This window comes from Elephas maximus, chromosome 1 (assembly GCF_024166365.1).
Source record: "Elephas maximus indicus isolate mEleMax1 chromosome 1, mEleMax1 primary haplotype, whole genome shotgun sequence".
NCBI lineage: Eukaryota > Metazoa > Chordata > Mammalia > Proboscidea > Elephantidae > Elephas > Elephas maximus.
The window spans coordinates 200673322-200817500 of NC_064819.1; the positions used below are offsets into that span (position 1 = coordinate 200673322).

At 38.3% G+C, this 144179-nt stretch overlaps 1 protein-coding gene across 1 annotated transcript; it reads left to right on the forward strand.

The window, feature by feature from the left end:
- Positions 1 to 18859: 18859 nt before the first annotated feature.
- Positions 18860 to 107122, forward strand: ENPP1 (ectonucleotide pyrophosphatase/phosphodiesterase 1). The gene is made up of 25 exons (XM_049900932.1): positions 18860 to 19265; positions 58331 to 58403; positions 61087 to 61203; positions 62192 to 62317; positions 63197 to 63257; positions 65788 to 65885; positions 67933 to 68012; positions 69125 to 69244; positions 70301 to 70410; positions 72079 to 72144; positions 72565 to 72637; positions 76241 to 76349; positions 77463 to 77594; positions 81315 to 81346; positions 82220 to 82347; positions 84202 to 84271; positions 85268 to 85355; positions 89472 to 89641; positions 90486 to 90537; positions 92006 to 92160; positions 95868 to 95997; positions 97079 to 97159; positions 98005 to 98137; positions 99994 to 100156; positions 104503 to 107122. Exons 1-25 carry the CDS (start codon positions 19020 to 19022, stop codon positions 104671 to 104673), a joined length of 2784 nt encoding a protein of 927 aa, XP_049756889.1. The 5' UTR covers positions 18860 to 19019; the 3' UTR covers positions 104674 to 107122.
- Positions 107123 to 144179: the final 37057 nt, after the last annotated feature.

Consider the following 144179-nt stretch of genomic DNA (forward strand, 5'->3'; position numbering starts at 1 on the left):
GGGTGGGGGTTTAAGGACCATGGTTTCAGGGGACATCTAAGTCAACTGTCATAATAAAATCTATTAAGAAAACATTCTGTAGCCCACTCTGGAGAGTGGCATCTGGGGTCTTAAACACTAGCAAGTGGCCATCTAAGATGCATCAATTGGTCTCAACCCACCTGGAGCAAGGAAGAATGAAGAACACCAAAGACATAAGGTAATTATGAGCCTGAGACAGAAAGGACCACATAAACCAGAGACTACATCAGCCTGAGACCAGAAGAGCTAGATGGTGCCCAGACACTACAGATGACTGCCCTGACAGGGAACTCGACAGAGAAGCCCTGAGGGAGAAGGAGAGCAGTGGGATGCAGACCCCAAATTCTCGCAAAAAGACCAGACTTAATGGTTATACTGGGACTTTAGGGACCCTGGAGGCCACGGTCCCCAGACCTTCTCTTAGCCCAAGACAGGAACCATTCCCAAAGCTAACTCTTCAGACAGGGATTGGACTGGAACATGGGATGGAAAATGATACTGGTGAGGAATGAGTTGCTCGGATCAAGTGGACACATGAGGCTATGTTGGCATCTCCTTTCTGGAGTGGGGATGAGAGGCTGGAGGGGGCCAGAAGCTACCCAAACGGACACAAGGAGAGAGAGTGGAGGGAAGAACTGTGCTGTCTCATTGGAGAGCAATTAGGAGTGTATGGCAAGGTGTATGTAAATTTTTGTATGAGAGACTGACCTGATTCGTAAACTTTCACTTAAAGCACAATAAAAATTAAAAAAAAAAAACAAAAACTACAATGAAATACTCCAACAAGGTAGAATTAATGCAGAAAACACAAAATAATAAATGCTGGAGAGGTTGTGGAGAGACTGGAACACTTATACACTGCTGGTGGGAATGTAAAATGGTACAACCACTTTGGAAATCGATTTGGCGCATCCTTAAAAAGCTGGAAATAGAACTACTATATGATCCAGCTATACCACTTCCTAAATATATCCTAGAGAAATAAAAGCCCTCACATGAATAGATATATGCACACCCATGTTCATTTCCGCACTGTTTACAATAGCAAGAAAAGGTTTAAACACAGAAGAAAACATTCTTAGATATTTATGAGGAAGGGGAGTGAGGGAGTGGGGTATTAACAAATTAGATAGTAGACAAGAATTATTTTAGGTGAAGGGACAGTCAACACACAATACAGGGGAAGTGAGCACAACTGGACCACACAGGTCTACGCAGGGGTGAAAGGCACTCAGTCTGTGGACCCCTTACGCCTGTGCCTAGACAAAGGAGGTGTTTCTGCTGAGTTCCCGGCTTAGGGGAGCTGGCAGATTATTTTTCCCCATTTGTTAATTTTTTCCTTCTCCAGGGCCAGGAGGAAGGCTCAGGGCATGTGACAGGTCTAATTCCAGCCCACAGAAACTGCTGACTCAGGACCCGGTGCAGAGCAGGGAGGAGTCAGGTTAAATGGGAGAGAGTTTTTACCCACGGGGTGTTTTTTGCTCCCTATGGTGGATTAGATGTATGTACTTGCCTTTTGCTGATTGCACGCTGCTTTTCTCCTGATTCTGGAGGCGTATGGACTCTGTGTCTCCAGATGTGGAAAATGCGTCCCAAATGCCACTGCTTGCCTCACTGTGCTAGCGCTAGCGTCAGTGGGTCTGGCCTGCAGGGTGCTGGTTCCTGCTGGGTTAGGTCTAGCAACTCCTCACTGCTTCTGAACCATCTCTCCTTCCCCCTACCTCTCAGTCACATTTCTCAGCTTTGCCTTTGATGTTTAGGGCTCCTAGATTGTCATATAATTGATTTACTTGTTTTTTGGGTGTTTGTTGTAAGAGGGACCACAGAAAGTACCTGACTACTTTGCCATCTTGGCCCCACCTCCCAGATTGTGTTCTTTAACATTTCCCATTAAACAGAACCTAAACACTTAGGAGAAATCATTGGTTCCATACCTGGAGCAAGAAATGTACAAGATGATCCTGACATTTTGTTATGCTGGAAATCAACAGAATATCAAAGACTACTGAAATCAAAGTCAGAAGTTCTCAGAAGCCAAGATGAAGGGTCTTCCACTGGTAAAAGTTGACATAAATTGGGCATCAATAATAACAACAACAACAATAATAATATCTTCAGTGGAATTGGAATCCATAATTTTTTTTTTAAGTTTCCTGAGTTTGTATTGTTACAAAAAAAAAAAAAGATCTTTGGACACTGTAGTGGGTTGAATGGTGGTCCCCTAAAAATGTATCTACCTCAAATTTGTGAATGTGAACTCATCTGAATAAAGGTCTTTGCAGATGTAATTAAGGGTTTGGAGATGAGATCATTTTGGATTGCTTGTCCCTCATACACCTCTACTCGAGAGGCTATACTGAGGCTTCAGGTCCATGGCTATCAACTTAGTATATGAGTTGTATAAGCAGTATATCAACTCAGTGAAGAGTTCAATATGCAAAAAGTATGTGAAATAATTTTCATGTATTTTCTCTAATCATGCATACCAAAATGTGTATTTGCCTTGAATGTACTTAATTTTATTAAAACAGTTAAATTTTTAGTGTAAGTCCTTATCAGAATTTCCCCAATCGTAAGGCATACAATCATGGCAAGAAGTGTATTACCAAGAGGAAACAAAGTTTACTTACTCACAAATTTCTAAATCTTCAGTTTTCTTCATTTTAATCTGAATACTTTAAGAAGATTTGCAATTTCAACCCTTTAATTTTTCTTTAGGAAAAGTATGATAATTTCAATTATATGGTAAATGTATAATCGATGCTTTACTATGATAACAAAGTTAATTTTAACTTTGACCCTCAATTTGTTGATGGAATTACTTGCATTTAGAGCCACATGAAAAGTTTGAGGCCTGTGAATAATTACCATTTCAAATTTTATGTTTACATTTAATTTCATAAAATGAATTTACTCAGTTCATGGACAATAAAAGTATTTCCAGAGGTTTTCTTCTCATTGAGATAATTATCTGAATAGAATATTTACACACTGCAACACTCCTGTAAATCTTTCCCTGGGAACCAGATCATTACAAAACATCTTGTTTTTCAGCTGGCTTGTTAATATATCTGTCTTCTCCACTGGACTAGAAGTGCAGGTGAGGATGGACCATTCTTAGTTTTCTCTTTTGTCCCCAGTGCTTCCGGTAGAGTCCTCGATGCACTGCAGGCAATCATGTGTGTATCAGTATTCACTATGAATACTTTCCACTGATCCTCCTGTATTTAATACGGTGATTTGCTTCTCAGTTCTCGTGGCCTGGACTGATATGGTTAGATTTAAATCTACCACCTTGCTATTTATTTTTATGTGTCTATCTAGTGCTGCCATAACAGAAATATCACAAGTGGATGGCTTTAACAAACAGGAATTTATTCTCTCACAGTTTAGGAGGCTAGAAGTCTGAATTCAGGGCACCAGCTCTAGGGGAAGGCTTTATTTCTCTACAGAAGCAGACTGTCACATCTTTCTTTGGGAGCTGCTGGTGGTTTCAAACCACCTATCTTTCACTTAGCGGTCAATTGCTTTAACCACTGTGCTATCAGGGCAAATTGATTATTAAAATAAACATATATAAAATACACAAGTAGAAACAACTAAGCAAGAGGAACCATGTAATTGAAGCTGTAATTTTATCTTCTTTTCTAAAAAAAAAAAACTTACTTTTTCTCACAAAAAAACTACTAGTTACAAACTTAATATGTATTACCTCCAACATAACTTTTCTCAATGTTGCTGACAAGTCCGTAGAAAATTTACATTAACTATTTCCTCTATCACATGGTTTTTGAACTACCTCCATCTTAACAATTTTTATTTCCAATTGATTTTTATTACTAGTCATTATTGACATTCCCTTCCCTTTTCCAGAAGTAAAAATTGAACACACCTCTTACCAAGAATATATATATATATAGGTTACTTATAGCACTGTAAATCCAGAGTGACAGAAATATTGGGGGAAAAAAAGAAAAAAACATTTTAACCTCTTCTTTTTTTTTTTAGTCTATCATTGTGACCAACACAATTATCTTGGGTTTAATGTAAAACCTAATTATAAAGTTATATGTTGTCACCATAGATTTATTTTCATAGAGGCATTAAAATATACACCCAAGGTTAAAGTGTGTCCTACTGTATGGGTGATATAGAGACTGTTGGCATAATAAACCCAGAAGTCAAGACATTTAACCTGTCCCTTAAAGGCTCAATCAGTCTTCTGAACAAAAGTCACTGTGGTCAGCAGAGTGAATGGGTTTTCTGAGTGTTACTTTGAATGGAATTTTAAATGATGCCAATATAGGCAGTGAACCTTGGCACAAAGCTGTAGAGGACATAGGAAAAGAAAATGCATGGGAGGGTAAAATGTCAACACATAACGAAAAAGTGGATTTTCACAAGGTTTTTTTTTTTTTTTTTCTCTTCTACACTAACTGTTAGTTAAGCTACTGGAAGGCAAGAATTATGTCTTATCATTTTATCACCCACAATATACACATTGAAATGCGTGAAGAGTAGATACTCAATTTTCTTACGAATGCCAGTCAGTAGTTATAAGTTTCAGTAATTGAAATAGTTCTTAAGATCAGCGTAAGCCTTGAAGGAAATGGGTTTGGGAAAAGCTGAATTTAGATATTTTTTGCTATTGTGTCTCAGATTGCTTTATTCGAAATGAGGCTTAAAAGACTGTATTCCCTTAATTAATTCACGTTATTCTCAAAGAAGGAAAATATGTTACCAGAAAAAATATTTTATATTTTATTTATTTTTTCCTGTTTAGCATCTAACTGCCCCTTGGCTATTAGAACTCTATGCTCCTTTGGGAAAAACTATACTCTGTGTAACCTTGGCAGAGAACATTCCAATTCCTGCCTCCCACTATGAATGGCCAGGGACCAGATTCTTTCTCTTCCTGCCTTTGGGTAGGCAGTGGATCAGCCAATCAGACACTGGCTTCCAGGAGTTTACCCAGGAGCAAGTGGGAACTTCCCTACAGCAGCAGCACATCAGCCCAGCCCCAGCCTTCCTTGGTGTGACCTTCTCTGTGGTTACTGCCCACTAGCCTCCAAGTTCACTTGTCTCCTGTCTGTTTTCCCAAACTGGTTCATCTCACAGCCTTTCATGATGCTTTGCACCTTCAACATAATGCCTAACTAATTCCTTTCTGTGGTTGTTGTTGGTGTTATTAGGCACTGTTGAGTCAGTTCTCACTCTTAGCGACCCTATGTAGAAGAGAAGGAAACACTGCCCAGTCCTGCGCCATCCTCACAATCGTTGTTATGCTTGAGTCCATTGTTGCAGCCACTGTATCAATCCACCTCATTGAGGGTCTTCCTCTTTTTCTCTTACCCTCTACTCTACCAAGCATGAGGTCCTTCTCCAGGGCCTGGTGCCTTCTGATAACATGTCCACAGTATGTGAGATGAAGTTCTGCTATTGGTAGCCAAAAATTCAGACTAATACAATGGTGAAGGCTGAAAAGGTTCATAATGAAATTGACAACTTACAGCCTCAAAATTATAAGCAACAGGATTCTTTCCTTGGTTGAGAAATTCTTTCTTAAATGTTCTAATCATATAAATAAGGCATTCTTTTTCAAAGCAAACAGAAAATCATATAAATAATATGAAAGATAAAAATTGGAAAGTAAGAATTGCCTAATTATAAAACACAGTTCCTGATGTTCTACATCCTAGCCTGGTGAGTAGTGTCTGGGGTCTTAAAAGCTCGCGAGTGGCAGTTTTGGTCTTTCCCCATCTGGAGCAAAGGACAATGAAGAAAACCGAAGACTCAGGGAAGTAATTAGTTCAAAGAACTAATGGCCCACATAAACTATAGCCTCCTCTGATGTGGGACCAGAAGCAGTAGGTGGTGCCTGACTACCACTACTGACCACTCTGACCGAGGCTACAACTTAAGGCCTCGGTTAGAATAAACAAAAAAATGTGGGACAAAATTCAAATAATAATAATGAAAAAAAGACCAGACTTACTTGTCTGAAAGAGACTAGAGGAACCCCTGAGACTATTGTCCCTAAGACAACCATCTAACTTGAAAATGAAGACACTCATGGAGGCCACCTCTCAGCCAAATAATAGAAGGGACTATGAAATAATAACACTCGTGAAGAATGTGCTCCTTTGAACAATCGACTGTGCAAGACCGAAAAAGTAACATCTGCCCAAAACCAGAGACAAGAAAGCAGTGAGGGACAGGGATGAAAACGGGAAACCCAGGGAGGAAATGGGGAGAGTGCTGACACACCACAGGGATTGCAAACAATGTCATGGAACAATTGTGCATAAATTATTGATTGGAACACTAATTTGCTATGTAAAGTTTCACCTCAAGCACAACAAAATGTTCAAAACAAAAAAGAATTGCTTAATTACTCCTCCCTCTCCCTGGTCCCTCTTCCCAAGATTCACTGCTGATAAAAACTTCATTTGTGTCTTTCTAGACATTTTTCATGCACATATAGCATATATGTTTCATTTTTGTTTTTAATTTCAATTGAGTTCTACTCTACATACAGTTTTATTTCTTGTGTTTTTAGTTAATAAATCCTGGATATTATTAATATCTACACATATAGATCTACCCCACCTTTTGGACAACTGTGTAGTATTCCACTCCATGAATGTAATATAATAAAAAAAAATGACTAATTCTCTATTGATGGGTATATAGGTTATCCCAAGATCTTTGCTCTTACAAACAATGTTATTGTGACCACATCATTTATATAGCTTTGCCACTTGTGCAAGTATAATTGTATAACTAATCTCTGTCAGTAGAATCGCTGTGTCAAAGGGTATACACATACTCGTTTTTCATATATATTGCCAATTTACCCTAGAAAAGATTGCACTGATTTATGCTTTCACCAAGTTGTTTTTTTTTTTTAATAGTTTTTTCTCCAGCCCTCAATAACACTGGATATAATCAAACTGTTCAAATTGTGTTAATCTCATAAACATTAGTGATTACATTTTCCTTTGGCAGTTTTTTAACATTAGCGAGGGCATTGTTGAAAGTTTTCTCTTGGTCATGTGCTTTCTATTTCTGCTAACTGGTTTCATATTTTTTTAAATAAAAGTTGTCATGCTTTCAAATAGATTATAAAATACTTTGTATATTAAAAAAGACAGTTCTTCATATCTCGTATTCATTCATTCTCCACAAATATTTGTTTTCATGGGCCAACTAATGATCCAGGAGCTACAAAGTAATTTCTGGTAATCACTCACTTTTTAAATACGCATTTATGGTTTCAATTTTTTGTGTTTAAATTTTTATCTTTTGGAAGTTTCTTTTGGATAAAATTTGAGAGGAATATCTCTTTTTGATGCTACTTTGCCAGTATTTTTGGTTTCAGGTGGCTGTAGGCATAGAGATGTAGTTTTTTGTTTTTTTTTTTCTGTTCTCCAGAATATGGGAAATAACAAATCTGTCCTATCCAAGACCAGGCCTCAGCATTTGATACGTCAGATGATGTCACCAGCACAGTGAGGGAAAAGCTGCTCTTATTCTCTGGGGTCCACAGCTGGAAAATTCCTGTCTCCCAAGGTTTCAGATTATACAGCAATTATGACATCTTTATAACAAATGTTCTCTCAAATGGGTGAGGAGGAACACCATGTACTCACATAAGGCTTGGCCCTGTGTTTCCCATGATGGCGTCCAACCAGCTTCCATGACTACCACAGAAAAAATGGGATGCCTCATTTTGGAGAATTAGAGAATGTCAAGCTCTTTCATATATACATATTATATGTGGTTAAATGCTTGCAAGCGGTGTAAGTAGGTAATAGTTTTTGAAAAAATAACTATGTGTTCCCTTTTTTTGTTTTTCTGTGTGAACGATCTGCTGCTCCCTATCAGCCTAATCTATCCACCTGCCTCAGAGCTTTGAGAGGGAGATAGGTAGAGAAGCTTGGCTTTATTATCCCAAATACTCAAAAATAATGTTTTTTTTTTAAATTAATTTTTTGAAAGCAATTTTAGTTATTTTGTTGTTGTTGAGAATATATACAGCAAAACATACTCCAATTCAACAGTTTCTTTATGTACCACTGAGTGACACATTACATTCTTCAAGTTGTGCAGCCATTCTCATCCTCCTTTCCTGAGCTTTCCTCCCTTATTAATCTAAACTCATTGCCCAGTCAGGTTTCTATTTAGTCTGAGTTGCTGTTGTCAGTTTGATCCCATGTAGATAGTTCTTAAAAGAATGTAATGATCAAGGCAGACTTTTTTTTACCGTTGTTGTTAGGTGCTCTCCAGTCAGTTCTGACTCATAGCAACCCCATGTATAACAGAACAAAATACTACCCAGTCCTGCACCATCCACACAATCGTTGTTATGCTTGAGTCCACTGTTGCACCCACTATGTCAATCCATCTTGTTGAGGGCCTTCCTCTTTTTCCCTGACCCTCTACTCTACCAAGCATGTTGTCCTTCTCCAGGGGGCTGGCTGCTCCTGATAACATGTCCACAGTCTGTGAGACAAAGTCCTGCCATTCTCACTTCCAAGGGGCACTCTGGCTGTATTTCTTCCAAGGCAGACTTGTTCATTCTTCTGGCAGTCCATTGTATATTCAATATTCTTGAACAACACCATAATTTAAAGACATCAATTCTTCTTCAGTCTTCCATATTCATTGTTCAGCTTTCACATGCGTATGAGGTGATTGAAAATATCATGGCTTGCATAAGGTGGACCCTAGTCCCCAGAATGACATCTTTGCTTTTTAACACTTTAAAGAGGTCTTTTGCAGCAGATTTGCCCAATGCAATATGTCACTGATTTCCTGACTGCTGCTTCCAGGGGTGTTGGTTATAGATCCAAGTAAAATGAAATCCTTGACAACCTCAATCTTTTCTCCGTTTATCATGATGTTGCTTATTGGTCTACTTGTGAGAATTTTTGTTTTCTTTATATTGAGGAGTAATTCATACTGAAAGCTATAGTCTTTGACCTTTGTTAGTAAGTGCTTCAAGTCCTCTTCATGTTCAGGAAGCAATGTTGTACCATCTGCATATTGCAGGTTATTAATGAGTCTTCCTCCAATTGTGATGCCCTGTTCTTCTTCATATAGTCCACCTTCTTGGATTATTTGCTCGTCATACAGATTGGATAGGAGTGGTGGAAGGATGCAACCCTGATGCACACCTTTCTCGATTTTAAACTATGCAGTATCCCCTTGCTCTGTTTGAACGACTGCCTCTTGGTCTATGTACAGGTTCCTCATGAGTACAATTAAGTGTTCTGTTATTCCCATTCTTCACAATGTAATCCATAATTTGTTACGATCCACACAAGTGTTGAATGCCTTTGGATAGTTAATAAAACACAGGTAAACATCTTTCTAGTATTCTCTGCTTTCAGCCAGGGTCTATCTGACATCAGCAGTATCCCTCATTCCATGTCCTCTCCTGAATGTGACTTGAATTTCTGGTAGCTTCCTGTCAATGTACCGCTGCAACCGCTTTTGAATGATCTTTAGCAAAAATTTTACTTGAATATTATATTAATGATATTGTTTGATAATTTCCACTTTCTGTCGGATCACCTTTCTTTGGAATGGGCGCGAATACGGGTCTCCTCCAGTTGGTTGGCCAGGTAGGTGCCGTCCAAATATCTTGGCATATTACTAGTTAAGTTAAACAACTGTTGGGGTTTTTTGTTTTGTTTTTTAATATTTGATTGTGTTTTAGGTGATAGTTTAATAAAGAAAATTAGTTTCCCATTCAACAAATTGTACACAAAGTATTCCATAACATTGGTTGCAGTTCCCACACTGTGTCAACATCCTCCCCATTTCTGTCCTGAGTTGCCCATTTCCTTTCATTTGGTTTTCTTTCCCCTTCCTGCCTTCTCACATCTTTACTTTTGGGCAAATGTTGCCCTTTTGGTCTAGTATAATTGCTTGTTCTATGGAGTATTTCCTTTTTGGGTGTTATTGTTTATCTTATAGGCCTGTCTATTGCTTGACTGGAAGGTGGTTTCTGAGAATGGCTGAAGTTTCAGGTCAGAGGGGTGTCTTAGGGCTATAGTCTTGGGGATTCCTCTAGTCTCTATCAGGCCTGTAAGTCTGGCCTTTTTTTATGAATTTGATTTTTTTCTACATTTTTCTCCCACTCTGTCTGGTACTCTCTATCGCGATTCCAGTCAGAGCGGTCAGTCTGGTCAGAGTGGTTGGTAGCGGTAGCTGGATCCCAACTAGTTCTTCTGGTCTCGGAATCATGTAGGCTGCAGTGCATGTGGTCTGTTAGCCCTCCAGACTAATTGTTCCCTTGGGCCTTTGTGTGTTTTTTCCCCTCTGCTTTACTCTAGATGGGAAGAGACTACTAGTTGTATCTTAGATGGCTGCTCACAAGCTTTTAAGACCCAAATGCTACTCACCAAAGTAGGATGTAGAACATTGTTTTCATGCACTATGTTATGCCAATTGATGTAGATGTTCCCAGGGTCTGTGGTCCTTAGCCTTCAAGCCTAGGATCTTCATCCTGGGAGGTATTTGGTTGTGCATGTTTCCATGACTATGCCCCTTGTGTGTTCTATTGTCTATATTGGTATACATGCAACATCTACAAATATGTATGTAGAGATATCCACAACCTAACCTGGATCTGTAGGTGGGTGTGCTCCCTTACACCTTCCCATGCCTCTTCAGCATACCAATCTACCTATGTCAAAAACCAAACCAAACTCATTGCCATGGAGTTGATTCCGACTCATGGTAACCCTATAGGATAGAGTAGAACTGCCTCACAGGGTTTCCAAGGAACAACTGGTAGATTCAAACTGCCAACCTTTTGGTTCGCAGCTGTAGTTCTTAACCAGTGCACCAGCAGGGCCCCACCTATGTATTCCTTCATAAATTATTGTTTGTTAATACTGTTGTTTCAGGATAGTAATTGCTGTAGTTGCCCTTTGTTCTTGTGTTCCTTTCAGTGTCTTCCTTCATCTTCATCATGTTGTGCTGACTTCTGCCATATAGTGTGTTGCCCTTCCCTTCACCAACATTACCACGTCTTCTATCTAGTAATTTACCCTCCTTCCCCCTTCTTTCTCTGGTAACCATCAAAGAATCTTTTTTTCTGTGTGTAATCCATTTCTTTCTTTCTTTCTTTTTTTTAAGTTATAATAATGGTCTCATACAATATTTGTCCTTTTGTGAATTGGCTTATTTCACTCAGTATAAAGTCCTCCAAATTCATCCATGCTGTGAGAGGTTTTGTGGATTCATCGTTATTCTTTATTATTGCACAGTATTCCATTGTGTGTATGTACCACTGTTTGTTTATCCATTCATCCATTGATGGGTACTTAGGTTGTTTCCATCATCCGCTACTGTGAATAATGCTGCAATGAACAAGGGTGTGCATATGTCTATTCATGTGATGGCTCTTATTTCTCTAGGGTATACATCTAGGAAAAGTAATTGTTATTGTTTACTTTCATTTACCAAAACAGGACTTTTATTCTCTAGAAAAGCAAAAGCCAGGTGTTAGGAGAGAAAACGATTTCAAAATTTCTTAAGTTCTCATAAACATACTAACAGCGAGGCTTGAAGGACTTGAATGCTAAGTTTACTGTAAACCGTGGGAATATAGAGCTCAGAAGATGATGTACAGGAAGTTGCTGCCACACTGGCATGAGGGAACACTTGACTCTTGACTCTGTGGAGTGTGGAAAGGAGAAGAGTGAGAAGAGTTGAGGTTGAGAGAGTTAAGGGAAGAATTCAGATAGCTTTATGATGGTTTTTACTTTTTGGAATCTGAAATCCTGGATTGGTTGAATAGAAATCCTGATGCAGAGATATTTTTACTCTGCTTACTGGGTTGGTCTCGCTGAGGAGACTGTCATTAATATGGAAGCACTACCTCCAAGTACAAAACAGCCACACCGAGTGGCTAGACAGAATCTGAGCCAGCACTTGACCTGTTGCTGTTGAGTTGATTCTGACTCATAGTGACCCTATAGGATAGAGCAAAACTGCCCCATAGAGTTTTCAAGACTGTAAATCTTTATGGAAGCAGACTGCCACGTTTTTCTCCCACAGAGAGGCTGGTTCCTTATTCATTGCCTAGCTTTCCTATGCATGCCAGGTGATTGAAAATACTATGGCTTGAGTCAGGCGCACCTTAGTCTTCAACGTGACATCTTTACTTTTTAACACTTTTGTGACTTCTTTACTTTTTAACACTTTAAAGAGATCTTTTGCAGCAGATTTGCCCAATGCAATGTGTCACTTGATTTCTTGACTGCTGCTTCCATGGGTGTTGATTGTGGATCCAAGTGAAATGAAATCCATGACAACTTCAGTCTTTTCTCCGTTTATCATGATGTTGCTTATTGGTCCAGTTGTGGGGATTTTTTTTTCCTTTATGTTGAGTTGTAATTCATACTGAATAGTCTTTCGTATTTATCAGTGTCTCAAGTCCTCTTCACTCTCAGCAAGCAAGGTTGTGTCATCTGCATAACGCTGGTTGCTAATGAGTCTTCCTCCAAACCTTAAGCCCCATTCTTCTTCAAATAGTTCAGCTTCTAGAATTATTTGCTCAGCATACAGATTGAATAAGTATGGTGAAAGGATATAACCCTTTCCTGACTTTAAACCACACAGTATCTCCTTGTTCTGTTCAAACTACTGCCTGTTGATCTATGTACAGGTTCCTCATGGGTACAATTAAGTGTTCTGGATTTCCCATTCTTTGCAATGTTATCTATAATTTGTTATGAGCCACACAGCTGAATGCCTTTGCATAGTCAATAAAACACAAGTAAACATCTTTCTGGTATTCTTTGCTCTCAGCCAGGATCCATCTGGCATCAGTAGTGATATGCCTCATTTCATGCCCTCTTCTGAATCCTACCTGCATTTCTGGCTGTTCCCTGTCAATATACTGCTGCAACTGCTTTTGAATGATCTTCAGCAAAATTTTACTTTGTTATATTAATGATATGTTCAATAATTTCCACATTCTGTTGGATCACCTTTCTTTGAAATAGGGATAGATAGGGGTCTCTTCCAGTCAGTTGGCCAAGTAGCTGTCTTCCAAATTTCTTGGCATAGACAAGTCAGTGCTTCCAGCGCTGCATTTGTTTGCTGAAACATCTCAGTTGGTATTCTGTCAATTCCTGGATCCTTCCTTGTTTTTTGCCAATGTCTTCAGTGCAGCTTGGACTTCTTCCTTCAGTACCATTGGTTCTTAATCATATGTTAGCTTCTGAAATGACTGAATGTCGAACAAATCTTTTTGGTACAGTGACTCTGTATATTCCTTCTATCTTTTTTCTTCTTATAATTTTTATTGTGCTTTAAGTGAAAGTTTACAAATCAAGTCAGTCTCTCACACAAAAACCCATATACACCTTGCTACACACTCCCAATTACTCTCCCCTTAATGAGACAGCCCGCTCTCTCCCTCCACTCTCTTTTCGCATCCATTTCACCAGCTTCTAACCCCCTCCACCCTCTCATCTCCCCTCCAGGCAGGAGATGCCAACATAGTCTCAAGTGTCCACCTGATCCAAGAAGCTCACTCCTCACCAGCATCCCTCTCCAACTCATTGTCCAGTCCAATCCACTTCTGAAGAGTTGGCTTTGGGAATGGTTCCTGTCTTGGGCCAACAGAAGGTCTGGAGGCCATGACCACTGGGGTCCTTTTAGTCTCAGTCAGACCATTAAGTCTGGTCTTTTTATGAGAATTTGGGGTCTGCATGCCACTGTTCTCCTGCTCCCTCAGGGGTTCTCTGTTGTGTTCCCTGTCAGGGCAGTCATTGGTTGTAGCCAGGCACCATCTAGTTCTTCTGGTCTCAGGATGATGTAATCTCTGGTTCATGGGGCCCTTTCTGTCTCTCGGGCTCATAATCACCTTGTGTCCTTGGTGTTCTTCATTCTCCTTTGATCCAGGTGGGTTGAGACCAATTGATGCATCTTAGATGGCTGCTTGCTAGCGTTTAAGACTCCAGACGCCACTCTTCAAAGTGGGATGCAGAATGTATTCTTAATAGATTTTATTATGCCAATTGACTTAGATGTCCCCTGAAACCATGGTTCCCAGACCCCTGCCCCTGCTACACGGGCCTTCAAAGCATTCAGTTTATTCAGGAAACTTCTTTGCTTTTGGTTTAGTCCAGCTGTGCTGACCTCCCCTGTATTGTGTCCTGTCTTTCCCTTCACCTAAAGTAGTTCCTTTCTACTATCTAATTAGTGACCTTCTATCTTCTTTTGATGCTTCATGCGTCATTCAGTATTTTGCCCATAGAATCCTTCACTATTTCAACTTGAGGCTTGAATTTTTTCTTCAGTTCTTTCAGCTTGAGAAATGCCGAGTGTGTTTGTTCCTTTTGGTTTTGTAACTCCAGGTCTTTGCACACGTCATTTTAATACTTTGTTTTCTCGAGCAGCCCTTTGAAATCTTCTGTTCAGCTCTTTTACTTCACCATTTCTTCTGTTTGCTTTAGCTACTTGACATTCAAGAGCAAGTTTCAGAGCCTCTTCTGACATCAGTTATGGTCTTTTCTTTTTTTCCTGTCTTTTTAATGACCTCTGGCTTTCTTCATGTATGATATCTTTGTCATTTCACAGCTCATCTGGTCTTTGGTCATTAGTGTTCAATGGGTCAAATCTATTTTTGATAAGGTCTCTAAATTCAGGTGGGGTATATCAAGCTTGTACTTTGACTCTCACAGGCTTGTTCTAATTTTTTATCAGCTTCAACTTCAACTTGCATATGAACAATTAATAGTCCGTTCTGAAGTGGGCCTCTGGCCTGTTCTGACTGATGATATTGAGCTTTATTTTTGTCCCTTTCCACAGATGTAGTTGATCTGATTCCTGTGTAGTCCATCTGGTGAGGTGCACATGTATTGTTGCCATTTATGTTGCTGAAAAAAGTATTTGTAATGAAGAAGTTGGTGGTCTTGCAAAATTCTATCATGCACTCTCTGGCATTGTTTCTATCACTCAAAAGAGCTGTTAAATTCAGATTATCCGGAAGCCCTTGGTTTTGTTTGAAATAGAGATGTAAGAATCAATAGTGAGTGGGAGAGATTGAACAACCAAAAAGTGGAGTACTGGATGGCTCTCCCACAGTTTCTACCACTCACAACTGCATTATGAACTTCTAGGTTCACTTGCTCATTTTTTTACCTGACTGATCTCTGTAGGTCCCGTCCTCTATCCCAAAGAGGCAAGTATGCCTTCCCAACCCCATGTGCTCTTACTTTGTAGATGAATTTCCAACAGCAGATTTCAAACTTTCCCAAAGTTTATTAGGTCATGCATCATTTATGTAAAAATTAAATCGTTTCCTTCTCTCTCAGGGGTAGTGTGATTGGGTGGTTTAAATATAGACTGGAATATTCTTATAAAGTTGGGGAAATATACTTTTTTTGGCCTTTAGAAATAGCAGTGTAATTTCATGATATTATTCGTTACATTTCATAGGTGAGAAAATTAAGATTCAGAGAGTTCTTGTAGTCTGTTCAAGGTCACACAATCATCCATAGTTTTTTTGCTTCAAAGGGCATGTTTTTGTGCTTACAGAAAAGAAAAATCAGGATGTCTTACAAAATCTTAAGATTAAATTAATGCCATGGAAATTTTTTTTTAGGTTTTATAAGATTAAAGAGCTTTGTTTTTTCTTCTTTTTGGACCTGGCTGGATGTCTTCAGTATTTTGCTGGGGGATTAGAAAGAGTTGGAGAAACTCCAGAGCAGCTGCTAAAATAATTAATCTGCAGCATATTTTGTTTTTTAAAAGCTGAGAAGAATTGTTTCTCAACTTTGGAAAAGTCATAGTTCAAACACAAATAAATTGGTCTTTTGTTTGGTGCTTTGGTCTTATCTACAACTAAAGTTTCAGATACCATGTGTCCAATTAATTATGTTAGTATAAATATTAAGGAATCTTATAAAATCTTAAACTTTCACCTTTACTGGTATGCTAGGCCAGAGCCCTCAGTCACTAAAACAAAGTGCTTTGGGATCAAGGATGAGACATTTATTGTTCACCTTGCACTAACCAGAGAAGTTGTGATGCAATTATGTCACATACCCATATTGTACTTTGGAATGTGAAGCTGTCCCTGAAACCATTTGAAATAAATGAGACTGAGACAAGACTTGATCAAAGGCACTGAGTTGTTAAACAACATAACATATTTTTATTCCTCTGATTTTAAGAGTTCCAATTGGGTTTTTATAGTACCAACTGGCACAGACAAGGAGGCACAAGCATAAGGCAGAGGCCACATCCTGGTGGCCTGTGTGTTGGGCCCACCCTGCAGATGTGTTGCATTTTGTTTGGCCTTTCAAGTGTTTAAATAAATTGCTTTTCTGAATTGTGTAGACAGCATTTTGCAATCTGGAGAATTCACATTATGCTCTAAATTTTCTGCTTCTCTTGAAGAATCTGACACTCTGGCTACAATGGCCCTCAGCCCTGCTGAGTAAAGGCTGCGCACTTTAACAGGGCACAAGGTTTGCCTTCTGTCACGTCTACAGGTGGCTGCCACTCTCATTTATGGTTCCTGCCGGTCCCTAGATGTTTGAGTTTGTGACCCCACAGGCTGAACTCGACTCTCCCGATGGGGCGGAGTCTTTAAAGTGGTTGGTTGTCTTCACATGTAGGCAATACACTTAATCCATTTGTTTTGTGAGGTTCAAACCCACATTGGAATGTCTCTGTTGAGCTGGTTTTAGAAGTTTTGACACTCATTTGACCGGTCTCAGTGGAGCAGATTTTTGTCCTTACGTTGCATTTGTGGAAGAAACACCAAAGCACGATTTGGAGCCAAATTTGGGGTAAAAAAAATATGTGTGACTATAAAAGAGTGAAAACCACTTCTCTTGGGTAGTTTGTAAGCTGAATCCAAGAGTTTTTTTTTTTTTTTAAAGGTTCCAAAATGCTTGAGAGATGGCCTTTGATTTTCCAGATGTCAGTCACTCCTTACACTCAGCTCTCAGAATATCCTAGGTGTGACTCTATTATGCATATTGACTTGGGTTTTATTTTTTTGTTTGTCCTACTCTTCCCCCTCTTCCACATGACTAAGAGACATCGAGGGAAGTATTCTTTTATTCCTCTTTGTAGTCCCAAGGCCTATGGTTTAGCATACTTGGAGGCCAAAATATTGAATTGAAGGATTCATTACTAAATGGATGAATGAATTAGTCAGTATAAATGGAGAGCATCCCAAGTTAACTACTTTAAAGTGGACAACATCCACTTTATATATGTGAAATATTCAGTCTCATTATTTACATTTGCATATATCCATGTGGTTTTTGTGGGTTATAGCCATGTAATCAAAATTGAGCTGAAAATTAATTGGTTTTGTATAAATTTTCTTGGTCACTAGAATTTTTTAGAATAAACCCCAGGTATTGCAAAGCCTCAGTTGAAAGCCAGTGCTTACCTCGTGACAGGCAAGTCTTACTTTACTATACACTGTGGTTTTCCCAAGTGATGAGCAAGGATATGTAAAAGTTGTAGAATCAAAGGTGCAAAACACAAACAAAAACCACCAAGAATTATAGCCTACTATTTTTTTTTATTTGTGCCCTAGTTCAAAAAATAAGGCTTATTGAACTATTTCAGACTGCAATAAAATATTTGATATTTGCTAACCTTGGTGGTGTAGTGGTTAAGAGCTACTGCTGCTAACCAAAAGGCTGGCAGTTTGAATCCACTCCTTGGAAACTCTACGGGGCAGTTCTACTCTATCCTATAGGGTCGCTATGAGTCAGAATCGACTGGAAGGCAATGGGTTTGTTTTTAATCAAGTATCAGGAGTCCGGTGGCACAAGTGGTCAGCTGTGGTGGATAATCAAAAGGTTGCTGGTTCTAACCCAGCCAGCCACTCTGCAGAACAAAAGTCCTGCCAATCTGCTTCCATTAAGGTAACCACCAAGAAAACCCTGTGGAGCTGTTCTACTCTGCAGCACATGGGATTGCCATATGTCAGGGGCCACTGGATCACAGGTAACAACTGAGTATAAGGGTCAACCTCAGGACAGAACAACACCCATACTTTGAAATTTTCAATATGGAAAGTCTGAAAGAATATGCAGACATATTAAAACAAACTAAACCAGTTGCGGTCAGGTAGATCCTGACTCATGGCGACCCCATGTGTGTCAGAGTATCACTGTGCCCCACAGAGTTCGAAGAGGCCGATTTTTCCAAAGTAGATCACCTGGTCTTTTTCTTAAGCACCTATGAGTGGACTCGAAATTCCAACCTTTTGTTTAGCAGTGACAAAAACCACACAAAACTGTGGAAAACTAAATATCCATTATACGTGCGCATGTGTGTAGGTGCTTGTAAAACCATGTATTTTAAGGTTGACTATTCCCCTTTCAGGGCAGGGTAGGTAATGGGTACCAGAGCTTTGAGGAACTCTTGTATGTACGTACCTAGGAGAAAAAGAAAATCGCCTCCTCCCCCACCCCCCACTTGACCTTACGGTTCATTTCCAATTCCATACAGACAACACCCAGGTCCGTCCCAGAACTCCACTCTCGACTGGTCTCCCGCCTTTTAGAAGCTGGAACAGCATCCCGCGGCTGCATCCTTCCCCTTCTCCTCCTCGCCACTTTATTTTGGGGCCACATGATCTCATGCCCTCTGCAGACCACACTCTGCAAGTCCAGTCCAGTCCAGTCCAGCCCGCGCTGCAAGGCCACGCGGGGCGATTCCTGCAATGTGCGCACGGCGGGAGGGGAAGGCTTTGGGTGAAGTAAAGACACGCCCACGTCAAGGACCAAAATAACCAACACGCAGAGTGCCCGAAATCAGACAGGAAGGCAAATAATCCGGGGCGTTGAGTTGCTCTCCCCTCACTTTTGCGCTGGGCGGCGGGAAAGGAGCCAAGGGTCTGGCCGGGAGGGGCTCGCGCGGCACGGTGGCGGGGCGGGGCGAGGCGGCGCGGAGCATATTAAAGGCGACTGCGGCGGCAAGGCCAGAGGGACACGATGCAGCGCGACGGCTGCGCAGGGGGCGGGAGCCACAGTGGCGGCGGCGAGGGCTGGTGCGGCCCGGGGGAGGACTCGGCGGGGAACCGCCGCGACGCGAGGCGCAGCAGCCCCGCCGAGACGGCCGGGGATCCGCCGGCGGCCGCGTCCTTGCTGGCCCCGATGGACCTGGGGGAGGAACCGCTGGAGAAGGCGGCGCGCGCCCGCACGGCGAAGGACCCCAACACGTACAAAGTGCTCTCGCTGGTAGGTCGGGCCGGCCCGGCGCCCGGGGAGGGCGGGAGGCGGCGGCCACCTCCTGCCGCGCTGAGCGCGGTCAGCACCTCGGGCCCGGAGAGAGGCAAGCTTTGCCACCTCTTGGCCCGCTCTCTCCCTCCGCTGCAGGCTCATCACCACTGTGCCTGCTTTCCCCCAGCGGAATAGTGTGTCACTCGTTCGCGTTACTCTTGTTTGTATGAAATCGGGCTGTTAAAAATTGCGATCTTTAGAAATACAACTTAAAAAAAAAAAAAACTACTCTTTTTTTGTCCAGAGCGTGGAGGGTTTTTAGAGGGAAAAATGACCAACCTGAAAGCAGTGTTTTAGCTTTTTTGGGTGGCTCTGGGTGTCGTGCTGATGACTTGACTTTTGTTGACTGATTACAGTTTTAAAAATTTAACAGCTCATTAAGTTTTGTTAGGTACATTAGAAGGCACTTTTTCGATTGGCTTAGTTTAGGAATTTCTTTGTAGCTGTCCAGAAATTCCATCAATACTCACATAATGTAAATGTGAAGAAGCGTTTATGATTCTTTGCCCACTCTTTCAACCGCAGGCTAGGGTTATTTATTGCTAACGAATCTACCTATTATTCCTCTGTTATGACGGTTGCAGGAACCACAGTCAACTTTGTGAAATATCGGCGATGTTTTTCATTCTAAATCTGTGGAGCAGAGTACTGGACCGAATCAGAAGACCTGGGTTCTTGATTTCATGGCCATTATTAATTTCATGGCTATAATTAATTGGCCTACATAACTCAGTTTCCTCAAACCTCGCTTTCTTCTGTGGTAAAATAGGGACAGCAGCAGCTCCATTACATATGACAAAGGGTTATTGTAAGCATCAAGTGGAACAATGCATGTGGGAAAGTCATTGAAAACTGCAGGGAGACGAAGTTATTTTGACTGTATTGAAGTCACAGATTTCTAAGTATATATATATAAAAAAAGTATAGCACACCCTAAAATATATTGTCAATTAAATATGAGTGAACAATACTGTGTAAAGAATATTTTTTTCTGTTTTTTTAGATTTCTCCTTTTGTAAGTATTTTCATTTTCCCTATATTTTGGAGGTGTTATAAGATCAATCAAGGATGGTTGTTGTTAGTTGCCATCAGGGCTTCAAACTGGGTCTTTTTGGCTCAAACCCCTGATGAGAATTTGCATTTTGAACAAGTTCCCAGGTGATGGTAATGCTGCTGATTAGGGACCAACTCTGAGAATCACTCAAAAAAAGCAAACTAAACTTCTTGCCATCGAGTTGATTCTGACTCATAGTGACCTTATAGGACAGAGTAGAACGGCCGTATAGGGTTTCCAAGGTGGTAAATCCTTATGAAAGCAGACTGCCACATCTTTCTCTGCAGAGTGGCTGGTGGGTTCGAACCCCCAACTTTTTGGTTCACAGCTGAGCGATAAAGCACTGTACCACCAAGTATTCTTACTAGTAGAGCAGTGGTTCTCAAAATTTTTTATACGTGAGAATCACCTGGGGATCTTGTTAAAATGTAAATTCTGATTCAGCACAGTAGTTAAGAGCTTAGCTGCTAACCAAAAGGTCAGGAGTTCAAATCCACTAGCTGTTCCTTGGAAACGCCATGGGGCAGTTCTACTCTGTCCTGTAGGGTCGCTATGAGTCCAAATCAGGTCTTTGGACCACAGGTTTTTGGTTTGGTTATATCTGGGTGGAAATGCAAATACTCAGCAGGGGTTTAAGTTGGCACGAACTAGTTAGAAGCCCCATTCCAAATAGCCTCTTTCCTTTCATACATGCTTTCGAATATCAGTGTTCTAGCCTTGTTGAATCACTTGTAGGGGAACAATCCCAACTCACTAGTATAAAATGCGCTTGACCAGCACAGGTCAAGCGGAGGACAAAGCAGCTGCTGTGAGCCCACCTGAAGCAAGAAGTGTCAAATGGAAGCCTGCATCTATGAGGAGTAATTTTACTAAAAAAAGAAAAAAAGGAACAGAGGAAGGGAGAAAAAAAGAAACTGAATCAGATCAAGTTTCTAGATCCACGACCAATTTACTGAAAATACAGAGGACAGAGGAACAGGTTAAATGACACTGTAAGGTTGAAACCAGCAAAATTCAGACTGTGGGAAATCATATATAACAACCAACCAAGTTTCAGCTAATAAATAGCAAGGAAAAAAATAGAGATGGAGGAAAACTCTAGCTTAATAGCCTTCAAAGACGTATCAACCAATAATATGTGTGAATCTTAATTGAATCTTGATTCAGATTCAATTAGAAATGTGAATACCAACATGGTGCAATAGGTTTTCTTTTATATGGCCTTTCTGATCCTGTGTTCGTAATTTCTGCAAAATGGTTGGTCAGCTGCAATCTTGCAAAGAAGTTATCAGTTTACTATCCACATAAGCAGTTAAAAGGGATTGGTCATTTTACTATCTGCATGAGAGACTTGCAAATCCAACCAGTGGAATTGGTCTGTTAGGGTCCACCAGTTTAGGAAAGCCATGCTCTGAAATTGACAAGGAGTTTCCCAATATAAATGGCCAGTCTCAGAGGGTTTTTTGAGGACCTCTTGCTCAACAAGAGCCTTAGCAAGCACACATCCTTTGGACCCAGAATCCCTGTGCTGAGAACTTCCTAAACCCAAATAAGACAGCCATAATAAGGGTCAAAGGCTGTGACACTGAGCTGATAACACTAAAGACCAAGAAAGATGGTGGCAAGCACAGCAGAGCAAGCAAGCACAACACTACTGCAAACACAGCAGTACTGTGTAGCAGAGAAATGGCAGCAACGGTACAGGTGGCAGTGGTACAAGCAGCAGGACCCATGAGACCAGCAGACTGTGGTGGTGAGTGAGTCAGCCCATAGAGCAGAGCTGGGTACCTCCAGCCAGGAGGTCACCAACAGAGCAGAGGCTTGGGCATACACTATACAGCTGTTGCTCATAAAAGTTTTGCCTGGAGAGCTGTTGTAATGCCATCCTCACCTTGGTTTTGGCCCAGGGTTGTCCCGAAGCCACTGGTTGACAGCTGGACTAGCAAGTACCGGGGGCCAGACCCATCCAAGGAAAGTCACAGAGAAAAACAGAGAGGATCCACAGCCATGCCACACTCACCCGACACAAACTGATGATGCACCTGCTGAGAGAGAGAGAGGCATCTGCTGACACTTGGTCCATGGCATGCCCACTCAGTGACACAAAAATGGACATGGGTAACTTGGGAAGGTTGAGCCGGTCCCGTTTTAGACATAAGTGGGTTCCTCTTCTATGATGCTAAGCGGGTACTTATAGGGGTGTTGGGGACTCATTCACCTCAAGTCTTTTCCTGTTGTTTATTGTTTGTTTTCTATAAGTAATCTGTTCTTGTTTACTGTTTACCTTCTATAAATAATAACAACAGCTTTCAGTTGCCAACACTGTGTGCTTGTGTGTGCAACCCAAACAGATAGGATAGTAGAGTCCTCATCCCAGCAGTCTTATTGCTGCTTGTCATTTTGAGGCAACAGCTTAACCAGCAATTGGATATTTGATGATATTAAGAAACTGGTCTTCAGCAACTAGAAAGGTTAGATAGGAAGCTTAGAGGGCAGTGGGTTTATGTTAATGTGGGGGGATCATTTCAGAAAAGGAGGGTGAGAATGACTGTACAACTTGAAAAACATAATCAACGTCAGTAAATTGTATATGTAGAAATTGTTGGATTGATGGATGTTCCGCTGTGTATATTTTCGACAACAAAATAAATTATCAAAAAAAAAAAGGTCTTAAAAATTTCAAATGTGATGATGATATTGCAGTTATGTTTACAAAAGAGTGCTTCTATAGAAACATAAGTGATGAAATTAAAAAAAAAAAAACAAACCTTATAAATAACCTGTAAATATGGTATATCTGTGAGCTGCTGGGATATAACACTAGGCTTCAGGGAACCTGGAAATCTGTTTATGAGCAATGAGTCATGAAGTCTAGGAGGGAACTAGAAAGAACTTCCTTCCACCTGTTACTGAGGGCCTAGCATGCCAGACACTGATTAATGGAATTCATGAACTATGACTCTTGAGAGTGACCCAAAGGTCAGTCTTCATAAAGGGATAGGTGGATAATGAATGACTAGGACTCCGAACTGGTTCGTTTCAGTTCATTCCAGTGTTTTACTAGTGGTTCTCAAAATTGGTCCCTAACCAGCAGTATTAGCATTGCCTGAGAAATAGTTAAAAACCCATTGCCTTTGAGTCAATTCTGACTCATAGCGACCCTATAGGACAGAGTAGAACTGCCCCATAGGGTTTTCCAGGGAGTGCCTGGTGGTTCGAACTGCTGACCTTTTGGTTAGCTGCCGTAGCACTTAACCACTATGCCACCAGGGTTTCCGAGAAATTGTTAGAAATGCAAATTCTCAGCAGGGGTTCTAAATCTAAGAGATGGTATTATCCCCTTGTGGCACAGTGGTTAAAATGATCTGCTGCTAACTGAAAGGTCAGCGGTTCAAACCCGTCAGCGGTTGAAACCCACCAGCGGTTCAAACCCGTCGGTGGCTCTATGGTAGTCTGCTTCCATAGGGATTTACAGCCTCAGAAACCCTGCGGGGTCACTATAAGCCAGAATTAACTCCACGGCAGTGGGTTAGTTAAAAGTAAGCCTAAGGTTCAGAGTGCCCCAAACCACGTAATGTTTGTATCTCAAGATATTTTTTGCATCATATATCACTTTATTGAGTCTAGAACACATAATATTGATGAGAACTTTTTTTTTTAGTTTTTGTCTGAGGTTTTCTTTTTTTTTTTCTTAATGGAAAATCTTAGCTTTTTCAACATGATCAGTTAAATTATTTAGTATCAGCACCTTCAAGTGTTTAGCACATTATGAGGTATTCAGTAATTATACATTGAATCTCTATGTCACTCCAATGTAAAATCATTTCAAAAGATGGCTAAGGTGTTGAGAAGTTTACCATTTGCTAAATTCAGTTTTCAAATCATTCCTATTCATTTACCTCAAGGTCCTCAATAAGTATCAGTAAAGGTGTGCTTTTGGAGTGGGCACTGCAGCCTTTGACTCCTGCAGTCAGCTGTTTGAACAGCATTCTTTTAGATTCTGATGATGTAAATCTGGGAATTCAACACAGAAGCGTCCTAGAACTGACTTCCACAAGTAGGACTATCTTAGTCACCTAGCGCTGCCGTAACAGAAATACCACAAGTGGATGGCTTTAACAATGAGAAATGTATTTTCTCACAGTTTAGTAGGTTACAAGTCCAAATTCAGAGCACCGGCTCCAGGGGAAGGCTTTCTCTCTCTGTTGGCTCTGGAGGAAGGTCCTTGTCCTCGGTTTTCCCCTGGTCGAGGGGCTTCTCAGGCACAGGGACCCTGGGTCTAAAGGACACACTCTGCTCCCTGAGCTGCATTCTTGGTAGTATGAGGTCCCCCAACTCTCTGCTGGCTTCCGTTTCCTTTTATCCCTTGAGAGATAAAAGGTGGTACAGGCCACACCCCAGGGAAACTCCCTTTACATTGGTTCAAGGAGGTGACCTGAGTAAGGGTGGTGTTACAATCCCACCCTAATCCTTTTACCATAAAATTAAAATCACAAAATGGAGGACAACCACACAATACTGGGAATCATGGCCTAACCAAGTTGATACATATTTTTTTGGGACACAATTCAATCCATGACAAGGACAATCGGGAATATTTTATAATTCCATTAGGTGGATTTTTTTGCTGTTGTAGCACATATTAGAAAGAATGCTTTAAGTCTTTTGATGGAATACTGTAGAACATTAATATTTAAGTAAACACCAAACTCATTTGCTATGTCAGTGAAACTGTTATTTAATGATTTAGTGACTGAACTGGGAGTGACCCTCTACCTCTTCCTTATTCTTCTTTTACCTGCTTCAGTACACTCCTTTCCCCAGACCTTTCCCAAATGATATGCTTCCTAAAGGAAGTGTCTCGAAAATGAACTTAACGATTGTCATCAAAGAGTCTGGAACATGTCTTCTTGAGAGAGGTGGCAATTATGCGATTTCTTTTTCAGGTTAAACAGCAGCTTTTCATAAAGCTGAAGTAGTGGATTGGACTAACTGCCTCCTGGGATTGGGATTAGGGCAGGTTTACCACTGAGGTGGTCCTCAGCCACACAGGTTTTTTTTTTTTTTTTTTTTGCCTCCAAATCTACAAGGGTAAGTCTAAGAATTGCCTTGCAGAAAGATAATAAATCACTGGAAACATGATAGCTACACTTTTTTTCTGAAATTTTCTGTTAAACCTAATTCATGTAGGCCTGTCAGAGTAGACGAAGATGAGAAGATCCTACCTTGCCCTTGCTTCTCTGCTGTATAGCGTTTAATCCTGGGGGAAGACTGGCAGGCTGTGTTTTAGAGGTTTTTGGTCCTGGGCTCTGGAAATGCTCATGCCTAGGAATAGCCAGAGTGTGGAAAACACCAAGGGGGTAAAATACAAAGATTGTTCTCTATATGCTTAAGTAGATATGTTCAATGCAGGATGCCTTTCCTTGGCTGCAAATGAGGTGTTGGAATAAAATGTAGACATATACTGTGGCTGGACTTGCCAATTTATTTGAAATGTCCTTGTTCCCTGGCTTAGTTTTAAAAAAGTGTGTAATTTTCAACCGTATTGCAATACAGCTCTTTAGTTGTTGTTATTAGTTGCCATAGAGTCGGTTCCAACTCATAGCCACCCAGTCCACAACAGAACAAAACACTGCCAGATTCTGTGCCATCCTCACAATTGTTGCTATGCTTGAGCCTATTGTTGCTATGCTTGAGCCCACTGTTGCTATGCTTGAGCCCATTGTTGCTATGCTTGAGCCCACTGTTGCAGCGACTGTGTCAGTTCATCTCGTTGAGGGTCTTCCTCTTTTTCACTGAGCCTCTACTTTACCAAGCATGATGTCCTTCTCCAGGGACTGATCCCTCCTGACAACATGTCCAAGGTATGTGGGACACAGTCTCGCCACGCTTGCTTCTAAGGAACATTCTGGTTTTACTTCTTCCAACACAGATTTGTTCATTCTTTTGGCAGTCCATGGTATATTCAGTATTATTTGCCAACACCACAATTCAAAGGCGTCAATTCTTCTGTCTTCCTTATTCATTGTCCAGCTTTCGCATGCATATGAGGTGATTGAAAACTCCATGGCTTGGGTCAGGTGCATCTTAGTTTTCAAGGTGACATCTTTGCTTTTCAACACTTTAAAAAGGTCCTTTGCAGCAGATTTGCCCAATTCAATGCGTTTTTTGATTTCTTGACTGCTGCTTCCATGGCTGTTGATTGTGGATGCAAGTAAAATGAAATCCTTGACAACCTCAATCTTTTCTCCATTTATCATGATGTTGCTTATTGGTCCAGTTGGGAGGATTTTCGTTTTCTTTATGTTGAGGTGTAATCCATACTGAAGGCTATGGTCTTTGATCTTCATCAGTAAGTGCTTCAAGTCCTCTTCACTTTCAGCAAGCAGTGTTGTGTCATCTGCATAACGCAGGTTGTTAATGAGTCTTCCTCCAATCCTGATGCCCCGTTCTTCTTCATATAGTCCAGCTTCTCAGATTATTTGCTCAGCCTTCAGATTGAATAGGTATGGTGAAAAGTTAGAACCCTGATGCAAACTTTTTCTGACTTTAAACCATGCGGTATACCCTTGTTCTATTTGAATGGCTGCCTCTTGATCCATGTACAGATTCTACATGAACACAATTAAGTGTTTTGGAATTCCCATTCTTTGCAATGTTATTCATAATTTGTTGTGATTACGTGGTTGAATGCCTTTGCATAGTCAGTAAAACACAGGTAAACATCCTTCTGGTATTCTCTGCTTTCAGTCAGGATCCAGCTGACATCAGCAATGATATCCCTGGTTTCATGTACTCTTCTAAATCCAGCTTGAATTTCTGGTGGTTCCCTGTTGATACACTGCTGTAGCCACTTTCGAATGATCTTCAGCAAAACATTGCTTGTATGGGATATTAATGATATTGTTCAATAATTTCCACATTTGGTTGGATCACCTTTCTTGGGAATAGGCATAAATATGGATCTCTTCCAGTCGGTTGGCCAGTTCCCTAGTTAGTGCTGCTAGAGAATTATTTTGTGTGTTTGTGAGCCTCTGCTGTACTTATGAATATGTATACCTACCTATGTATGTGTAAAAGGGTTTTGTGTGTGGGTACTTGTCATTGAAGACTACTATCAGCTTTTGATGAAAGATTTTTTTGAAAAAGGCAGAAGTTGGCCATGTTTATATGAAATTTGGGTGGCAACCCATTATCTTATTTCTAGAATATAGCATGGAAAATATTCCAGATAGCCCTTTGCCCTTAATCAGACTTGGGACTGACATTGCTGTTTGGTTTATAAAATTTAATATTTGTCCAGCCAGAGTTAAGTATTTTATTTCAAAATAGTTAAAGCATGCTAGAGGCCAGAGAAGTCTCCTGTTTTTCCCTTATGATGTTTGTCTCACATGTTCTAATAAAATGCATCAATGATTTCTAGGAACCCAAAGTACTGTTGTGGTCACTGCTGGACCTGCTGTAGTGCTGACACTCAGTGCCAGCTTTTGGTTGAATGAATGAATGAGCTGCATTTTTAGTTAGATTGAGTCACACTTTGACTTGGAAAAGGCAAGATGGGAAGATTGTATCCACAACCACAGACCCATATGGCCAGTTGAAGGTTAGGAATCCAAGTTGGATGCACTAATAGAGATGACACTTGAGTATAAATTCAGGCCTAAGATCAAAACTGTGATATCTGCTTATAGGGAGATGGAAGAGGTAATGAACTATTGCAGAAAGTTCCCAATTAGTGCCAGCATGCCTAAGAAGAGGCCAAACAGGGCCTCCGTCACAACCAGGATTCAGGATCAGGAATCCAGCCACTGAGTACACTTAGTGGATCAGAGTGTAGCCACTGGGTACAGTCAGGAATCTGGTCACTCAGGGACAAACAACCCAAGTGTGGCCATCCTGCAGGTACGAGTGAGAGTCTCCTTCACTTACTAAAGTCCTCTTCTATTTTACTGACTTCACTTTCACACTCCAAATACAGACGGTCCTTGTAACTCTCGTAGGGAACTGTTTTCTCCAGTACTGCGTTCTGTTACAGTAAAGCCTGTGAATGATGTAAGGCAGAAACCTGTCAGAGAAGGAAAACTCAAATATTTTCCTCTGATAGCGATAGAGAAGTGGTAAGACTGCACAACGTCAAAGGTGGAAAACTTGTGAGACTCGGAAAAATGAGTCCCACAGAGTTCCAGTTCTCACAGGTTTCACTGTATTTCTTTTATTCTGCCTCAGGTCATGTTCTGGTCTTTTCTCTAGTTCATCATTTATATCTCAGTTATTTCCACTCCAAGCAGTCCCTTTCTCACACAGTTACCCTTTTAAACCCTTTCTTTCTATTCTGCTTGTTCACTTCACTCTGGCCACTTAGTTTTGCCATCTCCTGCTGTCACTGCCCTGGTGGTGCAATGGGTAAGCACTTGGCTGCTGACTGAAAGAACAGCAGTTTGAATTCACCCAGCAGCTGTGTGGGAGAAAGATATGGCAATCTGCTTCTGTAAAGATTACAGCCTAGAAAACCCTATGGGGCAGTTCTACTCTGTCACATGGGGTTGCTATGAGCTGAAGTCAACTTGTCAGCACCTCACTGTATTCTAATCATGACTCAAGAGAATCTATAGCTGCATAAGAGACCTTATGCACTCCGTATAATAAAGAACCATTGACCTTCTTAGATTCTTTATGGAAATTTTTATCTAAAAGCTTCTCATCTTTCTCCATTTAACTCTTTTTTTCCCTCAGGCATCAATATTAAAGGTAGATGAAAATTGTTTTGTATTCAGTTTTGTTTTTGAGTTTGATGAATACCATTGTAAAATATTTCTGTGATAAAAAAAATAGCATATGTATTTCATCCATATTATGGACTTTATGGGAGCCCTGGTGGCACAGTAGTTAAGAGCTCAGCTATTAAAGAAAAGGTCAGCAGTTCGAATCTACCAGCTGCTCCTTGGAAACACTATTAGCAGTTCTGCACTGTCCTGTAGGGTCACTATGAGTCAGAATCAACTTGGTGGCAACTGGTTTGGTTTGGTTTGGTATGGTATGGGCTTTATAGATAAGCCAAAGAACTTAATCACGATTCATAATATTTTTTTGCTAAGGGGAGAGTCATTTCAAGTTCCAAACAACTTAGGAACAAATAAGGTTTTGGAATACAACTTGTAATTAAAGGTTTGACTTTGGTTAAAATTAACATGCCTCCATCAACTGTAAAATATTCCCCAAACATCAAAAACAAGACAAACAAGAAGTCTTAGTAAATCAGCTGAAGGTAGAACAGAGATTACTCTTCTGAACCTAAATCCTATGCGACAAGAACTGATACTCAGAACACTGACTCAACACGAAGATTCTTTGCATCAATTAAGATATAAGTACGTATTTACCAAGAAAGTGTAATAATACATTTAGGAGAGCTTTTTGAAAGAGTGACCAGAATGTTCAGTTAAATATTAACTAGATACTATATTCCCTGAGAATTTTAGTTATCTGAGGTTCAAGCAGAAGAATTAAAACAACATCTACTATGCTTTATTTTCTACTCCTTTGCTTTTTGGAAGAAGATTTGGTAGAAAAGAAGGTGGTAAAAGTTTACATGATTGTAAGCAGTCACACAGCACTTTGCAGTTTTATAAAGCATTTTCCCACATAGCTTACCTGATCTTCAAGAACTCTGAAATAGGAAAGCATGGTGACATTCAGTCTTACTTTATAGATAAGGAAACTGAGGCTCAGAGGGGTTCAATCAAGTTTCTCAAACATTAGCATGCATAAGAATCACCTGAGGACTTGTTAGAGCTATAGATTCCTGGGCTCCAATCCCAGAGAAAGGAGCCCTGGTGACTCAGTGGTTAAGACTCAGTTCCTAACCAAAAGGTCAGTGGTTTGAACCCACCAGCCATTCATGGGAGAAAATTGTGGCAGTTTGCTTCTGTAAAGATTACAGCCTTGGCCTTGGAAACTGTATGGGGCAGTTTTACCATGTCCTATAACCAAGAGGTCGGCAGTTTGAATCCGCCAGGTGCTCCTTGGAAACCCTATTGGGCAGTTCTACTCTGTCCTGTAGGGTCGCTATGAGTCAGAATCGACTCGAGGGCAGTTGGTTGGTATAGGGTTGCTATGAGTTGGAATTGACTCAACAACAATGGGTTTGTTTTTTAATCCCAGAGGTTATGATTTAGAAGATGTGGAATAGATCCAATAAATTTACATTTTTCACAAACATCTCAGGTCATTCGGAAGTAGGTAGTTCGTTTACCGCACTTTGAGAAGCAGTGGGTTAAATTTATAGATAAAAGTCACACCATTAGTAAGTAGGAAATGGTGCTAACTGAAATTTAGGATTTTTAACTACAGATTTTTATTCTGGACTAATGCCATCCCATCCATTTTCCTTCTCCATGATGACTAAATGTTACATTCTGATTCACCAAGCTTGGCATGCCATTGGGTTTCCATTTCTCCTTTGCCCACTCCAATATAAAAAATACATAATTTGAACCAAAAATATTTCTAGTGGAGTGACACCAGAGATCACATATATAAATCAGATATAATATGTGTCTTTTGGTAGTTCAATAATTTCCCTGGTGGAAGCCCAAAATAGTGTACTTTTTTTTTTCCTCTCAGTGTGAAGTCAGTATGTTGTAATTGTGAGCTTCTAAAAAAAAAAAAAAAATTTTTTTTTTTTTTAATGTAGGCAGCCATGGGAAAGTGGCTTTCTTCTTCTTAATTGAGGTTTTCTTCTTGCTGCATTTTTAAAAGTAATAGAATAGAGAAATAGGGAGTCATGATAGGAAGGTCATTTTGGAGGGAGTGAATTTTTTCAAGTATATCTCAAATTAATGAATCGATAATTTTCTCCCCGTGTTAGGATTTTACAGGTTGAACTGGCAAACATTCTGTCACAGGTGTGATTTAGGAGTCTTAAAGATCATTTTATTTTGGTTTTCAGGAGAGTATTCCTGAGAAAGTAGCTTATCCCCAAGACTGCTTCTTTTCCCTTGGAAAGCTTTTTGGCATTAAGAAGCATCTGGGGCCTTAATTCGCCACTTGGGGCCTTGTGGTCGCTTACAGAGGGAGAACTGAACAGAATCTCAAGTAGTTTTTTATGATGCTATTATGCAGCAAAATGAACACAACTATCATTATGAGATTTTTGTTCCCAATGCAGTCCCATATTGTTTCTGAGTATCTTTAAGTGATTTTGGATTTAAAAAAAAAAAAAATGTTCATAAGCAAAATACAACATGGGTAGAACAAAGCTTCAGCCAAACTCTTTTAAGATACCAGTTCTCAGAGTAAGGTCTGTGGATACCTGGGAGACCCTTAGGTTCCTTTCAGGGGGAATGTGGAGCCGAAACTATTTTAATAACAATACTGAGATCTTGGGTGGGTTCAAACCACTCACTTTCAAGCAGCCAAGTGCTGAACTATTTGTGCTGCCAGAGCTCCACGGGAGAAAGAGCTGGCGATCTGCTTCTGTAAAGATTATAGCCAAGAAAACCCTATGGGAAAGTTCTGTTTGTCTCATGGAGTCACTATAAGTCAAAACTGACTTGTCTGCATCCATCAATAACAACCCTAAGATACGTCGACATTACACTGATGATATAAAAACAATGGTGGCTAAAACTGTTGATGTCTTACCAGGAATCAAGGCAGTGGCATTAAACTCTGCAAGTCGCCATGCACTTAGAATTAAAAAAAGCTAGTTTCACTAAAAGAACATTCTTTTTTATTTTTTTAATTGACCTTTAGAGGAAGATTTACAGAACAAATTAATTTCTCATCAAACCGTTAGTACACACATTGTTGTATGACAATGGTTAAGAACCCCACGACATGTCAACACTCTCTCTTCTCAACCCTGGGTTCCCTATTACCAACTTTCCTGTTCCCTACTGCCTTCCAGTCCCTGCCCCAGGGCTGGCGTACCCTTTAGTCTTCTTTTGTTAAAAGAACATTCTCGGCAAAGCAGATATTATTAAACTCAACCCTGATTACTCATCTTTTAATATTCTGAGTGACAAAATTGGAAGTATACGAATATAGCATATCAGCCGCCTACTGAAGTACCATTTTCTTAAGAAAAAGCAGTTGTGTGAATGTTTGAATTATTAGCTGAAGTAGCTGGGTTTTTGTTTGTTTGCGCGGAACACTATTTTTATTTGAAAGAATGGCTGACAAACTGTGGTTAATCAGACTTACAGATTTGGCACATATTTTTTCAAAAATGAATGATGTCACCTTGTCACTTTAAGGAAAACAAATGAAGCTGTCTGTTGCTTATGATAAAATCTGAGCTTTCAAGAAAAAATTAGCTAGAAAACTTGTATGTGCCATTGTGAGCTTAACAGCTTCATAATCTTTAAAGATTTTTCCAGTGAAACAGGTGGAGATATTAATGTGATTTTTTGGTATTGTGAAATGACTTGTGTCAGCATTTGGAAGATAGGCATAACTCAGTGAACCAATATTTTCCAGATGACCAGTGATGTTGCAAAATTGTGCTTGGGTATAAGTTTCCATTCACAATGCAAGGAAGACTAATGGATTTTAATAAAAGAGTATAAAAAGTTCAATAATACAGTTTTAAATTTCATGTTGCAGTCTACCTTTAAGGAACTACCGCTTGTCAAATTTTGGTGTAGTCTTAAAGAAGAATGTCCACAATTACCTGAAATTGGAGTCTAAAGCAATTTTTAAGAGTATAAAAGGACCTTGAGACTACAATTGTGTCTTTATTTTTGTATGATATTTTATAGATTTTAAAATACTTCTACACCTACCACCTCTTTTGATCCAAATCACAGTTCTGCCATTATCCTCACATTAGCAATGAAAACATCATGGTTCAGAGAAATTTTGCAGAATTTCCAAGATCACTAAAACTAATAATTCTGTTAATCTCATCACTATAGTTTATCACAGCATAGCTTTGAAGTTAGATTTGCCTCAAGTCCTGGTACTGTTGCTTAGCTGTCTGAACATAGACAAATAACTTGTTTCTTGAGTATCAGCTTTTACAACTATAAAACAGATGACAAAGACCGTATTAGAGGCTTCTTGGGAGAATTAGTTTAGATATGTGTGTTGGTATTGGGTGCTGTCTAGTTGATTCCAACTCTTAACAACCCTATTTGACAGAGTAGAACTGCACCATAGACTTTTCTCTGTTGTAACCTTTACGGAAGCAGATCACGAAGTTTTTCGCTTGTGGGGCTGCTGAGTGGATTTGAACCACCAACCTTTCAGCTAGCAGCCGAGTATTTAATTGTGGTGCTCCTAGGGCTCCTTAGATAATATATATAAAAGCTTATCATGGTGTTATATAGTGTGTGCTGAATAAGTAGTCATTTTTCTTGTTATTTGTGGTAAACTTTAGTGTAACTGATTTTTTTTTTCTCCTACTCAGAAGATTATATCCCTGCTAATCACACTGTGGTTTGCAGACCAGAAGTACCACCATCATCCCATGGGAACTTGTAAGAAATACAGATTCTTGGGCCCCATCTCAGCCTACCAAACCAGAATCTGCATTCTCTCAAGATCTGCAAGGGATTTGTCTGCACGTTAAAGTCTGAGAAGCAGTATTGCTTAAGGCTATGAGGTGGTACAGAGTTCCAGTCAACCTTTTCTCTGCCATTGACTTCATATACGATATGATTAAAAAAAAAAAATTACTAAATGTTCCTCAGTAACCTCAACTGTAGTGGCTTTGGGCTGAAATAGTGGTACTGCTGCTTGTGTTTAGCCCTTTTCCTTCCTTAGACTCAGAAGTACATTAATAAAAGCCTTATTGCTCTTGTTAAGTATACAGAACATTACATATTTGTTACCTCCCTTCACCTGTACGGTTTCTGCCTTTCAGATGCTTATCTGTGCTCTCATTTTTTTTTTTCTTTCACTATAATTGCCTTTACCTTAGTCTGCCTCAGCTTGTCCTTTAATTGCTTTTTATTGCTCTCAGCTATGCCAGTCTTCTGTCTTTGCAGTAATCTGATACTGTTCAGGTACTATTTCTAATCCAGCTATTTATCAGTCAGACTGTCACTGCAGATTGTCTACATCACACATCAATAGAACTCATCAATTCAAAGTTTCCACTCCTGCACCTTCTCCACAATCAACAATATACTTGACACAAAACCAAAACAAAGGAGTCTTATTCCAGGGCCTTTTCAGGTGCTGTTGAATCAGGTTACATGTCCTTGGCACAGAGTTTATTCCATAATACTTCATCGTCCAAACACATTGGCTTCCTACAAACTGCCACCCAGCATCATGTAAGAATCTTCCAGAGACTAGCAAACAGGTGAGTGAAATATATTCAGGTGGGAAGAGTGTGGGTTAAGGAGCTGGAGGAATAGACTATGTTGATTTTATCTGTTCTTGGATTAACCAGGGAAAAAAGTACAGAACAACCTTACTTATACACTATTTATTTACCTTAATAAGCAACTAAAAGAAAGTAAGTGTGAAGAATGTTGACATATAAAGGAACATATATACATTTGTCATCTCTTAAAAACTTTCAAAGAAAAAGAAACATTGATCTTTCTGGAAGATTCAGGCAAAGGTCTTGAGAGACAGACAGTCAGGTGAAGAGTCCTCAAGTTGGAGCCACAGGAATTATTTGCCTTGTGACCTTTGAACAATCAGTTCCCTTCTCTGGCTTTCAGTTTCCTTTTCAGAGGATTGAATAAGGTGTGTGTAAAAAAAGCATGGTAGTGGTGTCTGACCTCCTCTACTTCACAAGGAGGAAGGAGAATCAAGATCAACAGTCAACGTTAATTCCTATGAGGCAGAGAGATCAGACATACCTACTCTGTCTCCAACCTTTCTACCAATTCTAATACCATCCATCCCTCCCATGGTACTCTGCTCCTCTGCTAGGTTTGATAATTCGTTACAGTGGCCACACTGAACTCACAGACAATACTCACGAGTATGGGGTTTATTTGGGAAATAACAGGTTACAATTTAGGATCACAAACAATTCAGGATACAGTTCTTCGATCAGGACAGCCTCTTCTCAGCCATGCTGACAGACAGGCCTCTCTTGGCCCCTCAGCCAGGCCTTTGCCCTGCTCAGACAAGTGTTATGTATCTCTTTAGCTCCACTGATAAGTGCCCAGAGATACCCCACTCTTCTAGTTAGCCTTGGCCCAAAGGCGCTCAGCTGTCACTCCATAGGTCTTTGAGCCTAGCTCTGCCAGGTGATTGGAAGCACCCTACTCCACCAGCAAGCCTCCTGCCCAAAGGTGCTCAGCTCTCTTGCTCCATGGGCTGGGAAGCATACCACGCCTTCTCCTGCTGGTCTTCTGTTTCTGCTGCCTCTGCTGCCACTGTTTGTCTGCCTATACTTCTTGCTGTCTCCAGAATTATAGTTCTCTCTGCCTGCTGGGTCTAGGAGGTCTCAGCACAGGGATCTCAGGTCCACTCCTAGCTCTTCTGTCTGGTGGTATGAGGTCCCCCCTTCCTGCCTTTGGAATGACTCATTTTAAGCCTAGCGCGGTGGCAAAACTGACCAATCCTCTTGATAGGTTCCATACGCTCACCTTCTTTGCATAGTCCCACCTCCACTAGGATGCTGTGCACCTTATTGGTATTATTACTAAGCCTTCTAATCCCCTTGGTGGATCACAAGCACCTTATTTGCATAGTCCACCCAATCTTTTCGTGGGAGTTAGCCAAGTTTTGGTGGGAGTTGGCTAAGACCATGGCTAGAAAGGCCATATAAAAATGATCTGTCATACCACAGTGTGCTTAAAATATTTGTTTAGATAGCTTACAATATTTTCTGCTTGTTTTAAAAATACTACACATTGCAGAAAATAAAACCAAAGAAGGGTGAAGAAGAAAATAAAATTTGTTTCTTATTATCTGCTATTGCTGTTCATTCTGTTGTACATAGGGTTGCTGTGAGTCAGAACTAACAACAAGAACATTTTTTTAAATTTCTTTCTAGGACTTTTCTGTGTGTGTATCACTTATTTTTTAACAAACATGGGATCATGCTGATATAGTGATACAGTGTTCTATATCTTTTTTGGAATCCCTGGGTAATGCAAATGCTTAACACTCTTGGCTGCTAACCAAAAGGTTGGAGGTTTGAATCCCTTGGAAGAAAGGCCTGGTCATCTACTTCCAAAAAATCAACCATCGAAAACCTTATGGAGCACAATCCTACTCTGACACACAAGGGGTTGCCATGATTCAGAATCGACTCAATGGGAATTGGTCTGCTATATCCTTTTATGATTTTACATTCCATTATAGGATTTTACCATTGCTAGACAGCTTTTCACTGTGCCTTTCATGAATAGAATTTTAAGATTTTTATTTTAGTACTCTTTTTACCCTTATTCCAAAGGGTAATCTTTGAAACCATCCCTACTGGTACCTTGTATGTATAATCAGCCCCCAGGAATTTTTTGATGTTTTTTAGGTCACATTTTCTGTTTTATTTGTCATTGCTCAGCTCCATCTCCATGTCTAAACCTTTTTATTATAGTTAGATTATTAGTTTTCCTAAAATAATGACATCACAGCATTGTGGTCCTGCTCCGAATTTTCCAGAAATGGCCATGACATAGGTGGGAAGATGTGTACTCCTAAGCCCAACCCCTTTTTTAGCCTGTTTTCTCATCACTTGATAATAGCAGACCTTATCATTTGAGGGCTTAACATCCATTCATAGACATCCTGAAGGCCAGTGACATGTATGTGTAGCCATCCATTGGTTAATATTTGTCAAGCACTTGAGTGGAGCCTTGCACATAGTAAGTGCTATATGTTTATTAAATACATGCCTTTATTGAGAGTTTACTATTTATCACACCCTGTGCTAAGCGCTTTGTCTCCTTTAACCCTTTCATGTCCTGTGGCATATATACACCAGTGTTACATTTTCTGCCATTGGCGGTTTATTGGCAGGCATTTGAGCCACTTCAGAACATTCTGATGTCATGGCAGATACTGGTTCAACTGACTAAAAAACAATGAAGTTGGTCTGCCCCACATTTGAGCATTGAGAGCCATTTGTATGAGGGGATGCTTCCCAGAGGAGTGACTGTGTGAAACTTTTGTGTCTTTTGGCTTCCGTACAGTAAGATAAGGCTCGCAAGTATGTTTGCTATTTCTTTTCTGTTACTAGGAAAGTATGGTTACTGGCATTCAGAAGTATTTAAGCAAATGAGTTATTTTTTGGGAAAAAACAGTGATTCACTTCCTGGACCATGGGACTGGTAGGTCCTGCATGTGTGGTGTGCTTCGTGGAACATGGTACCGATATGGCCCACTCTAAATCAAACTGATAACAATTATGTGCAGCAAGTGCAGTGTTTATTTAGTATTTTGTGTGTGTGTTTATGTATTTTTGGGAAATTGAGTAAGATATTTTATGGCTCAAGTGTAACCAGGAAGTGCGATGCACCATCAGACCGATATGTCCCCTGCGTGTGATGTGCTTTACGGAACATGGGACTGATATATCTTGCTGGCAGTTGGTACCTCATTAAAAAAAAAGGAAAAAACTACCAACAAATATTGATTCAGCATCCATTCCATTAGTGAAAAAACAGCATCACCAAAAAAAATTAATTACCCATGAAAGGGTTAATTGGCACAATTCTATGAGATAGAAAGGAACAAAGCTGTTGGCTGCTGAGTGAGCCTGGTCAGGCACCTACACCCCAGTGGGTCTCTGTGGTTCTGTATGGTGGGTGCAACAGCTTGTCTGCCAACTGGCAGTTCAGGTCCACCCAGAGGAGCCTCAGAAGAAAGACCTGGCAGTCTACATCTGAAATATCAGCCATTGAAAACCCTATGGAGCACAGTCCTACACATGGGGTTGCCATAGATCAGAATTGACTCAGCAGCAACTGGTTTGGCTTGTTTTTTTATATCCTTTATAACAAGGCAGTTCAGAGGGCTAACATAAGTTCCAGTCACCTTCTGTTCTTATGGTATCTTGCCAATTTAGAGAGTTAACAAAGGGGTTCAAGATGCGTATCCCACTCATACGTTCCATCTATGCTGAAATGTACCTTCCATTACAGTTAGCTCAGATGTGTACTGTTTCTCAGATACATTTTGCACAGGTTATTTCTGTTCTATATATTAGGGGTGATCTTTTCACTTCTCTTTATTTCACCCAACACCAGGCATCTCTGGGATATAACTCAATTCATCCTCCCACACAAAACATTCCTAAGCTGCCCCTTGGCCTGACCTGCCCTATCCCCGAACCACTGAGTTACCACTTTATCATACGGAGATTGTAAGAGTTAATGGTTAGAGGCCAGACTCTGAACCAGACTGCTGGGGTTTGAATCCAGTCTTTGTCACTAGCTGCTATGTGACTTTGGGCAAGTCACTAAACTTCTCTATGCCTTAGTTTCCTCAGTTGTAAATTGGGGATAATAATAGTAGCTAGCTCATAGGTTTGTTGTGAGGGTTAAATCAGCAAATACTTGTAAACTAATTAGAAGAGTGCCTGATAGGTAGTAGATACTAGCTTAGGGTTAATTATTATTTTTATGGTTAGCAATTTATTCAACAAATATTTAAAGAGTCCCTACTGTGAGCACAGAGCCATGGTGGCACAGTGGTTATGAGCTATGGCGAGCTGTGACTGACTGCTAACCAAAATATTGGCAGTTCAAATCCACCAGGAGCTCCTTGGAAACCCTATGGAGCATCTCTACTCTGTCCTGTAGGGTTGCTATGAGTCAAAGTTGACTTGACGGCCACGAGTTTGGTTTTTTTGACTGTGAGCACAGTCCTTCGCTAGAGCCTGAGGGCTAAATGATTGGGGGGTGAAGAGGGGCAAAGACTTACTTTCTCTTCTCATGGACCGTCTCCATGGGGACCAGATATTTATCAAAGAATCACACAAGGATATCTCAAGTTGCAGCTGTGAGCTGCACACAAGGCTGTGAGAGATTGCTGTCAAGTCGATTCTGACTCACAGTGACCCTATAGGACAGAGTAGAACTTCTCCATAGGGCTTCCAAGCCTGTAATCTTTACAGAACCAGACTGCCCTATCTTTCTCCCATGGAGCAGCTGGTGGGTTTGAACCAAAGACCTTTCCGTTAGCAGTGGAGCACTTAACTGCTGTGACAGAGTAATGAGGGGGTATTGACCTTGTCCTGGAGGTCTGAGAAAGCATCCCTGAGGAAGTGAGAGGGAAGCAGAAGAGAATTCTGAGGGGAGAAAGCAGCATGAGCAAAGACTGTGGGGGGTGGGAGGTAGCATGGTCAACCCCAGAACAGCCAGAAGGTGAGAAGGCCAGGGTGGCTGGAATGCAGAGAGCTGGGTGGTGTGTGATGCCTGCAGAGACTGGAAAGGCCCGTCAGAAACCGTGCCCAGGCAGGGGCTTGCAGACCAGTTTAGGGACTTTTGGTTTTAAGAGCAATTGGAAATCACAGAAGTCTTTTTCTTTTCTTTTTTTCGTGGTGCGATCTGATGTACATTTTGGAAAGCCCATTTTAGCTTTAATGGCAGGAACCAATTGAAGGGGCAGGATGGGTACAAAAAAAAAAAAAAAAAGGATGGGTGTACCTAGAAAAATCACACTGTCTTTTTTTCCTTTATTTAATAGACTTGATTTTTTAGAAGAGGTTTAGGTTTAAAGAGAAATCGTGTAGAAAATACAGAGTTCCCGTATGCCTCCTTAGCCCCTTGCACAGTTTCTCCTACCATTAATATCTTGCATTCTTGGGGTACATTTGTTTCAGTTGATGAGCCAATATTGGTACATTATTATAAACTAAAGTCCATAGTTTACATTAGGGTTCAGTCTTTGTGTTGTACAGTCCTGTGGACTAGGTTTTTTTTTTAACTTAACCATTTCATAGCTATTTTTTCTTTTGTACTAGCTTTTAAGTTCTTAGAACTGCTCTGTCCAATACAGTAGCCACTAGCCAGGCATGGCTATTTAAAATTAAAATTCATATTAATTAAAGTTAAATAAAATTATAGATTTAGTTCCTCAATCACACTAGCTGCATTTCCAGTTCTCAACAGCTGTATGTGGGTAGTTGCTACTGTACCAGACAGCACAGATATATAGAACATTTTTATCCTCTTAGAAACTTGCATTGGATAGCTTGTTAGATGCTATTAAGTCACTTCCTACTCACAGCGACTGCATATATAACAGAACGAAATGTTGCCCAGTCCTGCGCCATCCTCACAATTGTTGTTGCTATGTTTGAGCCCATTATTGCAGCCACTGTGTCCAGCCATCTCGTTGAGGGTCTTCCTTTTTTTCACTGACCTTCTACTTTACCCTGATAGCAAAGTGGTTAAGAGCTATGGTTGCTAACCAAAAGATTGGCGGTTTGAATCCCCTGAGTGCTCCTTGGAAACCCTGTGGGGCAGTTCTGCTTTGTCCTATGGGGTCTCTATGAGTCAGAATCGACTCAACAGCAACAGGTTTGTTTTTTTGTTTTTTTTTTGGTTTTCTTTACTTTACCTAGCGCGATTGGATAAGTAGGATGTCTTAAAGCCAGGTTATCATAGTATTTTCTGTTTTTATAGTTTTTTCTGGATCTGTTGATGAAAATGTACATAGCATTTGTTCAAGAAACCTTTGCTAAATGAACAAAAAGGGCTAAGTTGTGAATATTCTTATAAATATAATTTTAAGATTCCTTATCCAAATGAGTAAGTGTAATTACATCAACTTAAACCTAAACATATGTATTAAAAGGTGACATATTTCTAAGATTATGTTCCCTACCAAATTATAAACCCATGTATCCATTACCAGTTTTTTTGAATTCTGTCTTTAAGTTGCAACTATAATGGTGATTGAGTAACCACTGACAGGAAGTAAATGTTTGTATCTCCCTGTTATCCCATTTCTTGTCCTCAGGAAGAATTGCTAAAAATCCCCTGTAGACTTGTCTTTTGTTATCTGTTTCCACTGAATCCATTTTTCAAGAATAAATACAATGTGCTTTAATCACTATGTTCCAAAAATTATTTCAGAAAAAATGAAGTAGAAACAAATCCTACAAACATAACTGCACACAAGGTTCTTTCCACCTTTTGTTTTTCCTGTCTGACCTACTACCTGCCTAGGCAAGATACCTGCCTAGGCGAGAAATACCATGTCTTTTGGATAAGACCCATGGGGCTTTACCTTTTAGTCCATCTCTTTTGTCTTGTGCCTGAGGGTAGGAAGGGCTGTCCTGTGCAATAAATACAGTGCTTTTCCTTCCCTTTCTGTCATATGAGCTTAACTAATACACATGCACACACGTACACATGTATCTAAAATCACTGAATACTACTTTTGCAGGTAGAAAGTGGGCTTTTGATTAAATACTCTGGTTTTATAGTATCAAGAATAGTGGTGAACCTATAGGGAAAAAAAGAAAGATGAAGAAATAGGGCAAGAAGAATCTAAAAGCCTGAAGCTTGTAGTGCCAGAAAGTACTAAACCAAATCCAAACACTTTGCCATTGAGTCGATTCCAGCTCATAGCGACCCTATAGGACAGAGGGTTTGAACCACTGACCTTTCAGTTAGCAGCTGAGCACTTAACCACTGTGTTACCAGGGCTCCTTGCCAGAAAGTAAGGGAGTACAAAATACACACAGTTTTTTTCATTTTCTAACTTAGAAAGTGGACTTACATAAACCTTTGTTCCTAAACTCTGTTCTTTTACCAGAGGAAGAATAGTATGCACCATACCACTCCCATCTCCATGCCGTTGTCTTTATGAGCTATTTTGCAGTCATTTCCCTTCTTCCGTGTAGAAATGAAGAACCAGGCCATTACCTCTGAATGAGGCAGGCCAGTCTTGCATTTTAGGCAGTGCCAACTCTTAGATCCTTCTTTGACCATTTAAGGTGAAAATTATTTAGGAATAAAAACTGGGAAAAAGAGAAAGAAGAGCATTTTCACCCATTTGGTTCTGGAGGCCATTGCGGTTCGTACTATTAATATGATAAATTGATCTCTCTCCAGCATCTGTTCATCTGATTTACAAACTCAAAAGTCTCTTGTGGTTTTTGTTGGCCAGGAATTCGGGAAAGGCTTGGCTAGGCACATCTGGTTCAAGGTCTGTCATGCAGTTGCAGCCAGATGGTGGCTGGAGTTAGAACAGCAGGGGGATGGAGCAGGGGAATGAATGGTCTCCATTCATGGGATAGTTTGGGCTTCCTCATAGTGTGGTAACCTTAGAGCAAACTGCTTCCATTGGGCTGAAGGTTTTAAAAGCGATTATTACAGTGTTAGATCTACCTAATTTTAAAATAATTGCATTGTATTTTATATTGTTTGGATTTACCATACTGTGTTATATTTACTCAGTCACTTATTAACAGATATTTAGGTTATTTGCAAGTTTTTGCTATTAGAAACAGTGTTGCACTAAATAAATCTCTTTTGTGTGCATACCTTTGTGTATTTATGTCAACATTCTATCAGGTAAATAGTAGAGTTGGAACTGCAGGACAAGAGGATATGAGTATTTTAAATTTCCCTGGATTCATCTAAATGACCTTTTAGCAAGGTGTATCAACTTATATTTCCATGAAAACGGTATGAAATTGCCTGTTTTTCTTTACTCCTTTGTCAACACTTGAAATTATCAATCTTTTTAATGTTTATCAATTTATTGGCTAGAGAAAAAGGGACTCTTCTGATTTGCAATTGTTTGATTTTTAATGGAGGTGAATATCATATTTTTACTAGCTGTTTTTATTTCCTTAGCTGGTTTATTTTAATGTTTTAAAAATATGAGGTTTTTTTTGCTTGATTTTTATGCATGTATATCTGTTATAGAAATTAATCTTTTGTCATATGTTGAAAATGTTTCATCCCAGTTTAACTCTCCTTCATTCTCCTTCCTGATTTTACTTGTAATAGGTTTCCTTTTTTTTGACAGAAATTCCTAATTTTCATGGACTCAAATTTATCAACTTTTCCACTATAATTTCTAGATTTTGTGCTGTGTTTGTAAAGGTGTCCACCACCTCAAAATTATAAAAAATATTTGCCCATATTTCCTTCTGGTTATTTCATTTTATACCTTTAAATATCTATTCTGTCATTTTACATCATCATTAGGCAAGAGAGAGAAATATAGTTTACAGATCCTTTCTTCAAGGTCTCTTTTGTCAGTTGATTAATTTTTTTAAGAGGTTGATTTAAATCAAAAGTTTTTTTTCTGGAAGCCACAAAATAGTACATTATCGCTAAGGCTCATTGTACTATTTTGCTATATTAGCAGTCCTATTTTATGGAAGACAGAAGACAGGTAAATAAACCATCAGACCAAGAACAGAAGTGTGGAAATTTAAAAATTCTGCGATCACTCATGGGCACGATGAATTTGTGGGCATGAATCTAGTCTTTGGTAGCATAAGGCTGTTTATGACTAATTACGCTGCATTCCTTTTAAGAGCAATACTGCTTTATAGCTGAGGTGTTTTCTGTCACTCAGCTTGTTAATTGGGTGTTTTTCATCTCAAGTTTCAGTGAGGGTATACAGGTCATGAAGCAAAAGTTGTGATCAAAGTTGGGCTTTTACTGAAAACATTACTTTAAACTACTAGGTGGGTGTTTTGTTCTTTGACCTTTAACTTTAGAGAGAAGTAGTTTGTGGAAGCATTTGGTAAGATCAGGGAAAAGTGATTCACTCACTCAGGCAGAAGTTGTAAGTACCGAATATTCTTTCCTTTGAAAATGCTTGACATTTATTGATGTAAAAATAGGTAGACATGATCAGAAAGTGAGATGAAAATCCCTACCCTGGGTAAATCCATTCTCTGGAGGGTCCCCGGAGTGATTCTAAATATGAAGGATATGGAGCCAGGTGAGTTCCTAATACTCTTCCTGTTTAGCCTGGGGAAGTAAGGCTCTAGGGCTGGTATTTTAGGTACTTCTCACGGGAGGGCTAATAATTTATCCTAACAGCCTTTGTTGAACCAAGAATCTTTATATGTACTTATTTGGGTCATAGGACTTAAGAGAGGCGGGTGCAGGATATGTTGTTGGAAAGGAGCCAAGTGAAGTGAGGGTCGATTATCAGGGGGAAGTGGCTTCATAGATATTTTAGATTTGCTGGGGACCATAGCACATATCCAGTCTAGCCCTTCATTTTACCAGTGAAGGAACTATGTAGATAACGGGACTTTCTCAAGACCACAAAGCTCCAAATGTCACATACATCTTAATTTGGAGATAAAGGAATGAGAATTATTGGTCTCTTTGTAATTAGGCCCTCAATTTTGTCATACTTGTATTTTTAGTTGAAATGTCCATAATTTTAGTGATTTCTTCACAGTTTAATTGGTAGAGTACTAACACTGTGCTTTTTTTAAACTGGCTTTTTATTTTAGTATTTCACTTTAACCTTTTTCTTAGTCATCTAGTGCTGCTATAACAGAAGTACCACAAGTAGATAGCCTCAACAAAGAGAAGTGTATTCTCTCACAGTCTAGTAGGCTAGAAGTCCAAATTCAGGGTGTTAGCTTCAGGGGAAGGCTTTCTCTCTCAGCTCTGGAGGAAGGTCCTTGTCATCAATGTTCCCCTGGACTAGGAGCTTTTCCATGCAGTAATCCCAGGTCCAAAGGACATGCTCCGCTCCTGGTAATGCTTTCTTGGTCGTATGAGGTACCCCACTCTCTGCTTGTTTCCCTTTCCTTTTATCTCTCGTAAAATAAAAGGTAGTGCAGGCCACACCCAGGGAAACTCCTTTACATTGGATCAGAGATGTGACCTGAGCAAGGTTGTTACATCCCACCCTAATCTTCTTTAACCACAGGCAGGGATTATGATTTATAACATACAGGAAAATTATAAAATGGTGGATAACCACGCAGTACTGGGAATCATGGCCTAATGAAGTTGACATATTTTTGGGAGACACAATTCAATCCATGACAACCTTCCTTTCAAAAAGTTGTTTTGCAATTATTATTATCAACTCCCGTGGGTTACTAATGTGAACTTTCTTTGAATCTTTCCTTCAAATGCTTAGTTACCAGAAAAATTCATTGACAACCAGGAAAGCTATGAAATGGCTGTTTTCTTAAATATCAAAGGTGCCAGAAAACCTTTTTTTGGATAACAATCTGATAGTTTTATGTGCCCAAGGGCCTAGTTCAGTCAAGATGGTACTGTGGTTATTCAAAATATTTGTTTTGCTTTTTTTTTTCCCCCCATTATCAGCCACTCTTAACAGATTTTTATTAGGGTGGGGGGATTGTGTTCTCTCTTTCATGTACATAGTGTCATAACCGAATGTTGTAAATGATACAACTGCTATTGTCTTTCTTTCTCACTTAGGAAAAAGTTAAAAGCCCAGAGACCCTACGTGACACCTGGGGAACAGTTAAGAGAGCCAGTATTTAAATTAATAATTTAAGGACTTCTGTTTGTGTCTTACTTATACGACTTCCCTTCATTTCTCTTCTGTTCTTTTGAATTAAAGATAGGAGAGAAAGAAGAATGTAAATATCCCGAAGGAGACTATATGGCTTTTCAATGTGAATATAGTCCTCTTTATTCACAACTATTGTTCGCTTCAGTGAAGTCCATTAAACTCTGCCTGCTACTGGTTTTTCCCATTTACACTAGATTCATATTGTTGTTTCTGACACAAATTAGAAGCAAGGACTGTTTGAAATGGTGTATGCATCCGGCAATTCCATTAATCATTATTGTTAAAAATGTGTTGATGGTGGATTCTTGGAAAGTCAAACAAAGCAGCTGTGGTATATCTTTGAAGCTTGTTTTTGTGGACTTCTGTCTTAACATCTCTCATTTTAAAGCCAATACTTTTCTTTGTATGTTGGTGGAACTGCTGTGCTGGCATTCACAGAGCAGGGGTTCCTTTTATGCACAGGAGTAGGAGTCCCTCTTAGGAAAAGTGCTGTGGCTTGTGATCTTAGCTTGCTTGGAACTCACACGCAGAGCTCCTAGAAGTGGTTCAGCAGCCAGGCCTAAGCAGGTAGTGACAAGTTCCTCCTCACACACATGGATCTTTGCAGAGCCAAAGGAAACACTGGTGTTCCCCTTCTGTTACGTTGCCTTAGCTTTCTGATTGCCGCTCCTAGTACTCTTACAAGCAGTAATTTGATAATAAACAGATCCTGTCCGCCAAAAACAAGAGTGAATTCACTAGCAGCTTTTGAAGTTTTCTGTATCATTTTGTGTGTGTATTTTAATAAATTTCTAGTTATCGTTTAAAACTTTATAAAATTAGGTTTCCTCTTCTAGCACATTTCTATCATTTGGTCTTCAATTATGCTAGCTATGCATTGATGAGTATTCACGTAATAATTTCTGTGAATCTTAAACTTCTTAATGAGATAATAGGAGTCCCTGGATAGTACAAACAGTTAATGTACTCACTCAGCCGCTAACCAAAAGGTGGGAGGTTTGAGTCCACCCAGAGATGCCTCGGAAGAAAGGCCTGAAGATCTATTTCAGAAAGACCAGTTATTGAAAACCCGGTGGCGCACAGTTCTACTCTGATACACATAGGATTTCCATGAATTGGAATCGCCTTGACAGCACCTGGTTTTATTTTTAATGAGATAATAAGCATTAGTATTTCCATGATTGCTGAAGCTGACATCAATATGAAGATAAAGGCCATTCTGCTGTATGACAGTTATCATATTAGACTTTGCCCTGGCACAGTTATTTCTCATATTGAATTTGTTGAAATTGAGGACTGGAGAGGCAGTGATATAAAAGATGTATTGTTGAGACTTATTATAAATCAGAAACAAAGTTTTGAAGTCACAATTTAATTCTGTTAGAAATTGTGCATGCTTACGTACTTTGTATGCTATGTATTGTGAATTTATGCCTATATTAAAAAGTACAGTTTGTCAGGGATATATCTATTGTGTATTTGTGGTATATTTCCCGTATATACAGCCATATGCAAGGTGATTTTACTTTACTATCTGAAGCTGTGAAGGTGGTCTGAAATTCGAAGATTCTCCAAGGCCCCTGACAGAAGCAGACATTAATCTTTTCTGCAGAAGACACCTTTATCCTAGGCTCAAAGAATCCTGACAATTTTTAACATCAATGAACAGAACACAGTTTAAAAAAAAAAAAAGCACACAAGGAAAAATGACACCATAAGCAAAAAAACAGCAGAAACATCGCACAGCAGAAGCAGACAAGCAAAGACTTCAGTTAATGGCATTGCCAGATAAAGGTTATAAAAGTTTTTACTGTTTTTTGAACAAAATACAGAAGAGAGAATTAGTGAATTAGAAGAAGGATAATTTCTGTGCTACATGCTAGATAATTTCTTCTGACCTATCCTTACAGCTCACGAATTTTGTCTTCAACTGTCTCTTCTGCTCTTAAGCCTAATCACTGAGTTAATTTCATTCACTTTATTTTTCCTTTCCAGAAATTTTGTTTGGCTCTTTTGAAAACTTGCTGGGTCACTTTTCGTAGTTTACTGTTTTCTGCTAATATTCCAGAACACTTAATTGTGCTCATGAGGAACCTTTACATAGATCAAGAGGCAGCTGTTCGGACAGAACAAGGGGATACTGATTGGTTTAAAGTCAGGAAAGGTGTGCGTCAGAGTTGCATGCTTTCACCATACCTATTCAATCTGTATGCTGAGCAAATAATCCGAGAAGCTGGACTATATGAAGAAGAACGGGGCATCAGGATTGGAGGAAGACTTATTAACAACCTTCATTATGCAGATGACACAACCTTGCTTGCTGAAAGTGAAGAGGACTTGAAGCACTTACTAATGAAGATCAAAGACCACAGCCTTCGGTATGGATTGCACCTCAACATAAAGAAAACAAAAATCCTCACAAGTGGATCAATGAGCAACATCATGATAAACGGAGAAAAGATTGAAGTTGTCAAGGATTTCATTTTCCTTGGATCCACAATCAACAGCCATGGAAGCAGCAGTCAAGAAATCAAAAGACACATTGCACTGGGTAAATCTGCTGCAAAGGACCTCTTTAAAGCATTGAAAAGCAAAGATGTCACCTTGTAGACTAAGGTGCGCCTGACCCAAGCCATGGTATTTTCAATCACATCATATGCTTGTGAAAGCTGGACAATGAATAAGGAAGACCAAAGAAGAATTGATGTGTTTGAATTGTGCTGTTGGTGAAGAGTATTGAATATACCATGGACTGCCAAAAGAACGAACAAATCTGTCTTGGAAGCAGTACAGCCAGAATGCTCCTTAAAGGAAGGATGGTGAGACTGCGTCTTACATACTTTGGACATGTTGTCGGGAGGGATCAGTCCCTAGAGAAGGACATCATGCTTTGCAGAGTACAGGGTCAGCGGAAAAGAGGAAGAACCTCAATGAGGTGGATCGACACAGTGGCTGCAACAATGAGCTCAGGTATAACAACGATCGTAAGGATGGCGCAGGACCGGGCACTGTTTCGTTCTGTTGTGCATAGGGTTGCTATGAGTCGGAACCGACTCGAAGGCATCTAACAACAACAACAATAGCTAATATTATTCATCCTTACTTATTTTTTATTTGGGTACTGTTTGAAGAAAAGAGAATTTTCTAGAACTGATCAGAGACCCCAATTTTCAGATTCAAGAAAGTCCCTGAATCTTAAGCAGAATAAATAAAAGAAGTATACACCTACAAACAACAGAATAAAACTGCAAGGCAAAGATAATGATAAAAATCTTAAAAGGTATTAGAAAAAAATAAGACTAGTTTCCTTAAAAAGTATGACAGGCTAGCAGCTGAATTCTCAATAGCAATAATTAAAGGATAAGATAATGCTATGATATCTTCACTGTGCAGAAAGAAAATAATTGCCAAACTGGGACTGTATTCTGAGCAGAAATACCCTTCAAAAATGAGAACAAAATCAAGATGTGTGTAGACTAACAAATACTGAGAGTCTGCCATCAAAAAAATATTAAAAGATGCAGTTTAGACAGAAAGAAACTGATTCTAGATGAAAGGTGAGATGTAAGAAAGAAAAAGTAATCATAAAGTGGTTATGTATTTTGGTAATTCTAAATGAACTTATGAAACAACAATAATGTCTTAAGGGTTTTAAAAGTTAGAATAAAAATGACATTAAAAGAGAAGAAAGTTGAAAAACAATAAACTAAGCATCCATATCAACAACTTAGGAAAAAAAAAATAATAGAAAATTTAGAAAGTCGAAAGAAGGAGAAAATAAAAATAAGACCAGAAATTACTGAAATGAAAAGTAAGCATACAAAAGAGAGGAATGACAAAGCAAAAAGTAGGTTCTTTGAAAAGATAAGATTGCTCTTTGTGGTCCTGATTAAGAAAAAAAGAAAGAAGGGACAAATAATATTAAGAATTAAAAAGGAATAGAATTACAGATGCTGCAGACATTAAAAAGATAACAAGGGACTACTGTAAACAACTTTATACCAATATAGTTGAAAATGTAGATGAAATTAAAAATTCTAAGAAAAATGCAGTTTTTGAAACCTAACTCAAGAAAAACTGAAAATCTGAATAATTCTATAACTAGTGAAGAGATTGAACTAGAAACCAATAAACTTCCTCTACAGACCTCTCTAGACCTAGATAGTTTCACCAGTTAGTTTTACAAACCTACAAGGAAAATATAACCCCAGTTGTCTACATTCATCCTGCTCATTTTAGGAGGTTAGCATAGCCTTTCTCTGTAAGAACTTCTTTTTGTTGTTATTGTTCTAGAATTTAGCAATCATATGAATAAACCCAAAACCAAACCCACCACTGTCAAGTCAATTCCGACTCATAGCAACCCCATGGGACAAAGTAGAATTGCCTCATAGAGTTTCCAAGGAGCACCTGGTGGATTTGAACTGCTGACCTTTTTGGTTAGCAGCCATAGCTCTTAACCACTATGCCACCAGGGTTGCCATCATATGAATAAGTATGAGTTTTCTTTGATTTATTATTCTGGGCATTTGATAATGGGGTTTTTCAGTGTGAAGACTTGTATGTTCCTTCAGCTCTGGAAAATTTTCTGGTATTATTTCTTTGGTAGTTTCTTTCCTATCATTTTTTTCTCTTTTTGGTTCTCCTGTTAGTAAGAGGTTGTGCTTCCTAATTATTTTTTTCCCTCTCATATATTAATTTTTTTTTTTTTTTGGTGTTTTATGTTCTAGAAGATTTTCTGAATTCTACTTTTTAATTTTATGTTTTTAATTCCAGTAACCCTGTTTATAATATACAAGAAAACAAGAGTTCTGATTTATACTATTTTTTTTTCCCCATAACATCTTGTTCTTGATTTATGGATACAATGCTTTCTTGAATCCTATTGAGAATACTGTGTAGAGGTTGGTTTGTTTTTAATATTCTTTCTCTTCCCCGCAAGGTCTTTTTTCCCTCTCTGTTCATGTTATACTTTTTCTCTTTGTTGATCTCATCCTGTAGCTTGCATCAAATGTCTGGTGAATCATAGCTGATCATTTATACTTAAGAATGATGGGTTAAATAGGTTGAATAGAGCTTTGAGTATTCAGGAAGAATTTGTTTATTGGACACTTTAAAGTAAGTAGGCAAGGGAGGGAGCTTTCTCTTATGCTGAGAAGCTCTAAAATGCCCAAATGAGGAAGAATTTATTTTGGGATACTTAAACCCATTAGTGTCCATAGTACTCCTGTATACTAATTCCAAAAATACAGAAGTCCATTGTGGAAACTTCAGAAAATAAAGGTAAATACCAAGTAAATAGCAAAAATTACTTAAAATCTCATCAGCCAGTGTTTTATGTTACACATCATATATATTTTATTTATATTTGTTATATATATAATATATAAATATACTTATATTTTATTTATGGAATATATATGGTATGTAACATAAAACTGGGAGCATACTGCCAATGCTGCTTTATAATTTAATGTTTTTACTCAACAATATGTCATTTTCCCATGTCATTAATTTAAATTATCATTAAATTAATTTAAATTATCATTGTTACTGGGTGTGTAGTGTTCAGCTATATTTTCTTTAGCCATTTTACTATTGTTGAACATATATATATGTATGTCTACTTTTTATACTATTATAAATAATACTGCAATGTACATATATCTAAATATTCATATTCAATTTTTTACTTTGGGATAAACTAGAAGTATAATTTTTTAGTCAAAGAATATGCATATTTTAAGGTGTTTCTTCAGAGTTTATCTACAGCTTTTTATACCCAAAGTGTTTGGATCAGTCTATGGCTACACTTTGTTAAGTATGCAACATAAATCTGTAGTAATCTCTAATATATAAGTTGGTGCTTACATGGCTCCTCTTTTCAGTAGCATGGGATCGAAAGCCACTGCATAGATATAACTAAAATGTCCAGTACATCATTCATTGCAAAATAATATCTTGCCTTTCTATTACATCTTTCTGACAGATTTTTCTTTATCACTGTGTGCTTTTCAACTATTGTTGCTAACAGATTTCTGCAGAATTTAAACCAAAGTTATGAGAGAAAAATGTCAGTACACTGGTTTATGGCATTTCTTTTTTTAACAGCAAATAAAAGAATGACCTGTAGTTTGATTAAACGTTGATGAGGTTATACTGTCCTTTGGAAAAACCTATACTAGGCTCAGTCCTCTTAGTGAGCTAAATATTCCTAATCAAAAAAACCAAGCCCCTTGCTGTCGAGTCAATTCTGACTCATAGTGACCCTACAGGACAGAGTAGAACTGCCCCATAGGGTTTCCAGGGAGTGCCTGGTGGTTCGAACTGCTGACCTTTTGGTTAGCAGCCATAGCACTTAACTGCTATGCCACCAGAGTTTCCAGTATCCCTAATAGGAGCTGTCATTTACTATGCCCAAGTCACCCACTTATCTAGCCACTTCTGTACATTATGCCCCATACTCATGTCAACTTTGTGAGGAGAGTATTATCACCACCTTATAGATGGAAGCGAGGCTTATTGCGGATATGTGATGTTCCCAGGTCATACAGCTGTTGGTTGTCCAGAAATCACTAGAATGTAAGGCCCATGAGAGCAGGAACTGAAATCTTATGTTCATTATTGTATCCCAGCACTAGACAGCGCTTGACATGTGGTAGGCTCTCAAGAAATATTTGTTGAATGCTGAATAAATGCATTAACAGAGGTGGGATTTGGACCCTTATCATTTTGAATCTGAAGTTCTTCCCACTAGACAGATGTCAGCACCTTCAGGGTTTTAGTGTTTCACTTAGAGGTTGAGGGGTTTGCCCCTAAGTCATGTGCTTGTTCAGTGCTTGGTGTCTCTTGTCTCTCTTTTCATTTGATTGGTTATATAAGAGACTTCACCTAAAATTTCCCTGCAGTTTGGGGGAACTCCTTCAAGTCAAACGTAACTAAATGATACTCAGTGTGTCAGCAGCCTGCATGAGTGAATTTAGGAACTTCTTTTTTTTTTTTTAGAAAAGGTTCTAACTCCTACTTTGAACTTCGGAATACTTAAAAGTTCATCAAGAACCTGAGTCTCCCTTTCAATCTGTTGTGGAAGTTTCTAACCATTGGTTTTATTGTATTAAAATCTAACCCCCATCCTTTAGGAAGGAAAATCCCTCAAGACTCCCAAAACTGCATTGGTCTGAGTTCTCGCAATGTTTTTCAGGAAACGTGCAGCTTTGGTTAAAGGTCAGAGGCCTGATAGACAATGTGGTCAGCTAGTTCATCTCCACATCAGATGGATTTTATGTTCTGTTATATTTGAATACCAAGGTCGATTCAGCAATCTATCATTTCCTATTTTTTTAAGTGTATATTTATTGTAAAACCCACCAAAACCAAACCCACTGCCGTCGAGTCGATTCCGACTCTTAGCGTCCCTATAGCACAGAGTAGAACTGCCCCATAGAGTTTCCAAGGAGCGCCTGGAGGATTTGAACTGCTAAAGTTTTGGTTAGCAGCCGTAGCACTTAACTACTATGCCACCACTGTTTCCATATTTATTGTAAGCATCCTTTATCTGTAGCACAAAAGTACCTAACGTTTTGATGCCTTTGTAGTATTCAGACTGACTTTGTCAACTCATGTGAAGAAAAGCAGAGGATTTATGGCATTCCCCAAAATTATGTTTAATTAAATCACAGCATACTGGTTTTCAATTCAGTGATTATTTGTTTAATGTCTGCTATGCTGGACATGGAGACTTCAGAGATGAATAAGTAAATCCAAGCCTCCCTGGAACTCAGTCAAATGAGAGACAGACAAATAAACAAATCCAATGAAGCATAGTCAAAAACTGTCATCTTTTGGGGTGTGGAAAGATTTAGAGGAGTACAGAGCATCCCTTGGGAGAAGAGAGGCAGGCAAGTTCAAGCCCTGGTTTCTCACTTGGACTCATACCACAGCCTTCCACATGTTGCCAAAAGGATCTTTCTAGAATTTATAAATTCAGCCTTATCACTTCCATATTTAACTGCCTCAGTAGCTCCCCACTTGGCTGCCTGTAAGACCTCAGTCCCCTCCCTTCATTCTGGCCCATTCCTTTTACTCACTGCCACATAATAACTTTGTGGTCTTTGGCAAGTTACTCATCTCTCTGTGGCTCAGATTCTTTAATTGGGTTAATCAGGGTCAATCATAGTTGACCTATTTCATAACGTTGTTCCGAGAGTTAAATGATTTACATCAGCTCTTAGAAAAGTGTCTAGCACTTAGTGAGTGCTATGTAAGTGATTGCTATTATTGTTGTTATTCTCTCTTTCCCAGACTGGAGTCTTCCCTGGCTTTGCATGAAGCACCATTACATTTATTGCCATTACTAAGTGGCTTAATACTTAGGTTGTCTCTCACTATTCCATATCTTTGTCATCAACAAATGGCATCATTCCAGGGTTGCCATTGTCCTTATTAAATTCTGAGATTAGGGCTTTCACCACAGAATCTTTTTTTGTTGTGTTTTTTTTTTTTTTTTAATTTCTCACAAATTTAATATCGTGCATATTACAGACACTCAAACATTTGCTTATTGATTGAGGGGGAAATCCCTTTTTCTCCACATTTCTCTTTAGGAAATGCTTCATTTTTGTTTCTCTGTAAAGGCTTTGTAACCATTCTCTCCTTTTTCTGCTCTCCACTGTGCTGTTAGCAAGTTGACATTTTTTACGAATTTCTGATGTAGCTCTTGTGCAGTTCCATTGTAATCATTTATTTGGATGTCTATCCCCTTCTCTGCTCTCTATAAGAGCAGAGGTTGCTTCATTTGTATCTATGGCCTTTTCCACAGGAATTGTACACAGATAACACTCGTATTTGAGTGAATGTTTGATAAAGAACCACACACATTACTTTAATGTCACAGTATTTGAGGGAATTGGTGAGAAAAAAAAAATAAGTGATTTCTTTGTATCTATTTCTTTTGGCTCACTAAATATCTGTCATGGATTGAATTGTGCCCCCTTTAGTAAGTGTATCGATTTGGCTAGGCTATGATTCCCAGTATTATGTGATTGTCTACCATTTACTAGACTGTGAGAGAGTAAATTCCTCTTTGTTAAAGTCATCCACTTGTGGTATTTCTGTTATAGCCACACTGGATAACCAAGACAATGTCTAAGAAAGAGCTAAGGTTTTGAGGATTCTGACTAAACGGGAAATCCCAAATAAATACTCTTTTTAAGTAGAGGGAAAATAGCCCAACAATTTTTGTTTTACTTATATGTCTCCTAGCTTCATGTTTTCAAAGGTAAATTTTTTTTTTTTTTTATAATTTCAGGAAAATACCAAAATATGACAAATAGCTAAATTGTTATCAGAGTTAAAAATGGGTCGTGGCTTTTGACATTTCTAAACTAAACTACCCTGAGAAGAAAATTCAAACTGAATTAAGTTTCACAGCTCTGAAAATTGTTTCAGAGAAATTTTCCACTAAAGATTATTCTGATTGGGTGTTTTGTAATATACTAGTAGATATATGAAATTTCATTTTTTCATGGGTGTGATTATAGATGAGAAATGATTGTTTCTACTGTCATACTTTTGTTTTGGACAGAGTAGAACTGCCCTATCAGGTTTCCCAGGAGTGGCTGAGTGGATTTGAACTGCTGACCTTTTAGTTAGCAGCCAAGCTCTTAACCACTGCACCACCAGGGCTCCTTACGTTATCTTATAGAAGGCTGTTGTTAGTTGCCATCGAGTCCATTCTGACTCATGGCGATGCTATGTGTGCCTAGTGGAACTGCTCCATAGGGTTTTCAAGGCTCTGACCTTTTGGAAGCCTGGCCTGTTCAAACCACCAACATTCAGCTAGTAGTTGAGCACCTAACCGTTTGTGCCGCCCAGAGACTCCTTATAAAGGGTCAATCTAAGTAACACCATTTATCAGTGAAGAGGGAAAAAAAAAATCGGCTTGCCTCTTCAGCTGCTTAAGAAGAACATAAAGAGCTTCATATATTATGTGTGTTAAACCAATGGTTACCATTTAAATACTTGTTTACCACCAAATCTTTACATAGTTTTTCTTAAGATGAAACTTATTTGTGACTACCCCTTGGGAACTTATTTGTGACGTGAGAACTGTTAACATGTTCTGTTTTATATTTATTCAGAATAGTAAAGTTACTGGTACTACACCTTCATGACTGAGTGTCTTACAGTAGTGAGGGAATAACCGTTTTTAAGTCAATGTATTTCAGAATATGAATAAACTTCTCTTATTGTGATTTTCATTTAATAGTAAAAGATTAACTCTGATGACTGCACTAGAACTTTTGCATCTTCTTACTTCCAGTAAGTATGTTAAGTCAGTTTCAGGTTTCCACTTTTGGCTTCATCTCCATTCCAAGAGATACAATGGAGGCAGGAGAGAAGTGTGAGCGGGACATATCTCTTTATCTGGCCTACTGATCCATACCTTCATCTTGCTTCCATTCCTCTTTGCATTTTCTTTGATCCAGCCAAAATATTCATTATTATTCATCTGACACAGTCCCTGTGCCTTCCGTCCTGAGTCTCTCTTTATGCCGTCCTTCTTCCGAGAAGTTTGCTCTGCTCTCACCTATCTCCCCTTCCTCCAACTGCCTGCCAATATCATACCGTCGTTCCTCTTTTCAGAGCCCAGCCCAAAGACTTTTCTTTGTGAAGTTCTTTCTGATCTCCCTCTCCCAACTGCCTCAACCAGGGACACTTTCTCCTTCCTCTAAACAACTATAGCACTTTGCAACTGCTTCCTAGAACCTATCAGATATGAGCCATGCATGCTGTTATGGTCACCTTCTCTCACAAAAATAAACCTTTCTGCAGTATCTCTGACTCACTTTCTTCAAAGTATAACATAGCCTTCGTGCATAGTTGGCACTGAATGTGTATTTTGTTGAATTGCCTCGGGAAGTGACATTCCTGAGGGCTATAAAGAAAACGTCATCCCACCAAAAATTAATGAGTACTGTTTCATGGATTATTCTGCTTCTTTGTCATCTAACTCAAAAATGAGAGTTGAGTCATTCTTTTAACAGTCGCACCTATAGCTAGGGGGTAGAGGAAATAATCAGGAGATCTTAAGAGGTAGAAAGACAGAAGTGTGGAGAAAGAAAAATTGCAAAATATTAGAGCTGGAAAGATGGTTAGAAAGCCATATAATGCCACTCTTTACTTTTATAGATGAATAAACTGATACCTAGAAAGCTCAAGTGTCTTGCTCCCATTACACAGCCAGTTTATGGTAAAATTGGAGCTTGTTATCTGGTTGCCTAGGAAGACATGGTTGCATTCATGTTTAGGTATGTATAGTTAAACACTGTTAAAATAGGCTTATGATACTCTTATATTGCCTTTAGTGATTTCGCAAATTGGAAATTTTGAGTCTATAAATAGATTTTCCTCTCTCCTTTCCTTAGTTTTTACAGTTTATCTGACTGATTCATTTACATTAACTAGGAAAATTCTGCAACCTTAACCCTCAAACCCTCCTTTCCTTAGTTTTTACAGTTTATCTGACTGGTTCATTAACTAGGAAAATTCTGGCAACCTTAACCCTCAATAGTATAGAATCATTTGCTAACATTTAAGTGAACTTTTTATTGACATGTAACATGTTGTTAGGTGCCGCCGAGTCGATTCCAACTCACAGCGACCCTGTGTGCAATGGAATGAACCACTGCCCGGTCCTCCTCCATCCTCACAATCATTGTTATGCTTGAGCCCATTGTTGCAGCCACTGCATCAGTCCATCTCCTTGAGGGTCTTCCTATTTTTCGCTGACACTCTGCTTTACCAAGCATGATGCCCTTCTCCAGGGACTTATCCCACCTGATAACATGTTCAAAGTATGTGAGACATAGTCTCGTCATCCTTGCTTCTAAAGGGCATTCTGGTTGTACTTCTTCTAAGACAGATTTGTTCGTTCTTTTGACAGTCCATGGTATATTCAGTATTCTTCACCAGCACCACAATTCGGAGGCGTTAATTCTTCTTCCTTATTCATCGTACAGCTTTCTCATGCGTATGAGTCGATTGAAAACACCATGGCCGCGGTCAGGCGCACCTTAGTGTTCAAGGTGATATCTTTGCTTTTGAACACTTTAAAGAGGTCTTTTGCAGCAGATTTGCCTAATCCAATGTGTCTTTTGACTTCTTGACTGCTGCTTCCATGGCTGTTGATTGTGGACCCAAATAAAAAGAAATCCTTGACAACTTCAGTCTTTTCTTCATTTATCAAGATGTTGCTTATTAGTCCATTTGTGAGGATTTTTGTTTTCTTTATGTTAGAGTGTAATCCATACTGAAGGCCATGGTCTTTGATCTTCATCAGTAAGTGCTTCAAGTCCTCTTCACTTTCAGCAAGCAAAGTTGTGTCATCTACCTACACAAAAGTGTATAAAATTATAAGGCTACGGCTTGATGAATTTTCACAAAGTGAGCACATCTGTGTGACCCACACCCAGATCAGGAAATAACAACACCAGCAAGTTTAGAAACATTTGAAGAAATAAAAAGATTTTGAAGCTATATAATTTTTTTTTTCTCTCCACAGGTATTGTCGGTCTGTGTGTTAACGACAATCCTTGGTTGTATATTTGGGTTGAAACCAAGCTGTGCCAAAGAAGGTAATTAACATAGTGCGTAGTAGGTGTGTGGGAGCCCTAGTGGCCTAGCGGTTAAGCACTCAGCTGCTAACTGAAAGATCAGTGGTTCAAATCCATTAGCCGCTCTGTGGGAGAAAGATGTGACAGTCTGCTTCTGTAAAGATTTGCAGCCTTGGAAGCCCTATGAGGGCACTTCTACTCTGTCCTGTAGGGTGGCTATGAATCAGAATCAACTCCACAGCAACAGGCTTGGTTTTGTTTTGTAGAGGAGTGTGTGTGTGTGTGTGTGTGTGTGCGTGCATGTGTGTGGAGTAGGGGTTCTGTGTGCTGATACTCAGCCATCTTCAGAATGGGATTGAGATAAGCATCATCCAGTTATCCTATGCGTACTCCATAAAAAAAAGATATTGCAAATTTGATATAGGCTTGAGCTTTCTTTTTCTTCTTGTAGCTCTTGTATTAGGAGTCCTGGGTGGTGCAAATGTAAACGGTTAATGTGCTCGGCTGCTAACTAAAAGGTTGGAAGTTCGAGTCCACCCAGAGGCACCTCGGAAGAAAGTCCTGCTGATCTACTTCTGAAAAATCAGCCATTGAAAAATCCTACAGAACACAATTCTACTCTGACACTTACGGGTCGCCATGAGTCGGAATCAACTTGACTGGAACTGATAGCTCTTGTATTGTTTTAGCCATATAAAATATTATTTACTTGAAAAACTTCATTCCAAAACAAGGAAGGACCATAACAAACAAATTAATTCATTAAATTAAATTAAGAACAAACAAACAAGCAAACATGGCCAACAGGTCCTGGCACTGTGCTCCTGGAACCCTCCCCCACTGATTTCCTCCAGGGTACTCCTTCCCCCAAGGAGTTAATTGCAGAAGCAGCCCTGGAGGTTACTAGGTGACCTATTAGCATCCCTGGGCAACCAGAAACTTATCATTAAGTGCTCATAAGGCTTTTTGAGTTGTGGGCATTGGTGGTTTAAAGCAATACTGGTGTTATTAAACTCCTAGACATTTGTAAGTTTATATTGAGTCCAGAAATCTATCCAGCATTGATGAGATAATAGAAATAATAAAAGTCTGAATCACAGTGAATTGGAGTGGCCATTATGTTTACTCTGAGGTCATTATTTTTCTTTTCTAGCGAAGGCACAGATGGTTTTCCTAGGAAATTCAGTTTTGAAAATTAAATTTTTCTCTTGTTTAACTATTCTGTAATTGTAATATTAGTAAACATTTTTGGCGACTATTAAGCTACCATTTATTGTTAAAAATGAATGAAATATAGTAGTTTTATGTATTTAGTCAGAAATCTGTTCAGAGCAAGTGTATCTAAGTTTGATAAGATTAAGAAGTTACAAACTTTGGTGTTCAATTACATAGTCTTTTGGCATGAAATAATTCACCCTGAGTTCAATTTGACATTTAAAAAATAAAACTGGAGGATTAAAAACAGCAATTTGTAATTTAAATCTGGCATAAATATGCATGGTAACTAGTTTATAAAATTACAAGGTGCATATTAATGAGTTCCAAATAATAGGTGTTATTCTAATAGCTTTTTTCCCCTGGGTCAAGAAAGTTAGTATTTCTAACCCTAGAGATTCTTGTTTGTCACCCATGTTCTTATAATTGCCTGACTTTCCCAATGCCAAATGAGAGTTAAATTCCGTGGCAGTGTCTTGTTGGGCCAGGAGACCACTGAAGTGAGAACTAAGGTTATTCCTTTTTTTTTTTTTTTCTGTTGGACTTTCATTATTTTAGGCATAGATTTTTTTTTTTTTTTAGTCTCACCAGCTTGATTTTCTAATAATGCAATAAAAACCTAGCTTATTCAAGCTATCTAGTAAAGAGCTGCAACAGTTCAATTTTTGTTTTTAATGAAATTATTTTTCTTCTGTATCTACCATATAACAAAAATTATCAATTACCAACTATACTCCAAGTACCTTGCTAGGTACTAGGGATATAGTACACTGGGCAAAATTCACATGAGGTCTTTGTTCTTAAGAATTTATAGTCGATGGCACTGGGTTAGTGTGAAACAAGGCTATTAAAATCAGTTACAAATGGAATTAATTGATGAGGGGAAGGACAAGATTTTATAACAGCTTAAAAAAAAGGGAAAACAGAGAAGGGGTTAGTAAAGGCTTTTCAGAGGGAGCTGGCTCAATCTGAAGGTGAACTGAAGCTGGCTGAATCTGAAGGTGAATCCAACCAACTGGAACATGCTGGTTGGGTTCTTTGTACCAAGACGGAGAAGGAGATAAGTCAAGTGCTCATTCGCTTTGTGAAATATTCATAGATAGTCACCTTTTCAGTCTTTGCCCACATTTTGAAATTTTAGAGAACTCCACAGCTGCTGAAGCCAACCCTTTCATAGCAGAAAATATTCAGAACAAATTCTTAATTCTGACTTTTCTTTACCATTCCACAGATATTTAAGTCTTATCATACCTAGTACAGTTTGTAATAAAAATTGTGTTTTTTCTAACACAGGAGATAAAAATTACAAACTCAGTACGTGAGATTATTTTCTGGTCGTGTCACTTTCTACGTGTATTTGTGAAAAGATTCTTATTTTCTAAAGTAGTATTTGAATGCTGTCTATAGCTAACTTAGGTGTATTAGTTGATGATTGCCTTGTAAATATATAATGATTAGAAACATCTAACTCACTGCTCACTATTTTCAGTGAAAAGTTGCAAAGGTCGCTGCTTTGAGAGGACATTTGGGAACTGTCGCTGTGATGTTGCCTGCGTTGGCCTTGGGAACTGCTGTCTAGATTACCAGGAAACATGTATAGAACCAGGTAATGATCAGGAAAACAGATGGAGTCATGGCCAGAAGGAAAAGATTAAAACAAAATTCTGCAACTTTTAGGCATGTGATTTAGCTAATTCATTTGAGATTTTTTTTTTAATTTAGCAAGCACACATTTTAACCGTAGTCTTTATATTTCAAACGGTTGCTTAGAGAAGAAATGTCAAATATTTTGCCTTCCTTAAGCATTTTATAGGTAGCAAAATTGTACCTTTTTTTTAACATATGCTGAAAGCCTTGATATTCTAACTGGTATTTGAACTAAGTTCTAAAAGGCTGCTTGATTTACATGAATGTTTTTATTAGTCTTTTAATATTGAATATGGAGGCCCTGGCTGGAGGAAATGGTAAACATGCTCGGCTGCTAACAGAAAGGTGAATGGCTCAAATCCACCCAGAGATGGCTCAGAGGAAAGATCTGATGATCTACTTCTGAAAAATCAACCACTGAAAACCCTGCAGAGCACAGTTCTGCTCTGATACGCATGGGGTCACCATGAGTCGAAATCAACTCAATGGCAACTAGTAAAACTGGCAATATTGATTATAGGCAAGAGTTCTTAAGTGTTCACATAAACTTTAAAACAAAACCATCAGAGTCTGAAAATTTTCTCAGGACTTTTCTGCAGTGACCTGGAATAATATTTAAATGAGAATCAAACAGATTTAAAATAAAATTCCAGAACCCCGAAAATGGCTAGTGAAAGAAGCCAAGGTCTACATATGAATTATATAACAATAACTATGTGTGTCCAAGTTTTAAAACTATGATATTCTGGGCTTTAGTGAAATAACAACTGTTGATGCCTGCATGGTCCATATCTGTTAGTTCAGATTAACCTCTGTGGTGACAGATTCTGGGAGTAACTGAGAGTTAGGATGTCATTCATTGCTTCCCATGGGTCATGCTCCCGAAGATAGCAATTATGTGTTAAATTTGAACCATAAGATGTATTTTGTTTGGTATTTGTTTCTAGAACATATATGGACTTGCAACAAATTCAGGTGTGGTGAGAAAAGGTTGCCGAGAAGCCGTTGCTCCTGTTCAGACGACTGCAGGGACAAGGGCGACTGCTGCATCAACTACAGCTCTGTGTGTCAAGGTCAAGTTTCCATGGCGTCTTCCTGGGCTTTACCATACATGCTATTGTTTATATTAGGGGTCATATTTATTGGCCAACTATATTAGTCAAGAAATATTTTTAAAAACTTTTTTATTGAAGAAAATTTCACAGACCTGACTACAGAGACTGAGGCAATGAACCTCGTACCCATCACCCAGCCTAATAATTACTAGGTGTACATGACCAATATTGTCTTATCTGCTGTAGTCATTCACTCTTTTTCCACATCCCTCATGTTATTTTGCTAATAGCTGCATATTTGATGCTATATTTATGGAAAGATCACTTTTCCAGCCCTGGCTTACTTCTATGTCGTATGCACCCTCATAGTACATAAGGATCATATCTGCCATGTGTTGAGAGAGTGGATGTGAAATTACTTCAAAAGATTATAGGATATTATGTAAGCTGGTGTTATTGTGTTGTCTTGTCCAGGTGTACAGGGTTCCTTGAAATTCCTTGACAGAAACTGGCCATATCTGAGGGGGAACTAAAATATCAAAGGTTTAATACTAGAAGATTTTGCTGAGTAGATAGGAGGAGGGTTGTAAATTTTGGTTGAAAACATTAAGACTTTGAAAATTGAAAAAGATACTTTCTGGTTCTAACAAATACCATAGTGTTTTTCTGTCTTATATACTCGTTTTTTCCTTCCTCATATCAAATGTTATTTTGAAACAGACTAGCTCCCTTTATTATATTTCCCTAGTATCGTGTCCAGTGTTATCTGTTTATCTGTTAACACATTTTGGTTTTGGAGTCTGTCTTTAATGTGTCTCACAAACGTGGGCTTTGGCTTAGATGCTGTTGTTACTGTTATATGTGCTCAGCTTGTTTCGTTTCTTGAAAATATTTTAGGTAAGAAAAGTTGGGCAGAAGAAACATGTGAGAGCATTAATGAGCCACAGTGTCCAGCAGGGTAAGATTATATTCTGAGATTAATTTTATAAGAAGTACTTTCATTTTCTCCTGCCACATTGAGAAGATAAAAATAATAACCAATCTTGATTCATTAATCATTATTTTTAGTCAGGTTTGTGCTTGGCACTGGTGGTATAGAGATGATTATGATACAATCCCTACTCTGGAAACTAAAGTTAAAAAGAGAGATCATACATATTGAGTATTTAGTATCACGAGTTTAGGTGGAAGTATTTGTATCTTCCTTCCACCTTTCTGGAAACCGTAGTGGGTGTAGTGGTTAAGTACTACGGCTGCTAACCAAAAAGTCAGCAGTTTGAATCCACCAGGTGCTCCCTGAAAACCCTATGGGGCAGTTGTATTCTGTCCTGTAGGGTTGCTGAGTTTAAATCTACTCGATGGCAACGAGTTTGATTTTGGCTTGGTTCCACCTTTCTGAGAAGGAAGTAGGGATCTTCACTTTCATTTGTAGTTTTGAGAATTGAACTTGCAGCAAATTAAAGCTTCTTTTTATTTTTTATATTTTTGTTCATTTGTTATACTTTTTTTGGATAATCACAATGTGAAAGTATGTTACATAATTTTTATAACTTGTGTATTTTTCCTTTTGTTCTTAAAATATTTCACACCGTATCTTACATAGGAAGTATTTCGTGCAGTACTAACAAAAAAGTTTGTTTGGAATTTAAAGGATGGGAATTTATATGAAGGTCCCAGGTGTGTTTACCTTTGTTCCATCAGAGGTCTTCTATCTCAGATAATTTTAATTATTAAAACTTTAGAAATATATTTTTTCCTCTTTAAAATAATGATTTTCTAAACTATAAAACTTTTTAAAGCTGTCTTTTAGCTTATTTATGTGTGTAATTTAGATTAACTATATAAAATGTTTATTTTTCTCTCCGTTTTGGATGGGAGAGTACCTCTTTGGCATAAAACAATAACAGCAGCAGCAACAACTAAACCCAAATGAAAACAAATTTTAACAGAAGAGCCTTTTTTCAAGGGGGACTTCTCGTGGAGCCTAAACTGTCTTAAGTGTGAAGTTTACTGGAAATCTTAGACCTAGTGAATTTTGAATCTTTCTTTGTCTTTTAAACATTAACTTTTTTTTTCCAGTCATAGTATCATAGTATTGAATCTTTTAGTGAAAAATATAATTCCTCCTCACTTTTCAAGAAGATCATGATTTAGAACTTGAAATTATTATACCAGTATATTCACCTGAATTGCTTTTATATTTCCTGTTTACTGAATATAAATAAGTTTATACAAACATGGACCATTGAGACTAGAAGCTACTATTTCTGCAGAGCCTCCCAAAGGAGCTGTATTACCAGTACTTAATGGAAATTTTAGAAACATTTTTGTTGGGTTGTTTTTGTGTTTGTGTGAGGGTAAGATGGGAGGAGGTACAGTTGAAAAAGACAAGGAGAGGCAAATATTTACATTCAAGTTTTAAATTATCAGGTAAACTTTGAGCATAACGTTTTTCTCATGATTATCTAATGACGTACAACTTTCCCACTGTCTACCAGCTATCACTAGAAGCTGCAGAATTTCTGGACCATGGCTGTTTTGGTGTAACCATGTAGCAGTTATCCATAGCTGTTCTCTTTTGTTGAGTTCATTATCATACTTTCTTTTTCTTTTTGCCTCTTTCTTTGCTTTTCCACACAGTACACATTAACTGTTTTTTTTTTGTGTGTGTGTGTGTGTGTGTGTGAACCCTTACTGTTTTTTCATTTCTAGCTTTGGATCATTTATTTGTTTTTTATATATTTAAATGTGATTTTAGTAACTCTCTCTCAAACTTCTCTATTAAATATTAATATCTTGAATATATTAAACTTATAACTTTTATATAATTTATGAAATATGAGATGCCATTTACTAGATTAGAGACAATTGATACTAGAAACTGATTGTTTAAAACAAATTTATGAGAAAAAAACACAATTTAGACAATGCCGTTTATTAGCATTTGTTTTCCTATGAATTGGCAAAACATTATCATTTACAATTTAGTAGCAAAATACACTGTTCTGGCTTTTGGAATGGCAGGAACCATGAATGACATGCTTTGTATGGTGACTATCAAAATGGTATGAGTGCTTAATAAGTATTATTTGGTAAAATGTGAGGCCCTGGTGGTACAGTGGTTAAGAGTTTGGTTGCTAACCAAAAGGTCAGCAGTTCGAACCCACCAGCTGCTCCCTGGAAACCCTGTGGGGCAGTTCTGGTCTGTCTTGTAGGGTCACTATGAGTCGGAATCGACTCGATGGCAATGAGTTTAGTTTTTTGTACTTTATATACATGTAATGTAAAAGCATGCATATGAATATAAATTCATGTAAAATATCCTTTCTGAATATGCTTGCTGATTTTGTTAGTTTACTTTAGATTATGTACCAGTCTCAGTGGAAAATCTTTACTGGACCTGTGTGAAAGAAAGAGAAATTCTTCCTTGGATGTGTCTCTTTTTTTCTTTCAAAAAAAAAATTTTTTTTTTCTTCCTCATTACCTAGGTTTGAAATGCCTCCTACCCTTCTATTTTCTTTGGATGGTTTCAGAGCAGAATATTTACACACTTGGGGTGGACTTCTTCCTGTTATTAGCAAACTAAGTGAGTAACTTCAGAGTTTACTATTGGTCTGTGATGGTTTCAATGACCTAGACTAGGGAGACAGTCCTTTTTGGAAAAGTACTGGCAGCATTGAACTGTTTTACCAAACTACCCTGTTGCAACCCTATAGTTGAACCTGATAATAAGGAAATAGTCTTTAATATTGTAATTACTCTGAAGCTGTTTTTTAAATACCTCTTTTTTTTTAAGATAATACAGTTTTTTGGCTATGTATATATATTTTTACTCTTTCTTACAATTTTGATTCTTCAAGAAAAATCATTTATTTATAAGTATTCTGTTTTAAAAATACGATTTCAAAAACTTAAAGGCGTTTTTGATGTGATACTAATACTATAGTCATAGAATACTTGCCTGCTAGTTATTACAGTATCATTCTAATTTCTTTATCTCAAAGCCTTTATTGAATTTTCTGTTCTTGATACAGTAGTGTTCTTTTCCTAGTATTCATGCCAAAGTTTAAAATTACATTAACAATCACCATTATGAATATCAGTTGTACAATCATTGTTATTCAAAGAGGACAAAATCATATATGAATGTAAAAACTATAGAAATTTAAGAACTAGTTTTTAATTATTTTCGTGACCACAGACTTAATCCTCTGCCTGAAAGAAAACAGGTTTTATAAGTAATCACTTAACATAAAAAATGGGTAGCAAACAACTTGGATGGGCAAGGCTCTGTCCTTACCAGCCGTGTACATGGGTTTTAAAGTTTGAATTCAGCCATTTGTTACCATTCAGAGGAAAGCTTGTCTCACTCCATCCTGAGTTCGGAATTAAGGATGTTTAGGTACCTATATGTGGGTTATGTGAAGTTTAAGAGAAGTCAATACACAATGAACTTAAGCCCTTGCTTTGGGTAATTAGGGAATGTAGCCTGTAATTTTGAACTGTTAGGAAGGCCAAACCAAATCCCTTGCCATCCAGTGGATTCTGACTTGTAGTGACCATATAAGACAGAATAGAACTGCCCCATAGGGTTTCAAGGCTGTTATCTTTACGGAAGCACACTGCCACATCTTTCTCCTGTGGAGTGCCTGGTGGGTTCTAACTGTTGACCTTTCAGTTAGCAACTGAGTGCTTAACCACTGTGCCACCAGGGCTCCTTGTTATAAAAAAAAAAAAAAAAAAGGCAGTGATATATATATATACATGCCAGCCCAAGGAACATATTTTTTAGGCAATGAGGTATTGAATTGCTGGGATCATTAGTTATGTGTTCCTTCCTCAATAGTAGCGGCAGGAGAAGAGTAGCCTGACAGCATGGCTAAATCAGCAGGACATAGGAACAGTCTGCCTTCTGTGCTTACTCTGAATTGAAGCCAAAGATGCCTTTTGTTTTTGAAACAGTGATGACTTTATCCAGGTGTTGCTCGTTCTAGATTTATGGTCTGGAACACTATCACCCCAGCAACTGCTTCACCCTTGTGTTAATTTTGCAGTTTTTTTTTTTTTTAAACTACTTTTTGTAATTTAGGTGGTTAAGCAGTTGGCTGCTAACTAAAAAGTCAGTGGTTCAAACCCACCAGCCGCCCTATGGCAGAAAGATGTGGCAGTCTGCTTCTGTAAAGATTTTACAGTCTTGGAAAACCTGTGGGGCAGTTCTACGCTGTCCTATAGGGTCACTGTGAGTTGGAATTTACTCAGTGGCAATGAGTTTGGTGTGGGTTTGTTGTAAATTTAGGTATGTGACCATCAAATAGTATCAAAAGGTATCTAGCAAGCATTGTTATTACAACTTGTCCATCTTGACCTTGATGTTCTTGTTAAGTATGAGGTGATAGGTTAATTGGCTTAATTATTTTGTTAAAAGTCATTCTGACCGACAGTGAATACTTCTTTAATATCGAATTTGAATTCACAATGTTGTTTTATAAATTACCTTGAATTTTTATATGGTTATAAATCCCTCTTGGGCTAATAACATAGTTTTGCAAGATTTAGACTTCTGTGCTACTAAAGCTAAATGAGTTAACAGATTCTCAGATGTATTTAATAACAATATTTTTTTGTCCCCCTAGAAAACTGTGGAACATACACTAAAAACATGAGACCAGCATATCCAACAAAAACTTTTCCCAATCACTACAGCATTGTCACAGTAAGCTATACATTTCAACTTTTCTGTGTTTGTAGAGGACTCCCTAGGTGCTGCAAATGGTTAAGCACTCAGCTGCTAGCTGAAAAGTTGGCAGTTCAAACATACTCAGAGGCCTCTTCAAAGGCAGACCTGGTAATCTGCTTCCAAAGAGTCACACCCTTGAAAACCCTATGGAGCAGCTCTACTCTGCACACATGGGGTCGCCATGAGTTGAAATTGACTTAATAGCAACTAACAACACAACATGTCCATAGAATGAGATGTAACTAACATTTCTAGAGGGAATAATTAGGTTTCAGATCAGAAAAAGTATCTTCCTTTCCAATGTGTAGTGATGTGAGGAGACCTAGGTTCTGGTCTTTGCTCTGCCACTAACTAGCTGTGACCTTGGAAAGTCACTTAACCTTCTATGGCTCAGTTTTCTCATTTTTGAAAGGAGGTAAACTAAAGATCCCTAAAATGGCTTCTTGGTTTGTTTTAGTTTTAAGAATCTCTGAATCTCGTGTCCTGTTTTTTTCTCACTTGTTTTATAGCTTTCTTCGTCTGAGCCAAAAACCTGTCCCAGGCTCACGTGCTTTCCAGTCATCTTTCGGTCATCTGAAGCAAGCCACTATGCCTGGCTGCACATAGGATTACAGCCCTGTTTTTGTTTCAGTCACAGTTTCCAGATTTAATTTGAATCCAGGAAAAAGACTTTATTAAGCCTAGTGCTGAAGCCAGAAAATTAGTACTTTAGCTTATATTGATCCAAGCTAGTCTCAGACCCAACCAAAAAGGAGTTCGTTCTGCAGAAATGCTTTATCCAGCGATGAAAAAAAGATGTCTTTTTTTTTTTTTCTCCAAAATTTGGAAGGTTGCCTATTCATATAGACTTTCACCCATGCCATTGCCAATCTATTTTCTCCTGTTACATAATTTAAAACACAAATACTACGTAATCTTTTGAGTAGTTGTGTTTCAACAATGCTCTTTGCTCTTCTCTCCTTAAACTTCACTGTCATTACTTGTAGCTGCTGTTCTCAGTTCCTCTTTGACCATTTTTTTATTCTGTGACTTCACATTAAAAAAAAAATTCATAACTTGCATAAAACCTGTTATTTTATATTTTTTAGGGACTTTATCCAGAATCACATGGCATAATTGACAATAAAATGTACGATCCCAAAATGAATGCTTCCTTTGCACTTAAAAGTAAAGAGAAATTTAATCCTGAGTGGTACAAAGGAGAACCAGTGAGTTCTTTGTTTGTTGGTTTTAGCTCTTAAAATGGTTTCTTTTATTATTTTCATTAAACTACCGGATTCTGGGGCTTTTAATAACCTAGCTCACTTACTGTGTCTATGGCTATCCTTTTATAAATGGAGACGAATGCTGCTAAGTCTTAGGTACAGTTTGTAGGTGTGTGTCATTAGAATGGTTCATTTCAGAGCTGGGCTGGGGTTGTGCTGAGCCATTTTTCTTTTCTGCTCCGTTTCCCTTTGTATTAGTAGCATATAGCAGTAGTCTAGGGAGAATAGTTTTAGTCTGCAGGAGGCTAATTTGTTTCTAGAGGAGGTAAGCCTTGATTTCATTTGTGTGTGTTAACTCAGAAGGTTCTCTGTCATTGTGTTTAGATGTATTATCCTTTTTATTTTTTAAAGCTGCCACAATAATTATTGAGGGACTATTTGGGTAGTCTTGATATTCATCTTAGAATGAAAAAGAGCATAAAGCTTAAGACTGTATGTTATAAATTCCAAACCTCAGCTCTGACACTTAGAACTGTGTGACTGAGCAAATTATTCTCTCTGTGCCTCAGTTTTCTCATATCTACACGGTAGATAATACTATTGACTACCTCATAGGGTTGCTGTGAGGATTATGTAAGTTAATAAGGTAGGATGCTTAGAGGAATACCATTTATTATACTGTGCTTGGCAATAATAAGTGCTTAATTAAGTGAGTTGCGTAAGCACAAATGTCAGTTAATTAAAGACACGTGTTTTGTGAATTTTTCTTTTTTCAAGGAAACCTACTAATTAGTGGTATAACTCTAGAAGTGACAGGAGTTGCCAACTGACTTATATCCATCTTTTTTAGATTAATCTCTGATTATTTAATTTCTTTTTGCTGCTGTTCAAAAGTCATTACTTCTGACTCGACTATCGTAGTCTAACTGCTCGAACTTATTAACATTAAGAACATTCTATCACTTGAAAGGAGTGTATGGGTATTGGATGAACACACATTTTCCTAAGAGATGAATGGTTGTATTTAATTTAGTGACTTTCCTTCCTTGTCTTCCCCAGATCTGGCTCACAGCTAAGTATCAAGGCCTCAAATCTGGCACGTTTTTTTGGCCAGGATCAGATGTGCAAATTCATGGAATTCTCCCAGACATCTATAAAATATACAATGGGTATGTGTACATGTACTTTTTCCAGGGGATCTATCATGTAGACCTGCTTATTTTTATCTCACCTTCTCCCTTTTATCAAGTGATTTGTTGGCTGAAAAGTGAAAACTGTCAGAATAAGAGCTCAAAGAGTTTTGGATAGATTACAGACACTAAAACTGGACAAGTGTTCTCTAGAGGTTTTCTGGAAAGCTCTGACAACATGCTGGAGCTTGTGTTCTGATCTTTGGGCAGAAATAAAGAATGACATCCTGATAAAGAAGAGGACTGAGAAGGAGGCATGTCATATTTTAACCCTAGGAAGAAAAAGATAAGCTAAGAGAAAGAGAAGGTAGAAGTATTTAAGAGGACAAAATTACTTTAATAAATATGTTTTCTAATGTGAGAAACTGATTAAAATAATAACCTGCCTATGATATTCAAAATCCATGATGTATTACTAAACATACGTGTGTGTGTGTGTGTGTGTGTATAAGACTCCCTTTGGCTAATTTTAATAAGACCATAAAATAATTTTATTTATTTTATACTTCGAAATTCCCATTGCAAAATAATTTCTCTTACAACAATGTGTTTGGGGGAGGAGGGAACAGAAAAGATCATAAATACCAGAAAATCAATGCATAGCAATTTTCCTTGGTAATCTTATGCTATTAGTCTCAACAGTCCCATGAACATAGTGCCTCTTCTCCACCTTATTATTTTCCTTTTTTTAAATTCTCTGGATGCTAAAAAAAAGGTTTTATGTGCCATGCAGTATACTAAAAAATCCCGTTGCCATCGAGTCGATCCCAACTCATAGCAACCCTATAGGACAGAGTAGAACTGCCCCATAGGGTTCCAAGGAGCACCTGGTGGATTCGAACTGCTGACCTTTTGGTTAGCAGCCATAGCTCTTAACCACTACGCCACCAGGGTTTCCATGCAGTATACTAACCAAACCCACTGCCCTCGAGTCGATTCCGACTCATAGTGACCCTATAGGACAGAGTAGAACTGCACCATAGAGTTTCCAAGGAGCACCTGGTGGATTCGAACTGCTGACCTCTTGGTTAGCAGCCATAGCACTTAGCCGCTATGCCACCAGGGTTTCCTGCAGTATATTAAGGTATGCTAAATTCAAAAATTAGTGATATATGGTCTCAGCCTCTCAAGGTCTGTTAGGGAACACAGCTAACTAAACTTGGGCAGATACTCTGATGGAGGTGTGTAAACAAAGGTCTGTGCCCAGAGGAAGGTGTAGTTAATTTGCTGAGGAAGCGTGGTTTGGGGAGATGTCTGCTCATCAGGGACTACTTCCCGATTTTACTATGAGCCATCGATGGATGAGTTCTTCATGAAGTATCCCTCATGAAGTATTAACACGTGGGTTATTCATGTGGTATGCAATGGGTGTTCTCAGGTACATGAGAATGTCCTAAAGTATAGTATAGGAAGCAATTTTTAAAACTTGTTTCCAAGTTTTATGTGTGAAGCTTAACTTTTGTTTCTACGTTGGGATAAGAAATCTAATTTTGCAAATAAAACTCTTACACTGCTTCAGTACAGCTGATGCACTGAATTGCTTTTAGTTTCTCTTAATGCTATTTTCAGTAAGAAAAGCATTAATGTTTTAAATACAAACCAACAGTTGTCACAGATTTGTTTTATTTTGTTTATCCTTAATTTTAGTTCTGTACCATTTGAAGAGAGAATTTTAGCTGTTCTTAAGTGGCTGCAGCTTCCTAAAGACGAAAGGTATGTAGATGATTAATTTCTAACTTAAATACTCTGTGGTCTTCTGGAAATTACACAATATTTTAAAAGACTACAAGACTTTTACTATCACCTATGGTATTTTATGTCCGAATGAAATCCTTTGTGAACTATTTATTACAGCTACCTTTTGAAGAATTTCAAACTTCTGAATTAGTTTCTGAAGCTCTGGTGGCCCAGTGGTTAAGTGCTATGGCTGCTAACCAAAAGATCGGCAGTTCGAATCCACCAGTTGCACCTTGGAAACCCTATGGGGCAGTTCTAGTCTGTCCTATAGGATGGCTATAAGTCCTTACCTCAGTGTTGTAAAATTTTTAGTTACTATCAATTGTTGAATTATTCTTTCCATTCTGTTTTTCAATGTGTTCGTAAAATATTACATTTTGATACTGTTTGATTTAGACCACACTTTTACACTCTGTATTTAGAAGAACCAGATTCTTCAGGTCATTCATATGGACCAGTCAGCAGTGAAGTAAGTACATTTTTATCAATAATTATTCCATTAAACCTGGTATCATATAACTGAATCCTGCTTTGAAGCAGGTTTCTAGACCATTCTATAAGATTCCATGATTTCTAGAAAGAGCGAATGTTAAGCACAGTTTTACTAATCCAAAGGATATACTTTAATCAAAATAAGGGCGAAGAGATTATTTTTGTTTTCACTTTCCACATTGCTAAATCGAACTGATGGTGGATTAAATTCTCTGTATTTTCTATACTATCCTATTTCTCTTATGCATTCCATAGCCCCCTACCTTAGCCTAAAAATGAAATGCTTTTGGAGAATTCTATTTCTATTTTATTCTAGATCTATTATCCACTCCATGTTTCCCTACCTTAGCCTAAAATATAAATGGTTTTTGAGAATTTTGTAAATGGAATTTTGTAAGACTCCAAATTTCTGTGAAAACATAGGGTAATGTGTCAAATAGCCAAAAGATACTCCTATGAAATCTCCTCCTCTGGAAGCATGTCTCTGACCATTGCAGACCACGCTTACAACAGAGCTTAAGCATCAAAGCATTGGAGATTTTATCAAAAACATAGAGAAATTCATATAATCATTGTTTTATTGAGTTCTTACTAGAAAACTAGAGCTAGAAAAAAAAATTCATGGACTAATGTTCTCAGGGTAATATTTTGTTTGACCTGATATTCCTCCAGAAATTTGGCCAACTCCTGACTATGTAATCTGCATAATACTTTAGAACAGCAAATAATGCTTTCGATTTTCTTGTTTGTGGCCATATTTTTTTATTTTTTATTTTTTATATTGAAGCACAGGAAGCATCAGAACAGAGAATGGTTTGGCTTCTTTCCTCTTCTAAGCTGACTTTCCTTCTAACTTACCTTTTGCCTATGACCTAGATATGAAAAGAAACAATAAGTAAGGATCTATGAATATTGTTGGTTAAAATGAAAAGGAGAAGAGGTATTGCCAGGGTCCCTAATCTTAGAATCCTTGTCTGGTTATCTTTAGCCCCAAATATTACAAGGGATATAAGACTAGCAAACTAAGTGAGTTCTAGAAAAATAGTCTCACTTCCAAATTCCTGTCATGATACTCTCCTATCCTATTATCCCAGGCTACATGGTTTGTGACCTCCAGAACTCTAACATTGGTTATAAACTAGAGCCTGGCCTGGCCTGTCTACTATGAGCCCTGTTTTGCAGGTACTACTTGGTCTAAAAGGACATTGTGTTTGTGTAGGGTCAGCGAAAAAGAGGGAAACCCTCAATGAGATACATTGACACAATTAGCCACAACATATCAAAAGATCATGAAGATGGTACAGGACCAGGCAGTGTTTTGTCCTTTGACACAAAACGTGATCATAAGTTGGAGCCAAATGGATGGCAACTAACAACAATTTGGTCTAAAATAGTAGCATAAGCAGGAGAGAGAAGAGAGAAAAAGTATGCTCGTTTTTCTCACTTGAATCCCAAAACCTGTTGCCGTCAATTCTGACTCATAGTGACCCTATAGGATGGGGTAGAACTGCCCCATAGGGTTTCTAATGCTGTAATTTTTGCAGAAGAGATTGCCACATCTTTCTTCTGCAGAGCAGCTAGCGAGTTTGAACCACCAACCTTTCGGTTAGCAGCCAAGTGCTTAACCACTGTGCCACCAGGACTCCTTTTGAATCCAAAACAGCTGGCTAAACCATCTTCCTGTTGTTTCCCTTGATGTACCCTAGATTTGCCTCCTTTAAAGAGTGCGTACTGCATGGTCGCCATTACCTCAAGTAAAAGAAAGCGAAGAGAGAGACAAGTTATCTATTTTTTACACTTTGTGTTTTTTTTTCCATCAAAATATATCTCCCACAGGTCTGATGCAGCTAGAAGCGCCATTGTGCCCTTGATTCGACTCTGTTCTTTAAACAGGCATGCTCTTTCCTAAAGGTGGGATGGGGAAGATGTGGGGCCAGCAATGTGGCTGTGTCATAATTGGTCAAAGGGAAAAGATTTTTGTAGCTGTTATCTTGGTTTGAACAATCGGCCAGCTGCCGGTGTAATTTTTTATCCCTTCATTAAAGTCACTGACAAAAAGGAGCCCTGGTGGTGCAGTGCTTAAGTGCTCAGCTGCTAACCGAAAGGCCGGCTGTTTGTACCCACCAGCAGCTCCATGGAAGAAAGATGTGGCAGTCTGCTTCCATAAAGAGTACAGCCTTGGAAACTCTCTGGGGGCAGTTCTACTCTGTCCTATAGGGTTGCTATTAGTTGGAACCAACTGGACAGCAATGGGTTAACTCTGACATTTAAGACCTATGTCAACATCAATTTGGCTACAATTGAATTCTAAGAATAATTTTGAAAAACAGTTATCTGGTGAGAATCAGTACAATAACATTGCAGGGATGTTTTCCATCCACGGAGTCTAGGCTTTATGATGTGCTTTCTTTGTCTTATTTTGATGTTTTGGACCTGTATGTAAACACTTGTTGTTAGGTGCCGTTGAGTCAGTTCCGACTCATAGCGACTCTTACTTACTCTTACTCCATACAATTTTGGCACTATTTATCATTCTGGTTCACCTATTTTATGGCTTTTTCCTGTTATTGTTTGGTATCAGGTCATACATGTTTCAAAATCAGTGCTGCCTTTTCTAATTCACTAAAGATTTTCCAAGGTACCTGCTTCCGGACTCGTCTTTATTCAAGTTTGAACCAGTTACTTTTCAAATCATGTTCGATTTATGGACTCTGTTAAACTCCAGTATGACTGACACATCAAAACTCAGCTTGTCTTAACACTTAAAATTTCCCGTTCATGTTGCTTGGTTATCTTTGAGTAAGACCATATTGGAACAGATTATTTCCTATTTCAGTGTGATCCACTGACTATTACTTGAAGATTAATCAGATTTGACACGTTAAAGAAAACACATGCAGAATTGCACATGAATTTTCCTCAGGTGGTTTTGAAGAGAGAGAGGAAAAGATAAATGCCAGAAAACTGATTTGCAAAACCATTCGCTTTCTCTGTCCTTGTGATATTTATATGCAGAATACACGTGGTTTGTAAGGAGATACTGGCCTGTACTTACAGGAGTTCTAATTTAAGAAATTAAGTACATAGAACTGTCAGAGGCATTTCATGAATAATTTATTTAATGTTTTTGAAAATTAGGAAACATTTTGTCTACATAGTAAACATACCGTATCAGAAAGCACAAGAAAAAATTATAGAAAATGAAGTCATAATTAAATTAGGTATACATTCATTTCTGTCCGAACATGCTGGATTTGAGAGAGTGTTATTTCTGTATAAGTTGAGTCTGGTTTCAGTAGTAGCATTCTGAGACTTCAGGAAGGGAGAGCTAATCAGATCAGATAACATTATTCCCGAGAGTTAAGATTGAGCATATACAGAATTTGGGCCTTTTCATTGTTAATGATCAGCAGTTATTTTATGCCCCTCATGTCTTAACTGACCTATCTTAGCCCAGTGTGAATGAGTTCACCATAGTATTCACACCCACTGAACTTTTTTTCTTTTTTAACAGATAACTTTACATAGAAATAACCATTAGTGTGGAAAGACATCACATGAGATTGCTTCTGTTTCTTAGGTCATCAAAGCATTGCAGAGAGTCGACAACATGGTCGGCATGCTGATGGATGGTCTGAAGGAGCTGGACTTGCATAGATGCCTGAACTTCATTCTCATCTCAGATCATGGTACTTTGAATTTGCATCATGTACCTGTCTGGTTAAATGGTACCACTTCCCCACCCCCAACAAACAAAAAGAACAGGTTTATTTGATTATTGTTTCGTTATCCCCTCTGAATGGTGTAGTTAATTCTCTCCAGTGTAATGTAATTACATTGTTCTTTTCAATATAATGTAATTATGTTGGAAAGAATTTACATACAAAATTACATATAAAATTAGATGTAATGTATTTACATTCTTATAAAATATAATTTCATTTAAAATAGAACCTTGTAGAAGCCTTTAGGAAAAATTCCATAAACTATAAAATACAAAGGAAACACAGAATTCACCTAAGAGCTTACCAACCACAATGAACCTATCTTCTTATTTGGGAAAGGCTTATACCAGGAATTTGAATCGTTTAGAAAAAATTTTTTTTCGAAATTGTATTTTGATAAATCTAACTATTTTAGATTTATTTTGAACAGACTATTATACACCTTTTCAATTCTTTTAGGATAATAAATCTAACTTTAAAGGCAGTATATATTAATTTTGACACTATTTGGTTTTCATTTTACTTACGGTAATCTTTGTAACACATGTCCGTGTGCAGCTTTGAGACTACGGAAGTGCTGGGTATACAACAAAGTAGAACGAAGGTTCTTATTCCGTTTCTTTGTTTGTTGTAGTAGTCTCCTTCAGAAATCATTACTGATAGCTTTTTCCAGAAATAGTCCTAACAAGTTATATCCCAAAGAAGCTCTACTCCTGGAATGAGACTGGAAGTATTTATTCTCCCAGCTATTTTCCTAGGTGATTTGGGGAAATATTCAGTCTTTGGGCTTTTATATTAGTCTAAAACTATGATAAGACATGCGTCCTCACTCATATACATATGTTGTCATTTATAAATAAAAAGCATTAAGTTAATTTTGAGTGGAGGAAAGGGAAAAGGTTTTAAAAAAGATAAAAGATCTAGGTGAAAATCTATGTCTTACTTATTAGGTGCTTATCTAGCATAAGCGCTGAACACATGTCTTTTGGATTAAATTCTGGAAGGTAAAAGCAATTCTGTTCTACATGTTAAATTTTTTACTTAAAGTTGTAACATGTTTTGGGATTTTTCCTCTAGGTATGGAACAAGGCAGTTGTAAGAAATATATATACCTGAATAAATATTTGGGGGATGTTAAAAACGTTAAAGTTATTTACGGACCTGCAGCTCGATTGAGACCCTCTGATGTCCCAGATAAATACTATTCATGTAAGTAAATCTTACCCTAACTTTGAACATGATTACCTTCAGGATACACTTCTCTAAATCATTATGTCTGTAAGCTAAAGGGAATCAGTTAAATTTAATTTCCTCTTTATGATTAAATCTTCATCCAAGGGGATTTTATGGAATTGGATGTGAGGATACGAGTCAAACCACTTATCTATTTGTTATTTATGGGCTCAGCATCATACTTGATAAGCCTAGTAAAATTTTATGTTGTAACGTATATTTTACTTGTTTTAGGTTCAAGATTACTTGTGCTAGGAAAACAGATCTGAGAAAAATTCAGCTATGTTTTATTCAAGTTTGATGAGTTGATGACACACCTTTAAAATAACTTACAGCTGTTTTAGAATAATACTCTGTTAGAAGGAGGAAAGTTGGCAGAGATGATTAGTTCTATAAGCAATTGATTCTTGTCTTCAGAAATGACTTCCTGATGCCATTCCAAAAAACAAAAAGAATGTATCTTTTAAACAGGGAAGAAGAAATTTCACATTTTCCGTGACCACAGGTGGACTCCAAACTGCCAAGATTTTTTAAAATTATTCATCCTTTTTCTTTTATTTTTATTGTGCTTTAAGTGAAAATTTACGAATCAAGTCACCCTCTCATACAAAAATTTATATACACCTTGCTGTGTATTCCTAGTTGCTCTCCCCCTAATGAGACAGCACACTCCTTCTCTTCATCCTATATTCCCGTGTCCATTCAGCCCCCTCTGCCTTCTCATCTCCTCTCCAGACAGGAGCTGCCCACATAGTCTCAAGTGTCTGCTTGAGCCAAGAAGCTCACTCTTCACCAGTATCATTTTCTGTCTTATATTCCAGTCCAATCCCTGTCTGAAGAGTTGGCTTTGAGAATGGTTCCAGTCTTGGGCTAAGAGAAGGTCTGGGAACCATGACTTTCAGGGTCCTTCTGGTCTCAGTCAGACCATTAAGTCTGGTCTTTTTATGAGAATTTGAGGTCTGCATCCCACTGCTCTCCTGCCCCATCAGGGATTCTCTGTTGTGTTCCCTGTCAGGGCAGTCATCGGTTGTAGCTGGGCACCATCTAGTTCTTCTGGTCTCAGGCTGATGTAGTCTCTGATTTAGATGGCCCTTTCTGTCTCTTGGGCTCATAAATACATTGTGTCTTTGGTGTTCTTCATTCTTCTTTGCTCCAGGTGGGTTGAGACCAATTGATGTATCTTAGATGGCCACTTGCTAGCGTTTACGACTCCAGATGCCGCTCACCAAAGTGGGATGCAGAATGTTTTCTTAATAGATTTTATTATGCCAGTTGACCTAGATGTCCCCTGAAACCATGGTCCCCAGACCCCCGCCCCTACTACTCTGGCCTTCAAAGCATTCGGTTTATTCAGGAAACTTCTTTGCTTTTGGTTTAGTCCAGTTGTGCTGACCTCTCCTGTATTGTGTATTGTCTTTCCCTTCACCTAAAATAGTTCTTAACTACTATCTAATTAGTAAATACTCCTTTCCCTCCCTCCCTCCCTCCCCCCTCTCGTAACCATCAAAGAATATTTTCTTCTGTGTTTAAACTATTTCTTGACTTCTTATAATAGTGGTCTCATACAATATTTCTCCTTTTGTAACTGACTTATTTCACTCAGCATAATGCCTTCCAGATCTCTCCATGTTATGAAATGTTTCATGGATTCATCACTGTTCTTAATCGATGCATAGTATTCCATTGTGTGAATATACCATAACTTATTTATCCATTCATCTGTTGATAGACACCTTAGTTGTTTCCATCTTTTTGCTTTTGTAAACAGTGCTGCAATGAACATGGGTGTGCATGTATCTGTTTGTCGTAAAGGCGCTTATTTCTCTAGGATATATTCCTAAGAGTGGGATTGCTGGATCGTATCATAGTTCTATATCTAGCTTTTTAAGAAAGTGCCAAATTGATTTCCAAAGTGGTTGTACCATTTTACATTCCCATCAGCAGTGTATAAGTGTTCCAGTCTCTCCACAACCTCTCCAATATTTATTATTTTGTGTTTTTTTGATTAATGCCAGCCTTGCTGGAGTGAGATGGAAACTCACTGTAGTTTTAATTTGCATTTCTGTGCTGACTAATGATTGTGAGCCTTTCCTCATCTTCATTCTTTTTCAAATAAAGCCAATTTTCATAATTATTCCCACCTCTGCTACCCCTCTTTTTGAGTACCACCCTTGGTAAATTTCAGATAAAAAAAAAATACTTAGGGTAAATCTTGTTTATCTTTTTGTTGCAATTAACTTTGAAACAGAAGGAGAAAATAGTTTTTCACAACAGTTACCAGGATTGTTTTAGGTTTGGGCGCTGCAGTTCTATACATTTTAATAGATGCTACTGAGTGTTCATGAGAAGAAATAGACTTTACCACAGGGAAGTGGTTATGCACATATGTTAGCATAGTGATACAAAGCGCAGGCTTCAGATGCACAATGACAAGTTTTAATTAGTTTTTTTCTTTTTCTTTAATTTATAAAAGTAGTACCTGATTGTTATAAAATTTATCTATTACAAAAACTATAGAGGCAATGGCAATCCCCAGACATGTTTGGGATAGAAGTGCCTAAGCTTTAGCCACCGTCTTACCTCAATTAGGCCCTTAAAACCAAAAACCAAACCCATTGCCATCAAGTTGATTCCAATTCATAACAAACCTTTGGGACAGAGTAGAGCGGCCTCGTAGGGTTTCCAAGGCTGTAAATCTTTGCCGAAGCAGACTGCCACATCTTTCTCCTATAGGGTGACTGTTGAGTTCAAACTGCTGACCTTTTGGTTAGCAGCTCAGTGCTTAACCACTGCACCACCAGTGGTCCTTAATTAGGACCTTAGGTTTCCCAAATAAAAAAAAAAGCTGTGTATCAACAGCCACTTATCTTCATATATACATAAAAAAAAATATGTATATATAATATGAATATATATTCTTTTGTCTGGATAATTTTCTCAAATTTGTGTAAAATGTGGCTCAAAGTCTTTAGATAATTGAACTGTTATTATTTTGCGTTGCAAACTACACTAAGTAAAACTGTGGACTTGCTATTTAAATTTAGTTTTAAAACTAGCCTCCTTGCTCTTACTTCTCAGTTCCCATGTGCCCTTCTTATCTGGAAATTCTGGAACTATCATAGAATATTGCAATATATAAAGTAAAAAAGTAGAAGTTTCCCATCTTAAGCACCCCTCCTTCACAACCCCGTTCACTTTTCTTGAGACAACCACTGTTAAGTTTGGGATGTGTCTTTCCAGGTGTTTTCTGGGCGTATGTAAAACACATTTTTATTTTTAACCAGTGAAATCATTACATCTAGATAAATAGATGGATAGCTGGGTAAATATTTTGGGTGGATGGACGGATGGATGGATGGATAGGCAGATAGCCAGATGAATGGAAGGATGGTTAGACAGTTGGTTAGAGGGCTAGATGGACAGATACGTAGATGAACAGATGGTTGGACAGATGTTCTGTAACTTGCCTTTTCTTCGAACAATATGACACTATTTCCTGGACATCACTGCAGTGTGGTACCTTAAGACCTGGTTCATTCCTTTCAATGGCTAATATATAATGATTTAAATGAGCTGTTTGAAACCTGCTTTGGTATTTAAATATAGGGTTTGAGTTTAACTTAGCATCTTTTGTTATTTTAATTTCTAATTAGAGCATACTGTCAACTCTTCATTCTTATGTTTGTTCCCCTTCAGTTAATTATGAAAGCGTTGCCAGAAACCTCTCTGTGAGTATTCTTATTTTGCCATTATCAAATTATTTTTGGTTTCATATATATATTTTAAAAAAAGTTCTTGAGTATCTGTTTTGGGGATTGTAGGATTAAAATTTTTGAGTTTTACGACAACATTTGGAGTCCTGGTGGTGCAGTGGTTAAGAGCTCGGCTACTAAGCAAAAGGTTGGCTGTTCGAATCCACCAGCCACTCCCTGGAAACCATATGGGGCAGTTCTACTATGTCCTGTAGGGTCACTGAGTTGGAATCAACTTTACGGCAACCAGTTTTGGGGGGCAACATTTTAATTTTAATGCTCTATCGTTCTTAAAGATCTTTAAGGACATATCCCAAAAGAAAATATTTATTGGCATTGTAAAATTTGTGTTACATAAAATATTTTTTTAATAGAAGAAATGCATAGCTGTACCTCTATAAACACTATTAGCATTTTGATTTATTTCCTTCCAGTCTTTTTTTTTTGCCTATTTTTTAAAATAAGATTTTTGTTTTCCTGCTGAATTATCTATGCTACATTTTTTTACTTCATACATTTTTAGTATTGAAGGAAATTCTTAGAATGGTAGTTATAAGAGTGTTTGCAAGTAGGATCATCAGTAACTTGAATATAATCTATCGACACAGTCTGAGAATCCTGGAGCTTTTATGCAGTTATAATGATGACTTCCTGTAAAAATTTTTAATTTTTTTTTTTATAAAAATTCAATTTGTACATTATGTAAGTAATAAGAGCTCATAGTTATTTTTACATCTGTGACCTGTTGGGCATGTTGATAAAATGTTTGTGAGAGAGAAGTTTAGAAAATATATACATTTTTGTAAAAATGTTTCTCTACAAATGCCTCTTTGTCTTTCACGATTTCAGTGCCGGGAACCAAATCAGCACTTCAAACCTTACTTAAAACAATTCCTACCCAAGCGTTTGCACTTTGCCAAAAGCAACAGGATTGAGCCTTTAACATTCTATTTGGATCCTCAGTGGCAACTTGCATTGTAAGTTCTGACATTCTTCGAGGTAAACATAGCCTAATCTATTAGTAATTGAGGGAGACAGTTGGACCCTTCCTAGCAATGTGAAATCTGCACAAATGTGATTCTCTTTACTCTAACCTGGGATTTCTCAACTTCAGCCTATTTACATTTTGGGCCAGATAATTATTTGTCAGGGAGGCTGTCCTGTGCATTGTGGGATATTTGACAGAATCTCTGGCTTCTACCCACTAGATGAAGGTAGCAACCTCCTCCATTTGTGACAACCAAAAATGCCTTTAGACATTGCCAAATGTCTCCTGAAGCACAGAAGAATGTTGCCCTCACCGGAAAACCATTCTTCTGTCCTGTGACATAAACAGTGATTTTTTTTTTCTTATGCTCCATATTTATGTGTTACCACTTGTCATTGTATCCTTTCTGTACATTACAGCTATGTCTAATAATACCTTCAAAATACTACTTCCAAAGTCCAGCAAATAATTGGCAAAAAATGCTTCACTTTATAATAATGAGCAATTATCTTCATTATATACACAGTCTTTTTTTTTCCCATTCTCCTTATACTAATCTATCAGTAAACTTTAATTTATTGCTGTGTTTGGTAAATTATTTGGGTGGTTAATATTAATATCTCATCTCAAAACCTGATCATTAACTTTTGATGGTTGCCAGAAGGAAATTATGGTAAATGTCCCTGTGAAACAGAAACTGTACCGTGAACCAGAATTCAGTCAAAAGAAATGCACTGTCTCTGCTCTTGCTGGGAACTGTGTTTTTAGTGGTTGGAAGAAGAATGAGAAAGAAAGATCAGTCCTTACCCCTCATGGAGAGCATCTTAGGCTGGGTTCTCTAGAGAAGCAAAACCACTAAAGCGTATAAATATGTATAGAGAGAAATTTATATCAAGGAAACTGCTCACGTGATTGGAAAGGCTGGAACATCCCAAGTCTATGGACCAGGATAGAGGCTTCTCCTGACTCATGTAGTCACAGGGGCTGGCGAACCCAAGATCGGCAGGTTGGAGAGCAGGGCTCTTGTTCGCGGGTTGTGAAGATCAACAAATCCCAAGATTGGCAGGAAAGACCACAAGGCTTCTCCTGATTCATGTAGCTGCAGAGGCTGGTGAACCCAAGATCAGCAGGTTGGTGAGCAGGGCTCTTGCTTACAGGCTGTGAAGATGGACAGATCCCAAGATCGGCAGATAAGCTGCTAGCTCAAGTCCCGAGAATTGGAGGTCAGATGAATAGGAGGCAGCTGCAGGATCCAGAGAGGGCAAAAGCCAGAATGTCCACTTATATCTGGATGAAGGCCACATGTCCAGGGAAATACCCTTTCAACTGATTGGTTGCTCACAGCACATCCCATCATGAGGGTGATCATGTGTAAACACCGAGCATCATGGCCCAGCCAAGCTGACACACAGAGAGTGAATATGTCAAGAATATCTGCTATGTTCCAAGCATTTCCATAGGCTATTTATTTTTTACAAACAACCCAACATGACAAAATTGAAACCAGGAGGGGATCGTTAAATTATCTAATTGCCTAATAATTAAATTGACTAATTGCAACTAGTAAATAACAATGAGAGTTCAAAACCAGTTCTGACTCAGTGCTAGTGGTTTTCTCCCTCTATACCACTAGCACTGTGTCAACTATAGTTGATTTGTCTAATAAATAAAATATAGAGGTAACCCCTTAATACTTTCTAAAGCCAGGTACTTTTATTTACCTTTTTGTTGGTTTGTTTAACAAAATAGTTATTTATGCATTACTAGTGGATATAATTTCATGGTTATCAATTATGTCTTCTGAATGGACTTTACATTGTTAATTGATATATGTCAAAATTAGGAATCCTTCAGAAAGGAAATACTGTGGAGGCGGATTTCATGGCTCTGATAACTTATTTTCAAATATGCAAGTGAGTAAATTTATACTTTTTAAAAAAATGATATGTAAAGTTTTAGACTTAAAAATACAGACTATGATTTTATTCTTTGAGTATAAATTAATGAAGCATATACCTTCATAGGGTTTCTTTTCTTTGGACATTAAAGCAATAGAATTTTTGTTAAATTTTATATTCATGTTTCCCAAATAAGGAGCCCTGGTGGCCCAGTAGTTAACACACTTGGCTGCTAATCTAAAAATCAGTGGTTTGAACCCATCAGCTGCTCCATGGGAGAAAGATATGGCAGTCTGCTTCCATAAAGATTTACAGCCTTGGAAACCCTATGGGGGGCAGTTCTACTCTGTCCTATAGGGTCACTATGAGTCTGAATTGACTCGAGGGCAGTGGGTTTGGTTTGGGTTTCCTGAACATGTGACTTGTAACATACTTCTGAATAAATTAATAATTATGTCGTACATATTTGTGCTCCATTATGATGAATATTGATTGCTCCACAGTAAATGAAAGCCAGTGACTTAATAGTTGAGAAGATATCACACCTATGTCCTGAAAGAAGATAATAGCTTACATTTACATAACAATTTAAATTTTTCAAAATACATTCACAGTAATAATCTAATTCGACCCCTACGAGTACTGTATGAAGTGGACAAGGTGAAATTTATATCCCATTTCATTAATGCAAAAAGATTTTGTCATCCATTCTGTTGTGAGTGTCAAGTCAGGAACTCTAGTAAAGCTAAGAGAAAGATCCTAGATTTCCTGTGAGTCCGAATTGACTTGACAGCACACAACCATAACAATAGTATCTGTAACAGGGTTTAAACAATAGCCTACAAAGTACATTGGTCATAGTAGTTTTCTCTTTATCTCAATATAACAAGTATATATATATATATATATATATGTATATGTATGTGTGTATGTATGTATACACATAATTTTAGACCAACTAAATATGTAACTGAAATTGACTGATAAGTTGTTACTTTTGGGCAAATCTAGGCCATTTTTATTGGTTATGGACCTGGATTCAAGCACGGCATTGAAGTTGATCCCTTTGAAAATATTGAACTCTACAACCTAATGTGTGGTAAGTGTGAACAGAAGACTTTTATCATTTCTGAAAACAGAGGTGGAATAGGATTATCACATGGTGGGCCCCTTGTGGAGACAGCAATGAGGACAGATCCTCACATTTTCACCTTTCTTCTTCCTAACGTAGAGTCACTGAAAAAACACTCAAAACGTATCTTATTACTTATCTGTTTCTCGTACTAGACTGCAGACTACTCAAGTACAACACCTACAGCTTGTATGGTGGTCTGTATGTTGCCAGGGCCTAGCACTATGTCAGGCCCTGGGTTTAATTATGACAATTGAGTCAGAGCAGTAGAGAAAACCAGAGAAAAAGGTTTGGGTGGAGCAAAAGGTGGACAAAGCAGATGAAACATCTGGTAACAACAATAGCGTGACTAGGATGGCAATGTCAGGGTTGTAGAAATGTAGGAGGACCCATTAGGAATATTCTCAGCTTACTCTCTTTGGCTGGTACTGATATGGAGAATATACAAAGCCATAAATATGTCCTAAATATAATTCTTTTAGTGGGAGCCTATGTACTTTAAATGAATTAATATACCCTAAAGCACTTTTTTTTTAGCACTTAAATCAGTGTCTGCAACATAGTAAGTGCTTTGGTTCATGAATGCTTCCTTTTATTATTATTAAGAGCACAGGCTTTAGACACAGACAAACCTGGTTTTGAATCCTAGGGCAAGGCACTGATTACTCACGTGCGAAATCTTCTTTTTTTTTTTCCATTCCCACTCCTTCCCTCCCTTGTAATCATCAAAGATTGTTTCTTTTTGTATATAAACCTTTTCATGAGTTTTTACAGTAGTGGTCTCATACAGTATTTGGTCTTTTGCGATTGACTTATTTCACTTAGCATAATGTCTTCCAGATGCATCCATGTTATGTGATGCTTCACAGATTCATCGTTGTTCTTTAGTGTTGCTTAATACTCCATTGTATGTATGTACCACCGTTTGTTTATCCATTCATCTGTTGATGGGCTGTATGTACCACCGTTTGTTTATCCATTCATCTGTTGATGGGCATTTAGGTTGTTTCCACCTTTTTGCTGTTATGAACAGTGCTACAGTGAACATGGGTGTACATGTATCTATTCATGTGACAATTCTTATTTCTCTGGGATATATTTCTAGGAGTGGGGCTGCTGGATCATATGCTATTTCTATATCTAGCTTTCTAAGGAAGCACCATATTGTTTTCCAAAATGGTTGTATCATTTTGCATTCCCACCAGCAGTACATAAGAGGTCCTATCTCTCCGCAGTGTCTCCAACATTCGTTATTTTGTTTTATTGATTCATGCCAGTAATGCCGGGGGGTGAGATGGTATCTCATTGTGGTTTTGATTTGCATTTCTCTGATGGCTAGAGATCGTGAGCATTTCCTCATGTGTTTCTTGGCTGCTTGAATGTCTTCTTTGGTGAAGTGTCTATTCATTTCCTTTGTTCATCTTTTAATTGGATTATTTATCTTTTTGTTGTAGAGGTGTTAGATTTTCTTGTAGATTTTAGAGATTAGACCTTTGTCTGATTTGTAATAGCGAAAAATTTTTTCCCAGTCTGTAGGTTCTCTTTTTATTCTTTTGGTGAAGTCTTTTCATGAGCATAAGTGTTTAATTTTGAGAAGATTCCAGTTATCTAGCTTATTCTTTAGAGCTTGTGTGTTGTTAGTTGTGATTTGTATCATGTTAATGCCGTGTATTAGGGCCTCTAGCATTGATCCTATTTTTTCTTCTATGAACTTCATAGTTTTTGGCTTTATATTTAGGTCTTTGATCCATTTTGAGTTAGTTTTTGTATATGGTGTGAGGTATGGGCCCTGTTTCATTTTTTTTGCAGATGGACATCCAGTTTTGCCAGCACCATTTGTTAAAAAAGACTGTCTTTTCCCCTATTTGGTGTACTTTGGGCCCTTTTGAAGATCAGGTGAACGTAGGTGGATGGATTTACATCTGGGTTCTCAATTCTGTTCCATTGGTCAACGTATCTGTCATTGTACCAGTACCAGGCTGTTTTGACTACCGTAGCTGTATAGTAGGTTCTGAGGTCATGTAGTGTGAGTCCTCCTACTTTATTCTTCTTTTTCAGTAATGCTTTAATTATCCAGGGCCTCTACCCTTTCCATATAAAGTTAATGATAAGTTTTTCCATCTCTTCAAAGAATGTTGTTTGTATTTGGATCGGTATTGCATTGTGTTTGTAAATCGCTTTGGGTAGAATTGTCATTTTCACAGTATTGAATCCACCTATCTGTGAGCGTGGTATGTATTTCCATTTATGTAGCTCTCTTTTGGTTTCTTGCAGTAGTGTTTTGTAGTTTTCTTTTGTATAGGTCTTTTACATCCCCGGTTAGATTTATTCCGAAGTATTTTATTTTTTTTAGGGGCTATGGTATTGTTTTCCTGATTTCCTTTCCATTGTTCTCTTTATTGGTGTATAGGAATCCAACTGATTTTTGTATGTTATCTTGTATGCTGCTACTCTGCCGAATCTATCAGTTCCAGTAGTTTTCTCGTGGAGTCTTTTGAATTTTCTTAGCATCATATCATCCACAAATAGGGACAGTTTAACTTCTTCATTACCAATTTAGATGCCCTTTATTTCCGTTTCTTGCCTTATTGCTCTAGCTAAGACTTCCAACACAATGTTAAATAGGAGTGGTGATAAGGGGCATCCTTGTCTTGGTCCTGTTCTCAAGGGGAATGTTTTCAGCCTCTATCCGTTGAGAACGATGTTGGCCATTGGTTTTGCATAGATGCCCTTTATTATGTTGAGAAATTTCCCTTCTATACCTATTTTATTGAGAGTTTTTATCAGGAATGGGTGTCGAACTTCATTGAATGCCTTTTCCGTGCTGATTGAGATGATCATGTGATTCTTTTCTTTCCTTTTATTTATGTGGTGGATTATGTTGACTGGTTTTCTAATGTTGAAGCATCCTTGCATATCTGGAATGAATCCTATTTGGTCATGGTGCATTATTTTTTTGATATGATGCTGAATTCTATTGGTTAAATATTTTGTTGAGAATTTTTGCATCTATGTTCATGAGAGATATTGGTTTGTAATTTTCTTTTTTTGTGTGTCGTTTCTTTGCCTGGTTTTGGTATCAGGGTTATGCTGGCTTCATAGAATGAGTTTGGAAGTATCGCTTCCTTTTCTATGTTCTGAAATAGTTTGAGTAGTACTGGTGTAAGCTCTTCTCTGAATGTTTGGTAGAATTCTCCAGTGAAGCCATCTGGGCCAGGGCATTTTTTGGCTGGGGTTTTTTTTTAATTACCTTTTTCAGGCTCTTCTCTTGTTACAGGACTGTTCAGATTTTCAACGTCATTTTGTGTTAGTTGGAAACCCTGGTGATGTAGTGGTTAAGTGCTATGGCTGCTAACCAAAAGGTCAGCAGTTCAAATCCACCAGGAACTCCTTGGAAACTCTACAGGGCAGTTCTACTCTGTCCTATAGGGTTGCTATGAGTCGGAACTGACTCGATGGCAGTGGGTTTGGTTTTGGTTTTTGTGTTAGTTTGGGTAGGTAGTGTGTCTCTAGAAATTTGTCCATTTCCTCTAGGTTTTCAAATTTGTTAGAGTATAGTTTTTCATAATACTCTGTTATGATCCTTTTTATTTCAGTTGGGTCTGTTGTAACATCCCCATTTCATTTTTTATTTGGGCTATTTGTATCCCGTCCTGCTTTTCTTTTTCAATTTGGCCAGTGGTTTGTCAATTTTGTTGATCTTTTTGAAGAACCAACTTTTGGTTTTGTTGATTTACGTGCAAAATCTTGATGATAAGACTTAACTTATTAAATTATTTTCAGGATTAAATAAGAATATATACTAGTACGTATAGTAAGCAATCAGCAAATGATAACTATATTATATACTTTAAAATTCAGCCATTTGTATAGAATATACAGCATTCATATCAATATTTCCACTAAGAATAGCATAACAAAGATATTCTAAAACTCAGGCAAGTTGTATAATTTTATTTTAATGAGAAAGTAAAGGACTCATATAGATTTGAGTTTAAAAAATAAAAATTAATACTGCATAGCTACTATTTATTTGATTTTGAAACTTCTAAGTAACTCTTTACCATTCTTGGAATTGTGTAGATTTGCTGAATTTGACACCAGCTTCTAATAATGGAACTCATGGCAGTCTTAACCACCTTCTAAAGAATCCTGTTTATACCCCAAAACACCCCAAAGAAGTCCACCCCCTGGTACAGTGCCCATTCACAAGAACCAGCAGAGATAACCTTGGCTGCTCATGCAACCACTCTGTAAGTGCTGTCAAGGGGTTAGCCCAGTGTGTGCGGGTTATAATACTCTCAGCATGGCTTGTGCTGTAGAAATATTTCATGGTTAAATTAAAATTTAAGTGTATGTGGGGGAACATATATTTGTTTATAATTCCAGGAACACATGGGGGTCTTTTATTGCTTGTTTTTCCTCTTCCTAATTTTTACATTTTTGCCTTTATTTTTATCCCTTGCTGCTGTGACTTGACTTTGGTGCAGGTTGGAAAAAGCCTAGTTGAGTCCTTGAATATCTTGGATAAGAGAATCCATGCTGTTATCCTTGTAATGAGGTCTTGGACCCATAGTAATCCAATCATAATATTTCTTCTCTATTTTACATTTAGGGGGAAAATATCACTTTTTGGTAGGAAACTGATCTGTGACTCTTTCTTTTTCACTCCTTTCTTAATATATAATTGTTGCAAGAAGATAAAAATGTATGTATAACAAGTTATGAATGAAATTGATAGAATTCATAAAGATGGAAATTTGAGGAGTAGTTTATTTTCAGCTTTCTCATTTGTTTTAGACTTGACTTAGGCTTGTAGAAAGATGGTAGGAGGAAAGATAAGAATTTTAAAGCAGCAATTATATTCTAATTTTTTAGTTACTACTGTTGCTTATAATAACAATTATGTATTTTTACAGCTGTCGTCCCTCACCCTTTATCCTCCTCATTAAAAATAATAATAATAACTTTCAATTATACAAGACTTTTAAATTTTATCTTTGATCTATGTTAGATTAATTCAGCTGTACAAGTTATATGTTACAAAATTAAAACATGCCTCGCAATCCTTAAAATCAGTACTATTCACTCTTTTAGACTTTACCGACTGTGGATATTCAGACACAGTTGAATCTGACCGCAGCAGAAGGTAAGACATGTTTACTCTCAAGCTTGAGATGTGGAAGTAGGGTTTTTATCAACAGTGTGAGCTACAGAGATTTGATTTCTGGGCATTATTTGAGAATAACCATTGAAATTAGGAGTAATGCCTCCATTACTGATGAGATTTCTTTGTTAGACAGTCTAGACTGTTACGGGAAAAAAAAAAGATATTGATGGTGGAAATAATATGTGATCTATTTAGTGGAAGCCGAATCACTCTTTATGAACATGATGGTGGTATTTTGAAAATTTGGTGATTTTTTGAAGATTTATAATAGAGTCTCAGATTTCCATGTAAATTACCTGTTAAGTTCCTATCTCACTTGATTCTTATTAATTATAAGAGATTACAGATTGATTTATCATAGTTTATATAAAGTTATCTCTTCATAGCTTTTGGAGAAAAATTACAAATATGAGGAAAACTGATGAATTTTTTTAGTTTTCAATTGAATATTCAGTATCATTTTGATATAACCTTCAGTTCTTACATTACTTGGCAGATGTTATTTTTGTTGTTTTTTCCTGCTGGAATAAAAAAGGTGAATTCTGTACTAATACTGATTTGACCTTGGCTTATGTAAAATCCCTGCTCTAACTTGGCATTAGAGAAATCTTTAATGGATCCAGATTGGCAAAGTGTTGTGATTAAGGGCAATACCTTTGGAATTGGATAGATCTGGGTTTGAATATGAGTTTAGGAAATGTATCCCCATGAAAAAATTATTTAGTCCTCATAAACTGCTATTTCCTCATCTGTAAAATGAGTGTATAGCCTTACTCCATAGGATGATATAAGAATTAAATTAGTTGATGTTCTATGAAGAACTCTACAAAGCACCTGATCCTTGAAAAAGGGCAATAAAGGGATTCTTCTGTTGTTATACCAACGATCACGAAGATGGCTCAGGACCAGGCAGTGTTTCATCCTGTAATACATAAGGTTGCCGTCAGTTGGAGCCAACTCCAAGGCAACTAACAACAGCTTATTGCTTCATTCACTTAAGTCCTATAATTGCAGTTCTGGATTTTTGCTTTCTAAATTATACACAAAAAAAAAAAAAAATTTTTTTTTTTTTATCTTCCTGAAAATTTACTTTTTGGACTGTGTCCTGAAGAATAAGTAATTAATGTTAAAAAATTCCTTTTAATGTCATTAAAGTCTAATTAAGAGCAATTTATAGCAATTTTGTGTAGTGTCCTCTTGTGATATCTTGATATTACATTGCTCTTTCAGTATCTTCATAGCCAAAAATTATAGTGAATCCCTTTTGTTTTATTAATTGTTTTTGGTTCTATTTATTGTCATTAATTTTTGTTTTGTTTTTTTAAACTTAAGAATAGTTTTCAGCAGGGTTAAGTAGAGGAAAGGGTTAGATGAGTATATCATTGTATATCATTATATAATTTACACTATGTACAATTACTGGTGGTTTCATTTCCCCCCTACAAAGAGAAAATTATTAAGCGTGGCACTTTACCCTATGGAAGACCCAGAGTTCTCCAGAAGAACAGCACTGTCTGTCTTCTTTACCAGCACCAGTTTGTGAGTGGATACAGCCATGACATCCTAATGCCGCTTTGGACGTCCTACACCGTTGGCAGAAATGCAAGTATTTGTCACCCCTTTATCTATGTGTGGCTATTTAAAATTATAATCATTAAGAAAATCATTGAAAGCATAGTGTCTCACTGTTGATCTTGGCTCTGTAATCGGTTCCCCAATTAGAAGAATACCAGGCTGGGAGTCAGGGAAATCAGGTTCATGTTCTAGCTCTGCCACTGACTAGCTGTTTAACTTCTCATATGAAATAAACAGTGTACAGTAAAGAATTCTCCTTTTTTTCCAGTTTTAATTTATAATTTCATGAAGTCAATTTACAGGCAGTTACAATTATTCATTTCTAAACATATAGCTGTGTAAACGTAAGAATTTAACTGATTAAGGGATCTCAGTTATTCATTCAGTAAGTATTTTGAGAACATTTATTAGTGACTAGAAGTGTATGTGTGCATGTGTGTGTGTGTTTGTAACAGGAAGCTGATTCAGACTTTATTTACTACCCCAGAATTTGAAGACCACAAGTTGATACCAGCAGACACTAAGTTTTCAACTTTCTAAAGAGGACAGCCAATACTTTGCACAGACATCTTCCCTCACTGCTAGCTAGGAATCTGCAGAACTGTTCTACATTAACCAACCACTGCTCCCATCTCTACTAAGGTTATCAGATAAAATACAAATATTGCATGGGCCATACCTATATTAAAAATTATTCATCATTTGTCTGAGATTCAAATTTAACTGGATGACTGCTATTTTTGTTGTTGTTGTTGATATTTTTGGCAACTGTAAACCCTACATCCTAGTTACTAATGAGTTCTCACCAATCAGTGAAAGAAGGGAAAGGTTTGCTGCCTCTTCACTAAGCCAAGTGAATGGGGAGGCTTTCAGAACCTCTCACTAAGCCAAGTGAATGGGGAGGCTTTCAGAACCTCCCCTTATAGCAGTGGGTGGTAGCTTGGTTTCTTACCAGGTGGTGGATGCTGCTAACTTAGAGCCTTTAGGCTTACGTAGTGCTGTCCTTTGGAGTAGAACATGGTGAGGGTCTTTTGGGAGAGCTTGACTGTATTATCTGGAGTTGGGTGTATACATGAACATAGCGAGTAGGGCCTGCCTCATGCCTAGACATTCCTGATGGTAGACTACTTGCTGGAGCAGCTGTGCAAACTGGTGCTAGTAGGAACTATGAAATCCTGGCCTAGGAAGAGCAGGAAGGGGGTGGGAGGCATACATACCTGAGTTTCCTGAAGTCTTCAGGAGTGAGTGTAGAAGATGACTTATGCAGTTTCAATGGTAGTTCTCCTATGGCAGTTCCTGTGATGGAGCTTAGAGATTCAAAGAGGGGACATAAGTTCCTTGTGGCACCAGGAAATCTGGAGTAGGATGAAGCAGGGATTCTGTAAGTATGGTCTTCTGAGTGTAGCTTCATTCTCTGCCAGTCCCAGATGCAAGGTATTTGCCTTTCCTGAGCCATAATTGCTAGGCCTTTGGGTACCTGGAAGTAGGTGAGATGTGAAGCAGTGCCAGGGTGTGGAGTTTTCTCTTCTGTGAAGTTGTTTCTCCTGTGGACAGTTCAAGGCACCAGAGAACCAAGTCAGAATCTAAGGCAAAGACCAAGGGTAGCAAATCCCAGGAAGAAGCTGGTATTTTGAGATTTATGGGTCTGTGTAAGAGCCCTGGTGGTGCAGTTGTTAAGAGCTCAGCTGCTAACCAAAAGGTGGACAGTTTGAATCTATCAGCAACTCCCCAGAAACCCTATGGGGCAGTTCTACTCTGTTCTATAGGGTCACTATGAGTTGGAATCGACTTGATGGCAATGGGTTTCAGTTTTTTTTTTGGGGGGGGTGGGGGTAGGAGAAACTTACACAGTCCCCTTATAAGTATGAAGGGTCCCACTAAATCCCCAGAAGTCAGAAGGAGCTGAATCGCTTTCTTGCTCCTGAGACTAGGAAACTTGTGAGTAGGGAATTTTCCTACACATGCCTCAGTTGCCCAAGTCTCAGAGGTTCTTCACTGAAGGAGGTGGCCATTAAAGCTGAGTATCACCACGGCATGGACCACCTCTGGGGAGACCCTTCAGACCAAACCAGGGAGAAGCTGAGAATCCTCTGTACTATCAGAACCAGAGGAATTAGACCTTACAAAGGAGTGGGAGGCAAACATCCCATAATACAGCATTTCTCCCAACCCCAGCCCCTCAGATGTTGTGGTGGAAAGAGAAATCATGAAGAAGGTATGCCTTGAAAGAGGGAAGCAGAGGAAATGAGATTTAGATTTTACATGAATTGCAGTTTTAAACTAGATTGATCAGACTTTCAGAAACTGGAAGGAACTGGCGAGCTATAGGATGCCCTTAAGGAATGGAATAGGGGATTTGAGAGAGTAGCTGAGGGTAGTAGTTGGATTTAAAAAATGAAATTACTGTTAATAGTCACTGAGATCACTAAATACAATGATAGACATATTTGTGTCTACATGTCTGTGTTATCTCTGTTAAAAGTATATGTATTACATACATACACACATGTTCATACATGTATATAAAGTTAGTACTTTAAACTTGATTTAAAAATTTTTAAGACTATTTTAATTTCCTTTGAACACCTTTTCATGCAACTTTGTAATATAGAGAAGTTTTCACAATGTTTTGTAGGCTCTTGTCATTTTTTTTGTCATCTAATACCTTAATTATGGTACTCTTTGATTCTATTTGAATTTTACATTTTCTTATATAATCAGAGTTGTATAAATTCAGTCATCACTACTCTGAAATGTTTACATTGCTATTCAGTAGTCCCCCCACCCCCAACTTTTTTTTTTAATTGTGCTTTAGATGAAGGTTTACAGAGCAAATTAATTTCTCATTAAACAATTAATACACGTATTGTTTTGTGACATTGGTTGCCAACCCCATGAAGTGTCGACACTGTCCCCTTCTTGACGTTAGGTTCCCTATTACCAGCTTTCCCGTCCTTGCCCCTGGGCTAGTGTGCCCACTTAGTCTCATTTAGTTTAATGGGCCTGTCTAATCTTTGGCTGAAGGGTGAACTTCAGGAGTGACTTCAGTACTGAGTTAAAAGGGTGTCCAGGGGCCATACTCTCTCTCAAGGTTTTTCCAGTCTTTATCAGACCAGTAAATCTGGTCTTTTTTGTGTGTGTGAGTTAGAATTTTGTTCTACATTTTTCTCCTGCTCTGTCCGGGTCCCTTTACTGTGATCCTTGTCAGAGCAGTAGGTAATGGTAGCCAGGCACCATCTAGCTGGGCTGCACTGAGTCTGGTGGTGGCTGTGGTAGTTGTGGTCCATTAGTCCTTTGGACTAACCTTTCCCTTGGGCCTTTGGTTTTCTTCCTTCTTCCTTGCTCCAGACAGGGTGGGACCAGTGAAGTACCATCCCAGCTTTTGACTTTCTAGTTGAATACGAAAGATAGACTCAGATCTCTGAAAATCAGTGTTTTCCTATATAAAATTTGCAAATTGTACAGGTAAAAACATTATAAACAAAATTATTACAGCAAAATAGGAAGATATTTCCATATATATATCAAAAGCTTAATAGTCTTAGTGTTGTAAAGAGCTTTTACATTCAGTTAGATAAAAGATGAGTGATTAGTAGAAAAACAGTGAAGGAAATGAATAGACAGCATGAACTCCATAATTTTATGATGCAATCACCTTTAATTATTTATAAAAACAATCTTCTTTTTGTCTCTATACCTGATATCTGATATTTTTGTTTCATTTTGTTCTTTAGGACAGTTTCTCCACACAAAATTTTTCCAACTGTTTTTACCAGGATCTTCGAATTTCCCTTAGTTCTGTCCATAAATGCTCATTTTATAAAAGTAACACTAAATTCAGCTATGGGTTCCTCTCCCCGCCACGTAAGTCTTATTCTTCCTCCCCTACTTCTTCCCTGACCATTCTTTGTTTTTAAATCTATCATACATCCTGGGCCCTTGGATATAGGCTTATTAATTTATTGGTGAAAATTGTGAATTAGAAATATAATTATTAGAAAAAAAATTTAAAGCATCTGAAATGTGAATTTTAGAAAGCTTTTTTTTTTTTTTTGGAAGGATAGTTCATTTAGCACGAATACCATTGACGGAGCACTCTTCATTTTTTTATCTGCATTTCTTTTAAACAGAACTTGAGAAACTCAGTGAAGTTGAAAGGACACATCAACGTTCTCAGGAAGGGGATATAACTGCATTGTTCAAAAAGAAAATATAATTTGTCAAAGGATTAGGTGAAGGTGGAGCCTTCAGCATGCTTGCTTTCTCACTGATATGAGGCCTCTAGAGAATGGCTTTTTTGAAACTTAGTGTTCTGTTTTTTTAAGTGGAAAATTTGTATGTTAATGAGGAGACATTTTGAGGCCAGCCTTAAAAGGCAAAAATCAGAGGACTCCAGGTACTCAGATACCCTCAGTATCCAGTCCTGTCCCCAGAGTTAGTGTCTGAGGTCAGAACTTGGCTGTTGCATTATAAAAATAGACGAGGCCCAAGCTTAAAGTTCATACAAAGAAGCCTTGTATAGCATTTCAAAGCAGGCATCCTGTGATGTTTTTTTCTGGATAGTAGGTGTTGTTCTGAAGCCAGATATTCTCTTCTTTGCTCTTCACTATGAAAGAGTTTAAGAAAAGAAGATTGTCACACAAGATATTTTAGATGAAATAAATAAGGTAAAATTTAATACATTTCATTTACAGCTCTTACTCTTTTCAAAGTTTTTGTTTGAGAAATTTATCCTGAAGAAAAGATCTAAATATTTGATTTTTTTTTTTTTTTTTAAGAAACTTGACCAACATATTGCATTTTCCCTTTACCGAATACCTGGGGACGTTTTGCACATTTAAGATGATGCTCAGCTAATTTTTTTTAAACACTCCTCTAATAAACTATCATTTCTAATATTACTTGTTAAGAATGACAAAGCTGTCTTTTTTTTTTTTCTTTATAGAACTAAATAAAGGTTCAAGGCAAATATATTCTGAAGCACTGCTTACCAGTAATGTAGTGCCAATGTACCCGAGTTTTCAAGGTATAAATTTTCAACCCTATATTTGATACTTTCAATGAATTTCTGTACATATAGTTATAATTTGTATCTAATAGAACTTATGGTCTAAATTAAATTACTGAATATCAAATACATCTTAAAAGTCTGTTTAACTTTGGGAATACTGGTATACCAAACAATTCAAGATTATTATATACTCCAATATCTACATTCTGCTTTGTATTTAAATGTTTATAAACATTTTTTACTCAAAAGCATATAACGTTCTTCCTAAAGTTATCTAGTGAATACAGTCTGCTAATATTTATATTATTTATCAATCTGTTTCCCTATTTAACTATTTGGAAGTTCTTAATAATTGTTTTTATTTTACAATTAATAGATTTTACATCATTATTAATTATTGCAGTCTTTGACTCTTCAGGAATAAATATACATTTACTACTTAAACTGACATACATACAGAATTTCAAAATATAAAGCATAACCAAAAGATTTTTTACTCTAATTTATATCTAGAAATGTGTATATTTCAAAGGGAATATTCAGATATTAGCGATGAACCTGAATAACATGCCTTATTTGCCTTAGTGATGTTATGCTTAAAGATGGTATGTGAGCCCAACTTCATGATGATGTACATGTTCAGGAATGCCTGAAATAGAGTTGAATTCAACATTTGCCTACTAGGTCCTCAAAGGCCAAAGCTGAACAATGGATTTTGGCCTCACATTAAGGCAGAAGCCAAACTTAGTTTATCTCTAATTATTACATATGATCATTTTGGATCATATTGTTAATTTATTTCACATAACAACATGATACCTTGTCCTTTGAAACTACACTATCCTCCGTTCCCTTTTCAGTTATATGGCACTACATCCATGGCACCCTATTGCAAAGGTATGCTGAAGAAAGAAATGGCGTCAATGTCGTCAGTGGTCCTGTGTTTGACTTTGATTATGATGGACTTTATGATTCCTTGGAGACTCTGAAAAAGTAAGAACATATTTCATTTACTTGTAAAAATGGCTGTCAAATGGAATTACTGTCCAGTTGGGTCAGCAAAACCTTTTTTATCTGGTTTTTTTATCATTCTTATTTACATACGTGACATTTCTGACTACATTGGAACCCCCTGAGATATCTGAATAATTTTGATATTTCTCAGTGTTCAGTTAAATATTTTTTTAGTATATCTCTCTCACTCAACTCAGATGAGTAATTCTTGAACTGAGTTTAAATGCTATGTGTTAAAGAAGCAAGAAACAACTTTGATTTAGTTGAAAATCTGTATATAGGGCTAATTATTACCATTAATATACTGTCAGTTAGAAGATGAAGAACCATCTGGGGTGACTACAGACGTTATAAGTCAAAGAATGAGTAGCGTTATAAAGCTGTAGTGTCCCAGGCCTAGTGGTCTCTGATGAATGTCGTGGCATTTATCCATCTCTGGCTGGGGATTTTAGTGGCAAGCAGAGAATGATGGAGTAGTCATCTTGAGGAAGTCATCAATGGTGTTGTTTTTATAAAAGGAGAGGAATAGAACGTTTTAGAAACTGGTTGGTTTTTATTAAAATAATAATTTTAAGACTCTCTGAAGCAATTTTGCTACTCAGGCTGCCAAAAAAAAAGAGAGAGAGAAAGAGATTGAAGCTTTTACTGAGATCTACTCCCTGTCTGAGAACTTTCCAACTTTTCCAGGCTGACTTAGGGGCTACTGTTTATGCATATATATCCGTGAGCACATTTTAAACCAAAACCAAACCCATGGTCATGGAGTTGATTCCAACTTATAGCAACCCTAAAGGACAGAGTAGAACTGCCCTATAGGTTTCCAAGGCTGTCAGTCTTTACTGAAGCAGACTGTCACACCTTTCTCCCATGGAGCAGCCGGTAGGTTCAAACCACTGACCTTTTGGTTAGCAGCCAAGCCCTTAACCACCAGGGCTCCTTGTGAGCATGTTAAAAAAAAAAAAAAAACTAGTAGTCTGTAAAAATTGCAGTTTTCTTACTGTATCCCTGCAGGCATAAGGGTCCTACATGGCTGCCTCATAGGCTCCAGTGATAGAATGGATAAAGAAGAGGAGTCTACACTCTTCCTACTCACAGCTTCATGCAGAGTCTTCTCCTTTAATCTGTTTTGCACATTTTAATTCCATATAAGATGGCATTTGAAAAAAGTGATCCTGCCACTTTAAATTGTGGAATGTGCTTGGGGGTGGGGAAGAGGGCGTGTTATAAAACGTAACTTTGAGGCCAAAGGAAATAGGAGAATTAAGATGATATAAAGATGTTACTTGGGACATCTTTGATAACATGCAGTAAGGGAAAAAATAATAATAATTGGGATACAAAAGAAAAGCCAGTTAAAACAATGGGGAATTCATAGCAACATCTCCTTTCTAAAGGAACTGAAATAAAAATCCTTACCAGTTCTCTTTCTGGCCACTGCCCATACCATAAGTGCATAGAGTTTAAAAGGCCATCAATAATGCATTAACATCTTGGCTGTAGGTGTTAAAAAAGATGTCTCATTTTTTTTTAATATCTACATTCCAGGGTTTTTAGGTAAAACTAAAAAGAAAATTCCAAAGTTCAACAAATTTGTATAGAAAATAAAAATTGTTCAGATTGAATTTGTCCGACTGTCTTCCAATTATCACTGTCTATCAATCTGAGAGAATATATTGAGATATTATGATTATTCACTTTTTATAATAATTGCTAATATATTTAATAATTTTGCTGAATTTTATTTTTAGATATATTACAAGCATGCCCTACTGAAATAGTCATTAAAAGGAAGGTAGTTACGTCTTTCTTAAAGTGAATACTGGCATATTTTACAGAAACCGCAAACTCATCCGTAATCAAGAAGTTGTGATTCCAACTCATTTCTTCATCGTGCTAACAAGCTGTGAAAATACCTCGCAGACTCCCTTGCAGTGTGAAAATTTAGACACATTAGCTTTCATTTTGCCTCACAGGACTGATAACAGTGAGAGCTGCGTGGTAAGTAGCTTTTGTTTATTTACCTTAAACATTGAAAACATAAATGTGTTTATCTGTGTGGTGTGTGTGTGCCTCACATCTGATATTATTGTGGGAAAAACATAACTCTTGAATATACATGCACTTTGAAATTACAAAATGGTTTTTAAATTTGATCCTCTAAGATGATTTACCTTCAGAGAATACCACTCTTGCCATCTGTTAAAGACATTAAAAATTAGATCAGAATGTAAAAACTTGGTAACCTCCTGTGGGTTAGCTACTAAGTTCTAGGTTTATTTACAGTATGAATTTATTCTTGCTTTGAAACTGGATTTATCATTCCAGAGGGATCAGCACTGTCATAAATTAGTTTTTTTTTTTTAATTTTTATTGTGCTTTAAGTGAAAGTTTACAAATCAAGTCAGTCTGTCTTACAAAAATTTATGTATACCTTGCTATGTACTCCTAGTTGCTCTCCCCCTGATGAGACAGCACACTCCTTCTCTCTACCCTCTATTTTCATGTCTGTTTGGCCAGCTTCTGACCCCCTCTGCCTTCTCATTTCCCCGCCAGACAGGAGCTGCCCACATAGTCTCATTTGTTTACTTGACCCAAGAAGCCTACTCCTCACCAGTATCATTTTCTATCCTATATATATAAAAAAAAAAAAATCCTATAGTCCAGTCCAATTCCTGTCTGAAGAGTTGGCTTTGGAATGGTTCCTGCCTTGGGCTAACAGAAGGTCTGGGGACCATGAACTCTGGAGTCCTTCTAGTCTCAGTTAGACCATTAAGTCTGGTCTTTTTACAAGAATTTGAGATCTTCATCCCACTGCTCTCCTGCTCCCTCAGGGGTTCTCTGTTATGTTCCCTGTCAGGGCATCCATCGGTTGTAGCCGGGCACCATCTAGTTCTTCTGGTCTCAGGCTGACGTAGCCTCTGGTTTATGAGGCCCTTTCTGTCTCTTGGGCCCATAATTACCTTGTGTCTTTGGTGTTCTTCATTCTCCTTTGCTCCAGGTGGGTTGAGACCAACATAAATTAGTTTTAAAGTTGTGGGTAGACAACATTTCAAATGAGTTTTCTGTTTATTAGTTTCTTTTAGAAAGTATGTTTATCCTTAAGTATTTTTTCTTAGTCTCTTGTCATTTCAGTATTTGTTTGGAAACAATTGTTTTATATCAGCTTATTTCTCTTTGAACATAAAGACTACTTAAAATTTTAATAATTAAGTTTTTCATTAGGTGAGCCACAATATTTTTCTTTTAGAGTACTTCCTACATTTTTTAGCTTTTTTTTTTTTTTTTTTCCTTTTTTTCCATTGAAGTTACATAAAGTCACTCTAGACCAGAGTCAGCAAGCAGATTTTGGCTTTCATATCAGTTCCAGTGGATGGGTGGTGAATTCCTGGATCCTGTGGTCAAAAGGATCTTGAGGCCTCATTTGAGCTCAGCAGGAAAGAGTGCTGTGATTGCTCGTTTATTCACTCCTCCATTAATTCATTTACCCCTTCTTTGGTCCAGCCATTTAGTCATATAAAAAAAAAAAAATTTAGTCATATAGCAAATATTTATTGTGGTACTATTCTAGAATTGGGGACCCAGCAGTGAACAAAACAGTTAGCGATATCTGCTGTGGGCTGTTTGCCATCCTTCATCTAGTAGTCTTTCTATGTACCAGTCATTGAAAAACTGAAGACATGTCTCTCCTTAATTGTTTTTATGATTAACTTTCTGAACAATTTGACCATTCCTCATAGAATACATGTCCCATCAGGTTATTTTTCCTTATTTTCAGAATTAAATATAGAATAGCAAGATTTCAACTATTTTTATTTGCCTTTTGGGAATCTAACTGCTAAATGATCAACATTTTGGCAACTGTTGGATACATGCCAAGTATTCCCTTTTTTATTGTTTTATCTCATAGCCCTGGTGGCACAGTGGTTAAGAGCTCGGCTGCTAACCAAAAGGCTGGCAGCTAGAACCCACCAGCTCTTCCCTGGAAACCCTATGGGGCAGTTCTACCCTCCTTGAGAGATTAAATTGTTATTAAATATATCAGAGTTGTGTTCAGCAGAAAATAACAGACAACCCAGTTACAGTGACTTGAGCAAGTAAAGAGTTCCTCATGTAATAGGAACTCCTGAGGTAGACAGTCTAGATATGGCACATTGGGTCAGCAACACCACCAGGCATCCAGACATTTTTTGTCTTTCTGCTACATCACTCTTAGCATGTGACTTTGTTCCACATGGGCTGAAGATGAGCTCTGTTTCTCTACATATCACATGTGCATTCTGTATCCTCCCCCCCAAAAAAGCAAGGCAGCAAAAGGCTTATGCTTAAATCTCTTTGACCAATATGGTGTTAAGTGCTGTGAGTTAGGCATTGAGTTCCTTTTCCATCTCTACCATTCCAAAAGCTGTTGTACCAGTATCTATCAAATTCTATAATAGCAATGGACCTAGAAGGCACAAACTATTGAATTAGAACTGGAGAGAGGATTATTTGAAAGTATATCACACATACTTAGCAATTGAATGTCAAGTCAGTTATCCTTGTTTCATCCCTGCAGTAGTGTCTAAGGATTAGTTGAATATTGTCCTGAGAGAACAGATGCTTTGTGTGCATATTTTATCTACCTCCATGAAAGTTGGAACAGTTGACAAATTATCTACTGGCCAGACAGTCTGCTGAGTCAAGGCTGTTCTCCTTAGAGAAAGAGTAAGAGCTCCTACAGAGAAGGAAACTGCATGGGGTAGTAGTATTGGATAGTGGGTGATTGGAGGTTAATGGGAAAATGGAGTTTATCTATTTCCCGACTATGTGAAAAGTCTGTATTCAACATTTTCAATGAATAATGTTCCAAAGGACCATGAACCTTTATTGAAGTTTGTCTTTAAAGAACAGTCAAACAATCATAGCCTGCTAACTGGTAGATACTTTCTTCATCTGACTTTCTCCAGTGGCCTTTTTCAGAGAAACTTACACTACCACATGCATGTATGATTTCTGTCCCTCTTACCTGCTTTGTCCATTATCTTTGCATTTGCCAGAGTATCTGCCTTTAATTCCTTTCTGATTTCAAGTCATCTAAGACTCTACTACCTTGCCAGAAATGAAATTGTGTTTTACCACTTCCCCGAACCCATTGTTTTTTAATTGTGCTTTAAGCAAAAGCTTACAAATCAAGTCAGCCTCTCATACAAAAACTTACACACCTTGCTATGTACTCCTAGCTGTTCTCTCCCTAATGAGACAGCACACTTCTCCTGTCCACCATGTATTTCCTGTGTCCATTCAGCCAGCTCCTGTCCCCCTCTGCCTTCTCATCTCCCCTCCAGACAGAGGCTGCTCACATAGTCTCATGTGTCTACTTTAGCCAAGAAGCTCACTCCTCACCAGCATCATTTTCTGTCCTATAGGCCAGTCCAATCCCTGTCTGAAGAGTTGGCTTTGGGAATGGTTCTAGTCTTGGGCTAAGAGAAGGTCTGGGAACCATGACTTCCAGGGTCCTTCTGGTCTCAGTCAGACCATTAAGTCTGGTCTTTTTATGAGAATTTGAGGTCTGCATCCCACTACTCTCCTGCTCCATCAGGGATTCTCTGTTGTGTTCCCTGTCAGGGCAGTCATCAGTGATAGTGGGGCACCATCTAGTTCTTCTGGTCTCAGCCTGACGTGGTCTCTGGTTTATGTGGCCCTTTCTGTCTATTGGGGTCATCTTTACCTTATATCTTTGGTATTCTTCATTCTCCTTTGCTCCAGGTGGGTTGAGACTAATTGATGCATCTTAGATGGCCACTTGCTAGTTTTTAAGACCCCAGACTCCAGTCACCAAAAATGGGATGCTGAATGCCCAAACCCATTCTTTATGCAACTGAGCAAATAACTCATTCTGATGAGAACTAGTGTTTGTATAGTGCATTTGCACACATTTATTACATTTTAATCCTCAAAGCAACCCTATAAAAAGGGTGCTCATAAGGGAATCCAGATTCGGATGTTAAATAATTGGCCCCAGTTTACCTGGTAAAGTAGTGGTAGAACCCAAGATTTGAATCTAAGTTTCTTCATGTGAATTCTCATATCCTTTCTACCATGCTATGTGGCTTCTGAGTGTCAACATTTTTTTAACCCTACACTCTTCTGTATATACTAGGTCGTCTTTCCTTGACCAAGATTTGATATATCTAATTAAGCAAATATGATGGTGACCTGCTCAAGAGCAGGAACTATGCTAACAAATTTTCTATTATCTGATACTTGGGAGCCAAAGTATCATAGCTGATTACTTAAAGCGGGGAGATGGAGAGCTTGGAACTGATTGTTTTCCAATGATTTTTCTTTATTTCCCATTCTCCTAGCATGGGAAGCATGAATCCTTATGGGTTGAAGAGTTGATGAAGTTACACAGAGCCCGGATCACAGATGTTGAGCACATCACTGGACTCAGCTTTTATCAAGAAAGAAAAGAGCCGGTTTCAGACGTTTTAAAGTTGAAAACACATTTGTCAACTTTCAGCCAAGAAGACTAATTTTTTTTTAATTCTAAAAATACAACGTAAATCTTTTTTAAAGACGCTTATATTTTGTACAATCCTCTGTTCACACTATCGCGTTGTTTGGAAGCTGTCAAACAGAGTTAGAACTGGGAATCCTCTGTGATACGTACATCTCAGGGAAACTTGTGGACTCAGCTCAGCAGTAAGAGTGTTCCTATTCAGTCTCGCACATATTTGAATGTGTAAGAATCGTATGCGTTGTCCACATTTTCTGGAATAAAGATAGACCATACCTAAAGCTGCTCTTCTGCTTCTCTTAAAGGGAGAAGTAGGTATGAACATTCTTGGGACACCAGATATTTGAATCTTAATAAACTTTTATGGAGCTGGCAAACAGTAGACCAATGAATAGGACTGGAGTAGTTCATGTTACATTAGTATCTTCACAAGAATTTAAAAATCATTCTGGATTCCTTTTAACTTAAGTTTTCATTGCTTTTAATTTTAGTCAAAAAATTAATGGAAGCACAAATATTTCTGAGATCCTATTTCTCTTTTGTGCATACTGCCTTAAGAGCCAAAATATTAATCCTGTGTTAGTTTTCATTGTGATTGGGTTTCTTCAGATTGAATAGCTCTAACAAGTTAAACTTTCAGGGATGATCTGTGAATTGAATATATCTACCTGATAGAACATTTTATTCTACCTTTGTACAAAAAAGAAAGAAAAACATTCCCATGCCGCTCACTGGCAATTCACATAGGTTGAAAATAGCTCCAAAGTGATTATTTAGACTATTAAAAACATGTGTTATCTTCGTGAAACTTCAAAGAACTTGTCAGCACATATAAGGTGGCATTTTTCATCAAGCTCTTAAGGACATTTCTTCTGTGCACAAAAATGACCCCGCTAGCAGCAGAGCTGTCCTGTGTTGAGCTGTTCATTTTGAAATTCCATAGATTTGGAGGACATGTCACCATCACTTCACATCTGTTGTTCAGGTATATTCTTTAAATCACGCACAGACACATGCTTGACTCTACTTACAACATCTTGTTGCCATTGTTAGTTGCCATTGAGTGGATACAATAAAACATCTTAGCAAAGCTTAATTAATGGATAGATACCACTTCCCTTTGTTATACACCAAAAATACAAAGATGAACAGGTTACAGTGTCTGTCTTTCAGGGCTTACAGTCTTGGGGAGGCAGAGGGGACAGCAGAAATGTAAATGATCCCTGAAGAGTGGTGAATGTTAAAATGGAACTTTGGGCAAGTGCCAGGGAGCACTGAGGAGAAGCTTGGTGCTTCTTGGCAGTAACAGCAGTAGCTTTCCAGAGGTGGTGGTGTTTGGGATAAGACTTGAAGGATGAATTGGAGATTTTTGGATGAACAAGGTAAGGAAAGGGCCTTCTATCATCTCTTGAATGGATACATTTTGGCATTTTTCCATGTACTGCTACTTATTTTCTACAAGTGTCACAATGTTGAACTTAATGTACAACTACTTCACTACTTCATTTTTCTTGCTTTGTTATAATCTCTTGTTCTTAAAAGAAATGTCAGAACATAAATGTTATGTTGCCTCTTTAAAGGAGAGAGTATACATATCTCCTCCTACTTAACTTTCTTTTTCTCAGCTGCTTTTATAGAGTATTCTTTTTTTTCTTTTCTTCAAAGAGACCCTCCAATCAGTATTTCATCAGTTTGAAACGTGTGACTGATCTCCATCCCCCAATTTGAATGGTAAATTTGCAGGACCATCTATGGAAATGTCTTTACCCTGCTTTCTACAACTGAGGCTATACTTTGCTTTTCAAATGCAAACTGAAACCTTAATCCGTAAATTTGCTGCTGTGCCTCAGTTCAATACTTCTTAAATAAGATAATTAACTTCCATAGAAAATTTCATGCTAGTCAGTTCATTCATGGCTGAGCAGAGAACCAGATGGAACTTCTAAATATTCCCAAGAAAAGCGCAGAGTTTAGGGGGAAGAAGGCAACTGTTAATGTTCCAGCAGGGTAAGTAGGTAAGTGGGGTCCCAAGGACTGTAAGGCAGTTTGGTCTGATCCTGTTCAAAGAGATAAGAGGGGTATGGAGCTAAAACCATCCACCCCTCCAGGAGAGGCTGTCACCCCCCTAGGCTTTTCTCTGCTGATAGCCACAACAATAGCTGCCCTGCTCTGTGGGAATATGCTTATCTATAATAGGAACTGGCGTTTGACCTTTGAAGCTAAGCATTGTGATTACACTTCGTGCTGAAGCTTATTACAGGAATTTGATGTGTGGGTGCTTTCATAAGTATTAAATAAAATTTTATCATGGCTACAATTCAAGGACATTTTCCCTGGTTTTTGGCCAGTCTGAATACTGTAAGGGGGAAAAAAAATCTATAAAAAAAAAAAAAATACGTGTCTCCAAACTAAGAAATGTGGGTATATAAACAAAATAAATGTGGGTTTACAAATAAAACTTATGTATACAGAAGCTTGGCTGCTTTCCTTTGTGGATATGTTTGTAGAGGGATGGGGAGTGGAGGGTAGTGTTTCTCCAGGGATATGATACTGAGTCCAAGGGTTGTTGACTATTAACCACGGCTGTATTCTTGGAAGGTGAAAAAAGATCCAAAGTTCATTTCAGGTTCACAGTAAACATCCATTTCTGATCTGTGACCTATATCCTTGTTTGGGGTATTTTAATTACATTTAATCAGACTTCTAGGTAAAAGCAAGTGCCAGTCATATATAAATATCCCTCCAGTATTTAGACTGGTCCAAAACCAGAGGGAAAGTTTCCCACTTGTAACGTCCATAGATGCTTCCAATGTGAAATTTTTGTTTTCACCCTCACCATTATATATACATTGTGATTGGTAAAGAAAAAATAAAAATGTTTACTAGAAAGCATATCCATGCCAGAAATCATCGATCCATAAAATATGCTTCAGCCTACTAGAAGTGGCAAGATCTCTGGAGTAGGTATTATACCCATAGTATAGCAGAAGGAAGCAACATAAAAGAAGCCAGTTTCATCCCACCCAAACCCCAGTTTTAAACCCCACTTTTCTCTGAAATTGAACTTTATGCTTGTCCATAAATCCTCAATTCGAAGGGCAATTTGAGGATTTTAATAAAAATAACTTCATTGAAAAGTCATTTCTGATTTCATGCCATGACAGATTCACAACTCAGAACAAATCCTACCTTTCAGAGTAGAGATAAAAAACAATATCCAGGAAATAAGATTTTTACATATCTTGATAATTTTTCCCCCAATGCCTAGGAATTTTCATTATCAACATTTTCTTATGCATACTCTTTAAAGGCATTGTGATATAAAGGAAATGAAACAGGGGTCTCAGAATTGAAAGTTTTCTGGTATGAACTTCTGAGAGATGTTTTTAAATGAGACTGAGATATCCTGAGTCCAGATATCCTGAGTCCTCATTGCTCAAATTTTCATAACTTTTAAAATCTCACTCAGGTGACACTGACAAATTTGGATTCTCTATCTTGGGTTATGTTATATCTTAACACACTTTTTTTTATATACTACTTTTTTTATTGTGCTTTATGTGAAAATTTACAAATCAAGTCAGTCTCTCATACAAAAATTTGTATACACTACTAATTGCTCTCCCTCTGAAGAGACAGCACACTCCTTCCCTCTACTTTTTCTCTTTGTGTTGGCCAGCTTCTGACCCCCTCTGCCCTCTCTCCTCCAGACAGGAGATGCCAAGATAGTCTCGTGTCTCCTTGATCCAAGAAGCTCATTTTTCACGAGCATCTTTTTCTTATCCCATTGTCCAGTCCAATCCCTGTCTGAAGAGTTGGCATTGGGAATGGTTCCTGTCTTGGTCTGGGGACCATGACCACCAGGGTCCTTCTAGTCTCAGTCAGACCATTAAGTCTGGTCTTTTTACCTGAATTTGGGTCTGCATCCCACTGCTGTACTGCTCCCTCAGGGGTTCTCTGTTGTGTTCCCCGTCAGGGCAGTCATCGGTTGTAGCAGGGCACCATCTAGTTCTTCGGGTCTCAGGCTGATGAAGTCTCTGGTTTATGTGGCCTTTCTGTCTCCTTGGCTCATTATTACCTTGTGTCTTTGGTGTTCTTCAGTCTCCTTTGCTCCAGATGGGTTGAGACCAATTGATGCATCTTAGATGGCTGCTTGCTAGCATTTAAGGTCCCAGATGCCACTCTCCAAAGTGAGATGGAGAATGTTTTCTTAATAGATTGTATCATGCCATTTGACTTCGATGTCCCCCGAAACCATGGTCCCAAAACTCCCACCCCTGCTACACTGGCCTTTGAAGCGTTCAGTTTATTCAGGAAACTTCTTTGCTTTTGGTTGAGTCCAGGTGTGCTGATCTCCCCTGTACTGTGTGTTGTCTTTCCCATCACCTAAAATAGTTCTTATCTACTATCTAATTAGTGAAAAGCCCTCTCCTTCTCTCCCTCCCCTCTCTTGTAACCATCAAAGAGTATTTTCTTCTCTGTTTAAACTATTTTTCAAGTTCTTATAATAGTGGTCTTATACAATATTTGTCCTTTTGCAACTGATTAATTTCACTCAGCATAATGCCTTCCAGATCCCTCCAGGTTATGAAGTGTTTCACAGATTTATCACTGTTCTTTTTTGATGTGTAGTATTCCGCTGTGTGAATATACCATAATTTATTTACCATTCATCCATTGATGAGCACCTTGGTTGCTTCCATCTTTTTGCTATTGTAAAAAAGTGCTGCAATGAACATGGGTGGCATATTATGTTCGTGTAAAGGCTCTTATTTCTCTAGGATATATTCCAAGGAGTGGGACTACTGGATCGTATGGTAGTTCTATCTCTAGCTTTTTAAAAACCAAAAACCAAACCCAGTGCCGTCAAGTCGATTCTGACTCATAGCGACCCTATAGGACAGAGTAGAACTGCCCCATAGAGTTTCCAAGGAGCACCTGGCGGATTCAAACTGCTGACCCTTTGGTTAGCAGCCATAGCGCTTAACCACTATGCCATCAGGATTTCCACCCAGCTTTTTTTTTAAGGAAGCGCCAAATTGATTTCCAAAGTGGTTGTACCATTTTACATTCCCACCAGCAGTGTATAAGTACTCCAGTCTCTCCACAACCTCTCTAACATTTATTATTTTGTGTTTCATGTTTGTGAATTAATGCCAGCATTGTTGGAATGAGATGGGATCTAATTGTAGTTTTGATTTGCATTTCCCTAATGGCTAATGATGGTCAGCATTTCCCCATGTATCTGTTAGCTACCTGAATGTCTTCTTTAGTGAAGTGCCTGTTCATATCTTTGCCCATTTTTCAGTTGTGTTATTTGTCTTTTTGTAGTTGAGTTTTTGCAGTATCGTGTAGATTTTAGAGATCGGGCACTGATGGGAAATACAGCTAAAAACTTTTTCCCAGTCTGTAGATAATGTTTTCACTCTTTTGGTGAGGTCTTTGGATGAGCATAGGTGTTTGATTTTTAGGAACTCCCAGTTATCTTGTTTCTCTTCTGCATTGCTAGTAATGTTTAGTACACAGGTTATGCCATGTATTAGGGCTCCTAACATTGTCCTTATTTTTTCTTCCATGATCTTTATTGTTTTAGATTTTGTATTTAGGTCTTTGATCCATTTTGTGTTCGTTTTTGTGCATGGTGTGAGGTATGGATCTTGTTTCAGTTTTTTTGCAGATGGATATCCAGTTACGCCAGCACTATTTGTTAAAAAGACTGTCTTTTCCCCCATTTAACTGACTTTGGGCCTTTGTCAAATATCAGCTGCTTATATGTGGGTGAATTTATGTCTGGATTCTCAGTTCTGTTCCAATGGTCTATGTATCTGTTTTTGTACCAGTACCAACTGATTTTTGTATGTTTATCTTGTATGTTGATACTCTGCTGAACTCTTCTATTAGTTTCAGTAGTTTTCTTAGGATTCCTTAGGGTTTTCTATGTATAAGATCATGTCATCTGCAGATGAGATACTTTTACTTCTTCCTCTCCAATCTGGATGCCCTTTCTTTCTTTATCTAGTCTAATTGCTCTGGCACAATGTTTAATCAGAGTGGTGATAAAGGGCATCCTTGTCTGGTTCCCGATCTCAAAGGGAATGTTTTCAGACTCCCTCCATTTAGGATGATGTTGGCTATTGGCTTTGTATAAATACCCTTTATTATGTTGCGGAATCCTCCTTCTAGTCCTATTTTGCTGAGAGTTTTTATCATGAATGGGTGTTGGACTTTGTCAAATGCCTTTTCTGCATCAATTTATAAAATCGTGTGACTCTTGTCTTTTGTTTTATTAATATGATGGACTACATTAATTGTTTTTCTAATGTTGAACCATCCCTGCATACCTGGTATGAATCCCACTTGGTCATGCTGAATTATTTTTTTGATATATTGTTGAGTTCTATTGGCTAGAATTTTGTGGAAGATTTTTGCATCTAAGTTTATGAGGGATATAGGTCTGTAATTTTCTTTCTTTCTTTTTTTTTTTTTGGTTTCTTTACCTGGTTTTGTATCAGGGATATGGTGGCTTCATAGAATGAGTTTGAGAGTATTCCATCCTTTTCTATGCTCTGAAATACCTTTAGTAGTAGTGGTGTTACCTCTTCTCTGAAAGTTTGGAAGAACTCTTCAGTGAAGCCGTCTGGACCAGGGCTTTTGTTTTTGGAAGTTTTTTGATTACCTTTTCAATCTCTTCTTTTGTTATGGGTCTATTTAATTGTTCTACCTCTGTGTTAGTTTAGGTAGGTAGTGTGTTTCTAGGAATTCATCCATTCTAGGTTTTCAAATTTGTTACAGTACGATTTTTCATAGTAATCTGATATGATTCTTCTAATTTCAGTTGAGTCTGTTGTAATATCACCCATCTCATTTCTTATTCAGGTTATTTGCTTCCTTTCCTGTTTTCTTTCATCAGTTTGGCCCATGGTTTATCAGTTTTGTTAATGTTTTCAAAGAACCAGCTTTCAGCCTTGTTAATTCTTTCAATTGGTTTTCTGTCTCCTGTTTCATTTAATTCTGCTCTAGTTTTAGTATTTGCTTTCTTCTGGTGTCTGAGGGTTTCTTTTGTTGCTCGCTTTCTGTTTGTTCAAGTTGTAGTGATAATTCTTTGATTTTGGCCCTTCTTTTTGTATGTGTGCATTTATTAATATGAAGTGACCTCTGAGCACTGCTTTCGCTGTGTCCCAAAGGTTCTAATAGGAAGTGTTTTCATTCTCATTGGATTCTATAAATTTCTTTATTCCGTCCTTAATGTCTTCTGTAACCCAGTCTTTTTTGAGCACGGTATTGTTCAGTTTCCAAGTGTTTGATTTCTTTTCCCTATTTTTCTGTTATTGATTTCTACTTTTATGGCCTTATGGCCAGAGAAGATGCTTTATAATATTTCAGCGTTTTGGATTCTGCTAAGGCTTTGTGACCTAGCATGTGATTTATTCTAGAGAATGTTCCATTTGCATTAGAAAAGAAAGTATATTTGACTGCTGTTGGGTGGAGTGTTCTGTGTATGTCTTTGAGGTCAAGTGGTTGATTGTGGTGTTTAGATCATCCGTGTCTTTATTGAGCTTCTTTCTGGAGGTACTGTCCTTCACTGAAAGTGGTGTGTTGAAGTCTCCTACTATAATTATGGAGCTGTCTATCTCACTTTTCAATGCTGATAGGGTTTATGTATTTTAAGGCAGCCCAGTCATTGGGTGCATAAATATTTAATATGGTTTTATATCCTGGTATATTGTCACTTTAATCATTATATAGTGTCCTTCCTTATCCTTTGTGGTGGATTTAACTTTAAAGTGTATTTTGTCATAAATTAATATTGCCACTCCTGCTCTTTTTTCATTGTTGTTTGCTTGATATATTTTTTTTCCATCCTTTGAGTTTTTGTTTTTGTATCTAAGTCTAAGGTGTATCTCTTGTTGGCAGCATATAGATGGATCATGTTTTTTTTTATCCATTCTGCCATTCTTTGTCTCTTTATTGCTGCGTTTAGTCCACTTACATTCAGTGTAATTATGGATAGGTATGAATTTAGTGCTGTCATTTTGATGTCTTTTTTTGTGTGTTGTTGAAAGTTTCTTTTTCCCACTTAATTTTTTGTGCTGAGTAGTTTTTTTTTTTTTTATATATTGTCTTTTCCTCTTATTTCTTGTTGTTGATTTTGTTTCTGCTGAGTCTCTATTTTTTTCTTGTATTTTATTTTGATGAGTAGGATAGTTCGTCTCCTTTGTGGTTACCTTAATATTTATCCCAACTTTTCTAAATTTAAACCTAACTTTTATTTGTTTATATTGCCTTGTCTTTCTCTCCATACGAAAGATCTATGACTTCATTTCTTAGTCCCTCTTTATTGTTTTAACGCTATCTTCTTTTACATAATAGCATGTCTGTTTCCCTGTTTTGAGCATTTTTTTTAATCTTGATTTATTTTTGTGATTTACCTGTCTGGGTTGACATCTGATTGCTCTGTCCAGTATTCTAGTCTTGGGTTGATACCTGATATTATTGATTTCTAACCAAAGAACTCCTTTTAGTATTTATTGTAGTTTTGGTTTGGTTTTTATGAATTCCCTAAACTTCTGTTTATCTGGAAATATCCTAATTTCACCTTCATATTTAAGAGACAGTTTTGCTGGACGTATGATCCTTGGCCAGCAATTTTTTTCCTTCAATGCTTTATATAAGTCATCCCATTGCCTTCTTGCCGCCATGTTTTCTGCTGGGTAGTCTGAGCTCATTCTTATTGGCTCTACTTTGTAGGTGACTTTTCTTTTATCCCTAGCTGCTCTTAAAATTCTTTCTTTATGGTTTTGGCAAGTTTGATTATAATATGTCTTGGTGACTTTCTTTTCACATCTACCTTATGTGGAGTTCGGTGAGCATCTTGGATAGATATCTTCTCATCTTTAACAATATCAGGCAAGTTTTCTGCCAACAAATCTTAAACAATTCTCTCTGTGTTTTCTCTTATCGCTGCCTATTCTGGTACTCCAATCACTCATAGGTTATTTCTTTTGATAGAGTCTCACATGATTCTTAGGGTTTCTTCATTTTTTTTTTAATTCTTTTATCTGATTTTTCTTCAAATATATTAGTGCCAAGTGATTTATCTTCAAGTTCAGAAATTCTGGCTTCTACTTGCTAAATTCTGCTCCTCTGACTTTCTATTGAGTTGTCTACTTCTGTAATTTTATTGTTAATCTTCTGAATTTCTGATTGCTGTCTGTCTATGGGTTCTTCCATCTTATTAAATTTTTCATAATGTTCCTGAATAACCTTTTTAATTTCTTCAACTGCTTTGTCTGTGTGTTCCTTGACTTGTTCTGTGTATTGCCTGATTTCCTTCCTGATGTCTTGAAGGGTTCTGTGTATTAATCTTTTGTATTCTGCATCTGGTAATTCTAGGAAGGCACTTTCATCTAGAGGATCCCTTTATTCTTTGTTTTGAGAGCTTGTTGAGGTGATCATGGTCTGTTTCTTCATGTGATTTGATATTTACTGTTGTCTCCGAGCCATCTATAAGTTATTGTATTAGTTTATTTTATATTTACTTACTGTATCCTAGCTTCTTGGTTTGTTTTGTTTTGATATGCCCATATTGGTTGCTGGAGTGAGCTGGCCTGATTATTTTCACCTTTGAAGCTCTGATGTCCTGTCACCAGATGGCTAGAGCTTTTATCAGGTATATCAGTCTAGGAGTCCATTCACTTTTCTTGTATGGATTCAGCTCAGGTGTCCAGGTAGCTGGTCATCAAGTGTGTGGTACAAGCCCTGTCCTACAGTCTTAGAGGGGTGGGGTGATTGGTGTAGGTACACGTATCTGGTTGCAGCAGGGGGTCACTCTCTGAACAAGGCAGTGGGCTGAGAATCATCCCCCAAGGGTCTCTGAGGAAAGAGCATCCCTCTCCCCTAGAGTATACAGGTGGGTGGGTTCTGCAGATGGACCATGGGCACCTAGAGTTTTTGGTTGTAAGGATTGGGAGGTACCAGTTATCCTTGGATCCCTTTCTGGCCTGGCTGGGTGATCTGAGTGGGGCCACCAGTCCTTGGGCCCCTGATGTGGGTAGGTGAGGACCCTGTTTAATAGGCAAAGTGGTGTCAAACATCAAACACCCACCTCTCCACCATACAGCTGAAACAGTTGTAGTCTGCCAACAAGGGCCTCTCCTGAAATAGGCCCGCACAGGTCCATGCAGGGGGGAAAGGTGCTCAAAGTCCACAGACTGTTCATGCCTGGACAGAAGCCGCTTCTGTCCTGAACTCCCCAGGTTAGTGGAGCTGCCAAATTATCTTTTACCCCAATTGTGAATTTATTCCTTCTTCAAGGCCGAGAGGATGGCTTTAAGAGCTCAACAGGGCCTATCTCAGGCTCAGGGAAATCAACAGTCACTGAAGTCAGCTTGGAGGGTGGGGGCGGGGGTGGGCACGGTAAAATATGCGCAAGTACTTAGCTTTTGCCGAGAGCTCCATTGTTCTCTGGTTCCGGAGGTGTGAGTAGGCTGTGCAGCTGTCTGCTTCTCCCTGAGGAAACTGCGGCTGAAGGCTACCACTAGCCCCCCGCAGCCGCCCCTGGGAATGGTACCTGAGGGCTCCTGGTGATTCAGGTCCAGCACCACCTGTCTGCTTCTGAACTGTCTCTTCCTCCCGTTACTGCTCAGTCTGTTTTCTAAGTTTGCCTTTGATGTTCAGGGCTCTTAGCTTGTCATAAATACAATTGTTTCACTTGTTTTTTCAGGTCTTTGTTGTAAGAGGGCTCACCGGAATCACCTGTCTATTCCACCATCTTGGCCCTGCTTCCTTGACACAATTTCAATGTTTTTGTTTTGAAGAGCTAACTCACTTCTACTTAGGTTCAAACAGAAACCTGGTGGTAAACCTGTGGGGCTTTTGTTTACTTGTTTCTTTGTTTAAGTTATGAACACCGTTTTACTTAATAGCATACATTAAGACATTGAGACCAGATTAGATCAGATCAGGGATGGCAATAGATTTCAACCCTGTGCTTACTGTGTATGTCAGGGTATTAGACATTAGGGATACATTCAGGAACAAGACAGATGGGATGCCTGCCCTCTTGGTGCTGTTAAAACAAAAATCATATTAAGCCAATAATAGAAACTGAAGTTTATGGGATATGTGATTTGCAAATTGGGGTTACATTTTCACTAGAGTGTTAGAACTGTTCCAAAGATGAGAAGAACATCCAAAATTCTTGTAGCAGATCTTACTGGCATTGCCATGAAAAAGGGTGGGAACAGAACTGATAAATTTGTAGTCAGGAAGGATTTTCATACAGTATTGGCTTGAGGAACAATTAAAATCATTACTGATTTTCTCTAAACATGGCTCCCAGGCTGACCCTTGGAATCTGTTTCCTGAAACTGTCCATTGTTGGACTCAAACGTGGCTTTTAGGAACTGGTTTTTTCAAGGCTCAATGTCCAAAAGGACACCTAAGGGCAATGGACTATGTGGGTTACCCCAGCTTCCATGAAAACCAGAAAACTGGATTCTTGGAAAATTAAAACTCTTTCATCAGTGCTTAGGCATACAAATTTGACCTTTATTTCAAGGTCCAGTCTGAGGCCTATGTCCTTATGACACCAGTCCTTTTCTCTGTGTCCCTAAAATACTCTTAGACATTGAAGATAATGGACAGCACATGCCCTCAGCTGCTCATTGCTATGTAATTGCAATGCATTTGTGTGTGTGTAGTGCAAATCATTGTTATATGACCTATACGATGTTTTCAAATGGCATTGTGGCCTACTAAGAAATTGTACCCAGATCCCAGGCACCAGATTCAAGTGGCACAGCTTCATAAAAGGCAGTTCATACAACCATAGAAGGAAATAAAAGATAACCAGGCTGCAATTTCAGGGGCAGTGAAGTTACGGGTATAAGAAGCTTCTACTTGGGGCTTCCAGGGTCCTGGCAGGATCTTGTCCTAAGCAAAAGAACATTGTTACCAGAAACCACATAAGGAAATTAGAAAGTCCTAAGCAACTGCACTACCCAAACTTTCGCAGCCTGTGGTTCTCTGTTAACTTTGCTGAGATTGTATCCTTTGAGCTTATTCCTGAAAAATGTAACTTTGGTAAGATTTATGCATCAGGGCAGACTACCAGGACCTCAACTCAATTCTTTGTGGCAGTAGCTCTCATTTGGCTTTTAGTATATGTTTTCTAGTATTGATAGATTCCTTTTGATGTACTTATTGCCTTGTCTCCAAAGTCGTCTATCATAAAGAATAGAAATCATCTTTATAGCCACCATTTCTAGCATAGTGCCTGACACAAAGGACTTGCTCAATAAAAAATGTTCAAATGAGTGCAAACCAATGGGACAGCCCCATGAAAACATCCATTTATAGATTGCTAAAGAGTCACAGGTGACAGAAATGAGGCTAGAGGACAATCACACAGAAATCAATTATTCTTTACTTCCTCAGTTTCTAAATGCCAAAGGGCATTTTTAATGGCATATTTACAAGAAGGAATTCATTCATAAATATCTTTTTACTGCACCAAGCAGAATATAAATAAATAATAAATATGCTACTGGGTAGAAACCTGAGGTTCTTGCTTGGTATGACCCATATTGGCCAATAAACGAGAGACCAAGGTGGGAGAACAGGAAAGACACCTTCATTGTACTAAGAAAGGAGTCAGTTGGAGCTGCTGCTGCCAACACTGCTCACTAAGGGTGGGCAGGCAAGTTACTTTTGAAAGGGTTTACAGGTAAGGAGTTCATACAAGCTACGTCAGCAACATTCTTAATCATACTATGCAGGCGCAATGGGGTTTACATATAACCTCCAAGCAAAAGTAGGATTCAGATGCAAAGCTGGGGGCTGGGGGAGGAAGCCCAGCAAAGGAAACAGGGTTTTTAATATAGCACTGTGGGGGCTGTCTCACTCTTGCCACTTGTTTTTGGACATTGGTCATTCAAGACCAGTGTCCATTTTGAAATATAGCCCGGCTCAGAATTGTTTGGTGTATTTTCAGGGAGGGGCAAATATTGGACCTAGGCCTTTCATTGTGGCTACTGACCTTTTGTTTGTTTATAACTGATTGTTTACTAAATATTAAAAGAAAAAGAGTGGCTTTTATGCCCTGTTTAGTGAATGTCTTCCTAAAAGATGATCTTTTTTTTTTTTTTCAGTTTGTCTTAGCTATTGTCTTTATACCTCAGGGCCCAGTTGATGTGTCTTTATGAGTCTTTGTGAGTCCAGCTCCAGCTGGGTCACATTCTTTATGCTCAAAGACAGGGAATAATTGCTCCAATATTATCTCCTAAATCATTTTTCCTTTTTATTAGAGATTGGAGTTAACACATTGATGATTAATACATGGACTTAGTTGAGCCCTTTGATGGCAGCCATGGTAGGCTTTTTATTTATTTATTTTATTGCACTTTAGATGAAGGTTTACAGAACAAACTAGTTTCTCACTAAACAGTTAGTACAAATATTGTTTTATGATGTCAACACTCTCCCTTCTCAACCCTGGGTTCCCCATTACCAGCTTTCCTGTTCCTCCTGCCTTCTATTCCTTACCCCTGGGCTGGTGTGCCCCTTTAATCTTGTTTTATTTTATGGGCCTGTCCAATCCTTGGCTGAAGGGTGAACCTCAGAAATGACTTCATTACTGAGCTGAAAGTGTGTGCTGGGGCCACACTCTCAGGGTTTCTCCAGTCTCTGTCAGGCCAACAAGTCTCGACTTTCTTTTTCTTAGGATTTTGTTCTATATTTTTCTCCAGCTCTATCCGGGATCCTCTATTGTGAGCCTTGTCAGAGCAGTCAGTGGTGGTAGCCAGGCACCATCTAGTTATACTGGACTTGATCTGGTGGAGGCTGTGGTAGATATGGTCCATTAGTCCTCTGAACTAACCTTTCCCTTGTATCTTTAGTTTTCTTCATTCTTCCTTATACCTGAAGGGGTGAGACCAGTGGAGTATCCTAGATGGCCACTCACAGGCTTTTAAGACCCCAGATGCTACTCACCAAAGTAGAATGTAGAATATTTTCTTTATAAACTGTTATATATAGTTTCTTTATAAACTACACCAATTGAGCTAGGTTTTCCCTGAGACTATGGTCCCCACAGCCCTCAGCCCAGCAATTCAGTCCCTCAGGGAGTTTGTATGTATCTATGGAGCTCCATGCTTTTGCCTTACACAAGTTGTGCTGGCTTCCCCAGTACTGTGTACTGTCTTACCCTTCACCAAAGTTACCACTTATCTACTGTCTATTTAGTGTTTTTCATGGCAGGATCTTTAAAATCACAGTGCTGGTTTACCACTGGATACTACCTGGTTCTTCACCAGGATCTTAAGTAAGAGTGATGTTCTTTGCTGAAGTGAGCAGACTCAATGTACACCAACATTTTAGCCCGAGGCCTTCTTTTGCCTTCTAAGTGTGTAAGACAATAGAAAATACATTTTATTATGCCTAAACCCTGGTGGCATAGTGGTTAAGTGCTACAGCTGCTAACCAAAGGGTCGACAGTTTGAACCTGCCAGGCGCTTCTTGGAAACTCTGTGGTGCAGTTCTACTCTGTCCTATAGGGTCGCTATGAGTTGGAATCGACTCGATGGCACTGGGTTTGGTTTTTGGTTTTTTAATACTATCAGGATTCAGACTAAGAATATTACTATTCCTTGCAATAGTGATCTAACCCATGTACTTATTCCTGATGGTAACCAGCCAAATAAATCTGGTGTTTGCAAGGGTTTTACAGTGTGTAACCAAGTAGCTTGTAGTCTAATTCTATGTATGCCTTGTTCTACTTGTATTAATTATACAAATGCAACAAGAGGTAACTAGGAGGTAGAATAGAAACACTAACAATAATATTAGGCCAATTGTCTGAAATAACCAATGAAATCATGACCCTGAGTTCTTTGAACCAAGGAAAGAAATCTCATGAGGTGTTTTTCTGTACATAAGTAGCATCAGTAATGGCTTTCCATGTGCCTTAGCTGCAACTACATTCTGCAAAACCTTAGACTGAGTATTACTATAAACACAGCAATATTTATCTATTAAGGCACAAACATTCCTTGAGAGAACTAATAGGAAATCTAATCCTGTTCTATTTTGAAAAATCATGGCTCAGACTTCAGACACTTACCTGGTTATGATAGTTACAACTTTGCTAAGTTTACCAACAAGAACGTCTAATTTAAGAGTTGTAATATATAAACCCATTAGTTAGATAATTTAAGAGAAAGGAAAATGTTTTCCTATATCCAGAAAGCAGGACCTTAAAACCTCAGCAATATTCCCACATAAAACACATAGTTTCCTTTCATTTACTTGGCCTTATGTAGTTAATTTCTGTTCCACGTAATTCTGGATGAGCTGCAGTCTGTGAACCCGTTGGTTTCTCCATAGGAGTTCTGGACTTTTATTTAGTCTATTCACTGTCCTTTTCACAAGTCCAATATAGTCCATCTTTTTGCTGAGATATTTTGGTCAAATGTTTTCAGCAAATCAGCAAAGTAAAAACTTATTCGCAGATGACAAAACTTAATATGGCCATGATTAATTTGTAAAAATAATACTTTTATAGTGAAAGAACTGATAGAAATTAATTACAAGTATAGCATGAAGGCCAAATAAAATCAGTTAAAAAAAAAAAACTTTAGATAAAAATATTTTTAAATAAAACCATTGGAACAATGATGAATCTGTAAAACATCTCATAACATGGATGAATCTGGAGGACATTATGCTGAGCGAAATAAGTCAATCGCAAAAGGACAAATACTATATGAGACCACGACTGTAAAAACTCATGAAGAGGTTTACATACAAAAAGAAAAACAATCTTTGATGGTTACAGGGAGAGAAGGGGTAGGGATGGAAAAACACTTAACAGATAATAGATGTGGCAACTTTGGTGAAGGGTAAGACAGTACACAATACTGGGGAAGCCAGCATAACCTGTACAAGGCAAGCTCATGGTAGCTCTGTAGACACATCCAAACTCCCTGAGGGATTGAATTGCTGGCCCGGGGGCTATGGGGACCATGACCCAGGGAACATCTAGTTCAAATGGCATAACATAGTTTATAAAGAAAATGTTCTACATTCTACTTTGGTGAGTAGCGTCTAGAGCCTTAAAAGCCTGTGAGTGGCCATCTGGGATATCCCAGTGGTCTCACCTCTTCAGGAGCAAGGAAGAATGAAGAAAAATAAAGACACAAGGGAAAGATTAGTCCAAAGGACTAATGGACCACATCTACCACAGCCTCCACCAGACCGAGTCCAGTACAACTAGATGGTGCCTGGCTACCACCACTGACTGCTCTGGCAGGGATCACAATAGGGGGTCCTAGACAGAGCTGGAGAAAAATGTAGAACAAAATTCTAACTCAAAAAGAAAGCAAGGCTTGTTGGTCTGACAGAGACTGGAAAAACCCTGAGAGTGTGGCCCCTGCACACCTTGTCAGCTCAGTAGTAATTGACTCTTGAGGTTTACCCTTCAGACAAATATTGAACAGACCCCTGGAACAAAACAAGACTAAAGGGGCACACCAGCCCTGGGGCAGGAACTGGAAGGCAAGAGGGAACAGGAAAGCTGGTAATGGGGAACCCAGGGTTGAGAAAGGAGAGTGTTGACATGTCGTGGGGTTGTTAACCAATGTCATACAACAATGTGTGTACTGTTTGATGAGAAACTAGTTTGTTCTGTAAACCTTCATCTAAAGTTCAATAAATATATATATATATAAAACCATTAACCATATTTTTTAAAGAGTGTCAGATATAATACATAATAATCTTGAGACATAACACCATATAATCAGGATATACCAAGATTATCAAGTCTCTAAATATCTGAATAATAATAATAATAAAACTTGGCAGGTAAATGGTGTGATTTACCTAGTCAAACCACTGGCTTTGATAAAGTTGCAACCAAGTTAGCAATTAATAAATAATGATAAAATTATGTCATAATATTATGCATTTGCTATCTAATATTAGGCAAAAACACAACAGGAAATACTAACATAAATTTTAAACCAAAGAGAATCAGGAATTTCTCTTGATTTTGACAATGCGTTCCAAGTAATTTATTAAATAAAACTTTTTAGTGCTTTTCTTTTATAAAAATTTTTTGTGGCTTTCCATGAAGTTCCAGAATTGTTAGGAGTTTATTGTGGGCCTCTGAGAAACAACACTAAAGTTTTTTACTCAAAGATCTTAAAGGAAAAACCTTAGCTTTTTTTTTTTTTTTTTTCCTAAAGCTGTGTAGCTTGATTTTCAACTCAGGAATCTTATTCTAATGAAAGACCGAACCTTTGTCTTTGAGGCAGATTACACAAAGAATAAATTAACCCTTCAACTAAAAAATCAAAGAAAATTTTGTCATTTTAACAGCAAGAAACCCAATTCTTTGTTTTATGTATTATTTAATGATAAACTCCTAAAAATCTCATAAATTAAACCACTGAACTTTAGTCAGACAGATAAAACTTTTGACAATATAAAATAAATTTATTTTTAACCAACCTCTTAAATGTCTTTGTTGCATACCTTTTATAGTGTATCGTTTTAAATGGCAAAAATGAACATGCTCATTAGCAGACCCAAATATACATGCACACACACACACACACATACACACACACACCCCTTTCCTTGTGGCATAAAAAGCAAAAGTATATAAGCTTAAATTATGACAAATATGTATTAACTCAATTTAGCATCAAGTTACTAAAAAGGTCTTAGAAGTTATTTTAAGACTGTATAACATAAGAGATAACTGTTGTTGAAAGTCTGTTTAAACATTCTAAGTTTTCATTCAACTTCTACTATTTCCCATACTTTCCCAATCTAATTTTAGCCCTTAAAGACTTCATCAATAGGCTTTGGAAATCACAAAGTCTCTGCTCAACTGACCGATTCATTGACATGGATATAATCAACCATAAGTGTCTGACTAGGATTGGAAGCATTTTCCCAGGCCACTTCAGGTGTGTCTCATTGGCTTCTTAAAGTTTCCATACAACAGAGAGAACTTGTTTAAAGTTCTTTTATGAATAGGATCTGTCATGGGTTGAATTATGTTCCCCCAAAAATGTGTGTAAACATACAAAAAGAAGAAAGAGCCAAAATCAGAGAACTGTCCCTACAACTTGAACAAATAGAAACTGAGCAACAAAAGAATCCATCAGGCACCAGAAGAAAACAAATAATAAAAATTAGAACTGAACCAAATGAATTAGAGAACAGAAAAACAATTGAAACAATTAACAAAGCCAAAAGCTGGTTCTTTGAAAAAATTAACAAAATTGATAAACCATTGGCCAGACTGACTAAAGAAATATAGGAAAGGAAACAAATAACCTGAGTAAGAAACGAGATGGGCCACATCACAACAGACCCAAATGAAATTAAAAGAATCATATCAGATTATTATGAAAAATTGTACTCTAACAAATTTGCAAACCTAGAAGAAATGGATGAATTCCTGGAAAAACACTACCTACCTAAACTAACACAATCAGAAGTAGAACAACTAAATAGACCCATAACAAAAAAAGAGCTTGAAATGATAATCAAAAAACTCCCAACAAAAAAAGAGCCCTAGCCCGGATGGCTTTACTGCAGAGTTCTACCAAATTTTCAGAGAAGAGTTAATACCACTACTACTAAAGATATTTCAAAGCACAGAAAATGACAGAATACCGCCTAACTCATTCTATGAAGCCACCATTTCCCTGATACCAAAACCAGTTAAAGACATCACAAAAAAAGAAAATTACACACCTATATCCCTCATGAACATAGATGCAAAAATCCTCAACAAAATTCTAGCCAATAGAATTCAACAACACATCAAAAAAATAATCCACCATGACCAAGTGGGATTTATACCAGGTATGCAAGGCTGGTTTAATATTAGAAAAACCATTAATGTAATCCACCATATAAATAAAACAAAAGACAAAAACCACATGATCTTATCAACTGATGCAGAAAAGGCATTTGACAAAGTCCAACACCCATTTATGATAAAAACTCTCACCAAAATAGGAATTGAAGGAAATTCCTCAACATAATAAAGGGCATCAATACAAAGCCGACAGCCAACATCACTCTAAATGGAGAGAGCCTGAAAGCATTTCCCTTGAGAACGGGAACCAGACAAGGATGCCCTTTATCACCGTTCTTATTCAACATTGTGCTAGAGGTCCTAGCCAGAGCAATTAGGCTAGACAAAGAAATAAAGGGCATCCGGATTGGCAAGGAGGAAGTAAAATTATCTCTATTTGCAGATGACATGATCTTATACACAGAAAACCCTAAGGAATCTTCCAAAAAACTACTGAAACTAATAGAAGAGTTTGACAGAGTCTCAGCTTATAAGATAAACATACAAAAATCACTTGGATTCCTCTATATCAACAAAAAGAACGTTGAAGAGGAAATCACCAAATCAATACCATTCACAGTAGCCCCAAGAAGATAAAATACTTAGGAATAAATCTTACCAAAGATGTAAAACACCTATATAAAGAAAACTACAAAGCACTACTAAAGAAACTAAAAAGGACCTACTTAAGTGGAAAAACATACCTTGTTCATGGATAGAAAGACTTAACATAGTAAAAATGTCTATACTACCAAAAGCCATCTATACATACAACGCACTTCCGATCCAAATTCCAATGACATTTTTTAATGTGATGGAGAAACAAATCACCAACTTCATATGGAAGGGAAAGAAACCCCGGATAAGTAAAGCATTACTGAAAAAGAAGAAGAAAGTGGGAGGCCTCACTCTACCTGATTTTAGAACCTATTATACAGCCATAGTAGTCAAAACAGCCTGGTACTGGTACAACAACAGGCACATAGACCAATGGAACAGAATTGAGAACCCAGATATAAATCTATCCACATATGAGCAGCTGATATTTGACAAAGGACCAGTGTCAGTTACTTGGGGAAAAGATAGTCTTTTTAACAAGTGGTGCTGGCATAACTGGATATCCATTTGCAAAAAAATGAAACATGACCCATACCTCACACCATGCACAAAAACTAACTCCAAGTGGATCAAAGACCTAAACGTAAAGACTAAAACAATAAAGATCATGGAAGAAAAAATAGGGACAACCCTAGGAGCCCTAATACAAGGCATAAACAGAATACAAAACATTACCAAAAATGACGAAGAGAAACCAGATAACTGGGAGCTCCTAAAAATCAAACACCTATGCTCATCTAAAGACTTCTCCAAAAGAGTAAAAAGACCAGCTACAGATTGGGAAAGAATTTTCAGCTATGACATCTCTGACCAGCGCCTGATCTCTAAAATCTATATAATTCTGTTAAAACTCAATCACAAAAAGACAAACAACCCAATCAAGAAGTGGGCAAAGGATATGAACACACACTTCACTAAAGAAGATATTCAGGCAGCTAACAGATACATGAGAAAATGCTCTTGATCATTAGCCATTAGAGAAATGCAAATTAAAACTACGATCAGATTCCATCTCACTCCAACAAGGCTGGCATTAATCCAAAAAACACAAAATAATAAATGTTGGAGAGGCTACGGAGAGATTGGAATTCTTATACACTGCTGGTGGGAATGTAAAATGGTACAACCACTTTGGAAATCTATCTGGCGTTTTCTTAAAAAGTTAGAAATAGAACTACCATACAACCCAGAAATTCCACTCCTCGGAATATACCCTAGGGAAATAGCCTTCACACGAACAGATATATGCACACCCATGTTCATTGCAGCTCTGTTTACAATAGCAAAAAGCTGGAAGCAACCAAGGTGTCCATCAACGGATGAATGGTTAAATAAATTGTGGTATATTCACACAATGGAATACTACGCATCAATAAAGAACAGTGACGAATCGGTGAAACATTTCATGACATGGAGGAACCTGGAAGGCATTATGCTGAGCGAAATTAGTCACAGGCAAAAGGACAAATATTGTATAAGACCACTATTATAAGATCTTAAGAAATAGTATAAACTGAGAAGAACAGATACTTTTGTGGTTACGAGGGGGGGAGGGAGGGAGAGTGGGAGAGGGTTATTTACTGATTAGTTAGTAGATAAGAACTACTTTAGGTGAAGGGAAGGACAATACTCAATACAGGGAAGGTCAGCTCAACTGGACTGGATCAAAAGCAAAGAAGTTTCCAAGATAAACTGGATGCTTCAAAGGTCAGCGGAGCAAGGGTGGGGGTTTGGGGACTATGGCTTAAGGGGACTTCTAAGTCAATTGGCAAAATAATTCTATTATGAAAACATTCTGCATCCCACTTTGAAATGAGGCGTCTGGGGTCTTAAATGCTAACAAGCGGCCATCTGAGATGCATCAATTGGTCTCAATCCACCTGGATCAAAGGAGAACGAAGAACACCAAGGTCACACGATAACTATGAGCCCAAGAGACAGAAAGGGCCACATGAACCAGAAACTTACATCATCCTGAGACCAGAAGAACTAGATGGTGCCCGGCCACAACCGATGACTGCCCTGACAGGGAGCACAGCAGAGAACCCCTGAGGGAGCAGGAGAACAGTGGGATGCAGACCCCAAATTCTCATAAAAAGACCAGACTTAATGGTCTGACTGAGGCTAGAGGAATCCCGGCGGTCATGGTCCCCAAACCTTCGGTTGGCCCAGGACAAGAACCTTTCCCAGAGACAACTCGTCGGACATGGAAGGGACTGGACAATGGGTAGGAGAGAGATGCTGATTAAGAGTGAGCTACTTGTATCGGGTGGACACTTGAGACTGTGTTGGCATCTCCTGTCTGGAGGGGAGATAGGAGGGTAGAGAGGGTTAGAAGTTGGCAAAATTGTCACGAAAGGAGAGACTGGAAGGGCTGACTCATTAGGGGGAGAGTAAGTGGGAGTAAGGAGTAAGGTGTATACAAGCTTATATGTGACAGACTGACTTGATTTGTAAATGTTCCCTTAAAGCTCAATAAAAATTATTATTAAAAAAAAAAGACTTCTTAAAAAAAAAAAGTGTGTAAAAATTTGACTGGGCCATGATTCCCAGTATTGTGTGGTTGTCCTCCATTTTCTGATCATAATTTTATGTTAAAGAGAATTAGGGTGGGATTGTAACACCCTTACTAAGGTCACATCCCTGATCCAATGTAAAGGGAGTTTCCCTGGGGTGTGGCCTGCATGGCCTTTTATCTTACAAGAGATAAAAGGAAACAGAAGGAAGCACAGAGTTGGGGACTTCATACCTCCAAGAAAGAAGCCATGGGAGCAGAGTGCATCCCTTGGACCCAGGGTTCCTGCACAGAGAAGCTCCTAGTCCAGGAAAAGACTGATGAGAAGGACCTTCCTCCAGAGCTGACAGAGAGAGAAAGGCTTCCCCTGGAGCTTATGCCCTGAATTTAGACTTCTAGCCTACTAGGCTGTGAGAAAAGAAATTTCTCTTTATTAAAGCCATCTACTTGTGGTATTTCTCTTATAGCAGCATTAGATGACTAAGACAGGATCCGTCCAATTTCTGATAATTATAGTAAGCTTCTTGGAGCTATATGACCTTGGACACTGGGGGGCCTGTGGTTGCCCCACCCTCCCTATTTTTGACTCATGGTAGATGACAAAATTAGGCCATTCTGATTCATTTACATATGTTTAAATTGATCTAGGCATTTTGAAAGGCCAGTAAATACGAAAACCCTTTAACAATTTTTTAAAGGAATCCATTTACTTGGGGCTGGAGGGGTCATCCCAATTCATTTACATATGTTTAAATTGATCTAGCCATCTTGAGAGGTAAAAGATAACTAATTTCCTTTCCTTTTTTACTATTCTCTTGGAGAGCAGTTTTGCTTTATCTTTTTATCTACCCAGTAAATATCAAACCCCTTTAGCAATTTTTTTCTAGGCTTGTCCTATGCCTCCTTTTTTATACTCTGGAAATGTGTTTTATTTTAAGCCAAAATTATCCTTTTTCTTGAAATAAAACACACATCATGTAATGTCTAACCTAAGTTACTTAGAAAGGCTTTGCTTTTATGACTGACTTAAACATAAAGATTTTTAATATAGCTACTAAAAATCTAAATCATAAGACAGACACAGCACACAGTTTTTCTTGGATGAAGAACGAACTGACGTTCTGAGACAGCCTTACAAAAAAACAGCAATTCTCAGCCATAACCTCCAACCTGTTACAAGACAGAAACTTAGACACAAACACAATGCTCTAAACCAGAAGAAAGCTCTCAGAACAAAATGAGACAGAAAGACCACATAAACTCACCAAATAATACCACACAGAACAAGGATATGGGGATTCTAGTTTTTTAAAGTGTTTATAGCAATTTTTGATAGGATTGACTCAATGTAACAGAAGTAATAAGTTTTAGATAGTTCTATCTTGCCAGAGTCTCCGATGGAGACATGTTAGATCTTTCGACAAAGCCTGAGCATCAAGCAAAGTTTCCCCAAACAGCAAAGACAACACAAATGAAAATTCATTTTCCCAAAATGGTCACTGAAATTCCAAATTACTTCTAGTATACTCAGTTTATAGCATTTTAAAATATGAACCCCAAACCAATGTCTCCGTAGCAGGGGGGAAATCCAGGCTCATTTATCAAAAATGTTAAGCTTTAAGCATTTGGTTTCCTCGTTTTTGAACTTAATTCATTCTGCTGGCTAGAGACTTAGCCTCTTATTTTAGACCTTAAATACACTAGTTCTTCCAACTGCAAAGTGAAGTAGCAACTGAGGATTTCAATTTTAACATTGTGATTCTTTATTGAGAAACTGTATCATAAAACAGGTACTGAGCTACATTTTCTCCCTGCAAATTTTATAAAACAGATCAGGTGCTGCCACTTGTTGTTGTTAGGTGCGTGAAGTTGGTTGTGACTCATAGCGACCCTATGCACAACAGAACAAAACACTGCCCGGTCCTGAGCCATCCTTACAATCGTTGTTATGCTTGAGCTCATTGTTGCAGCCACTGTGTCAATCCACCTTGTTGAGGGTCTTCCTCTTTTCCGCTGACCCTGTACTCTGCCAAGCATGATGTCCTTCTCCAGTGACTGATCCATCCTGACAACATGTCCAAAGTATGTAAGAGGCAGTCTCGCCATCCTTGCCTCTAAGGAGCATTCTGGCCGCACTTCTTCTAAGACAGATTTGTTTGTTCTTTTGGCAGTCCACGGTATATTCAATATTCTTTGCCAACACCACAATTCAAAGGCGTCAACTCTTCTTCGGTCTTCCTTATTCACTGTCCAGCTTTCACATGCATATGATGCAATTGAAAATACCATGGCTTGGGTCAGGCGTACCTTAGTCTTGAGGGTGACATCTTTCCTCTTCAACACTTTGAAGAGGTCCTTTGCAGCAGATTTGCCCAATGCAATGCGTCTTTTGATTTCTTGACTGCTGCTTCCATGGCTGTTGATTGTGGATCCAAATAAAATGAAATCCTTGACAACTTCAATCTTTTCTCCGTTTATCATGATGTTGCTCATTGCTCCAGTTGTGAGGATTTTTGTTTTCTTTATGTTGAGGTGCAGTCCATACTGACGGCTGTGGCCTTCGATCTTCATTAGTAAGTGCTTCAAGTCCTCTTCACTTTCAGCAAGCAAGGTTGTGTCATCTGCATAACGCAGGTTGTTAATGAGTCTTCCTCCAACCCTGATGCCCCATTCCTCTTCATTTGTCCAGCTTCTCAGATTATTTGTTCAGCATACAGATTAAATAGGTATGGCGAAAGAATACAACCCTGGTGCACACCTTTCCTGACTTTAAACCAATCAGTATCCCCTTGTTCTGTCTGAACAACTGCCTCTTGATCTATGTAAAGGTTCCTCATGAGCACAATTAAGTGTTCTGGAATTCGTGTTCTTCGCAATGTTATCCATAGTTTGTTATGATCCACACAGTCGAATGCCTTTGCATAGTCAATAAAACACAGGTAAGCACCCTTCTGGTATTCTCTGCTTTCAGCCAGGACCCATCTGACATCATCAATGATATCCTTGGTACCACATCCTCTTCTGAAACTGGCCTGAATTTCTGGCAGTTCCCTGTCGATACACTGCTGCAGCCGCTTTTGAATGATCTTCAGCAAAATTTTGCCTGCATGTGGTATTAACGATATTGTTCTATAATTTCCACATTTGGTTGGATCACCTTTCTTGGGGATAGGCATAAATATGGATCTCTTCCAGTCAGTTGGCCAGGAAGCTGTCTTCCATATTTCTTGGCATAGATGAGTGAGCACCTCCAGCGCTGTATCTATTTGTGGAAACATCTCAATTGATATTCCATCAATTCCTGGAGCCTTGTTTTTTGCCAATGCCTTCACAGCAGCTTGGACTTCTTCCTTCAGTGCCATCAGTCCTGATCATATGCCACCTCTTGAAATGGCTGAATATCGGCTAATTCTTTTTGGTATAATGACCCTGTGTATTCCTTCCATCTTCTTTTGATGCTTCCTGCGTTGTTTAATATTTTCCCCATGGAATCCTTCACTATTGCAACTCCAGGCTTGAATTTTTTCTTCAGTTCTTTCAGCTTGAGAAATGCCGAGGGTGTTCTTCCCTTTTGGTTTTCCATCTCCAGCTCTTTGCACATGTCATTATAATATTTTACTTTGTCTTCTCGAGAGGCCCTTTGAAATCTTCTGTTCAGTTCTTTTACTTCATCAATTCTTTGTTTTGTTTTAGCTGCTCGACACTCAAGAGCAAGTTTCAGAGTCTCCTCTGACATTCATCTTGGTCTTTTCTTTCTTTCCTGTCTTTTCAGTGACCTCTTGCTTTCTTCATGGATGATGTCCTTGATGTCATTCCACAGCTCATTTGGTCTGCGGTCACTAGTGTTCAATGCGTCAAATCTATTCTTGAGATGGTCTCTAAATTCAGGTGGGATATACTCAAAGTCATATTTTGGCTCTCATGGACTTTCTCTGATTTTCTTCAGTTTCAGCTTAAACTTGCATATGAGCAATTGATGGTCTGTTCCACAGTCGGCCCCTGGCCTTGTTCCGACTGACGATATTGAGCTTTTCCATCGTCTCTTTCCACAGATGTAGTCAATTTGATTTCTGTGTATTCCGTCTGGCGAGGTCCATGTGTATAGTTGCCGTTTATGTCGGTGAAAGAAGGTATTTGCAATGACGAAGTCATTGGTCTTGCAAAATTCTATCATTTAATCTCCAGCATTGTTTCTATCACCAAGGCCATATTTCCAACTACTGATCCTTCTTCTTTGTTTCCAGCTTTCGCATTCCAATCGCCAGTAATTAACAATGCATCTTGATTGCATGTTCGATCAATTTCAGACTGCAGCAGCTGATAAAAATCTTCTATTTGTTCATCTTTGGCCCTAGGGGTTGGTGAGTATTTGAATAATAGTCATATTAATTGGTCTTCCTTGCAGGTGTGTGGATATTATCCTATCACTGACAGCGTTGTACTTCAGGATAGATCTTGAAACATTCTTTTGATAATGAATGCAACTCCATTCCTCTTCGAGTTGTCATTCTTAGCATAGTAAACTATATGATTGTCCGATTCAAAATGGCCAATACCAGTCCATTTCAGCTCACTAATTCTTAGGATATCGATGTTTATGCATTCCATTTCATTTTTGACAATTTCCAATTTTCCTAGATTCAAACTTCTTACGTTCCAGGTTCCGATTATTAATGGATGTTTGTAGCTGTTTCTTCTCATTTTGAGTCATGCCACATCAGCAAATGAAGGTCCCGAAAGCTTGACTCCATCCACGTCATTAAGGTCGACTCTACTTTGAGGAGGCAGCTCTTCCCCAGTCATCTTTTGAGTGCCTTCCAACCTGAGGGGCTCATCTTCCAGCACTATATCAGACAATGTTCCACTGCTATTCATAAGTTTTTCACTGGCTAATGCTTTTCAAACGTAGACTGCTGGGTCCTTCTTCCTAGTCTGCTTAGTCTGGAAGCTCAGCTGAAACCTGTCCTCCATGGGTGACTCTGCTGGTATCTGAACACCGGTGGCATAGCTTCCAGCATCACAGCAACATGCAAGCCCCCACAGTATGACAAACTGACAGACATGTGGGCGAAAAGCATATATTTAAAGAGGCAAAATTAGGAAAGGGGAAAACATGCTGCCAGAGTCATGTCTGTCTGAGTCTGTTTCCAGTTCTTAAGGATGCATCTCAGTGAGCTGCATCCCGGGATTCCTTGAATGTTCCCCATTCTGTGGATGCACACATTTACACACTCACACAACCTAATCCGGTGCACCAACTTGACAGGTAACTGAGCCTTTTATGCCCTCAGCAGTCAGTTCCTCCCACTTTCTCACTTTTGGGACTCTTCTAAGGCCTTACCTAGGAATTACTCTCTTACTTACCAAATAGCCTCAGATTCCTAATGCCCTCAACAGTCAATTTCTCCTGCTTCTGGGGACTCTTTTTTTTTTTTTTTAATAATTTTTATTGTGGTTTAAGTGAAAGTTTACAAATCAAGTCAGTCTCTCACACAAAAACCCATATACACCTTGCTACACACTCCCAATTACTCTCCCCCGAATGAAACAGCCTGCTCTCTCCCTCCACTCTCTCTTTTCGTGTCCTTTTCACCAGGTTCTAACCCCCTCCACCCTCTCATCTCCCCTCCAGGCAGGAGATGCCAACATAGTCTCAAGTGTCCACCTGATCCAAGAAGCTCACTCCTCACCAGCATCCCTCTCCAACCCATTGTCCAGTCCAATCCATGTCTGAAGAGTTGGCTTCAGGAATGGTTCCTGTCCTGGGCCAACAGGAGGTCTGGGGGCAATGACCGCTGGGGTCCTTCCAGTCTCAGTGAGACCATTAAGTCTGGTCTTATGAGAATTTGGGGTCTGCATCCCACTGCTCTCCTGCTCCCTCAGGGGTTCTCTGTTGTGTTCCCTGTCAGGGCAGTCATCGGTTGTAGCCAGGCACCATCTAGTTCTGGTCTCAGGATGATGTAGTCACTGGTTCATGTGGCCCTTTCTATCTCTTGGGCTTGTAATCACCTTGTGTCCTTGGTATTCTTCATTCTCCTTTGGTCCAGGTGGGTTGAGACCAACTGATGCATCTTAGATGGCTGCTTGCTAGCGTTTAAGATCCCAGATGCCACTCTTCAAAGTGGGATGCAGAATGTATTCTTAATAGATTTTATTATGCCAATTGACTTAGATGTCCCCTGAAACCATGGTCCCCAGACCTCTGCCCCTGCTACGCTGGCCTTTGAAGCATTCAGTTTATTCAGGAAACTTCTTTGCTTTTGGTTTAGTCCAATTGTGCTGTCCCCCCTCCCCCTGTATCGTGTGCTGTCTTTCCCTTCACATATAGTAGTTCTTATCTGCTATCTAATTCGTGAATACCCCCTCCCACCCTACCTCCCTCCCCCATCTCGTAACCACAAAAGAATGTTTTCTTCTCAGTTTAAACTATTTCTCAAGTTCTTATAATAGTGGTCTTATACAATATTTGTCCTTTTGCAACTGACTAATTTCACTCAGCATAATGCCTTCCAGGTTCCTCCATGTTATGAAATGTTTCACAGATTCATCACTGTACTTTACTGGTGTGTGGTATTCCATTGTGTGAATATACCATAATTTATTTATCCACTAATCTGTTGATGGGCACCTTGGTTGCTTCCATCTTTTTGCTATTGTAAACAGTGCTGCAATAAACATGGCTGTGCATATATCTTGTTCCTGTAAAGGCTCTTATTTCTCTAGGATATATTCCAAGGAGTGAGAATGCTGGATCTTATGGTAGTTCGATTTCTAGCTTTTTAAGGAAGCACCAAATCGATCTCCAAAGTTGTTGTACCGTTTGACATTCCCACCAGCAGTGTATAAGTGTTCCAATCTCTCCACAGCCTCTCCAACATTTATTAGTTTGTGTTTTTTGGAGTAAGATGAAATCTCATTGTATTTTTGCCCGGCATTTCTCTAATGGCTAATGATCATGAACATTTCCTCATATATCTGTTAGCTACCTGAATGTCTTCTTTAGTGAAGTGTCTATTCATATCTTTTGCCCATTTTTTAATTGGGTTATTTGTCTTTTTGTAGTTGAGTTCTTGCAGTATCATGTAGATTTTAGAGATCAGGTGCTGATCAGAAATGTCATAGCTAAAAACTTTTTCCCAGTCTGTAGGTAGTCTTTTTACTCTTTTTGTGAAGTCTTTGGATGAGCATAGGTGTTTGATTTTTATGAGCTCCCAGTTATCTAGTTTTTCTTCTACGTTATAATGTTTTGTATACTGTACATGCCATGTATTAGGGCTCCTAACGTTGTTCCTATTTTTTCTTCCGTGATCTTTATCATTATAAAAAAAAAAATTATTTATTTATTTTTTTTCATTATAGATTTTATATTTAGGTCTTTGATCCACTTTGAGTTAGTTTTTGTGCATGGAGTGAGGTATGGGTCTTGTTTCATTTTTTTGCAGGGGGATATCCAGTTATGCCAGCACCATTTGTTAAAAAGACTGTCTTTTCACCATTTAACTGTTTTGGGACCTTTGTCAAATATCAGCTGGTCATATGTGGATGGATTTATGTCTGGATTCTCAATTCTGTTCCATTGGTCCATGTTATCTGTTGTTGTACCAGTACCAGGCTGTTTTGACTAAAATCAGGTAAAGTAAGGCCTCCCACTTTGTTCTTCTTTTTCAGTAATGCCTTATTTATCTGGGGCCTCTTTCCCTTCCATATGAAATTGGTGATTTGTTTCTCCATCTCATTAAAGAATGTCCTTGGGATTTGGATCGGAATTGCATTAAATGTATAGATCGCTTTTGGTAGAATAGACATTTTTATAATGTTAAGTCTTCCTATCCATGAGCAAGGTATGTTCTTCCACTTGTGTAAGTCTCTTTTGGTTTCTTGCGGAAGTGTACTGTAGTTTTCTTTGTGTAAGTCTTTTACATCTTTGGTAATATTTATTCCTAAGTATTTTATCTTCTTGGGGGCTACTGTAAATGCCATTGATTTGGTGATTTCCTCTTCAATGTTCCTTTTATTGGTGTAGAGGAATCCAACTGATTTTTTTTTTTATCTTGTATCCTAATACTCTGCTGAACTCTTCTATTAGTTTCAGTAGTTTTCTGGAGGGTTCCTTAGGGTTTTCTGTGTATAAAATCATGTCATCTGCAAATAGAGATACTTTGACTTCTTCCTTGCCAATCTGGATGCCCTTTATTTCTTTATCTAGCCTAATTGCTCTGGCTAGGACTTCCAGCACAATGTTGAATCAGAGTGGTGATAAAGGGCATTCTTGCCTGGTTCCCAATCTCAATGGGAATGTTTTCAGGCTCTCTCCATTTAGGATGATGTTGGCTATTGGCTTTGTATAAATACCCTTTATTATGCTGAGGAATTTTCCTTCTATTCCTATTTTGCTGAGAGTTTTTATCAGGAAAGAGTGTTGAACTTTGTCAAATGCCTTTTCTGCATCAATTGATAAAATCATGTGATTCTTGTCTTTTGTTTTATTTATGTGGTGGATTACATTAATGTTGAACCATCCCTGCATACCTGGTATGAATCCCTCTTGGTCATGCTGAATTATTTTTTTGATATGTTGTTGAGTTCTATTGGCTGGAATTTTGTTGAGGATTTTTGCATCTAAGGTCATGAGGCATATAGGTCTGTAATTTTCTTTTTTTGTGGTGTCTTTAGCTGGTTTTGGTATCAGGGTTATGGTGGCTTCATAGAATGAGTTTGGTAGTATTCCATCCTTTTCTACGCTCTGAAATACCTTTAGTAGTAGTGGTGTTACCTCTTCTCTGAAAGTTTGGTAGAACTCTGCAGTGAAGCTATGCAGATCAGGGCTTATTTCATTGAGAGTTTTTTGATTACCTTTTCAATCTCTTCTTTTGTTCTGGGTCTATAAAGTTGTTCTACCTCTGTGTTAGTTTAGGTAGGTAGTGTGTTTCTAGTAATTCATCCATTTCTTCTAGGTTTTCAAATTTTTTGAGTATAGTTTTTCATAGTAATGTGATATGATTCTTTTAATTTCAGTTGGGTCTGTTGTAATATTGCCCATCTCATTTCTTATTCAGGTTATTTGATTCCTCCCCTGTTTTTCTTTTGTCAGTTTGGCCAATGGTTTATCAATTTTGTTGAGTTTTTTTTTAAAAAAAACCCAGCTTTTGGTCTTGTTAATTCTTTCAATTGTCTTTTTGTTTTCTGTTTCATTTAGTTCAGCTCTAATTTTTACTATTTGTTTTCTTCTGGTGCCTGTGGGTTTCTTTTGTTGCTTTCTTTCTATTTGTTCAAGTTGTAGGGATAGTTCTTTGATTTTGGCCCTTTCTTCTTTTTGGATGTGTGCATTTATTGATATAAATTGGCCTCTGAGCACTGCTTATGCTGTGTCCCAAAGGTTCTGATAGGAAGTGTTTTCATTCTCATTGGATTCTATGAATTTCTTTATTCCATCCTTAATGTCTTCTATAATCCAGTCTTTTTTGAGCAGGGTATTGTTCAGTTTCCAAGTGTTTGATTTCTTTTCCCTGCTTTTCCTGTTACTGATTTCCACTTTTATGGCTTTATGGTCAGAGAAGATGCTTTGTAATATTTCATTGTTTTGGATTCTGCTAAGGCTTGCTTTATGACCTAATATGTGGTCTATTGTAGACAATGTTCCATGTGCACTAGAAAAGAAAGTATAGTTGGTTGTTGTTGGGTGGAGTGTTCTGTATATGTCTATGAGGTCAGGTTGGTTGATTGTGGCATTTAGATCTTCCGTGTCTTTATTGAGCTTCTTTCTGGATGTCCTGTCCTTCACCAAAAGTGGTGTGTTAAAGTCTCCTACTATTATTGTGGAGCTGTCTATCTCACCTTTTAATGCTGATAGTTTGTTTTATGTATCTTGCAGCCCTATCATTGGGTGCATAAATATATAATATGGTTATATCTTCCTGGTGTATTGCTCCTTTAATCATTATATAGTGTCCTTCCTTATCCTTTCTGATGGGTTTAACTTTAAAGTCTATTTTGTCAGAAATTAGTATTGCCACTCCTGTTCTTTTCTGATTGTTGTTTGCTTGATATAATCCAAGCTTATTTTTTTCCTTCCTTTGAGTTTTAGTGTGTTTGCGTCTCTAAGTCTAAGGTGTGTCTCTTGTAGGCAGCATATAGGCGGATCTTGTTTTTTAATCCATTCTGCCACTCTCTGTCTCTTTATTGCTGCATTTCATCCATTTATATTCAGGGTAATTATGGATAGGTAGGAATTTAGTGCTATCATTTTGATGTCTTTTTTTGTGTGTTGACAGCTTCTTTTTCCCACTTGATTTTATGTGCTGAGTAGATTTTCTTTGTATATTGCCCTTTCCTCATATTTGTTGTTGTTGATTTTGTTTCTGCTGAGTCTGTAGTTTTCCCTTGTATTTTATTTTGATGAGTAGGACAGTTTGTCTCCTTTGTGGTTACCTTATTATTTACCCCTATTTTTCTAAATTTATAACTAACTTTTATTTCTTTGTGTAGCCATATCTTCCTCTCCATATGGAAGGTGTATGATTACATTTCTTAGTCCCTCATTATTATTTTAATGTTCTCTTCTTTTATATAATAACATCGCCGTTACTCTGTGTTGGGCTTTTTTTTTTTATTTTAATCTTGCTTTTTTTTTTTTTGGATTTTCTTGTCTGGGTTGACTTCTGGTTGCTCTGCCCAGTATTCTATTCTTGGGTTGATACCTGATATTATTGATTTTCTAACCAAAGAAATCCCTTTAGTATTTCTTGTAGTTTTGGTTTGGTTTTTATGAATTCCCTTAACTTGTGTTTATCTGGAAATGTCTTAATTTCACCTTCATATTTAAGAGACAGTTTTGAAGGATATATGATTCTTGGCAGGCAATTTTTTTCCTTCAATTTTTTAAATATGTCATCCCATTGCCTTCTTGCCTGCATGGTTTCTGCCGAGTAATCTGAGTTTATTCTTATTGGCTGTCCCTTATAGGTGACTTTTTTTTATCCCTTGCTGCTCTTATAATTGTCTCTTTATCTTTGGTTTTGGCAAGCTTGATTATAATATGTCTTGGTGACTTTCTTTTAAGATCTACCTTATGTGGAGCTCAATGAACATCTTAGATAGATATCTTCTCTTCTTTCACAATATCAGGGAAGTTTTCTGCCAACAAATCCTCAACAATTTTTTCTGTATTTTCTGTTATCCCTCCCTGTTCTGGTACTCCAATCACTCGTAGGTTATTTCTCTTGATAGAGTCCCACATGATTCTTAAGGTTTCTTCATTTTTTTTTAATTCTTTTATCTGATTTTTCTTCAAATATATTAGTGCCAAGTGATTTATCTTCGAGTTCAGAAATTCTAGCTTCTACTTGCTCAGTTCTGCTCCTCTAACTTTCTATTGAGTTATCTAATTCTGTAATTTTATTGTTAATCTTCTGAATTTCTGATTGCTGTCTATGGATTTTTCCAGCTTATTAAACTTTTCTTTATGTTTCTGAATAATCTTTCTGAGTTCTTCAGTTGCTTTATCTGTGGGTTCCTTGGCTTGTTCTGTGTATTGCCTCATTTCCTTCCTGATGTCTTGAAGGGTTCTGTATATTAAACTTTTGTATTCTGCATCTGGTAATTCCAGGAATGCACTTTCATCTAAAAGATCCCTGGATTCTTTGTTTTGAGAACCTGTTCAGGTGATCATGGCCTGTTTCTTTATGTGACTTGATATTGACTGTTGTCTCTGAGCCATCTATAAGTTGTTATATTAGTTATCTGTTATTAGCTATTGTATTAGAGTGAGCTAGCTTGACTGTTTTCACCTTTGGAGCTCTGGTGTCCTGTCCCCAGCTGGCTAGAGCTATTATCAGTTATATCAGTCTAGGAGTACATTCAGTTTTCTTGTATGAATTCAGCTCAGGTTTCCAGGTAGCTGATATCAAGTGTGTGGTAAGGCTCTGTCTTACAGTCTTAGAGGGGCAGGGGTGATTGGCGTATATACCCGTATCTGATTGCAGCAGGGGGTCACGCTCTGAACAAGGCAGGGGGCTGAGAACCAACCCCCAAGTGTCTCTGAGGAAAACACGTCTCTGTTCCCTAGAACGTGGTGGGTGGGCTCTGCAGAGGGACCACGGACACCCAAAGTTTTTGTTTTAAGGACTGGGAGGTACCAGTTATCCCTGGACCCCTCTCGCGGGTGGCTGGGCGACTCAAGTGGAGCCACCAGTCCTTAGGTCCCTGTTGTGGGTAGGTGAGGACCTTGTTTAACAGGCAAAGCGATGTTAAACGTCAAACACCCACCTCTCCACCGCACTGATGAAATGGTTGGAGTTTGCCAACAAGGGCGTATTCTCCCAAAATAGGCCCACACAGGTCCATACAGAAGGGAAAGGCGTTCACGGCCCATGGATGGTTTATGCTGGACAGGAGCCGCTTCTGTCCTGAGCGCCCCCAGTTAATGGAGCTAGCAAATTATCTTTTCCTCCCAGTTGCAAATTTCTTCCCTCCCCAAGGCCAGGAAGCTGGCTCCAGGTACTCACCATGGTCTATCTCAGGCCTAGGGATTCAGCCGCTGAAGCTGGCTTTGGGGTGGCGGGGGCGGGGACGTGGTAAAATATACACAAGTACTTAGCTTTTGCCGAGATCGCCCTTCTGCTCCGGTTCCGGAGGTGTGAGTGGGCTGTGTGGCTGGCTGCTTCTCCCTGAGGAAACTGTGGCCCAATGCTAGGACCAGCCTGCCACTGCCACTGCTGCAGCTGCTCTGGGAATGGTGCCTGGTGGCTCCCCGTGATTCAGGTCTGGCAACTCCTCTCCGCTTCTGAACGGTCTCTTCCTTCCCCTACCCCTCAGTTCACTGTCTAAGCTTGCCTTTGATGCTCAGGGCTCCCAGCTCGTCACAAATATACTCATTCCACTTGTTTTTTCAGGTCTTTGTTGTAAAGAGGGCTCAACGGAAGCATCTGTCTATTCCGCCATCTTGGCTCTGCCTTGGGACTCTTCTTAAGGTACTTACCCTGTTATTTACCAAATAACCTCAGATTCCTAATGCCCTCGATGGTCAATTTCTCCCACTTCTTGAAACTCTTCTAAGGCTTTACCTGGGTACTTACCAAACAACCCAAGCATGTTTTGTGTCTCCCACAGAGCAATCGTTTGGGTCCCAGGGGGATTGGTTTTCAGAGCTGCTCCAAGGTCTCCAGGAGAAATCTCCTGGTGGTGCCAGACATTAGGGCCAGTCTGTTCTTTGATCCACCTCAGGAATCGAGCAGGTGTCTCCTGGCTGGCTTGCCAGAAACATTACTGGGCAAAAACATTGCTCAGCATGACTCATTGGCCAATAAATAAGAGACCAAGGTGGGAGAACAGGAAAAGCACATTTATTTCATTGCATAAGGAAAGGAGTCAGTCAGAGCTGCAGCTGCTAACACTGCTCACCAACGGCGGGCAGGCAAGTTACTTTTAAAAGGGTTTACAAGTGGGGAGTCCATACAAGTAGTATCAGCAACATTCTTAATCATACTATGCAGGTGCAATGCAGTTTACATATAACCTCCAAGCAAAAGCAGGATTTAAAAGCGAAACTGGGGGCTGGGAGAGGAAGCCCAGCAAAGGAAACAGTTTTTAATACAGCACTGTGGTGGAGTCTCAATTATATAAAATTAAAATAAATAAATAAAAGATCTAGAATGCCTTTCAAGGGCCATTCACAGTTATATCATTGACACCATCCTGTGGAAACTGTGACGCTTGGTGAGCCTAAGAGGAAAGAATGAACTTTTCAGAGTTTTGATATATCAAGTAAAACCCTTTCTTACAAAGCACATAGTGTTTCTCCAGCAGTGAGCTGCTGTCATAAACCTTCACTGGCTAAGATGGAGATCACATGGGAACATCTCTTGGTTCCCACATTTGGCAGCTCCAAAAAACATCCTTTGCTGTGAGGAAAAACACAGCAGCCTGAAACAAAATAAGTAGGTGGTAGCAACTACACTTATGATGACTCACGAGTGTTGGAGTACAACTGTGCTCCATAGGGTTTCCAACGCTTTGCCGTCTAGTTGGTTAGCAGAGGAGCTCTTAACCACTGTGCTCCATAGGATTTCCAATGGCTGACTTTCCAGAAATAGATCCACAGGCCTTTTTTCCTCAGGTACCTGGGATTTTCAGGCAAAATTTGGAAATGGCGATTGGCTTTTATAAGCTGTATATAATCATGTATTCAAAGAAAGAAATGAGATAAAGGGAGAGCTTTTCCATTTAAAAGCAGAATTTAGAAGAAATATAGACACCTCAGAGCTTACACATCCAAAGGAAAAAGAAGTCAATTAAGAATATTTGTGGATGTGGTTCCTGAGGCTTTGAGTGAACCCCAATAAGAGTCATAAAAAATATGCAAAGTTTTAGAGGGAGCTCTATCGTCTTGTACTGAAAAGCACAGAGACTGTTAAAAATGAGTCTTCTGGAATCTCAAATTTCTATAAGCAAGGAGTAGACTAAAAAAGCTCAGCTGCAAACATGAGCCATTTTTTTATGAATAAATGAGTGCCAGAAACCCTTGTGGCGTAGTGGTTAAGTGCTATGGCTGCTAACCAAAGGGTCAGCAGTTCGAATCTGCCAGGCGCTCCTTGGAAACTCTATGGGGCAGTTCTACTCTGTCCTATAGGGTCGCTATGAGTCAGAATCGACTTGATGGCACTGGGTTTTTTTTTTTTGTGTGTGAAGTGAGTGCCTCTCAGAGGGCAGGGCCACAGAGCTGAGGAGAACAACGGGTTAGGGAACCACTCCCAGGAAGTACAATCGGATCTTAATCAAGGAACAGTCACTGTCCCTGAATTAGGGGAATTGGCAACCCATGCCCTGCCAGATTTCAGAATTGCTATGAACCTGTAACTGCTTTGAGATTCCCGTTCTTCTCCTTAGTCAACAGGAGTATGTATTGCAGTTATCCTGTCCCAATCCCATTATTGTATGTTGGGTATATGAAGGCAAATAACTTGTTTTTGTTCTCGAAGGATCTCTATATTGAGAGAAGTTACACCTAAGGAGCTGTACCTGAGGAGCTTTATTTGCCTCCAGACATAATGCAGGTCATGAGATTATGGATTTGGAGCCTGATCCTGGAATTGGATAAGATTTTGGGGGTTTGGTGAAGAAAATGAATGTATTTTGCTTGTGAGAGAGATATAAAGTATTGTGGCCAGGGGTCAGATTGGGGAAGATTGTTTGCTAAGGTTCTTGGATGTCCCTTTGCAATGTGACTTTTCCACTAATTCCACCAAGAGGTGAAGTCTATTTTTCCACCCCTTGAATCTGAGATTACCTTGTGACTTGTTTTGACGAATATACTATAGTGGAAGTGATGTCATATGCCCTCATGGAACACTCCTGCAGAGATGTCAGGAATTACAGACTAGACCACTGAATAATGAGAGACTATGGGAAATTTTTTTTTTTTTTTTTTTTAATGAGGTGCCCTGGTAGCATAGTGGTTAAGAGCTTAGTTACTAACCAAAAGGATGGCAATTTGAATCCAACAGCCACTCCTTGGAAACCCTACGGGGTAGTTCTACTCTGTCCTATACTCAATGAGTTTTTTTTTTTTTTTTTAATGGAGAGCACTAGTGCCACAGTGGTTAAAGCACTCATCTGCTAACCAAAATGTCGGCAGTTCAAACACACCAGCCACTCTGTGGGAGGAAGATGTGGCAGTCTGCTTTCATAAAGGTTAAAACCAAACCAAAACCATTACTGTCTAGTCTATTTTGACTCATAGTCACCCTAGACTACTGAAATCTTTAGAGAAGCAGACTGTCACATCCTTCTCCCATGGAGCAGCTGGTGGGTTTGAACTGGCAACATTTCAGTTAGCAGCTGAGGGCTTAACCACTGCTTGATCAGGGCTCCTCCATGAAGATTTCAACCTCGGAAATCTTATGGCAGAGTTCTATTGTGTCCCACAGGGTCACTATGAATCAAAATTGACCCTACGGCAATGAGTTTATATGGAGAGTGGCCCAGCTGACAGCTAAAACCAAGGCCCCGTACATGGGCAAAAGGTCATCTTAGACTTTTCATCTCTAGTAGAGCTGCCAGATGACTACAGCAGCATGAAATTCAAATCAAACCAAACCCAACTTTGTTATGCAACATTAGATAAACAAGACAACTGCTTTCTATCCCAAAATGATCAGAAGAGGAAAAAGGTAAAGAATACAGTCGATTTGCTTTTCTTCATATTTGGGAGAATTGGTGAAAAGAATTGGTATTTTGCAGGATTGAGGGGCAGAGATAGAGGCCAACTTGGAATCTGCTTCTCTCATTCAGAACCTTCTGTATTTTTCAGCAGCTTTCATTTTGTTCCTCCAATTTAGAAGAGTGTAAACCCCTCTTTCTATGTGGAATCTTCTTATAATACAATCTTTCATTTCTAGCCCACTCTGGCCTCCATCCCTTGGATTGCATGGAGGTTGGTGTGGATGAACTTAATTATGGTCTGCTCAGAAAAACATGGCTTGATGCAGTGGTTCTCTAATATTAATGTCAATAAAAATCAGCAAACCTGATTGACAGACAGAATCCTGGACTTCACATTCTGATTCAAGAAACCAAAATAAAACCCATTGCCTCAGGGTAGGTTCCAACTCTTAGCAAGTGACCCTATAGGACAGAGTAGAACTGCCCCATAGGCTTTCCAAGGCTGTAAATCTTTACGGTCTCCTGCAGAGCCAACTGGAACAACTGACTTTTGGTTACCAGCCAAGTGCGTTAACCACTGCACCATCGGGGCTCCTTTCTGATTCAATACATCTTTCTTTTAAATAATCATACTAGATAATTCTGAGACTAGTGGTCTATCCTTTGAGAAGCAAACACACTGCCATCAAGTCTATTCCAACTTATAAAAAACCAAAATCAAACCTGTTGCCCTCGAGTCAGTTCTGACTCAAGCAACCCTATAGGACAGAGTAAAACTCCCCCATAGGGTTTCCAAGGAGTGCCTGGCAGATTCAAATGGCCAACCTTTTGGTTAGCAGCTGTAACTGTTAACCACTGAGCCACCAGGGCTCCAACTGACAGCAACCCTATAGCACACAGTAGAACTGCCCCATAGGGCAGAGTGCCACACCTTTCTCCAGAGCAGCTGGTGTGTTCCAACCAATGACATTTTGGTTAGCAGCTGAGCACTTAACCACTGCTCCACCAGGGCTCCTTCCAGGAAATAATAATAAATTTGCTTGTTTCAATTAAGTCGTTAGTGAAACATTCTGAAGACGAGAAGGCTGAACAAAAAATTGAGACACAAGTCATATGTCTGCCTATTGAGCTCATATTTAAAAGGGAATGTTGACAGAATAAATGGCAAGTCCTGATTTTAGATGGTGAATTTGCAAGTTTGTCATAAATCAACTTCACTGAAATAATAAATACAACAGTAATAACAATTGTCAGTTAGCAAAATTTTTAACATTATAAACACAGGGCTTGGATAAAACTGAACGTGGACAACCCCTGTAGCCTCAGATGAAGAGCCCTTGTGGCTCAATGGTCA

Coding starts and splice junctions, on each gene's coding strand:
- ENPP1 (XM_049900932.1), top strand. CDS start 19,020: ATGCAGCGCGACGGCTGCGCAGGGGGCGGGAGCCACAGTGGCGGCGGC. Junction 63,258..65,787: donor GAGCCACAGTGTCCAGCAGG/GTAAGATTATAT, acceptor CTCATTACCTAG/GTTTGAAATGCCTCCTACCC. Junction 81,347..82,219: donor GCGTTGCCAGAAACCTCTCT/GTGAGTATTCTT, acceptor TCACGATTTCAG/TGCCGGGAACCAAATCAGCA.